This window comes from Sminthopsis crassicaudata, chromosome 1 (genome assembly GCF_048593235.1).
Source record: "Sminthopsis crassicaudata isolate SCR6 chromosome 1, ASM4859323v1, whole genome shotgun sequence".
Classification (NCBI taxonomy): Eukaryota; Metazoa; Chordata; class Mammalia; order Dasyuromorphia; family Dasyuridae; genus Sminthopsis; species Sminthopsis crassicaudata.
In genome coordinates, this window is record NC_133617.1 from 262,218,009 (window position 1) to 262,362,187 (window position 144,179).

The following is a 144,179-nucleotide window of genomic DNA, read 5'->3' on the forward strand; positions in this document are numbered from 1 at the left end:
TTTACAGAAGGAAGTGGGTAATGAGTGGTAGCCTTTCAGGTGAATCACATGACTATTCTTTTGTATTCCTTTGTTAGTGTATATATATACATATTTGCTCTCATATCTGTACCTACCCTTTCAGCAGCTTACTAGTGGGTGAGGTTATTTACTGAGTGAGAGATTCCCCTCAGCACCCACACCCATCATTGGTATTTACATTACAAGTGAAGGCCACCTCCCAAGGAATTTCATTACCCTCCCAAGAAGAGAAAGATCTTAAAGCTCTTTACATGTTGGGAGCACCTAAAATCTCATTTTACAGATGTATTCCTTAATCATAGTAGCAAGGCAGCTATTTGCCACAGTGACTTAAATTTTGAATCTGGAAGTAGGAAGACCAAAATTCAGATATTGGCTCAGCCCTCATTCAATGCACTTTACATCTCTTAGTATGTTTGCTCATTAGTAAAGTGGAGATAATAATTGTGTCCACTTCACAAAGTTGTTATGATGATCAAATGAGATACCATGTAAAACAACAATTCTATGCTTATAAATACTAGTTATTATTATTATATTCCCAATTTCATTCCCAATTCATGTAAAATGATATTCTATCACATTTATGAAGTACAGTCTTTTCTATCATTCCCCAGTGGAATGTACTCATTTTTTGGTCCCATTCTTAGCTCCCACGAAGAGTGAAATAGCAGCTGTTTTGAAAACAGATAACATCAGAAAATAGATTCATTCTTTCTTGATAGCATATGCCTATGCTTTTCCTGGATTTTCTTTTGATGGAACCTATTTCTCAGTTTAAAATCTGAAATTCCAGGATGCTGGATGATCCCTTCTGGTTTGGGTGTCTTCTAAAACACATCTGGTCCGATCTGATTCGGAGTGCTTTTGGGGGCACTCTCTGGTTATATGTGTTAAATGTTTTGTTTAATGTTAAATTGTGCAATCTATGTCTGTGTGATTTGTGTTCTGTGTGATTTGTCTATTTTCTTAATTTAAGAGCTCTGTTAAGTTTTAAGAACAATGATAAAGCAATTTGGTTGATTTTAGAGAGAAAGTATTGGGAAGGTATTTGGGAGGAGAAAAAAAGAGGTGGGGGAAGGAGAAACAGGAGAGGATCTTTTGTCTTCAAAGGTGAAGATTAAACTTCCCTTTCCCCCTGCCTTCTCCCCCCCTCCCCCCACTGTTCTCTGCTACTTTAGCAATGGAGCATCTAGTTAGAAAGGTTGTTGGAGATTGTTTAAGGCATGTAGCTGAGGGAAAGAGAAGAGTTAAGTAGGAAAAGAAAGAGGAAAGTTTTTAATGGAAGGATGGAGAAATGTTGAGTAGGGGTCAGGAGTTAGGAGAAAGGCCATGTGGAATAAGGGAAAGGCAGAAGGGAGGCCAAGTAAAATCCCCTTCCCCCAATTAAGTCTGATATAGAAGGGTGGCCATGTGGAATCCTCCCCTCTGTTCCCCCTCCCCCCCACCTCTCCACTAAGTGTGTTCCAGCTTCTTTCTGCAGTGGCTTGGCTTTGACAATTTTTAAGTTAATTGCTTTTAAGTTAATTGGCTGAATATTTGTTTTTTTAGATACATAATTATCTTGGTTAAGGAATATGGTTATAAATGTGATCTATAATTTGGTAGGGTTATTTCTAAAAGTTTAATGCTTTTAAAACTCTCAGATTCTTTTATGTAGTATTTGAATATTTTGTATAAGTTTTAATTGATTGTATTGGGTCATCCTGAGGTTATTTAAAGGATCTCTGAAAATAATAGGTTTTTTTTTTCCTTTGTCCTTTTGAAAATGTTTCTGTTATGGACAATATGCAATTTGGAATTTTTCCTATGTATTGGGTATTTTAAAAGCAAAATGATTTGTATAAATGTTCAACTTATTTGGGTATGAAAGATGTGAATTTACTGGGACAAATTTCTTACAGTTATCAATATAAGGTCATGGTAAATACCTGTTTAAGATTTATCTGAAACTTTGGTTAATGAGATTTATTATTGGAGGTAATATTTCTTGGGCTCATACTTAACACTATTTGGAAGTTTTGAAGCTCCATCCTCTGACAATTAGTGGGACAATTAACTGGAATAAAACTGGGTTAATGCTATTTTATCCTGTATGTGCTGAAGGTTGAGTTTTAATTGCTTATGTTATATTGTAGTTATGTCCCTGCATTTTTTTCTCTTATAACTTATTTCTATGATCAGAACAATGGTCAATAGAAACTATTAATGCAATTCAATTATATCCTACCTGCTGTTTCCAATCTGGTTATATGTAATCATTATATCCTAAATACTTGGGCAAATGAGCATTTACCACGGTCATCTATCTGTTACTGGATATTATGTCTATAAATATTCAGATAATGAGAGGACAATTAGCACAGTGGTCTGTGAGACCTAACTGCTGGTTTTTTTTTTTTTTTTTTTTATTGGGACTATAACTGACAACCATTTGTCTGTCCTGTGCGACAAGCATCTGTTCACATAGGAAGCTGCTGCCTAATCTATTTTGGCCTCCTCACACCTTGTAGCAGTCCTTGTGAATCAGACTTTTATTTGTTAGATTTGTGTTTTTTTCCTAGATTTTGGTCAAATTAAAGCCATATCTGGGACTTAGATCAGCTTTGATTGTCAGCACGCCACAACATACCCATCCCCCTCCCTGGATTGAGTATCTCTGCCTGTCCTCAGTATGAAGCAGTTTTTGAATAAGACACCATCACCGGTGCTCCTAGTGTACTTTAAACTGATATAGAGGAATTTGGGAATGGTTGATGAAGAACTGTAAAACTCTGACTGGATCATCTATTACAGTGTTTCAGATTTCGGATAGAAATTATTAAAACTGTAAAACTATTGCTGTTATGTTTGTGGGATTTTTAGAAAACCTTACTATACTAGTCTGATGTATAGGAATTTTGATTCATTTTTGGGATTTATATGTGGGATGGTTATTTGATAATTCCTTTCCGTGAGAAAAAAAGGGAGGAAGAGATAGGAAATTGGGGAAACTGGTTGATTTTTCTCAAATCTGAAAGAATGGGAACCCCTAGTTCCTATTCACTTTGCCTTAGGCACTTCTGCTCTACTCTCTATCTCATTAGTTCCTATTGAATTGAAAGTCTTCTAGCAGTCTTTTTTTCATTTTTACTATGCTTTAACTTTGAAATCCCTTATTCTGTTGGAATTGCCCTGACAGACTCAGTTTTGGGGCCTATTTTTAAGGTAATCTCTAAGATACAGGTACCTTGTGACTGGCAATCTTTCTGATCTGTCTCTCCAGTCTTCTAAATCCCAGTTCATTAATTAGTATTTCAGCATTCTCCTGAATTCAGGGCTGGTGCTCTATCCACTGTGCCACCTAGCTGCCCCTATTTCAGCATTCTCAAAGGACATTGTAGTTTGGTATCAGGCCTCTAAAAATTCAGAGTTTGCCTGCCTTGATGGTCTAACTGAGCATTCTTTGATAATCTGGATCCTTTCTGTAACCTAGTTCTTCTTCTTGTTCTTCTGAGTGGGGACAGGTGGAGCTACTCCAGGCCCCATTTTCCCCCCTTTGGAGTCCTGACAGACTTGGGGTGCCCCTCTTAGGATGGGCAACAGGAATGTCTTGATCTCTGCTGCTCTATAAGCAGAGACTGAGTCATGTGCACAAATGACTGCGGACCATCTAACTCACAGTGAACTGTCCATCTCAAACTGGATTGTCTGGCTGAGATGCTCTGGAACTGCAGAGGACCGGACATGCAAGCAACAGGGAGCCTTTGCATTGCTGATTAACTCTGGGATCGTCAGGGAGATACTTGTCCTTGCCATAAGTTCTTGCATTTTTCTAGTTTTATTTTGGTTTATTTGCTTCACATAGGATTGGTCAAAATTATGGTACTAAAACCTTCCAGGCATCTAGAGGAAGATAATTCAGCGATTTGAATGTTCAGAAGAGAGAGTGTGGAATGCTGTGCCACAGTTCCCTTTTATTGTCCTGCTTCAGTTTCCCTAAATTGCCCTGCCTCAGTTTCCCTGAATTGTTATGCCTCAGTTTCTAATTGTTCTGCTCAATTCTGCAACACCACCCCTCCCTCATAATTATCATGATTCAGATAAGGAGAAAGACCTTCTATCTTAGACATCAACACCCCAGCCCTTCCCTACTTATCAGAATGTCCAGTGCCTCCCCCCATCCAGTCATTGTTGTTCTTAATCCCAACTTATCAGAATGTCTGGTGCCTCCCCACCACCTTGTCAGAACCAGACTGATAGTCCATTCCTGCTCTCAGTGTTGTGACTCCACCCCTGCCTAGGTCTATCCCCAGGTAGCTTGGAGCCACATGTATATATTCTTCATGGGAAGCACATATTAGTGGCTGGACATCAGCCTGGGGCAACATGCCCCCAGCACAATCTCTCTTAAAAACTCTCTAATCTCTATTTTGCCTCAGTTTCTCTGGCATTACAACACATGTGCAATAATTTAAAGTATATTTCCATATTAGTTATGTTGTGAAAGAAAAATCAGAACAAAAGGAAAAAAAAAAGAGAAAAGAAAGTGAAAAAAATATACTTCGATTCACATTTGGTCTCCATAGTTCTTTCTCTGGATGTAGATAGCATTTTTTATCCCAAGTTTATTAGAATTGTCTTGAATCACTGTGATGCTGAGAAGGAATAAATCTATCATAGTTTATCATACAGTGTTGTTGTATACAATGTTCTCTTGGTTCTGCTCACTTTACCTAAGTAAAGATCACAAACATAATATCATCTGATAACATCAGTTCATATATCGGGCTTTTCTGAAACCAGCTTGGTCATCATTTTTTATAGAACAATAATATTCATTTACCTTCATAAACCACTACTTATTCAGCCATCCCCCATTTAAAGGGCATCTACTCATTTTCCACTTCTTTGGGACCACAAAAAGAACGGCTATCAACATTTTTGCACATGTGGGTCCTTTTCCTTCTTTTATGATCTCTTTGGGATACAGACCCAGGAGAGACACTGCTGGATCAAAGAATATTTACAGTTTTATAACACTTTGAGAATAATTACAAATTGCTTTTCATAATGGATGGAACAGTTCTCAACTCCACCGCCAATGCATTAGTGTCCCAGTTTTCCCACATCCCCTACATTTATCATTATCGTTTCCTGTCATTTTAACCAATCTGAGGTGGTACTTCAGAGTTATTTTAATTTTTCATTTCTCTAATCAATAGTGAATTGGATCATTTTTTCATATGACTATAGAGTAGTTTTAATATTTTCATTTGAAAACTGCCTTCCATGAACTTAAAATTTTTTTTTGATAACTATATTTCAATAACTTTCTGTTGTAATCTTATAATCTAAAACATTCCTGCTGACAAGGTATCATCCAGAGGCTTCAGTAGAAAGCTAAGGGAGTCCAGGGCATAAATAAGGTTCAGAATTCCTATAGTTCTGTTCATGTTATCAGCTCTGGACAGGTTTAGGGTCATCTTGCCCTAGAAAGGAATCACTTAACAGAATCATTGCAGCTTTACTGTGGGTGAGTTTCCTTGATCTCCATCTGGCACACCTGAGGCTACAGCTCCTTTCTGGTTTGTGCCTTCTAGAAATAGGTACTTGGCAAACGTTTTGGATGACTCAGGCATATATATAGGGCAAAATGTGGCTTCGTGTATCCCTGAGAAAGAGGAAGGAAGAAGGTAATGTTTTCCTTGTAGATGTGGCTCAAGGCACTTCTGTTTCTATCAATTGTAGCACACTTCCTTAGGGTTTAAGGAGACCCTATACTAAACAAAATGAGGAGACATCAAAGGTGTCACTATATAAGAAAGCATGATACAGTAAACTTAATTCTAAGCTCAGGAAAGGGAGAATAGATGAAAAGGTGACCCTCTGGCTGAAAAAAAAAAAAAAAAGGTGTGTGATAGTTTTTATTTAGGAATGAAGTTCTTTCTCTTAGAGTTATTGAAACAGAAGTTTTTACCCTGGGCTCTCTGAAGTTGCTTGGATTTTTTTTAACTTTTTGGAATAATTGTGTATCAGTATGATTGATTTCCTTTGTAACTCCATATATTTTGTTTTATATATTTGAAACCATTATTCTGAGAAGGCTTCACCAGATTGCCAAAGATGTCTGTCTATGTCACAAAAAAGGGTTAAAACCCTGTATTAAAACATCATCTTTTCAGCAATACATTTTTTAGGGAAAGAGGTCCCTGTGTATTAAAGGAGAATCTTATTTTTCGACCCTTAATTTGTTTCTTCTTTATGATGAAGCATTGTTACTTTTTAAAATTTAAATGATAGTCTTATTCTGGGGCTTAAAAAGAAAAAAAAAAGAACACTTTTTTTTTTTTCTCTTATGGATAGAAATTAATAATCTTACAACTGACTTTCTGTACTAATCCCATGGTTCCTAAATTTGAAACAAAAGTTTTCTGTTTCACAACTTAAGAGTGGAGCTTTTGTTCTCTTTAAGAACCAGAGGCCTGATTGGATTAAATCTTTATTGAAATGATTGCCTGGGGAAGCTGGAATACCTCTCCTCAAAACAGGTTTCACAATATTAAACAACATTCATGGAAGGAGAAGGCACACACCCCGAACTCACCCACACTGTACATGTCCCTGCAAACTCATTTGTGTTTATTTAGCAAAGTTTCTCAAAAGAATCCAGCCTCTGCGTTAAGGTTAATGAATTAGTCATCCTCATTACTGGCCAGAGCATTTCACTGTGCAAGACCTTATGAGTAACATACAGTAGTATGTAAAACATCCAGTAAGTACAACAAAATGTGGCCATTTAATGCACATTGTAGGATATGACTCAGGTTTGGCGATTCCCCATACTCACTAGGCCTTTCCCCAATTACACTATGCTAAACAAACAAAACCCAGAAAAAACACAGAAATTGTATTTTAGGAGCACTGTTTTTACTTCTAAACAACATAATGAAACAGCACCTTCTGACAAGGACTTAGTAACTTTCTTAATTTAAAATGAAGATCATAGGCTGATAGGTCTAAAGCTGGAGAGGATCTCTGAGGTCATTTTACAGATGAGGAAAATGGAGGATCAGAGAGATTTTTTACTTGCTCAAGTGAATTCAGGTTGCAAAAGTGACATTGAATTGGGAGCTCCTAGATCCCAAGTCCATTGTCAGAGCACATTTTTCTTTCTACTACTCTTCTCTCTCTTCAGTCTCTCTCCCTCTCCCCAGTTTCTCTCCCTCTCTAATCATCATTTACTCTTTCTGTCCCTTTGCATGAGAAAATAACTTCAATAATCATAATCACAACCATCACTACCATTACCCTAACAAAACAACAACAAACCAGTACAACAATAAATACTCCTTCTCATCCATCCTCTTTTTTCCCCCCTTCCTTTTTCTCCTTCTCCCAACTCCAAAATACCTTGGACTGTAACAAGGGTGAATTTAATTTTAATTCAATGTTGGCAATTAAATCACAAATAAAATACTAACCACCTCACCAATTAATCCTCGCTCATAGATATTCTTTCTTTTAGATCATTAATAATGAAAAATAATGTTGTAAAAACTTAAAAATGTATAAGCTCTTTGACTGCCTTTGCGTTTATATTTGTATCTCAAGGATAAAGCTTAGCTTTAGGAGGCCAGTAACATTATCTTTTATGGTAACCCTTACTATTCTTTATGAGAATAATTAGTTAATTATGTGTTATATTCCTCTAGAAGAATGTAAGATCCTTGAGTATAGAGGCTCTTTTTTGTATATTGTGTTTCCCTGTGCCTAGAACAGTGTTTGGCACAAAATAAGAGCTAAATCAATCCTCACTGATTGAATGATGGGTGACTAGAAGAATATGACAGCAATAGAAATAGGAAAGTTTGGAAAAGAAGTTTTAGGAAGGGAATAATAAATTTCACTCTGTACATATTATGTTTGCAATCTGTGGAGTGTCCCTTGGACATGTCCAGCTGGTTTCTAGCTGGTAATGTAGGACTGCATGATCCTGGGCAAGTCACTTGATGTCTAACCCCCTGTTTTCTCAACTGTAAAACAAGGATAATAATAGCTTTTACTTTTCAAAGTTGTTGAAAAGGTCAAATGATATATTTGCAAGGAGTTTAGCACAGTGCCTAGCATATAATAGGTGCTTAATAAATGTATGCCTCCTCTTAAGCCAGTGGTAGTTGGTGAAATTACCAAAATAGGGGACATAGAGAAAGATCCATGATTTAATTTTGGGATTTATGCCTAGCTATGGGGTAGGACATAGGTGTTTCTCTTTAGAATGTGTTAGAAGGGACAATGGAGATTTTCCAATTCAATTTCCAACCTGATGCAGGATCTTTCTCTGCCTACAAAAATCTATCTGATCACTTTTCTAGTACCTCCAGTTATGAAGAACTCAATATCTTTTTTCCCCCTCAATAGTATTTTATTTTTCCAATTATATGTAAAGATAATTTTCAACATTCTTTTTTTTTTTAATTCATTTTTCCAAATTATCCTCTCCCTCCCTCCACTCCCTCCCCTCCCCCATGGCAGGTAATCCCATACATTTTACATGTGTTACAATATAACCTAGATACAATATATGTGTGTAAATACCATTTTCTTGTTGCACATTAATTATTAGCTTCCGAAGGTATAAGTTACCTGGGTAGATAGACAGTAGTGCTAACAATTTACATTCGCTTCCCAGTGTTCCTTCTCTGGATATAGTTATTTCTGTCCATCATTGATCAACTGGAAGTGAGTTGGATCTTCTTTATGTTGAAGATTTCCACTGCCATCAGAATATATCCTCATACAGTATTGTTGTTGAAGTCTATAGTGATCTTCTGGTTCTGCTCATTTCACTCAGCATCAGTTGATGTAAGTCTCTCCAAGCCTCTCTGTATTCCTCCTGCTGGTCATTTCTTACAGAGCAATAATATTCCATAACCTTCATATACCACAATTTACCCAACCATTCTCCAATTGATGGACATCCATTCAACTTCCAGTTTCTAGCTACAACAAAAAGAGCTGCCACAAACATTTTGGCACATACAGGTCCCTTTCCGCTCTTTAGTATTTCTTTGGGATGTAATCCCAATAACAGCAATGCTGGGTCAAAGGGTATGCACAGTTTGACAACTTTTTGGGCATAGTTCCAAATTGCTCTCCAGAATGGCTGGATTCTTTCACAACTCCACCAACAATGTATCAGTGTCCCAGTTTTCCCACATCCCCTCCAACATTCATCATTATTTGTTCCTGTCATCTTAGCCAATCTGACAGGTGTATAGTGGTATCTCAGAGTTGTCTTAATTTGCATTTCTCTGATCAGTAGTGATTTGGAACACTCTTTCATGTGAGTGGAAATAGTTTCAATTTCATCATCTGAGAATTGTCTGTTCATATCCCTTGACCATTTATCAATTGGAGAATGGTTTGGTTTCCTATAAATCAGGGTCAGTTCTCTATATATTTTGGAAATGAGACCTTTGTCAGAACCTTTCCTTTTAAAAATATTTTCCCAATTTGTTACTTCCCTTCTAATCTTGTTTGCATTAGTATTGTTTGTACAGAAACTTTTTAGTTTGATGTAATCAAAATCTTTTATTTTGTGATCAATAATGATCTCTAATTCTCCTCTGGTCATAAATTCCTTCCTCCTCCACAGGTCTGAGAGGTAGACTATTCTCTGTTCCTCTAATCTATTTATTATCTCCTTCATGGACCCATTTTGATCTTATCTTGGTATATGGTGTTAAGTGTGGATCCATATCTAATCTCTGCCATACTAATTTCCAGTTTTCCCAACAGTTTCTTCCGAATAATGAATTTTTGTCCCTAATGTTGGTATCTTTGGGTTTGTCAAAGACTAGATTGCTATAGATGTGCCCTTTTTTGTCCTTTGTATCTAATCTGTTCCACTGATCTACCGTTCTATTTCTTAGCCAGTACCAAATGGTTTTGGTGACTGCTGCTATATAATATAGCTTTAGATCAGGTACACTTAGACCACCTTCCTCTGACTTTTTTTTTCATTAGTTCCCTTGCAATTCTCGACCTTTTATTCTTCCATATGAATTTTGTTGTTATTTTTTCTAGGTCATTAAAATAGTTTCTTGGGAGTCTGATTGGTATAGCACTAAATAAATAGTTTGGGGAGTATTGTCATCTTTATTATATTCGCTCGGCCTATCCAAGAGCACTGAATGTCTTTCCAATTATTTAAATCTGACTTTATTTTTGTGGCAAGTGTTTTGTAATTTTTCTCATATAATTCCTGACTATTCTTTGGTTTCAACATTCATTTTTATAAAATTTTGTGTCCCAAATATTTTTCTCCCTCCCTTCCTTACCTCTATGTTCCCCAAGTCATCAAGCAATCTGATATAGGTTATGCATTTCCATATTTGTTATGTTGTGAAAGAAAAATCAGAACCAAAGATAAAAATTACAACAAAGAAAAGCAAAACAAAACAAAAGGTAAAAATAGTATGCTTTTATCTGCCTTCAGTCTCCATGGTTTTCCCTCTTGATGTGAATGGCATTTTTTAATCCCAAATCTATTGGAATTGTTTGGGATGCCACCTTTGCTACCTAAGTTTACTTGGACAAGTAACAAATCTCTATGATGTTCCATTTTCTTCATTGCTGAGAACTAAGGCTATCATAGTTGATAATCCCATAATCTTGCTGCCTTATCTTAAAAGACAGGACATTCCTTTTTATTTTTTAAGAAAATTCTTTGGATTACATAGAATCTACAGATTCTATGGAATCTGCCACCTGTCTCCTTCAACCTCCATCCATTTGTCTTCATTCTGTCCTCTGTAGCTGCCCAGAGTGTAAGAACCTTTGTCTCCTAAGTCTGCTCTTCTCCTGGTTCAACATAATAACTGCCTTCAAATATTCCCCATATGTGCACTCTACTAGCCATTAGAGAATCTGCTAGATCAGAGCTGGTCTTCTAGAAGTGATTCTCACAGCAATGACATCACAGATCCATTTAGATATGATCAGTAAGAATCTTTGGTCCAATACTTAGCACAGTGTCTTGAAGAATCATGAAGAACTGTTGTCGTCATTTCAGTCATGTCCAACTTTTTGAGATTTGCCATGTGGGAGTGATTTGCCATTTCCTTCTTCAGCAAATTTTAGACATGAGGAAACTGAGGCAAACAGAGTTAAATGACTTGCCTAGAGTCACATGGCTAGTGTTTGAAGCTAGATTTTAACTCAGGAACATGACTCACAGTTTCACTTAGCTGTCCATGATGGATCATAATCTCCCACAAAATATTCCTCCAAAATATTCTGTCAAAAACAGAATAGTAGACTGGAACGATCACTTGTTTTACCCAGGATGGCAGCATTTATGAACCAAAAAATAAGGCTAAATTATCTTCCATTTGCCATCATTATTTACTCCTCCTTCCCCCCTACTAATTTTTTTAAGAGGACTATTTACTTTTTTGTTTGTTTGTTTTTTGTTTTTAAGAATGCAAGTTTGGGAACAAATATCCATCTTCTTTCCCTTCTCTAATGATTGGGACAAATTAGCTCAGCTTAGGGAAATCTTTTCCTATTATTTAGCTGGAAATGCCAAGAAAATGCTGGAAAAGACTGCCTGTCTATTTGGTATACTCAGATTTATCTAAAGCATGTATGCTTCTAGAATTCCCACTGTGTGGGAAAGGAAATTATCATTTTCAAAGAACTTGTTGCTGTCCCTTCTCATTCCTCTGCTTCTCTGTCCTTCTGGTATATGGTCTTCACTCTCTGCAACTTCTGTCCATTCACACTCTCTCCAATTTTCAGAATGAGGTCTTCTCAGTGCCAGATAGCATGCTGGTGCTAGACCTCTGAGGAAATGAAAAGAGGATTGCTGACAAGTTTTCCATGTGTTTCTTGGGCTTGTCTTTGACATGGAAACAAACAAACAAACAAACAAAAAAACCACTAGGTCATACCATTACTCTCCAATTTCTCACCTACAATCAATAATACTATATCAGAAAGAAATTATCTTGCTTTTTCTGTCACTACAGGATGGTGTGGTCCTGGAGGGAAAGGACAATGTCTGTTGATGATACATACTTAGGAACCAGAAAGGGTGTCACTTAAGTATGAAGTTTTACTGTTGAGTCCCATTGCCTTATTCCCTTCTGGGAAGTGTGGTGTATATTTTGTATTTTGAATGAGCCCATGGACGGAAAATGGAAAACATAAGCCAAGTTTATTTGATAGCCAGTGGCACTAAATTACCTCAATATTTATGATTTGGTCAATCTTTCTATGTGACATGTGGTCTCTCACTTTTGAATATGAGTTTTCTAAAGTAGGATCTGAATTTGTTTAGACAATTTTATAGGCACTGTGAAGCTGCAATTGAATTGTGCGATTTTGTTGCAGCAATTCTAATTAGAAATAATTGTTGTAAGCTGTGCTATGATGTAGTGGATACATACTATGTTCCCTAGCCTTTTGTTAGCTTCCATTTCTTTAGTTTCTGCCTTCATTCCTTAACTAAATAAAGAGGTCCTAAGAGTAGCATAATAAATGACTGTAATATAGGAGTGATATTATGCTTTGTTTTTAATTAACTTTGCAACTGAAGAAATTGGAACATTAGTCAGCCCACCCCCACATTTTTTTTTTTGAAAGGGCAACTGATTTTTGTTGTTGTTTTACACTATAATATTGTTTGTTCTGGGCAACTGGATGGTGCAGTAGACAGAATCATGGTGGTCCATTGAGTCAGGAAGACTCATATTCCTGACTTTAAATCTAGCTTCAGACCTTATTAGCAGTGTGATCCTGGGCAAGTCACTTAATCCTATTTGCCTTTCCTCATTTACAAAATGAGTTGGTGAAGAAAATGTCAAATCACTCCAGTATCTTTGCCAAGAAAATCCCAATGGCATCTTGAAGAGTCAGACATGACTGAAAATGACCTTGTCTCTCTATCTAGCTTAGTATTTGGCAAAAATGAGCACTTAGAAAATGTTTCTTAAGTGAATGACTGAAGGTTTCTTATGAAATAAAACACTTTTTAATGTTTTGGCACAAAAGAGACCCCTCCCTGTTTTGTATTGTATATTACCTTTATTTTCCAAGATTCTCAACAATTAATAATCAAGATCCCAAGTTATACAATGAACAACAAAAAAAGGAGATGATAGAACAGAAAAAAAAAATTCAAGTAAATGAAGATAAAGTTTAGTTATACAAGTTGCAAAAGATTTCATACCACTGATGGAGGACCACTGATTTTCAAATCTTGTCATTTTACTAAGGATCTTCCAGGATATTCTTTATTTCTTTTTATAAAAAAAGTCAGGGCAGGGGAAAGAAATGGAAGGAAATTAAAATAGGTCTTCCATAGTTTACCTTGAAGATGCCATCAACAAATAGCTGAGCTGTAAAGTTTTTCTAATGGTAGTTTTTCTAATGGTAAAGAGTTTTGTAGAGATGAAGACCAGTTTCAAACTGGCATTAAAATACTATCAATTGGACAGCATAACACTATTGAAGATTATGAACGTATACAAATTTTTATTCTCTGTAAAAATTGAGTAAATTTAATTAGATTGATCTAGTAGATTAAATACTAAACTAAATGCCACAGAATAATTTGAACTCATTTTAAAATAGTAAAAACAAACAAACAAACAAACAAACAAATATTCTGAAACGGCCCTATAGAATCTTATTGTGAGGTTCATTTCTGGGGTGGGAGGTAGTTACTCTTTCTGATTCCTTTTCTAGAAGAATAAAAGGTATTTACCTAAGAGACCTTTCTAAAATTATGCAAATGTATGTAATATGAAGTAGCTAGAATTGTTTGACTGGATATATCTGAAATCTAGCTGTCCCATTTGGTACCTCAGGTGACTAGGTTATAGTGATGAGCAAATAGATGGCATCTTTGTGTTACTCTTTTAGGAGGAGAAGATGAGAGACCAACTTTCTCTGTTTCAAAAGGTACTAGGTTAAGCATGCTGAAAAAGGAGAAATGGTTAGGGGAGCAGGTGTGATGTCACCTATGTAAATACATTTTGGATCTTAGCTAATCCTGCAACCTTTATTTCCCCCACTGTAGCCACACACAGCCTGGTTCCCATGGAATCCTCCTTCAAGTCACTCAAACATTTGAATGAGGGAAAGAATCACTAAGAATAGGCTATTTACGTGATATCCTCTTTCTCTCCTCCTCCCCCCCCCCCCCGCCCCCTCAAATAGAGTACAAGTGGCATATCAAGATTGAGCTTAGATCTTTGGAAAAAAGAATATCAACTCATTAGAAAAGAAAAAAATCTCATATAACATACATATGTATTTCAGGATAGGTAGGTAGTAGAATGATTAGGTAAAACTAAGTATTTGCCTAGATAGTAGCATGTGTATTTCATAAGTGTTCAGAAATTGTGTCAAATAGCATTAGTCATTTATTCATTGAAATAATAAATATTTGGCAACACTGGATTTGGATTACTTATATCTTCTTTAGAGTTTCAGTCCTTCTTTACTCGTCCTTTGAAGTTATTCATTACATCAAAGACTCTCATGTATTCACACAGAGCCAATCCCGCCTTGGTCGGTAAAAAGCTAAAGGGGATATATAAAGAAAAAAAATTTCTTATTATACCTCAACATGATACTTTTAGTCAGATCAGATGACTTTCTGAACTCCTACTTTGCTTTAATTCAGGCACATAACATATTGCAAAATTTCTCTCTGGGAAGCTTAACTATCCTCTTCTTAGAACTGGTCTTCTCACATATTTCAGATCTATCAGGGATTTCTGGATTAGTAGGTCAGGCCATCAGGCAGATAATGGTACAGTGGATAGAGTACTGGGCCTGTAATGAATCCAAATCAATCCTCAGACACTTACTAACTGTATGACCCTGGGCAAGTCACTTATCTCTGTTTGCCTCAGTTTCTTTGTCTGTAAAAAATATGTTGGAGAAGGAAATGGCAAAACATTTCAATATCTTTGCCAAGACAACACTAAATGGGGTCATGAAGAATTGGGCATGATTGAAATTACTCAACAACAACAAAAATAACAAGCCAAGCCAGTCATTGTGTTATAAGTCAGAGGTTGTATTACAGTATAGTGCATAGAGTTCTATACTTGAAGTCAGGAGTCCCACCTTTGACACTCATTAGATATGTGACCATGGGCAAATCTTAAAGATCTTTCTGAAATTAATTTTCCTTCTCTGTAAGATGAGATAATGATGTAAGTAGTATTTACTTTATAAGGTCGAGAGCTTGTTAGGAGTTTCAAATGAATTAATGAATATGAAGCACTTTGTGAAATTAAAAGCAACTATTACTAGTTCTAATATTATTATTACAAGATCTCAGTATATCACCCTATTCTTTCAGCTGCTTTATTGAGACCTGTATCTCTATGTTTGGGCTTTGAATCCCTCTTTCCACTCTCACTATGCATGAGTACACCATCTGGTGGTCACAGGGAATGGAGCTGCAGGCTATTTTTTCAAAGCATAACTTGCTTTAAGGTCAATTTTAAATTCATTTACAAAGAGGAACATCTAAAAGGAAAAGAAAAAAAGACACCAATTCTAATTTTACTTATACAATTCTTAAGAGAAATATGGTTATCTAAATTATTACCAATAAAAATCCTTCTAAATTCTAAGAAGGCAAGAAAAATCTTTGAACTACTTTGTTGGTATAAATAACTCCTTTCACAAACACAGATAGAAAGGAAAATAATTAAGGAAAGAGTGTAGGGCAGAAAGACTCCTTCCTTTTCTTCTCACTTCCCTCCTTCCCTCCAGGCTTCCATCCTTCCCTTCCTTCCATCCCTTTTTCTTTTTAGTTTTTTTTTTGTTTTTTTTTTTTTGCATAAAATGACTAATATGGAATGTGTTACATCATTACGCACATATAACTTATATTAAATTGCTTACCATCTCAGTGAAGGGAAAGGAGAGAGGACAGAATTTGGAATTCAAAACTTAAAAAAAATGTTAAAATTGTTTTTATAAGTATTTGGAAGTATTATTAAAACCTAAACAAATAAGAAAGAAGAGTACGTCAAACCAAGAATGGATGTTTCATATGGTAGAAAGAACAATGACTTGGAGAAAGTTTCAGGTCTACTTGTCACAAACTGTATAACCATTGGCAAGCCATAATATCTCAAAAATTCAGTTTTAACATCTCTAAAATGGAGATGGATAAAACTGATCTGTCCAGTGTAAGTCATAGAATTGTTTTTGCGAACAAAGGGAAATGCTTATAAGATGTTTTATGAACCAAAATACTTCAGATAGGAGATATTACTACCATCATTATTATTATGGTGGCTGGTTTTCTCAGCAATATCTAACATTTGAAGGTACAGAAATAGAAACTATCAATTGAAGTTCCCTTCAAAAAGAACTCCAAAAGATGGTAGTTGTTCAGCTTCTATATGTACCTCACAAACTGTTTAGACTATTGCTACTGTGTTTTTGATGGTTCCACAAAAACAAAAATTGAGGGTAAAAAAATAAGGAAACAGTAATACAGGAAGAGTCCTGAATTTGAAATTACAAAAGCTGAGTTTGAATCCCCACTATACTACTTACCACCTGGGTGACTTTGGACAAGTTAATTAAACTATATGAATTCAGTTTTCTAATTATGAAATAGGGACATTGGAAAAGATGACTTATTAAATCCCTTCTACGATCTTCAGTCTATGATCTTATGTACTTTTGTTCTTAATACTAGAAATAATAAAATGCATTGCATTAATGGACTTTAGTGACTTTCCTTTAAGGCACAGCTTTTTAAACTGTGGTTTGCAATCCCATATGGGGTCTCATAACTGAATGTGGTCACAAAATTCAGTAAATATGTGACTTGTATACTTATTTTATATGCCTATATACTCGGGGTCATGTAAAGATTTCTTAGGCAAAAAGATGTCATGAGTGGAAAAAAGCTTAAGAAGCCCTAGGTTTAAGGAAAGTGCCAGACTGTAGTTATTAGTCCTTCAATAGACAAATCCAAGGAGGAAAGGAATGAGTACAAATTTTTTAGCTTTCTAGGTGCCTTAAAAGGTAATTATTTTTGAAGAAGAGATACTTATCTATTTAGAATTTCACAATTTTAACCATTTTTCCTTTACATATCACTCTCTAAGTACCTATGTTATTATTTAACATTATCTCAGAAATCCTAGAAAACACAGCTCCTCTTGTTTAAGGCAGATAGAAAATTTAAGCGATAGTTAATAATTTACTCAGGACCCCAATATCTAATTTGCATTTTAACTTGTCTGTCATCATTGTTTGACAGAAAATGACTCCTTTGGAAACTTTATTGCTCTGTGCCAATGGATCGGTCAACTTCTAACACTTAGCCCTTAGTCCATGATACTGAAACACTGAGCAACTCTAGAAGAGAAAATTCCAGCTACCATCCTGGAGGGAATGCACTGTTATTGCACAAACCCCTTGCCCATAGTCAAAACCTCTTGTTCTTAATACAAGAAATAATAATTTGGATTACAAGGTGAGAACTCAGGTTGTCTAAACAATTCTCTGGCTCAGAATTCACACCTTTGGTTCAGGCCTTTGAAGGGAGTTTACACCTTTGGACTTCTGAGTAGAGTTTACATGTTTAAAAGAAGTTTGCACCTTTAAGAGGATCAAGTTCATTGGTTGAAGTATTTCCCCAGGCCCCGATGAGTTCTCACATGCCCATTCTCTGGGAGGATAAAAGAGGCAGCATTGGTCCTGGACAAGCAGTCTGGATTGGGGAAGGACAAGAGCTGGAGGAGATTCAGAGCTTCCTAAGAAACCTGCTCACAGAGGAAAAGAGATCTCCTCTCACAGAAGGATTATAATTGAAGAGATGACAGGACCTTTACAATTTGGCGCCCAACATGGGGCCAGGACTTATTCTGAGTCCTTCAGAGGAGCTAGCCTGGACCTTTACAACAGAGAAAGTGAAGGGGAAAGTTTGGTAGCATGGGTAAGGTATATTAGACCTCACTCTCCCTAAACCTCTTGACTCAATTCCTACAAGACAATTGATACATGGCCTCAAACCCTGTGACCTCACTACTCTCAGCTTCCAGAAAAGCTCGATACAACATAATCCCATCATAGTTCTTCATCTCTTGTCTTTCTCTATAGTAGAAACCCCCAAGACTCCAAACAACAAGGAGATGTAGGGCAATATGCTAAGAGAGAATTGTCAGGAGGGGAAAATAAGGTGATGATGAAGGCCTACTCATATACTATTTTATCCAGGATCAAAAGGCTGTCAATAATTTTGTCTCCCTGAGAACCCGATCCAATTGTTTAGACAACCTGAGTTCTCACCTTGTAATCCTAACAATAATAATACAAAGCATTGCATTAGTAGATCTTATTGACAAACCCTAACATTTGGTAACTCTTATTACCAGTAAGCTGCAAACATGAAGTGGGTAAGTGATATATTAGCAGAACTAAAGACATAAAAAAAGGAAAACAGAGATAGGCTTACCTTTTTAAAAATAATATAAAATATAGAAATCGTGGTAAAAACAGGTAAACTTGTTCTTCTAGAATTGCATTAATTATCTTATTGACTACATAGTCTGGCTCTAGAATTGGCAACACAAAAGGACTTCTGGAAAACAGAAATAACAAATTTAGCCTAACACAAGAATCAGTAATGGTAGTTGAGACAAACTGCTTTTTATGTAGATTAAGAAAAGAATCCTTGTTAATAAAACTAACAATAACAACAGTAATAATAATAACTAGACTTTATATAGTGCTTACTATGTTCCAGGTACTGTGCTAAGTGCTTTACAAATATTATCTCGTTTGATTCTTAGAACAACAATAGTTAAGTAACTTACCCAACATCACTTAGTACTTGCTCCAAGTCTCTCCCCTTTTTAATTTATCCTCTATACAGTTGCCAAGGTGATATTCCTAAAACTCAGATCTGACCATATCACTCCCATATTCATTAATGTCAAGTATTTCTCTATTGCTCCTAGGATAGAATATAAACTTCTGTTTGGTATTTAAAAAGTTCAATTTAATTTTAAATGACCATTTAAAGATTAAACTCTCACTCCAAATTACATTCCTAAGCTTATGATATATTACTCCTTTCTATAGCTGTTAAAGTCTAGTCAAAATGATCTTTTCATTCTCACAACCTGACACTCAATACTTGTTGTTGCTATTTAGTTGTTTTTAGTTGTGTTTAAATCTTCATGATCCCATTTAGGGTTTGTTATTTCATCCTCCAGATCATTTTACAGATGAAGAATGAGACAAACAGGGTTAAATGACTTGGATCAAACAGCTGTGTACCTTAGGCCAGATTTGAACTCAGGAAGATGAGTCTTCCTCCATACTTATTAATTAGTCCTTTGTACAGTCTGTTTCCCCTGTCTAGAACCCATTTCTTTCTTATTGCTGCTTTTTAGAATCCCTAATTACTTTCAGATTTCAGATTAAATGCTATCTCCTAAGAGATGCCTTATCACTCCCTCCATCTGCTAGAACCTTACCCCCAAATTAATTTGCATTTATTTTGTATATGTATATGTTATCTTCTTGATAAAGTATAAACCTCTTGAGAGCAGGCATTTGGCATATTTTTGTCTACCACCTAGCACAATATTTGGCACATAGCAAATACTTTGTAAATGTTTGTTGGTAAATGGATGTCCCCATTTCTTCCATTTCTTTGTTTATTCTCAACAAAAATATGATAAAGCAAAATTTGAAATGGAAAAATAAAAAATTTAGGTCAATAGACAGATCTTGGGAAATTAGAAAATAAAAACAGAATTAAGTCAGTAAACCAGATTTTTTTTAACTCAGAGATAACTAAAATTACTAACTGAAAGAGGTATCTAGGACTTCTATGGACCTGACAATTGAATATTTATGTTATTCTCATCCAGTTCATTTAATAAGCATTTATGAACACAAATTATAAATGCCAGGAACTGTGCTAACTGCTGGAAATGCAAGGACAAAATGAAGGAGTTTAATTATATTGGGGGAGGGAGGAAATAACATGTACAAAGAAAAGCATTTGCAAAATAAATTATCAATAGTCAGTTATTGTCAGGCCTATGCTTTAGAAATATCACTCAGCAGTTATCTGGAGGATGGGTTAGAAAAAGGAGAGACTTCAGAAAGGGAAACCAATTAAGGAGTGACTATAATCATCTCAGGGATCATCAATGAAAGTCTGAAGTAAAGTGGTAGCTTTAAGTTAAGGAGATAGTGGTGGGAGACATGAAAATGGAACTGCAAAGGCTTGGTAACTGGCTTGATGATCTACAGAGACAGGGGAAATAAGTAATTAGGGATCATTCTGAGTTTGTGGACTAAGGTAACAGGAAGAATGATGATATACTTGACTGAAATAGAAATGCTACAAATTGGAGGGAGAATGAAGGAATAGAAAATAATGATTTATGTTGAGTTTGAGATGCCTTTAAGATATCTAGTTCAAAATAGGCAGTTAGTGATATAAGACTAGACTTTGGGACAGATACTCTGAATATATAGACCTGGAAACATCTGCAGAGAGATAATAATTGAACTATATAGGAGAAAATGACATCACTAAGTGAGAGGGTGAAGAAAAAGAAAACTATTCTTGTGGGTGGGAGTAAAAAGTAAAAGGTAGGGTGGAATGCTGAGATGAAAAGAAGGGGATGGAATTCTATGAAACTTCAATGAAAATATGAACTGAAGTATTTATAGCAGCTCTTTCTGCAGTGGCAAAAAACTGGAAACTAAGGACATATCTCTAAACTGGCAAATGGCTGAACAAATTATGGCATATGAGTGTTATAGAATACTATTGTGCCACAAGACATGATGAAAAAAATGGTTTTGGACAAATCTGGGAATTGTAGAAGAGTGAGGTGAGCAGAACCAGTAGAACAATTTATATAGTAACAATAACAGAGTAAAGAAAAAAAAATCTTTAAAGCAACTGGGAACTGATCAATGATTCTAGAAGACAGATTATGAAACATGCTAATGACCTCCTGATAAGGTGGGATAGTACAGAAGAAGATTTTTGTTTTTACATGGACAATATAAAAATTTGTTTTGCTTGGCTATATATACTGTTCTGTGTGTGTGTGTGTGTGTGTGTGTGTGTGTGTGTGTGTGTGTGTGTGTATGTATGTATGTTTGGAAGGACAGGATTGGAGTGAGAAGAGAAATAAAGAAATTTTTAAAAATTAAAAAAAATACATTAAAAAAAGATTTTTTGAATATAGAAAAAAAGAAAGTGAAGTTACAAGAATTACAGAAATCCCAATGGATAGTTGAAAAGTTGAAAAGCTTCTTCTCTAAGGTTTAAACATTAAATTTCAGAGAGATTCATAATGGTAGAGATGGAAGGGACCGATAGGTCATTCATTGTAGTTTCCTACTCAATGCATGAGTCATTTCTGTAATATCCTCGACAGATGTTCCTCTAGTTTCCCTTTGAAAACTTGCAGTGAGGGAATTCACAATCTCACAAGGCAGCCATTTCCATTATTGGAAAGTTCTAATAGCTAGAGAATTCTTCATATTGAGCTTAAATCACTTTATGACTTCCATATACTCACTAGTACTGCCCTCTGGAACTTTGCAGAACATGTAATTTGTTTTATTTTGATATAATGGTACTTCAAAGACATTGTCTCTTTTGACATTGTTTCTAGGCTAATCTTCTCTAGTGCCTTCAATGGATCTTCATCTCTAGAGGAGAAAAAGCACTCTGGATTTGCATTCAGAGGATCTGTTTTCCAAACTCACTTCCTTTGCTTATTACCTGTATGGTACTGGGCAAATCACCTCTCTTTGTGCTTTATTTTCCTCATCTACAAAATAAGAAAGTTGGACTAGATGACTTTAAAGGTCTCATTCAGCTCTAGATCTATGATATTATGATCCTAATTATAGTATATAGATTAGTTCCAATTTTTGAAGTCCATCATAAAATATAGCACCTAGAATTTTGCACAGTAACCAGTGCACAGAGAGGCAGCCTTCAAGTCAGGAAGACCTAAATTCAAAACACTCTTTTCTGAAATATATTTGTTTTATGGCTCTGTGTATGTCCCTTGATGGCTTAATGTCTCAATGTACTTTCTAAGACCATAACTTGTAAAAACCATTGTCAACTGGCATTAATAGAGGGATTTTCTTGCTTGGAACCTCCTATGTTAATGAAACTTCAGGACAAAATAAAAATACAAATAGAAGTCAGTGCAGAACACCATAGAAATACTGCCTTTTTTTTTTGGGAGGCTACTTGACTCATAATGAACATTAAGATTAAAAGAAAATGGGAAAAAAGTCAAATTCCCTTCAGGTTCCTCCATGCTATTAAGTCACTCAAGGCATCTCTAAGCTATCACTAAACACATACAAAACCAGGATTAGGAAAGGAGGAAAGAGAGGCTAAGAGGGAAAGAGAAACATACCTAGGCTTATTCATAAAATTAAGAACTGATAATATTTTATTACACATTGCCTTTAAAATGAAAATACTCACCCAGTAGAACAACCTTCAAACATTCCAGTTTTTATAAAAAACGGGCAAACAATGGTTGTTTTAATCCCAGTGTTTCTTTGGGCAAATGTTTCTAAAAATATGGATTCAGCAAATCCAAAGGCTGCAAATTTACTTGCACAATAATCTGTGAGAAGAAAACCCAACACAAATGTACTTAGAAAAACATTTTAAACGTACAAAATAAAAGCTCACTTTAAATGTTAAAACTCTTTATTTTTCAAATGTCTTTATATCTAATCAATGAATCAGTATGTCTTCATTGGGGAAATCAGAAGGAATAAGGAGGAAGGGATTCTAACAGATTAAAAAGTAGTGTTTTGGTGAATGAATAAGGGATAGGATGCTTGCAGATTCCCGGGTGGGAAAAGTGGCAGCAAACCTCTAGATTTATCCTACCAATCATCCATCCTTTCTGGACATCTTTAATTTACTGGTCCGGGCCCTAAATACTTTGTATTCTAAAACAAAATGGTATCCTTTCTAGTCTTGTCAATCTCTTGGTTGACTTGGCTTGATGGCCTAAAATGTTTTGTAAAAGATAGAATTGGACCTGTGATTTCACAGATATAAAGAATTTCCAGGTGAATGAAATCCTTCTACCACTGTAGTTGAGCATCTCCTCTATAATATATAGACTTAGAGAGTTGCCTAGAGCTGCTTTTGTTGTTTGACCTTAATTTTTGAAGAGGACCAATGACATAATGGTGTAGCTGACTTGAACATGAATTGGATTTAAGTGAGGCAGAGCTGAACAAAGTCTTCATTCAACTTCACTCTCTGTTCCAGAGTCATTAAAGTATAGTGGCAAAAAAAGTCAAGATGAAGTGGATGACCATGGTGTATTCACATGGTTGAGGTAGACATTCTCCTAACTCACTGATTGGTTTGAGACTTGTCAGTTACCCTCAACCTAGTTTAACCTGTCGGCCAAGATGATTTTACCCTTGCACATTTAATAGCTTTTTGGGACCACAAGTGAGAGTTCAGTGAAAGTGGCCACCAAAAGTGCATGAACAATCCCCAAAAGGGGCCTTACACCAGAAATGTCACTTCCCCAGAGTAGCAAAGAAAGTCTCTGGTAGGGTAGAGCCCTTCCTGGCTCTTAGTCACCTTTTTGTTTACAAGCCATAGCACCTCTCATTTCTTTTGCAGAATGGATTATCCACAAAGCTCCAACACTCTTTCCTCTAGTCATATTTCCCTTTGTTATAAATAAGTGAAATCTCAATTCAATTGATGGGAAAGATTACAAAGAGAACAGCTAAGGTAGTTTTCATAGCTTTTCAAAATGCTGCACTTCTAGAGTGAAAAGGCAATGGTTTTGCTTATAGAGAATAGCAGGAGAGGTGTGAATAGATGAATTGGTGAAAAAGGATTATCAGCAACTGGAGTTTAGCCAGAGAAGAGATACATAATAAGAAAGAGGATGAAGAGCTGCAAGCAGGAAAGTAGTGGGGGATGGTCATTAAATAGTCACATTTTTGGTAGGGTGGAAGGTTTGAAAAAAATCTCATTATGACTATACTAGAATAAAACAGTACAGGGATGCATTATAGGTGATGGAATTATAAAGTTCTACAGGTATTAAGTTATTTGATAATTTATCATTGGTATAGCTACAGAATCAATGATAGTTTACTGAAACCTTCTATACACAATTATATGGTATATTTGGAAGGGTGCCTTTATGACAGGAGAGATCCTTTCTCCTTTATTCTTCTTCCTCTTAAGCCAGAGGTTCAGGTCCATGGACCAGTATGTAGATTTTAAGGGATCACTGAACTTGTTTGATAACTCCATTTTAATATAATTGCTTTCCTTTGTAATCCCATGAATATTATTTCATGCATTTAAAAACATTTTTCTGAGAAGGGACCCACACACACAAGGTTAAGAACCTCTGCTTTGTAGGGAGATAGGCCTGAAGCAGAGACATACTTCTCTGAGGATCCTGAAAGATTTGCTACATGGTGATAATAGGGCAGTGATTATTAGGCTACTTGGGATAGGGGATTCATGTCACCATTATTACAATGAGGGACCACTGAAATTTTAGATTAATAATATTTATTCTGTGATATAAATACAGTTTAATATTCAAGAACTCATTTGTTTATTTCTTGTGAGGCTATGTGTTAATTTATTTATTTAAGGGAAGGGAGAAAGGAAGATATTATGGTTCTGATAAACTTGTATAGCTCATTAAATAAACAAAACAAAACATGCTCCCCAACAAATCTTCACATACACAGTCTGTTAATAGTTATAAACAGATCTCTGGAGACTGATGAGAAACTCACAGAAACTCAGTCTGAAAGGATACCCTAAAGCTTTGTAATTTAAGATGCACTTGAACAAGATTCACTTTTGCCATACACTTGACAAATAGTCACTTGGTTTTTGCTTGAAAACCTTTAGTGAAGAGTACTCAATGCCATTTTTGGATGGTTATAATCATTAGGAAATTTCACAAATTGGGAAGACAGAAAACTATATAGATTATATATTGGTTTCTTGTCAAGGCAATCATGTGAGAGATAAAGATTAATCTAAGTTATACATTTCAGTTTTATGTAAACATATCTAATAGATGGTATTTGTGTTTACTTGCTAGTAGAAAGTTTGAAAAACTAGGAGTAGATTTCTAATTCTAATTTTGCCATTGACTACATTTCTTAATTTGCTTTCCTTGTGAAATTAGGTCACTATTTACACAAGGCTATTATGCAACTAAGTTAAGGTTTGTAAAAGACACTGCAATATAAAATATTACTTAACATTGATTAATTCCATACAATACTTACCTGATAACCTACTTACACCAACTAATCCAGCTGAACTTGAAATACAAACCAAGTGTCCATGGTTATTAGCAATCATACTAGGAAGGAAGGCTTTGTAAGTCTGTGAGGCAAGATAAAATAAAATATAATAAATATTTAGTTAAATACAGTATTCCTTTTGCTTTAATTGGTTATATATATTTTTATTGTGCTAAAAATGAAAAAAGGTATCAAAAGATGTTCCTGAGTTCACAAAGTATAGATCAAATTACAATCTTTTCCATAGAAGAATTTATCATTAAGAACAACTACAAACTAAGTATACTTGTGGATTCACATGTGCATGTATTAAAATACATAATATATGTATATGCACACAAATGGCAAAATCATTAGCAAACTGAGAAAAGAGAATTTAACAAAAGTACAGAGAAAAATTTTAAGACCTAAAAATGCAGGCTCAGTCTGCAAATAAGTTAGTTTCCCTCATAAAGCAATTACACAAATAACTTGGATGTTTAAATTATAATAAAGTGACAAATTTCAAACTGGTTACATAGTAAGAGGGTTTTCTGGCAGGGATTGGCTGAATTGAGTCTTAAAGACAATAAGAAAATATGGTTTAGGAAATGATATAAAGAGGGCAGCTTTAAAATGAAATCTTAGAACAGAAGGAATCTTAAAAAAGGAATCTTAGAGATCATTTAGTCTAAACTTCTTATTGTTATAGATAAGGAAACTGAGATTGAAAGAGGTTATATAATTTGCCTAAAGTCACAGTATATTTATGAAGGGTAAAGATTATGATTGTTTCTTGACTCCAGAGTTCTTTCTACTACACTTATCTGTTGTACTATATTATTATCCAGGTGAACAGAGACTTGAAAGATGGGAAGAAATGGGAGAACGAGAAAAAAAGATACTATGGGAAAACCCTGTGAAAGCTACAAAGTGCCATGCAGATGTAATTTATGATTTTTATTGGTTAAGAGTTTGTAAAATACTAGATTTATACACATATTCTCTCTCTGTCTCTCTCTCTGTCACTGTCTCTCTGTTTTGCTCCACCTTTTCTCTTTAATCTCATTTGAACTTTAGAACCATCTTGTAAAGTGAGAAGCATTATTATTTTACTGATGAGAAAATTGAGGCTGAATGTGGTTAAATAAGTTGTCCAGAGTCACGTAGTTAAGAAGAGTCTGAAGTCATCCTGACTTTAAGACCAAAGCTATCACCCAGCTTTATAAAGGATAGGACAATTACCTTTGACTGGATCCAAGTCCTACCTCTGACACACTCTGATTATATAGCCCCAATTAAATGACTTACTCTTCCACTGCCCCAGTGGGTTTTACAAATTGTAAAATATGGATTAGTAAAGCATTTGGATTAACAGAGTAATATTTTGTCACTACAAATTCTCTATACCAGTGAAATCATAGTTCTGGTTAAAAAAAAAAATAACAAAACAAAAGCACAAAACACACACACACACACACACACACACACACACACACACACACACAAAACTCAAAGAGGTTTAAATGGTACCTGAGATGAGGTAATTCTATGATTTAGAACCAATCCTTAATTTGAAAAGTTATGCCATCTTCAAAGAGTTTTGAAGCTATTTCCAAATGCCAGAAAACAAATCATTATTTGTTTAAAACAAACTGACTAATCTAATTTACAAAAGGGAGCTTGATTACTAAGATAATTTTGTAAAAATTTATAACATGAAGAAATTCACCCAGATATGTGCTTTAGAGTTCACATCAAATGACCTTTCCACACATTCATCTGGAATCTCAAGAAAATCTTTTCCTGATACAACTCCAGCATTATTAATAAGAATAGTGACATCACCAACTTCTTTTTTAACCTGGATAGGAGAAAACAAAAAGAAGCAATTTGTTATACAATATGAGTTTCATTTTCTTAGTCTTTTGTGATTTCATTATCTAGTGAAGTAGAATATAAATGTTTTATCATGGTCTTGAGGTGACTCTGGTTTTTGAAGGTTATTATCTGGAACATGAAATCTCTGGCAGATCCTACTAAACCTGAAAGATTCTGAGTGTAGGCCCCATAGTGGATAAGAAATATACTGTCTAAGGACTAGTTTAGTTGAATCCAGAGTCTCAGTTATCAAGAGGGTGGCTACTAGGAGATGAATTTTTCTGTTTATGGTAACTCATGAAAACATTTACTATGACATTGGAGATGGAATTCATAGGATCACAAGGTCTTAGAACTTGAGCTGGGAGGATTCTCAGAAGCTATCTAATCCAATCCTTTCATTTTAGAGCAAATTGAAGCTCAAGATGACTTATTTAAGATTACATGTAGTAATCATCAGAAACTGAATATGAACTCATCTTCTGATTCCAGAACTACTTTTCTCTTCACCAAACCATGCTGGCAGACTGCATCGGTAGAAGGAATACTCATATAGGTAAAATCACAGATCCTTGAAATATTACTTAGAAAAGAGTCTGTTAAAAAGAAAAAAAAAAAAACCATGAAAGATCTCTCTCTGCTTTTGTGCTGCAGGAATTTTGTAGTACTCAACTACAAGAGGTAGCAACCCAGGGCAAAAAAGGAATCCATTGAGGAGATATTTTAAGTAATCTTTGAGGAATTGGCAGGGAATGGTTAAAGTTTTAGAAAATGGGTCAAGGGAAGACATTTTTATTTTCCAGAAAGAGATAAATGATCAATTACTAAAAGTAGATCAATGCACAACCTTCACAATCATCTCAGTAAAAATTTTAGGCTTGAAAATCAGATTTGTGATTCATAAGCAAACAGAAAGGGAAGCAATCATCACTAGCTATATTGGCTTCTCTATGAAGAAATCATTCCAAACTAACCTAAATTCCTTTTTGGTATATTAACTATATTGACAGAATAGGGAAAAGCTTATGGATATAAAATATTTGGATTTTAGAAAGGAACATAATTATAACATTCTTCTAGGTAATAGTTCAGGTAAATTTATAACTAGTTAAATGATCATTTAAAAAAAGTTTTGATTAATGAACTGATGTCAGCCTGGAGGCAAATCTCTAGTGCATCGTCACAGGGCTTTATTGTGTTCACCATTTTTATGAATAACTTGGACAAAGAAAAAGAAGATAGGCTTATCAAATGATAAGCATGATAAAGATGGTTGAGAAATTTACATTAGAATGTAAAAAACTCTCAACTGGCTAAAATTATAAGGTCTTGTATGTAGGACAACATAGTCAATTGCCCAGGGAGAGCATGGGGATGGGAGGAAGAGACATGTTTAAATAGACAATTAATGTAAAAATATAGTTGATTTTTTCCTAGGTTCCAAAGAAGAAAATAATGTGTGTTTAAAAAAAAAATAAAAAAAACCCTGCACTATATTTAATTGTTTTCTAAGCAAAGCATCAATATAATTTTGAATACATAAAGTAAAATAAGAAATATTACAAAAACCCCAAACCTTACAACTTATGCCAGTTCTGTAATACATCTGAATACTGGTAGTATTTATATGTGAATCAAGAATATATAGGTTATCATCAATAGTGTCATAATCCATTGTTCAAACCTCTGATTTCCAGTATGAATAAAAGTCTAGGAGATACACAAAGTAGAAACAGCTAAATTTTTTAAGGACAGTTGAAAAAAATGTTGCTGATATAATTCAAGTGCCTTTCAGATGTTCAATCCTAATCTATATTTAGTTAGTCAAAGAACCTGCATTAAGCACCGACTATGTATGCATTAGGTACTATACTGAGCTCTATAGCTAAATTTGACTGTAAGAAATATATAATATAAAACTAAACATTTGAATTAAAGACAAAACTTAAATAGCAATGGGACCAGTTAGCTACTTGTATACCCTGGTTTCTTCCCACTGGAAACAGAAGGAAGTAGCAAAGAAGTCCAGGGTAGAATTGGAAAGAAGAGATTTTGTACAGCTGGAATTATGTTCCGTTAGCTTCTTTTCTTTTCACTATAACTGAGCCCCTATGTGATTAGCAAAATAACATTTCACACAGCTTTGCACTTTTAATTATAACTGGATATACAAGAAGAAGGTATAGGATGATGATAAATGGAACTATAAAAAGGGAAGAAAGCAAAGTGCTTCACCTAATTATGGTCCTGGTCTACAGGGATATTCTCCTTTCCTGTAAATGACTTGTCTAGAAATAAAATTGGTGTAGGAGATTTTTGACTAAAATAATTATTCAGATTTGATTAAAGATATTAACACACATGTGGTAACAAAACAATTTAAATAATTTTAGAAACTAAAGGCAGAAGGATAATAAGTATGAATTAGTTATAAGTTGAGGACATCACTTTTTCATTCATTATCTAACTTTGTATACACCTCATACAATTATCCCTTCTACATCTTAAGGGTTAGAAGTGTAGCACCCCCATAATCTGAAAAATCCTAGTGAAATTTTTTGTTATTCCTTTCAGAAGTCTGAATTATTATGCTATTAAAAGGCAAAAGATGTTTATATTATATAATACTCTACATATATTTTGCACATTTCTGAATTTTTAAACCTTTTCTATGTTGTCTGCTGGCTTTTGCGTGTTGGTTGCAACTTCTGCAAAATTTGCCAAAACTTTCCTTTTAATGTCTTATGCCGACTTGAGATATAACAAAACTATGATGGGGAAAGTCTTATGTAGAAGGGATAATAACTATATAGTGCCTCACATATAGTAAACACTTTAATGCTTGCCAAACTAGATTAATATATTATAGAGAACTATCTCGATGCAAATTTTGAGTGAACACTAACTCAAGAGGCTGGATAGTTGATGGAATTTTATTAAAGAAACTGAACAATATACGGGACTTACCTGATCTGCCACTCGGTAGATATCTTGCCTTTCACCACAATTACAGGTATATGTATACACTTTTGATGCACCAGCTTTTTTGGCCAATTCACAAGTTTCTTGGTTGCTTTCTGAGTTGATATCCCAGAGAACGAGGATAACATTGAGACGGGCAAATCTTAAGGCTAATAATCGTCCAATTCCACTTCCAGCTCCTGTTATGAGGACTATTTCACCAGCAACATTTTTCTTTGGCCTTGGAACTATGTAGTAAAAGAAAGCCTCCAAAAAGCCATATGCAAATTTGCCCAAAAAACTGAGCAGATCCATCATGGCTTTCATTTTAGAAGACATATTTCAGCAAATACCTACAAAGAGAGATGAATTTACTGGGCACCATATTTTAGGAAAGCCATTGATTGGCAAACTGGAACTGAGTGTGGCATTTTGGAAAAGACATTGACAGACTGGGCAAATTGTAAAGTTTCCAAAGAGAGTAGCCAGAATGATGAAGGATTAGAAGATCATAATCTTATATGGTGGGTGAAGCAATTAGGGATATTTATCTAGAAGAAGAGAAGGCTTAGAAGTAACCTGAATGCTGTCTTCAAGTGACACACAGAAGAATTAGAGATTGTTCTGATTTCTGAAAGCAGAAGTAAGGCAATGAGTAGCAGTTGCAAAGAGACAAATTTTAATCTAATATGTAAGGGAAATTTTTCTAATAATTAAAGCTACTCCAAAGTATTGACTAAGGAGATAGTAGATTTCCTTTCACATAATAGGACCAATTATTTGTTATTTGTTTATATAACAGTAAGTTATTTGCTTACTGGTTGGGTTCAGATAGAAATCTTTAAAGGAAGGCTGAATAATTACTTGCCCACTTTGTTGTATAAGGGATTCTGGGTACAGTAGATTAGGGGTGCTGGGCCTGGAGTTAGGAAGAGTCATCTTCTTGAGCTCAAATCTGGCCTCAGCCATTAGCTGTGTCATCTTGAGAAGTCATTTAACTCTATATGCCCCTCTTTCCTCATGTGTAGGCTAGATAAATAAATGGCAAATCATTCCAGTAACTATCCCAAGAAAACCACAAATTGGGTCACAGAGTTGGATATGACAGAACATCATGGGGAGGGATTCTTACTTAGGTATTGAAAAAGTTCTGAAGTCCTTTTCCAAGTCAGAAATTTGAGGACTGATGATGGAAATGAAGAGCAGAACCACTTGAACCAATGAGAAATTAATTAAATTTAATTGGTCAACCTCTCTGTTTGACCAAAATTATGTCTGGCTTTTACCCTCTTTGTAGCTGATGACAGTAATTAAGTCCTTACTTTTAGCCTTTCTTGGAGAACACGGTCCAATAGAAATATATTAAAAAGTACTCTTGGAAATGGGGTAAGAGTAGTTGAGGCTTAGAATTGTTGTAGGGCTGGGGCTATGCATAAGTTAAGGGAAGAAATGGTCATTATGTATCATTAAAGCATTGAGAATACTTTAGCATTGTTGCAACTTTCTCTGAAGTTGGGCATATTATAAAGTGGCAAATTTGAGGAATTAGAAAAGTAGCTCAAAGGGAAAACAATGTCATGTAACAAAAATTTACACAAAACTTATTTAACACCATACATTTAATATTTATAAATGAGCATAGTAAATTTGTTTCAGAATGGAGCAGGTTATTCAAAAAACATTGTTAGATATGTTTGCTGAAGTCAAAAGGACTGAGCTGGTGTGCTTCACTAAGTTGTACATTCTCCTTTCCTCTGACGCTTTTAAAAGCAGAGTTGAAATAGATTTTCAAGATCTCTATAGCTTTTTGCATTAATTTTATACATACAATGAAGCTACTAATTCACATTATAGAGAACTTTATAAAGGGACTTCACTTCAACGATGCACTGTACCCATAGCCTACTCCTATCTCCAATAAATCTGGAAATCTGGAATCTCCAGAAATTATGTGAAAATTCCCAAGCTTGAAAAAAATATATCTTCTTTGAGTTTGAATTGGATCAGTCAGATTTGAATAAGGCATTCCTATGTTCCAGGCAAGAAAGTTGCACACTCTAGGGAGAATTATAGGAGGCATTTAATCTTCCATGTACATAGATGATTTGATTTAGCACAAAATAATGACCTATATGCAATGGTGTAAAATTATTTTGGTGTTAAAATATGTAAAATTATTTTCTTAAAGAATTAAAAAGTGTTACTCATTAGTTTCCCCCATCTCACATGGAATATGCTCATGGAGATTGCTTTCTTTTTCTTTCTTTAGTCCTGAGTATGGTCACTGCCCATTTAAGATTAACCTTTATCTAGCACATGATTGTTTTACTCAAGTGCTGATTTCCATATATGCCATATGAGCTATTTTCATCCACATAAATATAATTTGTTACTAGCTTTTAAACTTTTTTTATTTTATTTTTCAGTGCCTAATACAATACTTTGTACATAGTTCTTGCTAAAGGGAAGTTAAATGAATCATCAAATATTCCTTTCAATATTAACAAAAAATTTAAATAATTAGAAACTTAATATTTTGCCTTTCAGGATGTTTCAGGCTTATTTTTTCTTTCTTTTCTTTTCTTTTTTTTTTTGTGCTTCCACTCAATCAATCAATAAACATTTAATAAATGTCTGTTATGTGCTAGGCACTGTGCTAAACACTTTTGTTTTTCATCATGTCCAACTTTTCCTGACCCCATTTGGGGTTTACATGGTAAGATTTGCCATTTTCTTCTCCTGCTCCATTTACAGATGAGAAAACAGAGACAAACACGGTTAAGTGATTTGCACAGGGTGAGACAGCTGTCAAATGTCTGAGGTCAGATTTGAACTCAGAAAGATGAGACTTCCTGACTCCAGGCCTGGCTCTCTATCTACTTCACCACCTATCTACCCCATGCTGAACACTAGGGATGCAAAAAGAGGCAAAAGGCAGTCTCTTCCCTCAAAGGAGCACACTATCAAATGAGGAAGGCAACAAACATACATATACAAACTATATTCAGGATATTTAGTAAATAATTAGCAGAGTGAAGGTGCTAGAATTAAGAGTGATTGAGAAAGGCTTCCTATAGAAGAAGAAATTTTAATTGGGACTTGAAAAAATCCAGATAAAGCTGTAGGGAAAGACTGGAAAGGAGAATATTTCAAGTTTAGGCAACAGCCAGTGAAAATGCCTGGAGCTGAAAGATTGTGTCTTATGAAATAGCTAGGAGATCTGAGTACTCAAATCAGATTATGTGGCAAAGAGTAAGGTGTAAGAAAACTAGAGCATGGCAGAAACTAGGCATGGACCCACATTTAACATCACATACTAAGATAAGATCAAAATGGGTCCAAGATTTAGGCATAAAGAACGAAATCATAAATAAATTGGAGGAACATAGGATAGTTTACCTCTCAGACTTGTGGAGGAGGAAGGAATTTGTGTCCAAAGGAGAACTAAAGACCATTATTGATCATAAAATAGAAAATTTTGATTACACCAAATTAAAAAGTTTCTGCACAAACAAAACTAATGCAAACAAGATTAGAAGGGAAGTACAAATTGAGAAAACATTTTTATAGGTAAAGGTTCTGATAAAGGCCTCATCTCCAAAATATACAGAGAATTGACTTTAATTTATAAAAAATCAAGCCATTCTCCAATTGATAAATGGTCAAAGGATATGAACAGACAATTTTCAGGTGATGAAATTAAAACTATTTCCACTCATATGAAAGTGTTCCAAATCACTACTGATCAGAGAAATGCAAATTAAGACAACTCTGAGATATAATTATACACCTGTCAGATTGGCTAAGATGACAGGAACAAATAAAGATGAATGTTGGAAGGGCTGTGGGAAAACTGGGACACTGATGCATTGTTGGTGGAGTTGTGAAAGAATCCAACCATTCTGGAGAGCAATCTGGAATTATGCCCAAAATGTTATCAAAATGTGCATACCCTTTTACCCAGCAGTGCTACTACTGGGTGTACATCTAAAGGAAATACTAAAGAAGGGAAACCTGTATGTGCCAAAATGTTTGTAGCAGCCCTTTTTGTAGTGGCTTGAAACTGGGAAATGAATGGATGTCCATCAATTGGAGAATGGTTAGGTAAATTATGGTATATGAATGTTATGGAATATTATTGTTCTGTAAGAAATGACCAACAGGAGGAATACAGAGAATCTTGGAGAGACTTGCATCAACTGATGCTGAGTGAAACGAGCAGAACTGGGAGATCATTACACACTTCAACAATGATACTGTATGAGGATGTATTCTGATGGAAGTGGATTTCTTCAACATAGAGAAGAGCTAATCCAATTCCAATTGATTAATGATGGCCAGAATCAACTACATCCAGACCACTGGGACCACTGGGAAATGAGTGTAAACTGTGAGCTTTTTTTGTTTGTTTGTTTTTCTTCCCAGATTATTTTTACCTTCTGAATACAATTCTTCCTTTGCAATAACAACAACAAAATTCGGTTCTGCACATATATATTGTACCTAGGATATACTATAAGATATTTAATATGTATGGGAATGCCTGCCATCTAGGGGAGGGGGTGGAGGGAAGGAGGGGAAAAATTCAGAACAGAAGGGAGTAGTACAAGGGATAATGTTGTAAAAAAAAAATTACCTATGCATATGTACTGTTAAAAAAAAGTTATAATTATAAAAATTAATAAAAAAAAGACTAAAAAAAAAAAGAAAACTAGAGGTCTTGAGTGGTAGCTTTGATAATAGCTATGTTTATACTGCATTAGAAAAAATGGGGATAAGGTTCCTATAGGAAAAGTTTTCACAAATCACATTTTTGAGAAACAATCTTGAGCACATAGTGACATGTGCACAAAGAAGCCAGTGAACACAACAGTGCATTGTGTTTCAATGATGATTTTCTTTTCCAATCCCACTTATATATCTATTTTTTATGGTTTGCAAAAATGCTTTCTCAATAACCATCTTATGAAGGAGGTGTTATAGATTACCTTTCACTCACAAAGGAGACAGGTTCAGAGATTTTAAGTAAGTTTCACAGTGTCATATCAATGTATCTGAATCCAAGTGTCTGCACTGAGGCCATACTGACTCCAAATCTCTATCCACTACTCCATGGCTTATCCTTAGGTAGGATATGCACAAGAGGTTATTACCAGTTATCAGGAAACATAAGGAGTTTTGATTTTTTGTCAAAACCTTAGCCCAACATACTCAAGTTCATGGTTTTCCTGACGATTTCCTTGCAATATATTCAGTATAGGTTGACTGTCAAAATTTCTGACTTTGGATATTCTATCACCTAATATTTATGCCTTTATGGGGATTTACTTTTCTGTCCTTTAAGTTTAGCATCTTCTCTTCCTTTACCTCCAATGCTATACCTTTCTTCTACTTTTTTTTTTACCTGTTTATTGTTTTGTTGTTCATTTCTGTTTCTTTCTTAGATTATTTTCTAATAAAAGGACCTTGTTATGAAGTCTTATAAATGCCTGCTCCTGTCAACAGGAATTTAATTTCTCAAACTCTATTTTTCAGACACAATCTTTTCTTCAGTAATCTGGGGGATCTTCCATTCTTTCCTTCTTTTCTTTTTCCCACTCTAAAAGAGCACAGAAAGAATTTGCCAATGAAATTTGAAGGAGATTTCAGTTACCTGGGACCCAACTAATTGGGATCCATAAATAACACATTTGTCATAGGATAGTATTGAGAATGAGTGGAAAAAAAAAAAAAACATCTTAAGTTCAGAATGTGAATCTTCCATTTCCTCCATTTAGAGCTTACATATGACTAGTGATTTACAGGTTGTCTCACCCATAAGAATGTAAAAATCTGTGATAGATGGGAATTTCTGTCTTTGCATTTCTAGCCATAATGTCTAGTTCATGCTAAGTGCTTAGTGAATGTTTGCTTCCTGATTGAATGTTTTCCGCAAGGAGAGGAAAGAAGAAGAGAGGAAAGGACAGTAGAAAAAGGAGAGTATGGAAATAGTGGAAGAACAGCACATAAAAATTAAGGGAGAAAAGTAGATAAGAGACAAAAGAGGAGTCACCTAACTAATATATTTATTCATAATAGCATACTGGTAATGACTTGCCTAAAGTCAAATAGCCAGGACATGCTGAGGTTTGAAGCAAATGTTGACTCCAAGATTAGACACATTAGAATGAATAACGTGGAAGTGTTAGGTGTATATTGCAAAGAGGCAAATTTAGGTTTTCAAAACTATTTTAAAAATTCCTAATAATTGAGGATACTCAAATGTATAATAGACTCTCTCTAGAAGTCCCTCTAGATGGACCATCTATCAAAAGTGATATAGAAAGGACGCCTGTATTAGCCTTCTGAAATTCCTTCAGATCCTGTGATAGACAAACAAAATTTCAAGGAATATCTACTTACATAAGGGAGAAACAACTTATTTAAAGAATTTTGGTATCTTAGAGCCCATAGGAATTGTGATCCTATTTGGAGATGTTGGAATGATTTGCCATTTTTTTTTTTCTCTAGCTCATTTTCAGATGAGGAAACTGAGGCAAATAGGATTAAGTGATTTGCCAAGGCTCACACAGCTAGTACACATCTGAGGCCAGATTTGAACTCAGGAAAATGAGATAGCCAGGCACTCCATCCACTATGCCACCTGGCTACCCCTGAATTAGCAATTACTAGTACAGAGGTCTTCAAATGTTGTTTCCACGTGGCAGGGATGGCTAAGGTGTGTGAATCAAGGGTGATTTTTGGGCATCCAGAAGACACTAGATAGAAATAGCCTCTAATAAAGGAGGAAGGTAGAAGGAGAATAGTGGCACTCAAGACTTTATTTCATCACTATTTTCTTGATTATCATTTTTGTGTATTTGAGTGGGATGTGAGAACTGAGTTAGCACCCTGGATGCCTTAGAATCAGCTGGAGTCAGGATAAGCAAAAGTCCTAGGTCTTTATTCTTGGTATTAAGGGTAGAAGTGAATTGGCTCATACAGGCTCTGCATGACCTCTCCTCTCCTTCTTTCTCCCGCCCAAGGTGACTCTGTCTTGTCTTACTCCACCCCCTAATCCCCCCCCACAATTCTCTATATACACCAAAAGAGTGAAGGAGCACAAAATAGTGGGAAGGGCCATTTTCCAAGCATATGCTAATAGAGTATTGTCCAATTGGTAATTAGCCTTAAGTACTTGGTTGTCCCACCTGACCTCAGTGCATTGACTCAGAGTTTCAGCTCTTTACAGTGGGATGTAGCAATATACTTGGGGATCTTGAAAAGAAAGAGGGTAGAGTTCATTGCTATCATCTCAGCATTTTTTAGATCTGTTCATCTGGGTGTAGGCAAATAGAAACTTAGAGATGCAATCCTGTCTCTCAGTCCTTTGCTCAAGAAGCTTCAGGGTTCCTTATTGCTTATAGGATAAAAGAGAAACTCCTATGGTTTGGTTAGGAACTCCTCTGTTAGTCTTTTATAATCTGGATCCAACCTATCTTTCCAGCACACATTATTCCCATTCATGCATACATAAAACTGCCTTACTGTTACTTATACTATCTCCTGTCTCCAGCCCTTTTCTCTGTCAGTGTCCCAAGCTTGAGATTCATTGTTGCACTTTTGCCTCTTAGAATCCCTAGCTTCCTTCAAGATTTAGTTTAAGTGATATATTCTATATGAAGCCTTTCATGGATACTTTGATATTTTTTTAATCTATTTACATATACATATATTTTTCTCTCCTGAATTGATGCTCCTCAAGAACAAGGTCTGATTTTGAATCTACAGACTAGCATCTAGTAGGTACTCAACAAATGCTTGTTGTTGAGTCTCCAAATCTGAGCTAGCATATCCTAATTCTGTATCTTTTGCAAACTCTTCTGTATATTTGGAATGATCTCCCTCCAAGTTTTGCCTCTTAGAATTCTTAGTTCCTTCTAAGATAGTTCAATGCTTTCTTTTAGAAGTGTTTTTCATTTCCTCCCAGTTATCAGTGTAAATTCTTCCTTACTAATACATACTGTACCCCTCCAATAAAATACAAGCTACTTTGGGTTGGGGATTGTCCTGATTTTTTCTTTATAATCACAGAACCTAGCAAACTAGTATGATGCAGATATGGTACAAAGTAGGGGCTTATCTTAATTTTCTTTCTTTTTGTCCCACAATATTCTTTAAAAATTTTGTTTTTATATTTATATTCCCCCAATTATATTATGGCATCTAAGTGCAGATTGAGGCAATACTTTTTGAATAAATCCTCTCATTTTACAGAAGGAACACAGGCCCAAAAATTGACTTCCCTAAAACTAGATCTCAGCTATTTATTTGTCCATTGAAATTTCACCTTTATCAAGTTACTCTCCATCCCCACCCCTTACTCTGTATACTCTGGTTAGGTACAGAACAGGGTTCTTTGCCAAATTTTCAACTACTTTGCTATCAAGTGGATGATTTACAATCTCTCTAAGCACCTTTGCAGAAAGCCATAAGAGAATGTGATAGTATTTGGGGACACAACGAAGGGAAGAAAAAGGGGGAGACCTGAAGAAGGGAGAGGTAAGAAGGGAGGGAAAAATGCTTGTTAAAAGAAAAAGAAAACAAACAAGAAAAGAAATTTAAAAAGAAAAGAAAATTCAGGCTCCAAGCCACCCATTCTGTGGGTGAAGGACAGATTAGGTGTGTGGGGAGGGGATAGGGAAGAAAATTTGGGGAAGCAAAGAACTCATTCCAAAGATAGTATTTTCAATTCATTCTGCCCATCTGCAGCGCAGGGAGATTTTTTTTTTTTTCTTTAAGGTCATCTTAGTTGGGAAATCTTTCTCTACAACATTCCTTTGTTCCCTCCACTTAAACTAAACTGTAGGGAAAGCTCTATAAGCTTTCAAAATTAAAGAAGACATACAAGGGAGGGTGTGTGTGTATGTGTGTGTAGCACTGAAGTTTAAAGGACTAGCATCTCCACATCAATGAAGTTTATTTCTCTTCACTTATTTAGCTACATCTCTCTGATACACCCACTACTTTACCTCCAGATTATTTCTGCTTTCACTCAAAATGCTTGGGTGACATTTTCTGCAAACAGCGATTCTGAAATCGGCATAACTAGCAAAACTAAGTTTGGAGGACTGGGAAACTCCCATAATGTCTTTCATCCAAGCAGCTTTGAGAATCTAACCGAGAAACCAATTCCTGAAGTGAAGAACTTCAGATTTGTAGAAGAAAAAGCAGAATAGGAATTTCCCACTTCTATTCTTTCCCTTCCCCTTCTCCGTTTCTCCCTTGCATACGGTCAAAGAGTTCTTCCCCCAGCCCAGAAACCCCAAATTAGCCGGATAGAGGCATTAAGATCAATCGTCTACAAATACACGGCACACAATTCCAGAGAAGCTAGTCCCGGCTGCTCATTACCTTCTCCACCACATCCACTTAATGCCACTTACTTGCAGCTCTTGGAAGTTCTGGACGCACAGTTCCCGAAGCCCTCCCAGTGGAAGCAAAAGCTCAGACTGTATACACCCCAAGCTGTGACGCCTTGCGCCTGCGCTTTAGCTTTGGAACGCTGCCCTGGAATCGGCGCCCTGAAGTTGTTGGTCTTGGACTTGGGAACTATTGGTCATGTGAGTTCCCGAGACTGGGCTAGCAGCAGAGGGCGCGCACCGTCTGAACTGCCAAAAAAACTCTTTTTAGCATCCTCTGCGTCCCCATCTCTCTCCCTCTTCCTTCCTCTTCCTCTCCCCCCCCCTCACCCCAAGGAGCTGTGAAAACAAGCAATTTGGTTCTTTGGGTGGGGCAGACAAGAACTCCTCATGGATAAGGTAGAACTGGGCATATTTGGGTCACATCCAGCCAGCACGAGGGAGTCTCCTTCAAGTCTTCTCGCCCCCCCCCCCACCTTCCCCCACCCGCCCGTAAATACCGTTCAAAACAAACAAAGCCTAGACGTGTATGGAGGAAATCCTCAGCTCGGCCTTATCACCTGTGGGGCCACGCAGTGCCCCTAAGAGCCACTGGGTGGCACTGGCAGGCCTAAGGCTTTAATAGAAGAAGAGAAGAGAAAAAAGAAACCAGGACCAGAAGAAAGGAAGACAGGAGAGAGAAAATAAAGTGGTACTCGTGGCAAGAGTGATGGAGGACCAGCTAGAAGGGTCCCAAGACTCACTCGTGTTGCTAACGCTTGCTGTTTCTGAATTAGCGAAGGAAACGGGAGTAACTTTTCCTTTCACTGCAGGTGACACTTCGTTGCAAACATTAACCTATGATTTGAATTAGATTTATTTTGGATACCTTTCACTTCAAAAGAAACACTGACACTAAACACCTACGAGAGATGAATGAGTTTCTGTGTGGGCAAGAATAAGGACATTAGCAAGGCTACACTTTAGATGTCATCATCTATAGGAATTACGCCACATTTAAAGTAGGAGGTTGAAATTTCACTCTCCAACGACATTGTATCATTGCATGTTTCTTCTTGTCATTCACTAAGCCTACTCTTTTAATGTTTCATCGATAGTTTAAAAAAATAACTTTAACCCTGTCTTTTAACAGAATCCCAGAAAGGAGGTGACTTGTCGAAGATCATACAGGGACAGAACCAAGATTTAGAGCCAGAATCTTGAGTCAGACCATGGAACTCTTTCATAATCCTGTCAGTCTCTTCACTGAACCATATTTCTTTTCTTCCATTGGTAAGGAAGTTAGACTATGGAATAATTAGGTCTCAAATGCTTCAGTGAAGGAAAAAAAAAAACCTGAAGTCTCTGAATTTACAAAAATATATATCTTAAAAATTAATCAACAGTCAGAAAATACTCTCTTTGTCTTGGTGTTTTTAAAAAATAGGCTGACATTCCTCTAAACAGAATCACCCTCCATATGCTTGAAATAATTTGAGATACTTTATTTCTGAGTAATTTTTCTTGGAAAAGTTGACATAACATGTGACTTTAGAGATGCTGTAGCAATCTTTGAGTCCTGTAGAAAGTCTTGGGTGACATTAAAGAAAGAGTACTTTCTTATTCCCATGAAGATTTGTTTGTGAAGATTTTTAAAAATCTCCTTCCCTCCCTCCCTCCCTTTCTTCCTTCCTTCCCTTCCTTCTTTCCTTCCTTCCTTCTCTCCTCCCTCCCTTCCTTCCTTCCTCCCTTGGTTCCTTCCCTACTTCCTCCCTCCCTCCTTCCCTTCCTTCCTTCCCTCCCTCTCTCTCTCTCTCTTACTCTCTCCCTCCCTCCCTCCCTCTTTCTCCTTCCCTCCTTCCTTTCCTTCCATCCTTCCTTTCTTCCTAAGTTTTGATGTTTTTCTTTTCATCCTTTCTTTTTTGCCTTTGTTTTAATCTTTTTATTTTCTCCAGTTACATGTAAACAATTCTTTTACATTTTTAAAAATTTGAGATCCAGATTCTCTCTCTTCCTCCTCATATCCTCCCCATTGAAAAGGCCCATCTGAAGTTGTGCAAAACATTTCCATAAAAGGCATGCTGGAAAAGAAAACATAGCTTTTCCCTCCCCTCCCCCCCTTTAAAAAACCTTCAAGGAAAAAAAAATAAGTAAAAAAAATATGCTTCAGTCTGCATTCAGATACAATCAGTTCTTTCTCTGGGTATGTTTTGCATTTTTTATCATAAGTCCTTTAGAATAGTCTTAGATCATTGTATTGCTGAGAATAGCTGTCATTCACAGCTGAATATTCCGCAACTTTTATATTACTGTGTACACAGTACATTTCACTTTGCTTGAGTTCATGGAGGACTTTTCAGGATTTTCTGATAGCTTTCTACTCATCACTTTTTATAGAACAATAATATTCTTTCATAATGGCATTTGGTATGTGTCTTTCTTTGACTTCTCTTGTTCTTTATATTAAAAAATCAATTGACTTTTGTTTTCTTTCATAAAAAAAGGAAATTGTATCTACAATATACATATGATTTTTTAGATTTTTGCATATTATGATATAATATGCAACATGTAAATGTAATGTATTACATATGTTATATTGATTTTTACATATTATATATTTGTTTTTCAATGTAAATTTTCTTTTTATTATGAACTTTAAAAGTGAACATATCTCTGTTTTTGTTTTTGTTTTCTTACTCACTTACTTTCTTTTTTTGATCTGATTTCTCTTGTGTAGCAAGAGAATTGTATAAATATGTTTATACATATTGGATTTAACATATATTACAACATGTTTAACACATATTGAATTGCTTGCCATCTAGGGGAGGGGGTGGGGGAAAGGAGGAGAAAATCTGAAGTACAAAGCTATGTAAGGGTCAATGTTGTCAAATTATCCATGCATATGTTTTGAAAATAAGAAGCTTTATAAAAAATTTAAAAAGAAAATAGGAATAAAAAAAAGTGAACATAAAAATATGGAATCCTTAATAAATTTTAATATTATTTTTGCCTGTGGGCTTTCTTTATCTTTTCTGTATCCTTCAGCTGCCAAAGCAAACACCTGGATTCTTATTCCTGAGCTATATTTTCCAGCATTCACTGTCCTTACTTATTTTCATTTTGTATTAAAATCATCAGAACTCAAAATATATGTAAATTTAATTTGAAGCATCTAATCAACTTCTTCATAGGATTTTTCTACTTCATTTCTAGCAGCAGATAATAGAGCTTGAGTTGTGATTATTTTTGTAGTTTTGCAAATATGGAAATCACTACTTGCAATAGGAAATAACCAAAGTCTCATGAAATGATGATTGCTATTATCTTTGAAAACACAATAAAACCAACATCTTTATTTGTCTCATCAAGGAAAAAACTGACTCATTCTTCCATTTAGCTGTCTCTTTTTCTCTTTTGATTTATAGAGAGAAAATCAAGATTAATATAATTCAGTTTCTCCAATAATATTTAAATGTATTTTTCACTGGACAAAGATTTCACATTTATAGTGTCAAAAGCTCAATTGATGTTTATAGTTGATCTAAAATTTGTGTGATTTTAGTAACCTCTGTCTTTTTTCCCTACCAATCTGTCACAATTTCTATAGAATATAAAGGAAATTCTTAAGATATCCAGATATGTAATAAAAGCAAATTCAATAGACCAAAAGTGGTCAAAAGGCATGAACAAAAGAATTACTAAAAAAAAGAATTGCTTCGTATTAGTAATCATATAAAATAATACTCCAATTGTTAATAGCAAAAAGAAATGCAAAGGAAAAGAAATGTGAGATTCTACCTCACACCTACTACCACATATGTTATCATTAACTGTTTAATTGAGTGCTTTTTTGAGCATCAACCTAACTTCAGAGATTAACCAATTGATGATGGATTCTTTGCCAGTGGTGAAACAAAGAACAATACTAACTGGTCCTTGAAAAGGGCCATTTATTTTAAAAATTCAGGCCTTGTCTACCAGCATCAGTCAGGTGTAAGGAAGAACATTAGATTTGTTTTGATCTGCATTTCTATTATTATTAATAATTTCCATTTCTTTTATAGGATTGCAAATAGTTACCAATTTTTTGGGGAACTCTTTGTCCATAACTTTTTGCCACTTTTAGTCTAAGTCATTTATTTTAGTTCCTTCCATATCTTGGATATGAATCCCTCTGAAAAAATTTGATGCAAAACCTTTTTACCTTCCTATTCTATTTCTAGTTCCTATTCCTTTCTAGTTGCATTAGTTTTGTTCATGAAAAAAATTTCTCAATTTCATGTAATCAAGATGATCTATTCAAGTTTTAAGATCACCTTGAATTACTTGTTTTAAAAATTATTATTTATGTCATTATATTATATATTATCCCAATTACATATAAACTTTTAAAATTAAATATACACATACATGTATTTAAATTCTAAGTTCTCAGTGCATTCCATCTTCAAGATTAATCACTTTGATTTGTCTGGACTTTATGTGTTCTTTTAACATTGTTATCTTTGGCTTCTTTTCTACCAACATTTTATTAGCTTCCATAAATATTTTTTGGTTAAAATACATAACTGCTTATTGTTAAGAAGACTATCTATCATGAATTTATTATTTTTAATCCTCTAATTGTGATTTTACATTTTATGTTGAGAATAGTAATTTCTGACCTATATTGTTTTTCTTTTTTATGAATTTAATTTTCTTTTCAAATATTCTACTACTATTTTGTTGTTTTGTGCTTTGTAAGGCTCTCACAGGATTCTGATTTTCATTAGGCATCAAGTCACTTCCCTTTGTATTATATTTGTGAAGAGAACCTTATATTCCTTTTTTTTTCTTTTAATCATTCTTCCAGCTGGTTTAGTGTTCTTTCTCCTTATCTGTTGGCATACTGCACTTTTCCTGGGTTTTTTCTTGATATTTTTGATATTTTCAATTTAAAAACATATCACTAATAATTTCACTTTTGTGATCCCACTTTTTTTTTTTTTTTTTTTTTTTTTTTTTTTTTTGCTGGTGATTAGGTCCCTGAGGCTGCCTCATTCTCCTATCATTAGAAGATGTAACCTTAGCTAGTCAGGGTTTATGTCCTGATAAGATTGACTCCTCTTAAACACATACACCACTTTTCCTTTAGGTCCAGTTTGGCCACCCATGCTGACACCCTTTCTGGTTTCTCCCTCCTTTCTCATCCTTTCCTTTAGGTGACTGGGCAGAATCAGTTCCTTCTGCTTTTTACAGGGTGGATGGAAGATGATTAGTGTTAGTACAGTCACTTCAACCTTTAAGGGTTTCTCCTCTAGGGTCAGGCCTTAAACAAGCTTAGGAAATGTCTCCTGATTTGCTTCAGGGAAGCTAGTGGGGGAGGAGCACTGAATATTCTAAGCATTAGAATTACTTTATGAATTAGAATAGGCTAAGTATTAGAATTCTCTGGCATTAATTCATAAAGAATTTTACTTTTTTAGGAATTCTATCTAGAATATTTAAAAATTATGACATAATTTGTTTGCTTTTGTGGTATCTCCTTGCTTTTTCCATGTCTTGTGTTAAAAAAAAAATGAAAGTGAATGAAAATAATTAAAACTTTTTATTTTACTTTTTAGGATTTAACATCATTCACCAAGATAATGGAAGTAGTAGTTATATAGTTAGTCTATAGCATGGGAAGTAATAAGACATATAATGAAATTCTGAATACCTACAGAAATGAACATAGAAACTTCTGGGAATAAAGTAGGCACCTTCGAAATTGCCAATAGCTCTCTGGCAGAGTTGTTCTTCATTGTTTGTTGTGTTCCTTTTCCTGTTGCATTTGAGTTATTGGTGAATCATTGCTACAGTTTGAATTTTTTATCTCTTTTCTACCTTGGAATGTGTCCATAGAATTGAAAACTCCAAGGAAATCACCGAGGGCCAGACTCATTTTTGCAGATATCATTCTAAAGAAAACAAAGAAATAATATTGTTTACAACAGCAATTAAAAGTTCCCTACTATTCTTGTGAGAAAAATCTATTAAATCTATTTACTATTAACCATAGTTGTTACCTAGAATCTGGATCATAATAAAATTATAGATCTGGAACTTGAATGGATCTCGGAGGCCATTTTACATATGAATAAATTGAGATTTAGGGAGGGCCAATGAATTACTCAGTCTTACATAGATGAAGTCGGATCCTCTGATTGCAGAGAGAGTGTGCTTTTTCACCAAATTCAACCACTTGGCAAATCTTACAAAATATGCTTATATGGGGCCATTATGTGCCACCATAGTGCACAAAGTGCCAGACCTGGAGTAAGGAAGATTTATCTTCCTGAGTTCAAATCTGACTCAGACACTTAATAGCTTTGTGACTTGGAGCAAGTCATTTAAGCCTTTTTTCTCAGTTTGCTCATCTTTCAAATGAGCTCAAGAAGAAAATGGCAAACTATTCCAATATTTGCCAAGAAAAACCCAAATGGAGTAGTGAAGAGTTGGACATGACAGTCCATAGGCTATGCCTATGAGATTTAAATTCTAACAGGTCTTATTGACCTTTTCAGTTTTTCACATTAAGCCTTTTGTACAGCCTTATTGATAGACAATTAATGCACACTGAGGACCAGCCTATCTAGTCTGAGAGGGACCCATCATCAAAGCAGAGGCCATCAGGGTATGAATTGTTATCTCCATGGAAACTCATTATATCCCCTACTAAGATATTGAAGAGGAGTAGATACACTGATAAAATCACAGATTCTTGAAGGAAGGGCCTAGGAACTGTTTTTTCATTAGGGATGACTATAAAAGAATATATTTACATGACGAAAGGAAAGTTAATAGGGACATGTAGAGAAAGGAAATTGCAATTAAAAAAATCTTGGACTTAGTTCTAGGAGATATGGGTTTGAGACCAGGTACCAATACTGACAAACTATGTGATTATAGACAAAAGATATTTAGCCACATTGAATTTAATTTCCCCACCTGTAAAATGGGTATAAAAATATTGTGAGACTTTTTAACTTAGACTTATTATGAGGAAAGAGTTTTGAAAACTAGCCTAAAATACCATGTAAATATGTAAACTTGATTATTTCTCATGGGCAAAAAAGTAAGGCAGACAGATGGCACAACAGAGTGAAAGGGTTGGAATTGGAAAGATTTGAGTTTCTATCTTGCATTAGATGTTTACCAAATGTTTGACTCTGGGGAAATGAATTACCCTGTCAGTTTCCTCAGTTGTAAAATGTAGGTTCTTGAGGGATTCGAAGAGTCTTTAAGTCCCAAATCTATGATCCTATGAAATCACTTATGCCACAAAAATAATTAGACAGAATTGTAATTGTAAGTTTATCATCAACTATCTTTTATAGTTTTTCAGCAAAATATTCAGGGTTTTTGTCCTTAAATATTCCTATTATAACTTTACTTCAGTTGAATTACCTAAATAATTCAATGAAAATAAAGATTTTTAAAAGATGACATTTTATATTTAATTCACTCTAGATGAGTTTACTTGATCATAAGAAAGCACATGAGAAAAATAGAGCAACAACTCTAAATAAAAACAATAGTTAATAAATATCTATATTTATTCATCATTTTCTGTCATAAAGTGCTTTTCATATGTCACATCATTTAATTCTCAAAAGTTTCTTTGTAAGAAAGGAAGCACTGTTATTATTGCCACTTTATTGATGAGAAAACTAAGTTATAGAGCTAACTCCTGGTGGAAGTGGGGTTGAAATCTACATTGTTTTGCTTTCTAATTCCAGTGCTCTTTCCATTGTCTCATTGTTTCATAAATGTATTATAAATTTTTATTACATTGTAAAATGTATTCATTTAATAGTTTTCTCCATCAAATAGAAAACTACTTTCTAAGTAATATTTAAAGGAATTTGATTTTATTGGTGTGAATTCTTTCCCTCTGTGCTGTATAGGACACATTTTCATGAGTTGCTATAGCCAAAACAAAACAACCCAAACCCAGACCCCCAAATCCTAGTCATCTAGTGGCCAGCTTTCTGATGACAAACTTTTTTCTGTGTTTAATCAGGCTTATCCACATTTTGGACCTAACAGACTTTGGAATTGGCTGGTATAGTTTTTGAAAACTCAAGGTCCTGTTCATATCAGCACAAGCCTTTGGAGCAGGACTTAAGTAGAAGACTTCCTAGGTAAAAAATATTAGTTATTTTGTGGACAAGTAACCAGGGATAGAGAAAGTTTAAAAAATGCACACTTACTGTTTCAACACCAATGCAATGTATGTAATTTTGGGGGTTATCAGATAAACCTGCTCCTCCAGGATAGCTTTTATGATTTTATTGACTATGTATTCGGGCTCCAGAATAGGCAATAAAGTTGGATACCTGCAAAACAGCACAAAACAACACAAAACTTTTAAAAAGACCATAACCATTTTCTCGATGATTATCAGACTCATTGGTTATTTTAGACATGCTAATAACATGTACTGCTTTAAATAGTCATGAACATTAAAAGAAGTGGAAAATAGAAATCAACTTCCTTCTTTACCTCCACCAGTGTTGGGTTCATTTTCATGTCTCATTTTCATATAACACATTTCCTGACTTGGCTTTATGGTTTCTGATTATGAAGATGTTGAGGTCAATGGGAGAAACATTTCCCTGTTGATTGTGTTACATTTTCTTGTTTGCCCAGCAAACAGCCTCAATAAATAATCCTTTCCGAAAGCATAAAAGTAATGTTCAAGAGAGAAAGGTCTCTCTGGGGACCCATGTGAAGCATGACTTCATTTTAGATAGTGCATTCACAAAGCACTGGGAGTACTAAGAAGAACTAAGATGATAATGAAATGAGTTCAATCAATTCAGGAGAACTTGAACCCTGGTGAGAATGTAAATAAAGTGCCACAAAAATACCAAAGCAGTCTCTTCCTTATGTTTCTTTATTACTTGTCTCCTTCTACTCTGATTATCTTTCAATTACTTGCTATTATCTCAGCATCTATCACTAATTTTCTATCATGTCATCATATTTCAAGTATCCTGGTTTCCTTAAAATAAGCATTTCTTATGTTGATACAGATTGAAGTTCTTCTATGGCTTGACTTTGCCATCTTCATGCATTATTGTGCAAATGAGGAGAGAGAGACAGAGACAAAGAGAGACAGGAAGACAGACATGCACACACAAAGACAGACACACAGAGACACAGAGAGACACATACAGAGACAGAGAAAGACAGAGAGGGACAGAGGAGAGGAGGGAGGGTGGAAGAAGGGAAAGAGAGAGACAGAGAGAAAGACACACAGAGGGAGACAGACAGAAAGAGAGAGACAGAAACACACAGAGATGGAGAGAGACAGAGAGGGACAGAAAGAGAGGGACAGAGAAAGACAAAGACAGAGAGAGAGAGAGAGAGAGAGAGAGAGAGAGAGAGAGAGAGAGAGAGAGAGAGAGAGAGACAGACAGAGAGAGAGAGACAGAGAGAGAGAGAGAAGGAGGGAGGGAGGGAAAAAAAAGGAGGGGAAAAAGAGATTATGTGTCTCTACAGAGAGAGATGAACCCTGAAAATTTAATAAGGTTGGTTCTTAGACAGTAGAAATCAAGCATGTCATTTCTTGAAGTCTCTCAGCTTGAAATATATCTTTTAAAACCAAAATTGAAAAATGTATTACTTAAACTAAATAAACTCTGGACAAGTGAGAAACTTAATGAAAGATCTTGTTCCCATGTACATTTCTTGCTTCTCTGGGTCTGCTTCTTCTTTCCAGAAATTCTTTTTCAAACACATTTAACTGTGTGTGTGTGTGTGTGTGTGTGTGTGTGTGTGTGTATTCCTAAATTCAAAGAAGGGATCATTCCTCCTTTCATTCCATGTCTTTATTTCTTTGTAGGCTGCCCTCCTTACTTGCTGAACTTTCTCTATTATGTCCCAGATACTGCTTGATCCTGGAAGTTTGAACACACCCCTGAAATTTTCACACTGGATTTACCAATTACCTCTGTAACTTTTCCCTAGGATTGACTAATTCTTCCTAGAACTTTCATTTCAAAAGTGGCTAGCCTTGTTATCATGTTTCTTTAGGCTATGCCCCTGATTCTTAGACTTTCTCTACTATGCTCCTGTTCCTCTTCATTCTTTCTTTCTCTCCCCAATTTGAGCCTTAACAGTTTTTATATGTTGAATTCCCTCCCCCCCTTAAAATCAAAATCCCTGAAGGCAGGAATTTTTTTTCCTGTTTTTATATAGATTTCCAATGCTCAAAATAGTGCCTGGCACTTAGTGCTTAATAAATACATTTCTCTTGACTTGTAAAAAGCTTCAACCCCACCCCAACCCACAATTTTATATAAATATAGTTGTTATAATTTTGTCTTCTCCTCACTGGTTGAGGAGATGGAGCAAAAAACAGCAGAATCAAAGAATATCTTGAGTATGAAAGGCTTCACCTTAGAAGCCAATTAGTCTAACTTGTGCCTGACAAAATATTTCCTTTAAAAAAACAAATCAATTGCTTCTTGTTGAATTCTTCCAGTGATGAAAACTCAACATCTCCCAAGACAGTCCATTATACTTTTGGAAATCTCTAATTACTAAGAAATCTTTCTAACAGAAGTCAAAATGCATCCATCTTCATCCTCTTCTAGTTGTTTTTGTTCTACCCTATCTGTTCAAGCAGCACAAGCCTGATCCTACTTCCAAGTACTTTCATGTGCTTCAAGTACTTGAAGAGGATGATGATGTCTGCCTCCTTAAATCTTCTCTTCTCAAGGCTAAACATTTCCAGGTTTTTTCCATTTATTCTTGTGTGATATGACCATTTTGATGGTCCCTATCTGGCTACTCTCAAATTTTATCTATCACCTTTTGAAAATATTGCACCTAGAATTGAATATATCATTCCATATGTAGTTTGACTAGGACAAAAGAAACTTCAGTGGCTTCCTGTTGCTTGTAGGGTCAAATGCAAACTTTTCTCTTTTGCTTTTGTAGTCCTTCACATATTGGCTCCAAACTATCTTTCTGGCCTTGGAGTGAGAGAAATGATTATTAATAACCAATGATTAAGGGAGATCCAGAATTCCCCTTTCTTTCTAAAGTCCTCATTTAATGTCCATTTCTGATGGATACTGATGATAATGAAATGAAATACTTTATTATGTCTGAGATATTCCCAGTATGATTTCAATATGACTTCTTCCATATGAGCCTCTTTCCCCCATCATTCCTATCCCCAGACAGTGTAGAAAAGCTGTAATACATTTATAGTCTAAGGCTACTTCTCCCAGTACCAGTCCCTGAAATATGGGATTCACAGAGCAACTTACACTTATTATCACATTATCTGTTATTCCCTTTATGCTTTCAGAGATAAATTTCTGCTGCTCAACATTATTAAAAACTATTGCTTTTAATGCCCCCAAATTTAAATGTTCTATTTGGAATTTTAGATTCCAGGTAATGTCTAAGTATAACATTCAGGACACATTTTTTAAAAAGTCACCAGATTATTAGCATAATATGAATGGGAATTTCTTAACCTTCCACCTCTATTTATTAATATTGCCTCACTGATACCTATACTTAAGTCCTACTCTGATGGGTCATTGTGTCACTCCTAAGGTAGCTGAGCCTGGTAAAATGCATCTACAGAAGGTTGGCTAATAGATGGCATTTTTTTCCAGTTGTAATTCATGAAGGATAAGATATGGGATAGTTGGAATGATAAGAATGCCCATTCTGATAAAATTATGGATACCTGAAGCATTAAAAGAGTCTAGATAATTATTTTTCATCAAGCATCCTAGAGTGGAAGGAACCTTAAAGGTCATTTGGTTCAATCTTTTTTATTTCGAAGATGAAGAAACGTGTCTATAGAGGTGCTTGCTCAGGGTTACTCAGCTAATTACGAAGACTAGGGACTCTAATTCAGGCTATCTATTCACCCAGTTCTCTTTAAAATGCACCAGCTTGCCTTAGTTTTGGTAGTATCTGGAATATGTAAAGACTCTTACGAAAATAAAATCATTTTCTTACTTGGTTAAACAGCCACTAAACATTCCAGTTTTGATGAAATATGGGCAGACAATAGTGGTTTTAATTCCATGTTTCTTTAAGTGTCTCAATTCAAAGTAAATGGATTCTGCAAATCCAAATGATGCAAATTTACTTGCTGAATAATCTGAAATATAGAAGAGATGGCAATAATATTATTTATAGAATTTAAAAATTATTTCCTAGAAGCTTTTTTTTTTTTAACTTAAAGATTATCTTAAGGAGTAGATCTTCTTTAGGTGTATTACATAACAATGGAATGAAGTATCACAGAATTACAGAGTTGGGAGGAACCTCAAAGATCCTCTCCTACAAGCCATACAAGTATGCCTCCCTCCTCTACAATAACCCCAACAAGTGGCTTTCCAATTTCTTCTTGAAGATTTCCTGGAATTTGAAATCCACTATCTCCAGAAGTATTCTTATTTCAATTTCAGATATTTCTAACTGTTTGAAAGTTTCTTTTGTATCAAACTGAAAGCTGCTTCTAAGCAACTTTCACCCATTCCTCCTAGTTCTGTCTTCTGAAGCCAAGAAGAATCTAAGAATTTCTTAATAAGATGTTTCATAGCCATCTTAAATTCAGCACGCCCTAAACTGGGGCATGTTTCTCTTTAAGCCCTCCCCTTTTTCTAACTTTCCTGTTATTGTCAAAAGTACTACCACTCTCCCAATCATCCAGGCACATAATTTACGCATCATTCTTTATTTTCACTTTTTTTCCTCTTTGCTCCTATTCTCACATCTAATTCATTGCCAAATTCTGTCAATTGTGTCTTCATAATGTGTCATGTATGCCTCCTTTTTTCCTTCTAATACTACCCCAGCTCTAGTCCAGTCTTAATTATTTCATCATAGCACTATCTGAAACAGCCTTCTCTTTGGTCTCCCTAATCCCACTCCAATCATTCAGCTACCAAAATGGTCTTCCAAGAGAATAAGTCCTATTCAATAACTCCCTATTGCCTCCAAAATCTCTCTATCTCTGTCTCTTTCTCTGTCTCTCTGTCTGTTTATCTCTCATTTCCACAGTTATGCACAAAGATGAAATAGTCAAGCCATAGAAAGACCTATTAATACTAATACTACTTGATCCAGGTCTTTATCATTTCATTACAGGACTCTTTTCAAAAGCTTTCTCTTTGGTCTCTTTGCCTAGTCTCTCCCCACTACTCCAATCATTCAGCTACCAAATTGATCTTCTAAGAGCATGAGTCTGATTACATAACTCTCCTATTCAATAACTCCCTATTCCTTCCAGAATAAAATATGAATCTCTTTCTTTTTCTCTCTTAGTATATCTCTCTGTCTGTGTCTGTCTATCTCTCTCATTTGATGTCTCCCTCTCCTTCTCCCCTCACTTTCTCTTTTACTATCTTTCCTCTGTCTTTCTGTTTCTGTCTCTTTCTCTGTTTCTGTGTCTGTGTCTGAATCTCTATATCTGTGTCTGTGTCTGTCTGTCTGTCTCTCTTGAAATCTCTCATAACCTGGTCTTTTCTACTTTTCAATTTTTTTTTTTATATTTACTTCTCCAGTCCTATCTCCTATTCCTTCCCCATAATGTAGTCTACAGATTTGCAATTCAGTGACACTGGCCTCTTGCTGCTTCTCAAACAAGATACTCTTGACTTCAGACATTTTCAATGACTGTCCCCTGTCTAGAATTCTCTCATGTCTATTTCCTGGTTTCCCTAGTTTCCTTCAAATCCCAGGTAAAATCTTTCTACAAGAAACCTTTTCCTATTATCTTTAATGTTAGTGCCTTCTCTCTGTTCATTATCTCCAATTTGAACTGGCAACCTTGTTTGCACCTGTTCTGAACCTTCTTCCCTAATTCATATCACACTGTTTCTTACCTTCTGTTCTCTCTGAAAAGTACCTCTAATCCATATTGGAATAAAATACACTTTCAAATTTATTTATTTGTCCTTATCCCTCTAGAAACTTCCAATATGAGGGTCATATTAAAAGCTAAATAACCAAACCTTTTCTTTTTTTTTTTTTTTAATAAAAAGAAACTTTTTTTTTAAATAAAAGCAAGCGTGTAAGTTTAATCTTTTCTTTTTAAGCAATCCCATGTTAACAAAACAGAAGATGGAGAAGGCTTAATCTATATTAAATGAAAACTAATTAAAATTCATTAAAGAGATTTTCTCATAAATTTAGTCAGGACCCAAACTACAGGGTCCATTTCATCCTGGATCAAGTCAAAAATATAAAATATTTACCTGCTAGTCCATTCATGCCAACTAGTCCAGCTGCACTTGAAATACAGACCAGGTGACCATGATTATTAGTTATCATGCTAGGAAGGAAGGCTCTGTAAGCCTAAGAGACATAAATAGACAATCCCGACATTTTATAAATATTTCATTGATATTATTGAATTCCTATTATGTGCTAAGTTCTATGCTAGGTACCATGGCAGACTCTAAGAAATGTAAGTTGTAGACCCTTCCCTCAAAAAACTTTCAGTTTAGTCAAATGTTTATTAAATAAGTGCAATAATAATAATAATAAATGAATTTTTTTACTAATTGAATCAATGGAACATTTTAAGTTTGTATTTTTAGAAAGTGACTTAATTTTCTAATGTGCTAACGCATATCTTTTCATTTGGACTTCAGATATTCTTATGACATTTAATTCTACTCCTGGGCTCCTCAAATCTGACCAAAAACACCATGAAAATAGCTATGTAGGCAAAATGAAGGAAAGCACACTTGAGGAAGGTAACTTTCAGGGGGAAAAATGACTTGGCCATTTGTCAAATGATTTGGAATAGTTGCGTTCAAAATATTTTTAGCTATTTTAAAGCAGTTTATTCATTCTTTCATTTAAAATTGTGGTGTATTTTTTCATTTTGCAAATAGAGTATTTATTCTTTGTTTTCATTATTTCTATTCCGTACAAAAGAGTATTATGTGTATAATTTACACATAATTTATATGTTCATTATATATGCACGTATATATACATTATCTCTTTTGTGCTGTCACTAACTTACTCCTAGCATCTATTTCCTTATCATTTAATAAAATCTCTGAGATATTTTCTTTCTTTCATACAATGGCTTTTATAAATATACATATATATATGTATATATATATATATATATATATATAAATATATATATACACATACATATATAGTTGGTTTTTTTTTTTTTTTTTTTTTTTTTTTTTTTTTTTTTTGCCAGGGAATTTCTAGCTAGTCTAAGAAAATTTATAACTTAATTACAGGGATTTGGGAAAGGAGATCATGTTTGGGACTAGACCAGAAGAGCTTTGAATTGGGAAGATGAAATAAAGTCTTTAGGAGTCAGATTAAATTGAATAAGGATGTGGCCAAACCAGATCACTAGTAACTAACTAGTCTGTCAATCTAACTAACTGTAATCTTATTAGATTTTTCATGAATTGATATAAATAGATATTTGGAGAAATGCATTTAACTATACAAAATTTACACTTAAAAAGGAAATATGAAATTTACCCAGACATGAGAAAAGAAGTTTACGAGAAAAGATTTTTCCACATGTTCATCTGAGGTCTCAAGGAATCGTTTTCCTACTACAATTCCAGCATTGTTGATGAGGATGGTAACATCACCAACTTCTTTTTTAACCTGAATAGGAGAAAATTTCCAAATAATTTATATAAACTGTGGCCTTTGAATTTTGTTGTTCCAAGATTTTATCATCTTGCTACACAGTTTCCATAATTTCAGGATCAGCATGCAGAATTCATGATCTTTCTCCCCCAAGACAACCTTCTCCTAAGTTCCCTGATATACCACCCGGCTATGAGGCATCTCTTCAACTCCAATTGTAAGGCAAAGGTCCTAAGGCTGAGTTACCCCTAGAATCAAGGTAATTAGTGGGTCTAGTATGCTCTTAAAGAGATAGCTCACAAATTCCCAGTAATCTACTTACCTTTTCTAGGTAACCAGCAGACATTCATGGCAAAGGAGTTAACTCATCTGATGTGAGATCAATAGGAATCAAAGAATCCCAATGTAAATCTAGGACACATTCTCTTCCAACTTGAATACAGCATCAGTTGGAAGAGAGAATTCACCTATAGTATATTATCTAGGCTGTCATAGATTTTGTGACTAGAATCTGTCTCTCTTTTGGACTTTTCCATTATTATGCCTCTGAACCAGATACCTTCTTTTCTACCTTCTCCCCACTTCCAGTTTCCTTTTGTCAGGTTCTGTATTTCTTTTTTGTACATCTATCTCAAATACTTAGCACAGAACATGTGGCATAGTAGGTGTTTAATAAATGTTTATTGACTGACTGACTTCATCAATTTCATGGAAGAAAATGAATTAATCAGGAGTCTCCTAATCAATTCTCCCTTCCCCTAGTGCACCTATTTTTTTTGGCAATATTACAAATCTTCCAGTCCAAATCCTTACTCTTCCTACCCCATATGTCTAAACAATTGATAAGGTTTGCTGTGTCTATCCATAGTTGTTCTACCACATATTATTTCTTTTCTCTATTTGTATTGCTGCCATCTTAGTTCAGGTACACCCAGACTGCTGAAATAACTTATTTTTTTAATTCATAATTTTATTTCTAAATCTTAACATAGTGTACCCTTCATGGATATACACCAAATAATAAGATTGAGTTGAATTAAATTGAATTGAATACCTATAATAAGATTGAATTGAATTAAATTGAATTGAATACTTATAGTAGCGCTTCTTAATTTATCTGCTTGCCTCAAGCCCCTTGTTTACTTCAATCTGTTCTCCATAGAGCTGCCAAAGTGATTTATATTAATGCAGATCAGAGTCAATCCTACTTGCCTAGTAAATAAATTCAAAATCTCTATCGTCTCTAGGATATAATATGAATTCTCCTTTCAACCTTTTAAAACTCTTCATACTATGGCCCCAATCTCTCTTTCCAACTTCAAGATACATTATTCATCTTCTTTTACTCCTAGGCTCACCTGAATTGGCATCCTTTTTCCTCAAACATGATACTCCATATCTTATTTTGTTGTTTTCAAGTCATTTTTGATTATGTCTAACTCCTTGTGACCCCATTTGGGTTTTTTTTTTGTTTTTTTTTTTGGCAAAGATACTAGAATGATTTGCCATGGTCTTCTCCAGCTCATTTTAGAAATGAAGAAATGGAGACAAACAGGGTTAAATGACTTGTCTTGAGTCACACAGAAAGTAGTATTGAAAGGGGTTAAAGATTCCTTTCTAATTCCCAGCCCCATGAATCCCAATGGGATATCCGGGCTTTCCTAGTCCCCACTGGATCTGAACTAACTTGGGCTGTCCCAGCCCCCACTCTAATGATCTGCTTAGGTTTTCCCAACCCCCCACCTCCAGCACAAACAGTTCCTTACCTAAAAACCCATTGAATTCTATTCAATTCTAATCCTGGCTGAAACCAGCCAGGAGCCTGGGACTCCACCCACCTTCAAGATTGCCAAAAGCCCCCATTATAAAAAGGGGAACCCTGGAGCCCACTCTTCAGAGGAGCCCCAAACATGACATCCTTACACTGGCCATGTCATGGTTCCTGTCTGCCCGGTGGCAGCTCTGGCCCTGGTGTCTTTCTACCTTTACCCTTACTTCCAAACCCCAAATAAACCTCTTATTAATCTAGGTTTTCAGGTCTGTAAATTCCTGCACAGGGAACTCTGCGCCACTACTAGACCTCATTTAACTCTGTATCCTTGAGCCGAATCCAAAGGGGTTGCAGGGGAGCTCTATTTGATTCCTTGTACCCAGAACCTGCCACTAGACCTCAATTAACCCTAATTTCATCTAGGTACCCCTTACCTAACTCTCATCAGTGTTTAAGGCTGGATTTGAAAGCACATCCTCCTGAATACAGGGCCAGTGCTCTATCCACTGTGCCACAGCTACCCCGGGGCAGGGATTATTTTTATTGTATTTTTAAAAAAAATTCTAAGTACTTAGCACAGTTTTTGAAAGATAATGAGAGCTTAATAAATTCTTATTGATTGATTTATTCCCTCCAACTGCTAGTGTCCTAGCTTCCTAAATATATTTTATTTTATAATTTTTCTATATACATTTATTTTGTGTGTATACATGTATTTCTTAGCTTCCTCAAAAGAAAGCAGGTATTAAGGGTTTTTTTTGTTTTGTTTGTTTTTTGTTTTTGGTCTTTGTATCTCTTGATACAAAGTATTAATGTTGATTGGTTTGTTTGTTTTTTTGGAATTTGTATCATTAGCCCATAATATCAATGTCTGGTATAGATGTTCATTAACGAGTTCAATTAGAAAATGAAGATCCCAATGTCTATTTAAGATGCAACAGTTTAATAATTCGTAATTATACCTTTAGGAGAAATTATATTATGTATTAAGATAAACTACTCCTTATATATTAGTTTAAAAAGCTAGGGGGTCACAGTGGATAGATCACCAGGACTGGAGTCAGGAAGTCTAATTTTCCTAAGTTTAAATGTGATTTTGGCAGTGTTTGACCCTGGGCAAGTCATTTAACCCTGTTTGCCTCAGTTCCCTCATCTATAAAATGACCTGGAGAAGAAAATGGCAAATCACTCCAGTATCTTTGCCAAGAAAATCCCAAAGGGGGTCATGAAAAGTTGTACATGACTGAAAAATGACTGAAAAACAAGGAAATCTGGGTTTAAATGCTGACTCTGATGATCTAATGATTGCTTTTGTCAGGCCACTTATCTTCTCGATGTCCTAGAAATTCTTGAATTAAAAATTGCAGGGCATGGACAGATCTGCATAAAGTCATTTTCTCACTGGGATTCCCTATACCAGTGAAATAGTCATTGGTCTAATATAAACAAAACACACATGCACACGCACACACACATCAAACCAATATTATATGACTAAATTATTAGTAAATCAAATGAAAATAACCTACTTCTGTTTTCTTAGAAAATGAATTAACAAGACAATTATTCTCTCATAAAATAATACATCCAACATTTGTTCATATGACTGTGCGTTTCTTCATATGACTATAAATTGCTTTGATTTACTTTGAAAACTGCCTATTCATATCCTTTGATCATTTCTCAATTGGAGAATGAATAATATTCTTATAGATTTGACAGTTCTTTATATATTTGAGATATGAGCCCTTTTTCTGAGAAATTGTCTATAAAACTCTGCTCCCTCCCCATTTTCTGCTTTTCTTCTGGTCTTGGCTACATTTATTTTATTTGTACAAACCTTTTTAAATTTAATGTAACAGCTATATACATCATATGTATATATACACATATATAATATATGTAATTATTTTATATCTAATTTTGTTATCTCTTGTTTATTCATAAATTGATCACCTATCCAAACTATTAGTGTTCATCACTAAGGCTCTTAGAGGTATTGCTAAAGGCCATAGGCAGATCGACAATCCTTTGTATCTATCAGGAACTCTGTCATTATGTGACACTGATCATCTGCCTCTTTTGGTCTTAGATTATAGGATTATTGCTTTTTTTTTTAGGTTTTATTGCTTTTTTAGGTCAATCTGCTTTTAAGCTATTAGAATGTGAGAGCAGGAAGGAACTCTGGAGGTCATCCAGTCTTAGGGTTATTATCTTGGGGTCAATGAATTTTCATTTTTTAAAAAATATTTTGGTGACTACTTCAATTTAATAGGTTTTCATTGTACTCCTATATATTTTATTTTATGCATTTTAAAACCATTATCTGAGGAGCCCATAATCTTCATCAGCCTGCTAAAAAAAAGATTAAAAAACATTACCAAACTATCTGCTGATATTTTCCCATAGTAAATCTTACCTAATATGTAGGGAAATATAGCTATAACTTGTGACTCAGAGGGAAAATGAAATGAAAAGAACCAGCTTGTTTTATGAGATATCATAGGGCTGTCAGAAGCATTTTTCCAGCTGCCTGTCAAGAAAGAAAATCTAGGATTTAAGAGTAATATAGTTGTGTGGGGTTATATAGCCCTGTTAGGATTACGTGAGAACTCAGGTTGTCTGGACAGTGACAAGGTGAGAACTTAGGTTGACTTGACAGTTCTCTGGCTCAGACCTTTGTTTTGGGCCTTTAAAGGGAGTTTACACCTTAGGAATTCTAGGAGGAGCAAGCTCATTCATTGGTTGAAGTGGGTCTTCCCAGAAGCCCTTGCATTATTCCACGCCCATTCTCTGGGAGGATAAAAAGAGGCAACATTGAGCTTGGAGAGCAGTCTGGATTGGGGAAGGACAAGAGCTGAAGGAGATTCAGAGCCAGGATTCAGGAAGAAGAAGAGGCTGGCTGGAGGCTCCAGAAGCCTCCCAAGAAATCTGCTCATAGAGGAAAAGATTATACAGAAAAGAAACCTCTTCCCAGAGAAGGATTACAACTGAGAGACGATCAGAACATTACAATTGGCATCGACAACGTGGGACAAGGACTTTTATCCTGACAAGGACTTATTCTGAGCCCTTCAGAGGAGCTAGACTGGACCATAGCATAGCCCAGATATAAAAATTGCCATACTGATTTACAATTGTCATTATGGATAAAAATACCTTATTTGGGAAGTAACTTTGGACTAGATGACATCTAAATTTCCCTTCCGATCCTAATGACTTATGACTGTGTTGCCCTATAAATGTTAAGAGTTGTTTGTTGTTCTTCATTCTCGAAGAGGACCAAAATGACATCACTACTATGTCAGACCACCAATATGAGCTTGGAATGCTTAGCCACAGGTCAGACATAAATAATCTCTGTGAACATTTGAGGTAATTTCTCTAATTCTGTCCATCTCAAGGTCTCAAGAACTTTAGAATCAATTATATGAAATAGGAGATGCTGCCACAGGACCACCCAGCATGGCATACCCTCATCAGAGAAGGTACTGTACTCTATGAACAAATCATATTTGAATTAGCCCAAAAGAAATATTAAAAGTTAGAAATACAGGGCAGCTAGATGGTGCAATGGATATAGCACCAGCCCCAAAGTCAGGAGGACTTGAGTTTGAGTTCAAATTTGACTCCAAACACTTAAGACTTCCTAGCTGCATGACCCTGGGCAAGTCATTTAACCCCAACTGCCTCAGGGGAAAAAAAAAAAAAAAGTTAGATTTAGTTGAGAATGAAAGCAAACCTAATTATGCTAACTCTGAGATTTGGTTGACTGCAAAGTTTCTTTACTGTAGTTTAATAAGAGACCAGAAGTTTCTTCAGGATTATGTATAATCCATAAATTTGCACGTGTACCCATTAAGAATACCACTTTTTACTATTTAGCAGCTTCTGATTATTAATTATGGTTATTTTAGGCAGCTAGCTGATTGCCCAATAGAGTACTGGGCCTGGAGTCAGGAGGATTGAGTTCAGGTCTAGCCTCAGATACTTACTAGTTGTGTGACCTTGGGCAACTCTGTTTGCCTCACTTTCCTCATCTATAAAATGAGAAGAAAATTACAAACTATTCCAGTATCTTTGCCAAGAAAACCCCAAATGGAGTCATAAAGAGTTGGACATGACTGAAAATAATTGAATAATAAATGATTATTATTATTGATGATGGGTTTTGGACTAGACTTGTGATTTGATCAGTAAGGGAAACTCTCAATGAGGCAGTTGCTTCCAGTGTAGGTTAATATATGTCCTGGAGTTTTTGATCTCAGATTTGCCTGGAGCCTTAAAAAATTGAGTGATTTACAAATGTCCACATAGTCTGAATGTGTCAAAAGCAGAATTTGAACCCAAGCCTTCCTTCTGCTAGGCCCAGCTAACTAACTCTTATACACTCTGATTATTGTATTGTTATTATTATTGTTGTGATGTCAGTGATTTTCTGTAACTGAGATGTCTTTGGTTTCCAAGTTTATTTTGATTTGAAGGGACTTGACATAAGGAAGAAAAATAGTGGATAAATATGACAAATATTTTGATTTTGGAAGGATAGTAGGTTGTCCATCAAAGGTTTACCTGGAGGTTGGAGGGCAAGAAGAAAAGACAGTAGGAGATATAGTGTTTGGTCCTGATATTGCAATTTTTTGTCATAAGTTTCTAAAATAGAGAGATTCCCATAAGATAGAAAAATGTGAGAGAATATATAGAAATTTTATTAAAAGGAAAAAGGAATACAATAAATTGTAGTTTGACAGAGTCAAAGAACCTGAGTTTGAATCTGATCATTACTACTTGTTATTTTTATGATCTTGGATAATTTATTTAATCTATATTGAATATCACTTTTCACTTCTATAAGATGTAAATAATGCCTATTAACTTTAGACTATCAAATATAACAGTGAGATGGAAAAGAATAATCATTTATGTAATACCTACTATGTACCAGGCACTATGTTAATCATGGTAAGCTAATATTTCACAAAAGATATAAGTGCTATTTATATTCCCATTTTTCAGTTAAATAAATGAGGCAAATAGAGGTTAAATACCCTGTTATGTTAGGGTAACATAGCCATTAAGTGTATGAAGCCAGATTTGAATGTAGGTCTTTCTTACTCCAGGCCTGGTGTTCTATCAACTACCTCTAAGTACTTTGTAATCATAAAACATTTTAGAAAATAAACTATTATACATAATCACATTAATTTGTTGCTCATTAGATTTGACAAATACTTATTTTATTGCTCAAACATAGAATATTCATCCTTCTAGGACTTTAAGTCATCTCTCACCCCCAGAATTTTGCTCTCTGACACTAAAAAAAATGTCTTCTCCTGGTCCCCTCCCCTAGTCCAAAATTACAATACAATGACTCTTGGCAGTGACCTGGGATACAGTGAATGACTTTTAATGTCTTTGTTGTCTAAGCTCTAAGCATTCTACAAAGCCAGTTTCAGCTGCTTTCATGGCCACTGCAACAACTTGTTCCTATGTACCCATTCCTTAAGGGAAAGTTTTCAATTGCTTCAGGTAGACACTACCCTAACTTATCAATAAGAGGCCTATTAGTTACATTCAACCTGGTTTAGCCCTTCTGCTGAGATGATTTTACCAGGTTGTAGCCACCTTGAGTTACAGGCCAGAATTGGGTGAAAGGTAAATATCAAAGTTGGATGAACAGCCTTGACAAAGGGCTCATCCAACTCTCACAGGAATACCCCAGCCTTAGGTAGTATGGACACAAAGAGACATCAGAAGGAGAAGCTTAATATTTTAGTCTGCATTATGAGAAGCAAAGTATAAGAAGATGATAGTCCTGCTATATGATACCCTTGTTAAACCATGTCTGCATTATGGTGTTTGGTTTTAGGTCCCACATTTTAGGAGAGGCCATGAACAGCTGAAGAGTGTTTTGGAGGAGGGAAACTATGGATGATACATTTCAAGTGAAGATCAGTTAAATAAACAAAGGATATTTAATTTAGAGAAGAGGAGTCCTATTCAGGAAGGACTATCAAATGAAAGGGAGATTAGAATTGTTATGTTTGGTTGTAAAGGACAGAAGTAGGAGTGCTAACTGTAAGCTAAAAAAAGAAAATGGATATAAAGAAGAACTTCACAACAATTAGAACTTCCCCAAAGTTCTTTGCCTTGAAAGAGTGGTCTTTCTTTCACCTGAGATATCCAAGTGACAGGGGTGTGAAACTGTGTTCCATTTTGATCCATAAAATTAACACTCTGAAATTCTGTTCCCATTGATTCCTGGCCTTCCAGACTCCATAGTCTGAGAAAGAGCATATCTCCCCAGACAAGTTAAATATCATTATTCAATTGGAAATCTTGGTCAAAAGCAATCCATTGATCTTTTGGGGGTGCCACTTCTTCAGGAAATTCCAGATTCTTGAAAAAAGATCTTGGTCTGATAATCAGCTCAAAGTGCCCCCAGCCCCCCTCTCTCCCCACCAAGATCTGCTCATAAAGTAGGTTTCTGTTCACTTGCTTCTTTGCAGAATGTCCAAAACAAGACTATGCCTTGTCCCTTGGCATAGCTGCCTGTCAGGACCCCTGCCCTCTGTGAAGACATTCTCTTCTCAGCGGAAAAAACCTTTTGTTATTTCTCTGTCACTGAGGAAGGCAGTCTCCTAACAAAGCTGACTTCTGCAGTGCCAATAAAACTTCCTTTTTGCCATTAATATTTCAGATTCATAAATTCTTCATGAAGGATCTGTACCGACTAAAAGAGATTCCCCAACTCTCTGACTGCCACTAGAACCCCTTACCAAGTAAATCCTGAATGACCATTTTGGGATATGCTGGAAGGATTTATTTTATTAATATAATATTATTATTTATTATTATTATTATTAGCAATGGGTTGGACAAGATGGCTGCTAAGGTCTCTTCTGACTAAGATTCTGAAATTCTGTGATTCTCTGAATTAGGAATTTATTTAACTTAAAACAGTATTTTTTAAATAAAGAAAAGAACCCTTTTTATAGTAATAAATTTGCCATGTCCCATTTTTCACTAAATTAAAAGGCAATGCCCATGACATTTCTTTCCCATGTCTTCCTAAAAACTCAAAAGGTGTGAAAAGAAGGTTTTCCCACCAAACTCTGAGACATTAAGGTTGTTACCATTTTTTTCTTCTTTGGATGTTTTAGCCCTAGGGTTCTCTATACCAGGTACAATCCTAGGTTCTGTTTGTGAGGTGCTTTTGCCTCTGTTAATCTGGGCTTATATATTCTTTTTTGTCCTTCTACAATTAGAGTGTATGTGTGAGCATAAAGAATGAGAATTAAGTAGATATTTTTCAGGGTGGGTCTGTTGCAAAAAAAAAAAAAAAAAAAAACAAAAAAAACAATGGAAAATATAATACATTCTTCATGAGATGGGGCCATAGGCAATTCACACTCCATAGGCTGACTACCCAATTGAGAGTCATTACACAATTTTAAAGGTATCTTTCATCTATTTGGGAGATAATTATTCATTATTTTAGTCTGCCAGTTTTCTGGTTTTTGGATGATATTCTTCTACTCAAGGGTATTCCCCAGGAATACAATTCAACCTAGCTTATCATTTACCTATAGTTTTGGCTGCCCATAGGGATGTTTTTGCTCTGGGCAACATTCAATTTCATTTCATTAGCTATATATAAACAGAGTAATTTTGGGGGGACTGCTTGAGGGGGGGAAAATGATGGGGGTGAACCCTGAAACTGTCCAAACTCGGCTCTGAAAAAGGCCCAAGGCGGGGAAATGAAACAGATCTTTTTTTGGGGGGGGTGTCAGGAAACTGGATCCCCTTCAGGGAGTTCCCAGACCCTGGGAAAAAGCCTTCAAAACTCCCATTTAAGTGATTTTTTTTTCACTTGAAGATCTCTGTCTGATGGTCCCTCTATTGATTAGCCCAGACAGCTCCCAGTCCCCAGGCCAACATTTTACCCATATAACCAGGAGCCTATTAACCCACCTTTGCCAAATTCCTGATCTGGAATTTTGCCCCCTAAGGAAGCTTCCTTCTTAGTGAACAATACAAATCCCTTCTGCCTCACAGATTTTCGGGTTTGTGAATTCTTTCCCATTGTACCTGCTCTGACCAGAGGGGGATTCCCCCAACCCAAAATCTCACACCTTTTCACTACCATAATTTTTCACCTCATCATTTTGATTCTCTGATCAGGAATCCACGAGAATATGGATGAGGTAAAGACTTTTTCTTGTTGTCTATTCTATAGCTAGGACATTCAAATACATGAAAAGATTTTAGTTTGCAATGCTCCAGCAGAATTCTCTCAGGAATACCTGAATGGGAAATCCTGCATTTTTCTGACAAAAGTCCCCCTTAATCAGGGGAGTATTTTTGTTATCTCTCCATCTCTAGAGACATTTAGAGAAGGATGAGGAGCTATATAGAATCAGGAAAAAACTAAGGCTTCTGGGCAAAATGGGACAGAACACCTCTGTTTCTAAGGATCCTTAGGCAAAAAAAATTCAGCTTGAAAGATCTCAAAACTGGAAAGCTTGAATTAAAACAGCATTGTTGGTTGCTGCTTAAATTTGTTGGAAGGAAATCAAACTCCCTTCTTCCAGCTCCTCTAGGGACAAGGGACCCTTTCTTTGCACCCCTATGCAGTCCCCCATCAGGAGGCTTCTCAACCCCTTTCAGAAACAGGGACCTTATGTCCGGCAATATCTCTCTTAACTCTATCTTAACTATATATATCTTAATTCTATCTCTCTTAACCTATGAGACTCCCAATCTTTTTTTCTCTTCTTCATGATGCTGATTTTACCCTCTGTCCCCTGAGAGAAGCAGCAGACTCTCAGGGAGAGACACTGAGAGCAGTTGCCTCTTTCAATGTCAAAATCTCTCCCAGGACTGAGGAGAAAACCTGGCCATTACTCTGAGGGACCCTGACACCGGAAAACCCCTAGTTTCTAAGTCAGTCACTTAGAACCCAGATTCCTTAATCCTATCTCACTCTAGAAAACCAACCCCCACTTTGGTTAACTACCAGTAATTAAACTTTCTATAGAGTTCTGCAGACGCTAACCAAATTTTCTATAGAGCTGAACTAAAGTTAAGTACCACTAATTAACTTTCAATAAAGCTGAATTAATGTTAAGTACCACTAATTAAACTTTTTATAACTTTCTATAGAGTTGAACTGAAGCCTATTCAAACCCAAACTTCCCTATTGTTTCAAAAGCCTCCAAGACCTGAATTCTGATCATAAAACCAAGTACTCTGGGTGTACCAACTTGCAAAACTCCTAATCTCATTTTGGGAGCTTTTGTGCCCTAAGAGGTTAGCTCTCTTAGTGATCTAAAAAATAAACTTTTCTTTTTCTTTGCCTCAGAATCGACTAAAAGTAAATTCTTTTTACCAGACTTGAGCCTTGCCTTTCACACCATTAGCCTGGATCTCCAACAACTGGAGCTGCTTAACATCTAGTACATGTATTATATTTTAATTGGGCATTGTTGGGCCAGCCATCAGCATCCTTAAAGCAGCCCACAGATCAGACCTGATGCATTTTTTGCAAAGGCCCCATTCCCAAACATCACCATTTCCACCCTGAATGACACCCCACTTTTAATCTGCTCCTGAGATTTGTTTCCTCTAGGTTTCAAGCTACGAACTTCTAACTACTCTTTTATCCTGAAGATCATGTCCCCACTCCACATCTCCTGGCCTGAGCTGCTGCAATCTTCAATTCTTGTACTTCCCCTCCTGGCCTGAACCCCCAGTGAACTTGGGAACAGCTCTATAACCCTTGTCAGCTTGAAGCAATCCCTGAAGATGAAATTTCATCCTGTTACCCCAAATGAATTTGGACCTAATGCTTGGACTGCTTGAGGGGGTAAATGATGGGGGTGAACCCTGAAAACTGTCCCAAACTCTCCTCTGAAAGAGGCCCAAGGGGGGAATGAAACAGATTTTTGGGGGCCAGGAAACTGGATCCCCTTCAGGGAGTTCCCAGACCCTGGGAAAAGCCTTCAAACTCTCAGTTAAGTGATTTTATTCAATGGAGATCTCTGTCTGATGGTCCTCTATTGATTAGCCCAGACGGCTCCCAGTCCCAGGCCAACATTTACCCATATAACCAGGAGCCTATTAACCCACCTTTGCCAAATTCCTGATCTGGAATTTTGCCCCCTAAGGAAGCTTCCTTCTTAGTGAACAATACAAATCCCTTCTGCCACACAGATTTCAGGTTTGTGAATTCTTTCCCATAGTACCTGCTCTGACCAGAGGGGATTCCCCACCCCAATTCTCATGCCTTTTCACTACCACTAACCTCATCATTTACACCTCATCAAAATAATTATAGAGAACAATTTAAAACCATATGCCAAGGATTATAAAACTGTGTATACCCTTTGACCCAGCAATACCACTACAAGATCCCAAAGAGATCAAAGAAAAGGGAAAAGGATCCATATATACAAAAAAAATTTATAACAGCTCTTTTTTGTGATTATAAAAAATTCAAAATTGAGAGAATGTCAATTGGAGAATAACTGAACAAACTGTGGTTTATGATTGTGATGGAATACTATTGTGCTATAAGAAATGACAAGCAGGCTGGTTTCAGAAAAACTTGGAAAGACTAATAATATAAACTGATGTGAAGTGACAAGTATCCAAAAAAACTTTGCATAAAACCCCAGCAATATTGTTACAATGATCAGTTGTGGAAGACTTAGATGCTCTGATCAGTACAATGAGCCAAGACAATTCTAAAAGGGCCATGATGAAAAATGGTATTGTGGAAAGAATGCTTTATTACATTGTTTGGAAAACTTATTCATTACTATACTATTTAAATCTAAATGGAGATTGCACTCAAAATGTCATCCTGATCAAGTATTACTCTAGGAATATTGGTGATGGCTAAGGTAATTTTAGGTTCCCCCGTATCTTGAATGCATCCGAAAATTTCAGGTAATTCATAAGTGACTCATATGTGACACCTCTGTCAGATAATTTGTGTGTGACTTGTATACTGAGATACTTGACAAGATTTTACATCATATAAACCTTCCAAAATCTGGGAGAGGAAGTCAACCCTTCTTTCTGGCTCTCTCCAAATAACCTAATAAATTCCTTTTTAGAAATATTTCAGATTTTTTGGATTGTTCTTTTGAACATTACACATTTCCAGAGAGAGATCTGGTGAATCCTGAGTACAGATTGAAGCAAACTTTTCTCAATTTCTTGTCATTTATTTATTTATTTTTAACATGGCTAATATGAAAATAAGTTTTGAATGATTTCACATGTGTAATCTATAGTATGTTTCTTGTTTTCTTAATGAGTTGAGGAGGAAAAGGAAGGAGGAGGAGATTTGGAACTCAAAGTTAAAAAAAAGAATGTTAAAAAAATATATATTTTTAAAAATTTATAAAAACCTCAGTAATGTCTAGGGAGCTGGAACAAATTTTCTCCAACCTGAAAAAAGCCTAGATGATTTTTGACAACATTTTCTCCTCTTTCCAAGCAATACAATTCTATGATCAGATATGGTGATTTAATGGGTAAGAGGTACAATAGGTCTTACCTGCTCTGCAACTTTGTAGATTTCCTGTCTTTTGCTGCAGTCACATGTGTAGCCATATACTCTTGCAGAATTATGTTCTTTAGCTAGCCTACATGTTTCAGCAAGATTTTCTTGATTAATGTCCCAGAGAACTACAATTGCTCCAAGTCGGACGAATTTTAAGGCCAATAACCTTCCTAGGCCACTTCCAGCTCCAGTTATTAGCACAATTTCACCAGAAACATTCTTTTTAGGTTTTGGAATGATATAGAAGATTAGAGATTCAACAAAGTAATAGAAAAATTTTCCCAAAAATATGACTATGTCTTTTAATTCTTCCATGTCAGTTGTTTGAAGAAAGGTGTTTCCTAATAATTAGAAAGGCAAAAGTCAGTATGCATTATTAGAGCAAAAGAAGTTACAAAATGGGCATATGAGATGAGTCAGTTTATTTTGATGATTAATTGGGTCAAGAAAACACAATTACTTAATATATTACTTCACAGGGTTTGTATGAGTTGCTCAAGATTAATTTTGCTTGTATTTTGAAATCACACAAATAGTAATAATAATTATATCTTAATTTACGTAGGACTTTAGGATTTAAAAAGTACTTCCATCTCTTTAATTCTCATAACAACTCTACGAGGTAGGCAGGGCAAGTATTATTCATCCATTTTATAAGTGAAAAATTAGAGACTCATAAAAATAGTCTAAAATGATGTGATTATCAGTAAGTAGCAGAACCCTAGAATATAGGCCTTTTCCCCTTTTAGTCCACTGCTTTTCCTATAGTGCTTGTGATGATTATATAAAAAAGGCATTCTTAACCTGGGGTCTAAAGAGCTTATGTGAATAGATTTCAGGAGGTCCTTGAGCTGGGTGGGAAAAATAGTTATCCCTTCCATATCATTACTTTCCCAAATGAGATATGTCAGTTTTGACATATCTCAGGTCAGTATAAGAAATTAAAGAAAAATTTTTTTTGGGGGGGAGGAGGGTATGGAATCTGCAGACAACACTAGAAGGCCAACAGAGAACACAGAGCCTATGACTAAAAACTCACATTTCACAATAAGTAAATGTTTACTGTAAATACTACATAAAAGAAAAAGAAAAAATTCAGATTGCTTCTTTGGTACATTCTCCCTATGGAGAATCAAAAAATTTTACATAAATTTTTCAGATTTTGGGTGATGTGGAAGGGATAACAATACCCTTTACATTTGAGACCTTTTCCTCTGATTGAATGACTCTTATCAGAACCTTTCTTTAAAGAAAGTGACCACTCTAATCATATCTAACTCCTTGATGTTTTCAGAACTTTCTCTACCATGCCTCTTTGTTGGGCACTTTTAGTATCTCTCCCACTTCCTTTTCAGCTTCCTTTTATTTATTGTCATCCCCTTTTAGGATATAAGCTCTTTCCCATTTTTCTACTTGTAATCGTATTGCCACCATCTAGCACAGTAACTGGAACATAATAAATCTTTAATAAGTACTTCTTGATTACTGACTGATTGATTGATACTACTTGAAAGATCTGAAAAAGACCTACCAAAGTTTCTCACACACTAGCCTTTTGTGGCATTGTCTTTATTTCTGACCTAGTTTGAAAGTATCACAATTAGTCATTCCTCTGGGTCAGACAACATATGAACATTTAACCTTCTTCCATGATCAACATAGAGAACACCAAATGAGGCAATACAGGAAAGTTCTACATACCTGTTGGCTACTAATATGGTGATCCACTGACCTCATGACAAGCATTACTACTTCAAGCTACTGAAGGTGCCAGTGACTCCAGAGGAAAAATGGCTTAGGGACATGTAAAAATGAATGTAATTTCCAAAAAATTTAGACTTAAAACTAGATAGTATCTAGAGTTCTAGGAGAATCTAGGTAGATGTCTCTTCCCTCTCCCTTTTAACTAGCTATGTCTTCACTTGGAACGGAGTTGTGATTCATGGGACTTTAAACTTCTGGAAGAAGAGATGGAAGCATATTGAGTTGAGATTTGGAAGGAAGAAAGAGTTATTTATTAAGTACCTTCTATGTGTCTGGCACTGTGATCAGCACTTTACAAGTTGTTTTTTATTTCATTCTCACAACAGCTCTGGGAGGTAGATGCTATTATTATCCCCATTTAACAGTTGAGGAACTGAGACAGAGATGAAGTCTTTTGCTCAGGGTTACATATCCAATAAGTGTGTGAGATCAGATTTGAATTTAGGCGTTTCTGACTTCAGGACAAGCACATTATCCTCTGTACCATCTAGCCTCCCTAGTCCAACACTTCCCTTTTTACAAATCAGGAAATTGAGGCCCAGGGAGAGTCTAACAGATTTGTCCAAAGTTACCCCAATAGTAAGTAGCAGAGCTAGGATTTGAACTCAGGAGCCATGATTACAAGTTCAGCAGGAAGGGTCAGCACGATTTGCATTGTGTGGAAGAAAGTTTGCTTTTAGGTGCACAATTTGGTATTTTGATGAAAAAAGAATAAGAACCTGAGATCCTTTGTATAAATACTTCATTGACTTTGATGAGATTAAATTAGTTTGAGTAAGTTTGAAATCCCACTGATATTACTTGAGTTAATGGAAAGAGCTACTTTAGCTACTGAAAGCATTCAAATTTAAAAGTTCTCAGGAAACCTCCTTTTGTAAACCTTCAATTAATACATATAAAAATTAATATGTAATAAATGTATTATATATATGCATATATATACATATATAAATATATATGTATAAATAATATTTTAATCCTGACAATGATATAGACACACTGAGTTTGCCAATAAAAAGTTGTGGATTTTTTTTGGAATAGAATGCTGCTTTACACTTAAGTGGCTTAATCTAAGTGGATTCTTGAGTCATGCTCAGATAGAAAAAGTGGACCTATTGGTCAATCAGGTAAGTACTGGGTAGTGTTCCAGGTTTAAGAACTGCTGTGAAGAATGAGTGACTATTTTCTTGCACTTTGTATTTGAGCAACAGGTATTTTTATATAATAGAAACAAATATTTTGTACTCATGCAAGCAGGAATATAAACTTTCTGGGGCAAACAGCATAGTGAAAGGAAGGGTATAGATCTGAAGAGTTAATTTTATTCCAACCACTCATAGGTCTAGGCATACTCTACATATACCTTTAATATGCATAAATATTGCATATAATAATCACCCTCCTATCCTCTATTATGTATATGAACTTTCTTTACCTACAATGAATATCATTACCTCCATCCTCCAGTTAAAAACAAACAAAAACAAATAAGTGGTGACAGAAAATAAGTTGTTCTGTAGAATGAATTAGCAAGCACTCTTTTCAATACACCAAAGTGCCCCAATACCCTGTTTTGGAAGCCACTCTTTGTCACATTTGAATTCCCAGTGACACATTCCAGTGAAAACTGCTCTTGAAGGTTCAAACCCAGGGCATTTCTCTCTTTCCCCATCCTGCCCTTGCCCAAAGCACCCATCTTACCAATAACTCTTTTTTGTGTGGTGCAGCAGTCACTCAGTGAAGTCCACGATTTTTGCAGCACAATCTCTGTTAACTGGTACCTCCTTAAAGATTTTTGGGCAGCTGTGAGCCTTCAGTGTAATGTGCTTGGGAGAACGATTTGTTTTAGCAGTGGGTTTCCCCTCCTCCTTTTTCTTCCATGTGACTACCTTATAAGGGAGTGGCCTTGATGTGGGAGTGACATTGAGTATCCAGATGTTACCTATGAATACATTCCTATTCAGCCAAATATGAAGGACTTCTTATCTGTTCTTGCTCCATTTTCTAAATGGATCCAGAGGGGGGGAAAGTATTAATTAAATATACATTCTTAAATTAAAGAACATTTTTAATCTCATAAATAAACAGAGCATTTATTAAGCACATAATTTGTGCCAAATACTATGCTAAACACAATATAAGCAAAAGAGACAGTTCCTACTCTCAAGGAGCTTACATTCTAATTGGAGAAGATGATAGTACATAAAAGAGAGCTGGAGTAAATATACACCAGTAAATGGTGATCACTGTCACAGATTTCTTTCTTTTCTATTTTGGTCATTTGATTGTTATCTCCTAAATCCAAGTGGAAAATTGTATGGCCATGTTTCTAATCCAGCTAAACCTTCTTATATTCAGGGAATGTTCTTTATGATTTTCCAAAGTGCTTTTCACATAGGGAGATTAAAAAAAACAAAACAATGCAAATAAAAAGTCAAGGTCTTCTTACTTTTTTTTTTTTTTTTTTGTGTATACTGTGTTCTCTTAGAAGATTACTCTGAGTGAAGAGTCTAGATTTCAAATTCTCTGAAGGCAATGTTCATGTTTTATTCACTTTTTGCACTTGTTTCTTTCAGTGTCTTGTACTAAATTCAAATTCTGTTTTTTCCCTTGTCTGCTTACTTCTGACCTTGAGCAAGTCAATAAACATTTTCCTTATTTGTGAAATGAAGGGTTAGACTAGTATGTGTCTGACATCCCTTAGATTTATGATCATGTGAAAATGATTGAAATGTGATGCATCAACAAATGTAGGGTGGTTTTGGTTTGTTTTTTATTTTTGTTTTGTTTTTATTTAAAAGACCAAAAATAGGTTGTCCTTATTTTTCATTTGCTATATCTCCATGATTATGCTGAAGTTCCAAAAGTCAGAAATCTTCATTTGAAGATGATTTTTGGAATAAAGGTCTCTCAATTTTCATTTTGCCATAAGGTTCCTGGTTACTGAAGCATATGCTTAAGTTTCATCCCATTGCAAACTCATTTGTCTTTTAAACTTCATTTGTCTTGTCAGTAATGATTAGGAGGCTCTAAAATATGTAGGGGTGGCTACAGATGAAAGTTGGTGAAATTGGTATATAAACTTAGTGAAATAGAGAGTGGAGCAGTGTAGAATAATATTGTAATCCTAGAATCAGAGATCTTTTTGATATTGAAATGCATACCCACTTGATGGCTTAATATCATAAAATCATGAAATAAATTTTTGTGGGAAAAAAAAAGAGGTAACCAAAATAAAGAACTTAAAGTGAGCAACCAGCATTTTCAAAGATGAATGTAAATTCTCATTCTCTTATAGACACAAATGTAAATAGCTCTCTAACAGAAGTCTCCAAGAACTTCTTTTGAATCATTATAGGATCTGGAGGGAAACTTAGAGGAAAAAACTCCCCTCATTTTATAGAAAAGTGATGCTCAAAAGTTGTGATAAGTCCAAGTTAATGTAAATAATCAAGTGGTAAAGCTGGTGCTCTGAATCAAAATCTCTCTCTTATCTCTCTTTCTTCCTCATTCTCTTTTCCTCTCAAATTCTCTTCAATTATTTGCCTTTCAAGGCTTCATAGGATAGCTACAATTCACTTGTTTTTCAGATCAAATGAGAGTTAGTATCCATATTTTGGTTCCTTCTTCTCAGTACAAAAGTAATTTCTAGTTGTGTTCTCTTTGATGTTACATTTCCCACTCTCTAATTCTCCCTTCTTTTTCTCTTCTATTCTCCACAAGTTTCTATTCCTACCAATTTCAATTCATGGTTTCAGGCACAAGATTATCATCAATTTTGTAAGAAGAATGGTAAAGGTCTCTAATCACAATAGGATCATGCTCCTTTCTTATCTAACAGCTGAGGAAACTGAGACAGAAAAGTTTAGTGATTTGAGTCACACAGATCATCTGAATCCAAATCCAGTGCTCTTTCCAATATACTTTTGATAGATTCATTAGTTATACTGCAGGTGCTCTCAGATAAGGATAAAGAATATTCTTAACTCCAATTTTTTTTTCATCTAAACTTGTCCTGAATAATATTGAGTCTTTTTTGATAGTTTCAGGCTCATAGAGTGTTGTTGATTAATTTTAATTGTTGCTATTCTGGTTGCCTGAGACAATTCTATGGATCAGTTTCAATTTGTTGCATATTAAACATATGTGTATATATACATATATATATATATATATATATATATATATATATATATATATATATATATATATATATATATAAAATAAAATAGGTTCAATGGTCAAATGCTATACTTCTAATTAATAGGCATTTGAAAATAATAGGTATAGGGTAGCTAGGTGGCACAGTGGATAGAGCATCCTTGAAGTCAGGAAGACCTGAATTCAAATCTGATCTCAGACACTTAACACTTCCTAGCTGTGTAACCTTGAGCAAATCATTTAACCTCAATTGCCTGAGGGGAAAATAATAATTGGTATAACTGTCATTGACGTTGAGCAGAGGACAACAAAAAGAAAAAAAGATGGAAAAGATTTACCGAACTTTTGTAGAAAATGTTTCACCATCAAAGATAATGGAAAACCCATACTTGAACTTTAACATTACAGACTCTGATGAGAAGGAATGAAGCTAGAGAAGGAATACTTAGAAAATGAATAAAAATAGCACTTAAGAGAAGGAAAATAGAATGAAACCCCTGAACTTAAAAAAAAATAAGCATAGAGGAAGACTATACTCCCATGATTATGACGGGACTGAAGAACTGATTTTCAAGATATGTGAAAGAGAAGGTACTAAAGCTGTAGAACTTTTTTTGATTTTATAATTGTTCCCATATAAACAGGCTTATATGCTTACTTTACTATTTATCTGAAATATTTATTACAATAATCTACACAGGGAATTAGAAGGGGCTTGTGGACTTAAGTAATATTCCACGATAGGTCACATTTTAATCACTGTACAGTTGACTTAAAGGTATAGGGAACATAAGTTCCCATTGTATTTATAGTTTGCTTGTTAGACAGAAAAAACAAAAACAAAAAACAAAAAAAAATTTGATTTGATAACACAATGTACTGCTTAGAGATCTCCCTATAACAAGGTCCATCCAACAAAGATGCCAAAATTATACTATTTTTTGAAAGGTATGACAAGAGAACCTTATGTGGCGTCCTTCTTTATTTTAATATTAGGTGAAGCAAAAATCTGACTCATGAAAGGTGATTGTCATTTTTATGGAAGAATTCCAGCCCAGAATACAAATTTAAGAAGGGTTCCTTCTTGATAATGAAGTCCTCCAAAAGTTCCTATTGGCAGATTAATACAATGTGCTGGTTGCAGCAAAGTTAATTGATATCCACAGTCAGTCAAACTGAATAGAACCTCACCCTCTCTTAAATGAATGAAAAATATTTTCCTTGGATAGATAGCCCAAATGGACAATGCTCTTATATGGTTTCATGTTATAACAAATCCCTTTATCTCTAAAGGATTAAGTATTGCTTGGAGGACAATGGATTAAGTGAATGTGAGAAGACTGTAACACATTACAAACAATAAATAACTAAGGATAACTGGGATGATATATCATCAAATTGAAATGTAGGAGTGAAAAAACATTGGTTAATATGTGACAAAGGTGAAAGAAACAATGGATACTCTTAAGCTCCATTGGTTTTCTCATGATGCCAATGGACAGTATGGAGGATCTTCAACATTATGTTTGGGTCCTCTGCAGTAAATTTACAGGGACACAGAAGCAAAATTCCTACAGAATGGACAAAAATCAATGTTTGTGATATATCCTTGGAAGAAATAATTGCATGTTGATTTCATAGACCATTTGAGTATGGACATAGCCTTTTAAGGTTTGCAAAAATGATATTATTTAGTCTCACAAAAGACCTTATAAGCAGATATTATTATTATATTATTATTATTATATTATTATTACCCCTGTTTTATAGATAAAGAAACTGAGGATCAGAGAGATTAAAGTGACTTTCTTGCAGTCACAATGCTACAAGCTGAAGAAAATTGAAATGGAGTTCATCTGATTCCATCCTTAGAACTCTACTATTCCACTTTGTCTTCTTCAATAACATAGGAATGATGAATAGAAAACATCACTTGTGGCATATTGGTAGTCACTTTGAATTTAAATCTAAGGAAAATGAACTTGACTTCTCATTATTGTTAGAGTCATTGCTGGGAAGCATTAGAGATGGCAACACCTGAACTCTAATTGCTCATATTTACTGATTGGCTATGTAACTGGAATATTTTATGAAGAGAAAGTACTGTGATTAGCTAATTCAGTTAATACTATTAGCCACAACCATATTGTCTTTTAAAAGTGGTTTGGCTAGGTTTATATAACTGGTAAATATTTGAGACAAGATTTAGATTCAGCTTTCTGACTCTTAAGTCCAATACTCTTAACTACTGAGCCCCAAGCTGAATATGAAAGATTTAAGGATTCAGAATAAGATAAGATCCACTCACATTCATTGTTCTGGTCTTTTTGTTTTATAGATATTTTTGAATCGTCAGATATTTAGTACAGAGGTGGAATGCAGTTGCCCTAGATTGTTTTGTTTGTACCTGTAGGCTAATTTGCATGTTTGATTTATAATGCAATTTAAATGAAGCCTTATTCCTTTGCACTTTTGTGAGTGGAGTTCCTAGGATAATTCAAGGGGTTATAGATTTAAAATAAATTCTAATTAATCCTAACTAGAACCTAATTGATTCTAATCCTAAATCAGAAATTTTTCAGGGATCAAGGGCTTTAAGCCTTTTAAAACTTTGTTTAAAGTCTTTCATGGATAAAAAAGTGTACAAATCTTTTGATTCTTTGAGCATATTTTCAGAAAGATGAGTGTGTATATAAACTTCTCCCTACTCTACATGATCTTTGGCATGCTGCAATTTTATATGTACTATGTGATACTTTCGATTATGCAATCTGAATTGGCTGGTATCTAAAAAAAAACATAGCAAGGGCAGAGTGAAAACAAACAAACAAACAAAAAAAACCAAAACACCAAAATATTTACCCAAGTTAGATTTTATTTAAAAGAAGAGAATGATATTATCAAGGACCAAAGAAAATTCAGACTTCCATGGGAATAAGAGTGAACTTGGCCAGAGGAGATTATTGTGGGTTGGAATTTCAGAGGACAAGAATGGGGGCCAATGTAAAAGGCAGAATAGAACTAACAGAAATAAAGGGCATGTGGATATAAAATCCCCATCTGTAAAATGTTGAACTTGATGAGTTCTAAGATTGCTTCCACCTCCAAATAAGCCTTTATGAAGGTGACATATTTGACCTTACCAAACCCAAATTTATGGAAATTATATAATGAAATCCCAATGTAATTGAATTTCTGTGTTTTAAGTTTGGAAGACAAGTTCTTTGTCCAGATTTGGGTAATATCTACAAAATAGGACATACATACCAAGTCTGCTGGGGAGAACTTCAGAGATTAGCTGCTGTTTCCTCAGTCTTTCAGAAATCTAACTATTATAGAATCAACCATCAAGCTATTGGACAAATACCTAATGAGTTTCTAAGGATGTGTGAGTTGTATTTCCATATAGTAGACAAATTCTTTAAGAAAAGTTATGTAAGCTGACTGAGTTAATTGTAAAAATAAGATACTGAACCACTGAATCTATAAACTGATAAAAATCGCCCTTAAAACTGGATGAAAAGTAACTGCAATAACTGAGTGTGCATGCTTAATGAGTTAGCTCTAAAGGCAGAGTTTACCTCAAATTTTGAACATAGGTTATATGATGAGGGAGGGGAAACATGTCAAGAAACAGCATGTAATGGGAGGACCAAGAAGTCTGTTTCATCATCCCCAGTCAGTTGAGGTGAGGAGGGAGGCACCTTGAACTTCAAGATAGGAAATAAAAGACTCATTCCTGCTTCTATAAGCACAGAACCATCCAGTGTCTCCTCCGTGGATCATCCATTTCTTGCAAGAACTTTTAAATAAACCAACTTACTTCATACACTCCTGAATCTTTTTTATCTTTGTAGCAAATTTCTAACAGTTGTCTATCCTGAATAATTATTCATTAACAATAAACAAAGTTTATACAATCAATAATAAAATTCATCAAAATATAGATTTCTTACTTTCATGTGGCAGGAGGTTCATATATTATCCTATATAATGAAAAGTCCTAACAAATTTTTATTATTAAACTCTGCTCCCCAAGGATGTTGCTAAAACAAGGCAGCAATTCTCTTGATTATAATGAAAATAACTCTGGACTTTTAAGAGTCTGAACATTTGGGTTTTAAGTACCATCTCAATCATTTATTTAACTATGACTCTGGGCAAGTCACCTTACCCTGGGGAGCCTTATTTTCTTGCCTGTGGGATAGGGGATCCAAACTAAGCCAAACAATTTTTTCTATCCAAAGCTCCTGTGTGTAAGCATTGTCCTAAATGTATCGGTACAAAGACAAAATAAAAAGCAATTTCTACCCTCAAGGAACTTATGTTCTACTGGAGAAGCAACATATACACATGAGTAAATAGATATATGATAGTTTGAGGAAAGATGCCTAAGAACTGAGGGGAATCAATAAAGGTTTTCTTGTACAAGGTGATGTTACAATTTAAATATCTATTATATGGCAAGTATTAGGTACATAATAGAGTCTCTTTTCAAGGACCTTGAAGATCCTTCAAAGCTGAGAAATTTGATTTTCTATGGATCTATATAGTATTTTGGAGCAAAAAAGTTAACTAGAAATAGTAAAAAAAAATAGGGACAAAAATGAGCAAGATACCAAATAAGTTCTAAGTATATTCACTAGATACCACTAGTTATTTGTTTCCTTCAAGGCTTAGTTTCTTTGCCACTTATTGTATGAAGTCTTTCCTGATTCCTTTTGCTACTAGTATCCTTTGTCCTCTCCCCATTACCATGTATTTATTTTGTATATACGTGATATGTGTTATCTCCCTGAATATATTTTAAGTATTTTAAGGGTATATACTCTTTCATTTTAGTCTCTATATCCAGCGTCTAGTATACTACCTGGCATATAGTAAATATATGACTAATAAATGTTTATTTGTATCTCTAGTGCTTAACATAGTAACTGGGACTTAATAGACTCTAAAATAAAAGTGTTAATTGATTGCTCAAAATATATATTTGTTTGTTTGTTTTGGGTCTCTACTAGATTATAAGACCCTTGAAGGTAGAGTCAATATATTATTTAAGTTTTGTTTTCTTTCTTACTATTAAAATGCTATGCAAAGTAGACCCTTATTGAATGAAAACATGAATGAAGTAAATTGTTCATTTTTCTTGCTGATGTTTTCATTATTTAGAAAGTAGAAGCAATTACTAAAACCAGACCACAGTACCTTTAATTCAGAATCACAGCATGTTAGAATTGTAAGGTACATAAGAAATCTCTGAACCCAACTTCTTCATTTTACTGAATAGAAAATTGAGACCTTTAGCAGTCATGTGACCTTTCAAAGACCTTGTTGCTGTTCAGTTATTTTCAGTAGTGTCTTACTCTTTGTGACCACATCTAGGGTTTTCTTAGCTGACATACTGGCGTGGTGGCTATTTCCAATTTATTTTACAGATGAGAAAACAGGGGCACACAGGGTTATAATTTGTTCAGGGTAACACAACCACTAAGTATCTGAAGTGAGATATGAACTCAGTAAGATGAGTCTTTTTTGAATCCAAGGCCAGCACTCTAACCACTACGCCATCTCACTCACACATCTAATAAGTGGAAGAAGTAAAACATGAACCCAAATATTTTAGTCCTTGTGCAACAGACTGAGATTGCTCTGAATCAAATATATGACAATCTAAGTTTTTAATAAAATAAGTTACACAGGTCAGGATGGAGTAATGTTCACAGTTGGTTCAACTGATAGGGAAAAACACCTAGAATCATAGTGAATCTTATGAATATGACTAGGTCCTGTTGACTTTGTTAAAAAGCAATGAATATTTTGTTTTGTAATATTCTGCTTGGGGAAGAACTTACCAGAATTCTGTGACCAAGTTATGCTATACTCTTAAAAATAAAATATTTCAGAGAAACTCAACAATCTGGGGATGAAAAAATGATTAAAAGAATATATAATTTGTCTTATGAAGAAAGATTAGTGGTGTTTATCCTAGATGCAGTAAGGGTAAAGGGTAATGGCAACTATATTCAAGTGTCTGAATAGTGATTATGAAGCGATTAGTTTTTCATCTCCACAAAGATTTGAAGAAGAGAAAATGTATTTAAATCATATGGAATAAAAGTGGTTATATATGAGGAGGGAACTTTTTGCCTGCAATGTTGATTCATCCTGGGATTTATCCTGGTTGAATTTTCTTCCAATAGATCTTTAAAAACAGAGTAAACAGACTATAGACTCTGATTTATCTGAGTTAGACAATTTCTTGCAGTCTTTGTGAGACTTAAGATAAAAGAGGTTTTATCCTGGAAAGAATGGATATTGGTGACCTAAGACAGAAAGTATTAAATCATGTAGAATTCACTTGGAATTTTTGTCTTAAAATGAAAACTTTCTGATACAATAGATGCTTAGGTTGTAATATGTGTTTTTCCCTACCTTTTCTGTCTTTCTATCCATCAATTAGCTATGCTCATATTTCAATGAGAATTCTAGGTTTCATTTAAGAGAAACTGATCTAATCTAGGACTAACAGATACCATTTTTATGAGATATATGGTCAGAAGCCTTTATAGATTTTAGTTGGCTATGTCAACCATTAATTGATTATCCAACAATAGTTGGAAGCTAGTTGGGTTAGTAATTGAATATGAATTAGTGGTTTACATCTAGTTTTATGAGATGTTTCTCATAAAGAAGTGAAACTCCTTTCACTCTTTTTTAACATGCATATATCACATTTTCTTCATCTCTTTTGGTATTTTACCATCACATTGCTCATTTTTTATTTTTCAAAGCAGGGCTTTTAATTAAAACTGTCAGCTCATCACCTGGACTTCTTCACATGATTTCTTTTCTACAAGCAGTGCATTCTTGCATAATTTTCAGATATAATAAAGTCTATTTTATGTGGTTATTGAAAGGATTTGTTACTTGATGTATGACTTAATAATACTGGATTCTACAATGTTTCAAACTTTTCTTGTTATTGTATCTACTATTTAAAATTGATATCTTTCAAAAATTATTTTCATTTCTAATTATGTATTTTTCTTTTTGCCTACTCATAAAATTATTTATTATAAAAAAGTAGTGAAAGGAAAAAAGTCATTCTTCAAAACTAAACAACACATTAACCCAGTTGTGCAATATATGCAATCCCATCTCTATTGTTCCTTATCTCTACAAAAGTAGGTATATTTTTTTATCTTGTCTTTGGGGCCAAAGATACTCATTATAGTTACATAGTCTTTGTTTTCTTTTTCTTGTTAATATTGTTGTTAAGTCAACAAACACTTATTAAGCCATTACCATTTGCTACTTGATACTGTGCTAAGTGCCAGGGATACAAAAAAGGACAAGATCATGGACCTTGTTCTCAAGTAGTGCACATTCAAATGGATTCCCCCATTTGCAAGATGCAAACAACCATGTACATACCATATATAAACAGAATTGATGGAAGGTTGCAGAGGGCTAAGTGTACTTGAAACAAGTAATCTTACAACTCAGTGCAATTAAGATAAAATCTCAAAACAAGAACTTCAAAAAACACAGGAATCATTGGATTCCCTGAGATTAAAAATAGTTGATAAAGCTGTTGCAGGACTTCAAAACTTGCAGGAATCATTGGATTCCCTGACACATAAATTGTAAAGTTCTGATCATCTCTCAGTTGTAATCCTTCTCTGGGAGGAGGTTTCTTTTCTGTATAATCTTTTCCTCTATGAGCAGGCTTCTGAAGCCTCCAGCCAGCCTCTTCTTCTTCCTGAATCCTGGCTCTGAATTTCCTCCAGCTCTTGTCCTTCTCCAATCCAGACTGCACTCCAGGCTCAATGTTGCCTCTTTTTATCTTCCCAGAGAATGGGCGTGGGATAATGCAAGGGCAATTGGGGAGAAGTACTCCAACCAATGAACTTGCTCCTCTTAGAATTCCTAAGGTGTAAACTCCCTTTAAAGGCCCAAACCAAAGGTCTGAGCCAGAGAACTGTCAAGTCAACCTGAGTTGTCACCTTGTAATTGTCCAGACAACCTGAATTCTCACCTTGTCACTGTCCAGACAACCTGAGTTCTCACCTGGTGATCCTAACAATAAATAATGGATAACAGATTGGTTTTGGACTATCTCTTGGCTGCTGAAGGAGGTGTATGTGTGATTTATTTACATACCCTCCTTCTATGACTTATGGAAATATTTTAGAATACCATGCTGATTCATATTATTTGTTATATCACTACTTGCATGTACCATTCATGTTTGTCATACCACACTGAGCCTGTGCCAGCTGTGGCTAGAGTCATCACTACTGGTCTATGTCATATTACTATGTGCTTGTGTAATACCTCCCATACTGATGGATTTATGTTTCAAGTGAAACCCTTCAGAAACCCGATAACAATATTTGGCTTGACTCCCCATTTCTCTTTGGTGTTTTCACCTCCATTACTGAGCCATCAGGGAGGCTGTGACCACCCATGTTCTAAAACAAAAGAAAGTGGGAGATGTAGAGGACCAAGTGTACTTGAAACAAGTAATCTTACAACAAGGTGTTAACTCAGTGGAATTAATATAATGATTCTTTAATTTACATGTACTTAGTATAGTTCTACAAGTTGACACCTATTCTACAAAATTAACATCTATGATGATGTACTTGTAATAGAGTATATATGACCTAAGAGATCTTGGAAGGAAGACAGACTCAGAGATAGACAGAGAAGACAGAGGACTGGAGGCTGGAGGCTGGAGGCCAGACTGGAAGAGACTTGAAAACAGAGACCCTTGTGGTGGCTGGCCTGTTCTCCTTCATTTCTCCACTGAGACCAAGGCCCAGCTGAAGGTCTCCCACAAAGCTAGTTCTGCCCCAGCCATAGGAGACAGACTATGAAGGAAGACAGGCCAGCCACCACCAAGGTGTCTGTCTTCAAGTCTCCTTGAGTCCTTCTCTAGGTCTGATTGACCTCTTAAATACTCCATTACAATTAAATCCATTCATCATACTGAATATAAGCCAATCATTAGATCACTAGGGAACCATTATTTGTTGTAAGATTAAATCAATCATACTGAACTAGAGAACTATTAATCACTGTGTTCAACTAAATAACCATTGTCTTATCAATTCCACTGAGTTGACACCTTGTTGTAAGAATCTTTGCCTCAAGTATATTTCTCCAGATTCTGGTCCATTACAGAAGACAATCTTAGAGGCTAAGGCACTAGTAGCTGGAGGACCATAAAAGGCCTCCTGCAGAAAGTGGGATTGATGCTGAGATCTGAAGGAGGACAAGGATAAAAGGATTCAGAGGTGAGGAGACAAAATATTCCAGGCATGGGAAACAATCAGTAAAAAGGCATAGAATTAGGAGATAAAGTATGGTGTGCATGAAACAAGAAGACCAAGGTAGCTCATTCAAAGAGTTCATGGAGGGAAGTGATATGTAAGATTAGAGCATTTCTGAAAAAGTTGAGTCAAGAATGAGAGGAGGTAGTAAAACTTTTTGCTCTCCTCTCATTTTTCAGAAGCAATGAAGAAAGAGTCAATAAACAACCATAACTATCTATATAGAATCAAGAATCAGTAAAGAACTATACCACATTTCTCATACTAAATTCCATGACTAATCTTGTTCCTGAATGAAAGCAAGAGGTATAGTACAAGTTTCGATTTAGGACATCTTAGTTGAAATTCCTAAATCCCTTTATTAGTCAATTGTAATCCAGGTAAATCATTGAAGCCACAGTTTGAGCCACAATTTTCTAATCTGCAAAAGTGGAATTTTGCATGAATTACTTCATAATTGTAAAGAAGGAAGTTCTTTTACATGTTGTACATTCTTTACTTTGAGACAAATATATTAGGACCCATGGATATAAATAAATATTCTTCACTTAAAAGGAATTATTGTTGGTACGTGGGCCCACATTGTACTGATGCTACTCTCATTCTAAATATTTATGGAACTCCTACTCCGATATCCTCACCGTGTAAAATTTTGGTGGATTTCACTTTTGGGAAAAAACAACAAAAACAACAAATGTTATTTGGAAGTTATATTAGTGAATAAATTAAGTGATTAAACTAGTTAAAATTTTTTGAGGGGGTGATAAAAATGAACTACAAATGGGCTCCAATAATAAATTATATTCAGGCAGCATTTTAGATTTTGCATAACATTAAATAAATATGTATGAATACATATACATGTGTAGATATATGTATAAGTCCATATATCCAGAGTAGGAGTTCTGTAAATATTTAGAATGAGAGCAGCATCAGTACAATATGAGTATATTTACTAATAATAATTCCTTTTAAGAAAAAACACATGTGTGCATGTACATATACATGTATGTATGTGTATATGTATATGTACAAATATATCTATATACATATAGTTTTTATTTAGAAAGTATGACAGCTACTATCTAATCAGGTTTACAAATAGAGAAGGGAGTAATCTGTATTCCTCTCTGTTTGATTTCTATATTAGGTTTTCCTTGATACCATTCTATATTGCTATATCCATCATTAATTTATTTCTCTCTTTCATACATCTTTAATATTGTCCTCTCTACTAGTTTTTCACATGCCTTAATAATGTGTTCTGGTCTTCACAATTCTAAAAAAAAGCTTTCCTTTAATCCTTCTATTCTTATCTAACTACTTTCTTTCCTTCCTGTTCATGGAATCATATATTGCTAGATTTGGAATAAGCAAGCTAGGGCTTTAGTTCCAGTATGGCTACTTAGTACCTGTGTCATTCTGACTTTAATTGAAATCAAATTTCACTCAGAGAAACACAGGTGGATCCAAGCTTTAGAGGTAAGAGAAGTGAGGTAAGATGATTAGATTTAATTTTCAGAGCTTTGTTGATAATTGAATTCCTGAATTCCTGCTTGAGAATCAACCAGAGAAGCTTCTGTTTCTATTTGTACTCAGCAGGAAAGTGCTAATTGCAAATCAAGGCAGCTGGGCATCATATTCCAAAAAAACAAAAACAAAAACAAACAAAAAAAAGCCTATCCTGACCTAAGAGTTTCTCTATAATGTTCTTACTCCAATATCTTCACCTCATCTTTTCCAAGCTTCCCTTTATATACTTTATCTCCTGAGCCTGGAGCAAATCTAGAGATGACTTGGGATAATTTTGAGAGGATAATTGAAATATGGAATAGGGGATGAGAGGGAACTCCTGACAGATAGTCTTAGTTTTACATTTTTCCAGCAAAATATAAGGTGAAATCTTCTGTTGGGAGTGGCTTAAAGAAAGGCAATAAAAGATGAGTAACAATATTGGCATTAAACAATTTTAGCTCACTTGAGACTGAATACTATCAATTTGCAGCAGAACTAATGTTTAAGAAGCCTCAGCTAAAAAAAAAATTAGGAATGGGTGTTGTATTTCATCAAATGTTTTTTATGCATTCCTTGAGATAATAATATTTCTATTAGTTTGGTTATTGGTATAGTCAATAATGCTAATAATTTTCCTGATACTGAACCAATCCTGAATTTCTGGTATAAATCCTAATTGGTCATAGTGTATTATCCTGGTGATAAATTGCTGTAATCCTTTTGTTAATGTTAATTGAGATTTTTGCATCAATATTAATTAGTGAAATTGTTATATAATTTATTTTCTCTGTTTTGATCTTTCTGGTTTAGGTATCAGCATCATATCTGTGTCATAAAAGAAATTTAATAGGACTCCTTCCCTTTTCTAAATAGTTTACATAGTATTGGAATTAATTATTCTTTAAATGCTTGAAAGAATTCACTTATAAATCCATCGGGCCCTGGACACTTTTTTAGGGAGTTCATTAATAACTTGTTTAAAAATTTCTTTTTCTAAAATGGGACTATTTAAGTAATTAATATTCTCATTTGTTAATCTGGGCAATCTATGTTTTTATAAGTATTCATCCATTTCACTTAGATTATTTGATTTATTAACATACAATTGGGCAAAATAGCTCATAATTATTGATTTACTTTTCTCTTTATTGGTAAGCATCCTTTTCATTTTTGATACTGTAATTTGGTTTTCTTCTTTCCTTTTTCTAATCAAATTAACCAAAGGTTTATCCATTTTTTTCATAAAATCAACTCTTAGTTTCATTTATTAGTGCAATAATCTTCTTTCTTTCAATTTTATTAATCTCTTTTTATTTTCAGAATTTCAAATTTGGTATTTAATTGGGGTTTTAAATTTCTTAAGCATTTTTAGTTTCATGCTCAATTCATTGATCTTCTCTTTTCTCTATTTTATTTATAAGCATTTAGAGAGAGAAAATTTCCCCTAAGAGTGTTTTGGCTGTATCCCATAAATTTTAGTATGTTGTCTAATTATTGTAATTTTCTTGAATGAAATCATTGATTGTCTCTATAGTTTGTTTACATTCTCTAGGATTAGCTAATTTAGTTTCCAATTGATTTTTAGTCTATTTTTCCATGGACCTTTTTAACATATAAATTTTTATTTCATCATGATCTGAAAACAATGCATTTACTATTTCTGGCTTTCTACATTTTATTGTGAAGTTTTTAAATGATCTAATACATGGTCAATTTTGGTGTAGGTGCCATGTACCACTGAGAAAAAGGTATATTCCTTTCTATCCCCATTTAAATTTCTCCCAAGATCTATGATCTCTAACTTTTCTAAATTCTATTCACTTTCTTATCTTCTTTCTTGTTTATTGTATCTTCTTCTGATAGAAGGAGGTTGAGATCCCCCACTAGTAAAATTTTTTTGTCTATTTCTATTTGCTACTCTTTTAACTTCTCCTCTAGGAATCTGGATTCTATATTACTTGGTGCATTTATGTTTAATATTGATACTACCTCCTTATCTATGGTACCCTTTAGCAAGATGTGGTTTCCTTCTTTATCTCTTTTAATTAGATCTGTTCTTTTTTTTTTCTTGATCTGAGATCAGGATTGGTGCTTTTAAAAAACTTCATCTTAAGCATAGTAGATTCTGTATATATCTCTCTACTTCAAATGTTTTTCTTGTAAACAAGATATTGAAGGATTCTGACCTTTAATCCACTCTACTATCCACTTCTGTCTTATGGTAGGATTCATCAATATTCACATTCACAGTTAAAACTCTGCATTTCCCATCATGCTATTTTCCCCAAGTTATATTTTTCTCTCTCTTTTCACTCTTGCTTCTAACACCTCCTTCCTCAATCTGTCCTCCTTTTTTCAGCTTACCCCATTTCTTACCTCTTCCTCCTTCAAATTCTGCCCTCCTTTTTATTAGCCTCTCCCTTTCCTTTCTCTTTCCATTTCTACTTAACTATAGGATGAGACAAGTTTCAATACCAAACTAAATATGTATGACATTTGGCCCTCTTCATGTGATATAATTTGCCCCATTTTATCTCCCCTTTCCTCTTTTCTCAATACAATCTAGTTTATGTTTTATATAAAAGTGAACTTATACCTACACCTTCTAAGTAAGACACAGTTCTCAAGAGTTACATGCAGAGATATGAACATTTTAACCTTTAAAATACTTAGTTTTTTTCCTTCCCTTTTTACCTTCTTATGCTTCTTTTGAGTCGTGTATTTGAAGATCAAAATTTCTGTTCAGCTCTGGTCTTTTCATCAAAAGTGATTGAAAACCTCCTATTTTAGTGAGTGTCCATCTTTTCCCCCTGAAAAATATTGATTAGTTTTGCTGGGTAGTTGATTCTTGATTGTTCTTTGCCATATGGAATATTATATTCTATGCCCTTCAATTCTCTAATATGGAAGCTGCTAGATCCTGGGTAATCTTGATTGTGGTTGCTTGGTACTTTAATTGTTTCTTTCTGGCTGCTTGCAATATTTTCTCCTTGATATAATAATTCTGGAATTTAACTGCAATATTTCTTGAAGTTTTTAATTTGGGGTATCTTTCAGGTAATTGGTAGATTCTTTCAATGATTATTTTAACCATCTGGTTATAGAATATTAGGGTAGCTTTCCATAATGATTTCTTGAAAGATATTGTCCAGCATGGTTCTTTTCAACAGTGAGGTAATTCAGGCCAGTTCCAAAGGTCTTGTGATGAAAAGAGCCATCTATTCCCAGAGAGAGAGGACTGTGAGGACTGAGTGTAGATCACAACATAGTATTTTCATATTTTTTTGTGGAAATATATAGAAGAATAGAACATTTATTGAATTATTTGCCATCTAAGGAAAAGCTGGAGGGAAAAATTTGGAGCACAAGGTTTTGCAAGGGTGAATGTTGAAAATTATGTATATGTTTTGAAAATAAAAAGCTTTAGTAAAAAAAAAATAGAAAGATATTGTCCAGGCTTTTTTTTTTTTTTTTTTTTTTTTTTTTTTTTTAATTGTAGCTTTAAGGTAATTAAATAATTCATACATTGTCTCTCCTGGATCTGTTTTCCAAGATTTTTTTTTTAATCCAGTGAGATATTTTACATTTTCTTCTATATTTTTCACTTTTTTGGTTTTTCTTGATTCTTAATATTTCATTGAGTCATTCACTTCCTTTATCCAATTCTAATTTTTTCTGAATTATTTTTGTCATTTAGCTTTTTTAAAACCCCCTTTTGCATTTAGATTGTTCCTTTCCTATAGTATATAGTATGTTGCTCCTTTGAAGAAGGACTCACCCAATTTTACCAAAAGGGAAATTGGAGCACTCTTATGGACTTGTGTCTCCCAACCCCTGTCATCTAGGCAATTCACCAGTTCTTGCCAAAAGTAGAAGGTTCGAACTGCTTAGAGTCTCCCAACTTATCACTTTCTTGTTTACCTGACTGATTCCAAACTTCTTTTCTGTTGGCTTATCTCCTGAGCTGATTTAATTCTCTATCTTTGCTAGTCCCATCGGAGGCCCACTTACTTTTGTTTTTGCTTTCTCTGAATGTCTCTCTTTGGGAATTTACCTGATTGGGGCAGGAGTTCCTCAGCTGAGTATAAGGACCACCAAAGAACTCTCCTGAGTGTACCTGCACAAGGATTTGATAAAGGAGAGACCCCTTATGAATAGGAAATATCCCAGAAGAGCCCCCAATGCTGTTTGGTATAGCACCTCCTACTCAAATTAAAATCAGAGACTCTCAAGGTAAAAAGCAAAAATAATTCATTATGATCTCACAAGATAGGGCAGCTCACAACATCATCAGTGTTGGCATAGAAATGCAAAGCACAAGCTACAAAACACAAGATTATATAGACCCTAACATGGAAGCCCTCATCTTCTTCTGACCTTTTCTCCTATTGGCTGGAAATCCAGGCTTACATTTTAAAATGCAGAATTCTACTCAAAGACTAAAAATCTACCCAGAGACAAAGAATACCTGCCAATGATACATTCTTTACCATGTTAGGAACTTAATGTTGTTTATCTATGATAAATGAACACCTGTGGCTTTTGGCTATAACACAACTTGTTATTGCAAGGTTTCAAGTTATAATTAGGGTATAGGTCAAGATCTTATTTTTATGAGAGGTCTTCCCTCAGTTTAACCTATTTTTTATTGACTAGGTGAAAGACACTGCTCTTTTTCTCAATTGCTACCTGGCCTGAATCACTGAATGGGTGTGGATTCAGTCAAACTGATATAGGGAACTCAGATACTTCCTGACTTGGGGGGGGACCATGACTTAAACACTTAAAAAACTATTTGAAGGAAAGATTCTCCTTGAACCCTGTCTCTGCAAAAAGACCCTCTCTAGGGAATCAAGATAAAGTGGTTTCATTCTGTTTATCTTGGTGGGACTAATTGAGTCCAAGACCACTCCTATTTAGCCCAAACTGGGGGATTTACCTCTATTGAGCTGAAAATTGGCTAGACCACTCCCAGTAAACTGAACCATTCTACTGGAAATCCAGTCCTGGGGGCAGTAACCTCATTCAATTGAAACTTTAATCTTAGATCTCTTTTAAAAAGCAACTTTGGGGCTCATTCTTGGCAGAGGACCAAAAGCAGGACATGTAATGCCAAGGAACCTCTCTCTCTCTCTCTCTCTCTCTTTCTCCCCTTGGCATAGCTGCCTTCAAGAACCCTCTGCCCACTGAGAAGATATTTGCTTTTCAGCATTAACCCCTCTTTCTCTCTCTCATGTATTTCCCTAACAGGACCACACCCTTCTTTACCTCTCTGTCAGGATTTCTCTGCTAGGAACTTTACCTTGCCTCTGAGGACAACATTCCTAGCAAAGGATAGCTTCTCAGTTCCAACAAAAGTCTAACTTTTTCAGGTTCTTTTGCAAAGGACCTCCAGGCTGACCAGAGATTGTAAAGACCTTAGCTTAAAAAGGCCAAGGATTCCCACTGCTTCTAGGGCCATCTCCAGTTCTAATCTGTATCTGGTCAGTGGACTCAGATGGCTCTGTAGGAGAAAGTCAGACTAGTGACCTTGCACAGCCCTTCCTCATTTAAATCCAATTCACTTGCATGTCATGACACTAACTCTTAATGTTATGGTCCTCTTCAAAAACAAAGGATAAAAAGCAACAACATATTTTTTTCATTCTTTTGATTTTATTTTATTATTTCTTTGTGTCTTTGAATGCCATTAGTTTTCCTTTGCCTAATTCTAGTTATCAAGAAATTATTTTCTTTCCTAAATTTTTGGTTCTATTTCAAGTCAGTTGACTTCATAATTTTCTTGGATTGTTTTTAATCTTTCTAATTTTTTCCTTGATCTCTCTTATTTGATTTTTAAAATAATTTAAAGTTCTTCTAAGAAATCTTTTTGGACTTGGGATCATTTGACATGTAGTATTGAAAAAAGGAGTGGCTTTTTTAAAGCTTCATTATCTTCCTCTGAATATAAGCCCTGATCTTCTTTATCCCAAGAGTGAGGAGGAAACCAAAACTCTTAAAAAAAGAAAACCTCCTAGGACTCTGCCTCAGGGAGGGGACTCCACCCTAAGCACAAACAGTTTTCATCTTTGTTATCTGGCTCAGTCCCAAAACCCATTGATTTCAATTCACATTCTAACCCTGGCTGAAACCCAGCCCAGAGCCAACCTAGGACTTCACCTACAAGTCCCCTTCAGCTTGTAGCCAAAGCCCCGTATTATAAAAAAAGCCAAGCTGGAGTTGTCTCTTTGCAGTCAAATCCAAAGAGGTTGCAAGGGAGCTCTATTTGACTCTCTGTACCCTGAACCTGCCACGAGACTTCAATTTAACCCTAATTTAATTTAGTTACCCCTTATCTAGATCTCATCAATAGGAGTTATCTATTGCTGGTTTCTTTCTCCTTTATTTGCTCATTTTTATTTTATTGCTTTTTCTTATTTTTAGCAGTCATTACTGTGACCAAATTTTAGTCTCAATATATGAGGAATAATGTTCCAATCCTTAGGTTCTTCTTATTGTTATTCTCTGGGAGCTGATCCTTGAATCAACTTTGGGCTCTCCTGTTCATTTTCAAGTCATGCTGTCCCACCTCTGAGCTTCCTGTTCTCTCTCTTGTGCTGTAAACTACAGCTGTCCATGGAAGTGAAATCAGACAATCTTCTTCCCTCCTGGCGCTCACATATAGTGGGGTCTCTCCCCCTCTGGTGCTGCATTCATCAGGTGGGTGGTAGTTCCTTCTGTCCCACAGCAGCAGCCTGTGCTTGACATCAACAGTGGAATGTCTGCTATTGGACCCTCACATTGACCAAAAGATGAAAGTTTTAAAGGCTGAAGCTGCTTCCAAATCCCAGAGGTTCCCAGAGTTTGTTGTTTGTTGAATCCATAGAATTATCCTGGAGGTGTTCGCACTTCACTAGGCTGATTCTCTTGTTTTTTGGATTATTAACATGTAATTTATAGTTTTCCTAACACTAAAACAACCCTATAGTTCTGGAAAAAATTAAGCCTAATAATAGTGTATAATCTTTCTGATAGGTTGCTATAATTTTTGCTTATATTTTATTTAAAATTTTGGTATCAATGTTTTTTCCTGCAGAATTCTTTGGTCTCAGAGGAGAGAACAGTTGATTTTTGTTTATTTCCATTGTTCTATAGTCTATCTGGGGAATATTGTCTTTTTCTATGGAAGAAATTTCAGAGCCAAAATTTTTCTGACCTATTCCAGCATCTCTTAAGAATCCTCTCCTATATATAGAACTTTTTTTTTTTTTTTCTTTGCATGGGGAACATGTATTTATTTAGTTGACATCTCCCTCCCTTAAATTCTGAATTCCTTGAGGTCAGGGACAGTATTTGTCTCTTTTTGTATTTCCAATGCCTGCAAGATAGTAGACTGTTATTAGAGTATTGATGGATTGACTTATTCATAAGTGAATTTTATCAAACATAATAAACAAACAATTCTAAAATGTAAACTGCAAAAATAAAAAGAGAAGGGGTCCTACTTTATTTTCTGTGGCATAAATATGATCTTGGTATCTATATTAGAGAGTCAAAATAATCATTACCATAATAAATTATATAAAGTTTTATTATGTCTCAAGCCCTATAATAGATGCTTTACAAGTATTATCTTATTTGATCCTTACAACAGCCCTAGGAGGTATAAGCTTATTATTATCCTCAGTTGAGGAAACTGAGGCAAACAGATTAAATGCTTTAGGTCACATAGCTTTAAGTGTCTAAGGAAGTTTAAATCAGGTCTTCCTGGTTTCCAATCAAATAACCAATCAATCATTAAATATTATAAAAGGAGCCAAAAGAGAACTCTGCCCTCAAAGAGTATTCTTCCACATAACAGAAAAAAAGGAAAATGTCATGGCAATATCCTCAATGAACAATGATACAAAAATTTTAAATAAAATATAAGTAGAAATTATAGCAACATTCCAGAAAGATTATATGGTATTATTAGGCACAATTTTCCCCCAGCACTACAGAGTTGGTTTAATATTAGGAAAACTATAAACTAAGTTTTATGTTAATAACCAAAACAACAAAAATGTGATTATGTTAATGGATACAGAAAAAGCTCTTGATAAAATATGATACCCATATCTGTTAACAACACTAGAAAAGAGGAACAAATGGACCCTTCCCTAAAATGATAGATAACATAGATCTCAAACCAAGAGGCAACATTATATGCATTGCATATAAATGAGAATTCTTTCCAAAAAATTCAAGGGGTATAATGAGCCTGTTCATTTTGAGTACTTCTATCTGACATAGTATTAGACATGCTCATTGTAGCAATATGAGAAGAAAAATAAATCTATAAAATAAACAAAGATAAAGAAGAAATGTTAGTCATCACTTTTTTAGATATTGTTCTTAAAAAGCCCAGGGTAAAATAATTGGAACAATAATTTTGGAAAAGTTGTAGAATGCATTATAAATCCATACAAATAATTAGTATTTCTGCATAATAGCAATAAAACTCATCTAAAAGGGATAGAGAAATTCCCTTTAAAATAATGACAGAATGTGTAAAAATACTTGAGAATCTGCTAAAAACATTTGACATACTGTTGTGACAACTGTGACTGAATCTAACAATTCTGGAATGCAATTTGGAATTATGTACAAAAAGTTACTCAATAGCTTTGATTCTGCTATAACATAACCATGTCTACACTCCCAAAGAGATTGAAGAAAAAGCAAAAGGTCTATATGTACAGAAAAATTGTAGTATTTTTTTCCCCTTGGTGGTTAAAAAAGGAAACTAAAAGGAAACTTATCACTTGAAGATTCACTGAACAAATTGTGTTTTAATAAATGTAATTATTATGTTGTAAAAAATGAAGAAAAAAACTATTTCAAAATCCTTCGAAGAAGGATTTGTATAAACTGATGCTGAATGAAGTGAGCTGAATCAGAAGAGCAATTTATACTATAATATTAACATACCCCCCCCCCCCAAAATATTGTGATTTAAGAACTCTAATCATTTCAGTAATGAAGGATGATTCCAGAGGATTGATAAAGAGCTTTGCCCACCTCATGATAATATCATATGTAATGTTGAACACTACCAATGTGGGAATATATTTTGTTTGATTGGAAAATGCAAAAATGTTTGTTGAAAAATTGCTTATCACAGTGTCTAGCATGTAGTGGGTGGACTTCCTCCTTAACCCCTATATGTGATATAGGGATTCCCTTTCTTCTTTCCTCCCTTCCTCCCTTCCTCCCTTCCTCCCTTCCTCCCTTCCTCCCTTCCTCCCTTCCTCCCTTCCTCCCTTCCTCCCTTCCTTCCTTCCTTCCTTCCTTCCTTCCTTCCTTCCTTCCTTCCTTCCTTCCTTCCTTCCTTCCTTTTCCCCTTCTTTTCATGAATTTGTTGGTAATATGAAGAACTGTTGATGGTTGATATGAATTTATTTTCTATCTTGCAATTTTTGCAGATGTTGTTAATTATTTTATCTGGTTTTTAGTTGATTCTTTAGAATTTTCTAAGGACACCATATCTTTTTCAAAGAATGATAGTTTTGTTTCCTCTGCATGAAGCATTTGACAAGTTTATCATAATATCCTTCTGGACAATGTGGAGAAATATGGACTCCAGGATAGCATAACTATATGAATTAGGATAGATAGGGTAATCATTATGCTATTAAGATAAACCTGAAGGAAGGATTCTTATGGGGAATTATGGGTCCTTGTCTGTTCAAGCTATTATTATCAATTATTTAGAACAGGGGTTCTTAACATTTTTAAAATTTTATGGACCCCTTAAACTCAAGAAAACTCATGAACTCCTTCTTGGAATAATATTTTTAGATGGATAAAATGAAATACAAAAGATTTCAAAGGGTACCAAGTATATTCATTACTGTTATAAAAATATATATTTTTAAAAATAAGACAATTTGCCCTTTGGTTGTGATCCTTTGGCTTAGAAAAAGTCATAGATTGAACCAATAGGCCAAATATAATAAAATTGAATTTAACCCCTTTTATTTCAAATAAAGAAAAGTGGGAAGTGGGAGGGATATACAATGGAGGACAGAGGCATTGAAAGACCACCTTATCTTGAACTAGGATTTTGACCTAAAATTTTAAATCTCACTTCCAATACTTAACTAGGTGTGTGAGCATGGGCAAGTCACTTAATTTCACTAGCCTTCAGTTTCCTCATACATAAAAGTGAGGATAATAATACCTATAGCCTTTTAATTCACAGCAAGATCAAAATGAGATGAGGCCTTTAAAGTGCCATAGAAATTTTAGCCACTTTTATCTAAAGTACTTTTTTTTTTTAAATAGGGAGGTAGTAGTTTAATAGTGGATAGAAGGCTGGCCTCTGTGTTAGGAAGATCTGGTTTTGGCTGGGTAAATAATATAAATGATCAGTTCCAGTGACTCTTCAAGAAGAACAGATTTGAATTATCCATTATCCTTAGGGGAAAAACAAAACAAAACTTAAAATTCCTATTTTTAAAAAATCTACATATATTAATTATAGGAATTTCCATTTTCTTGGAGCTATATTTATTTTTAAATAAATTGTAAATTTTAGAGTGAAAACTCAAATCCATCAGCAGCTGTATAGGAAATGCACTTTTAAAATTTCCCCAGGGCACATACATGTCTTTCCCCAGATCTGTATACAATAGTTGATTCTTATAGAGATATGCAGACATCTGTGTTCAGCGTAGGTGCTTTATTTAACAATATCACTTAGGAGCATGCAGCCATAAGTCAGAGACCATGCCTTCTGTCTTTTTTAACCCTCAAAGGACCTAGCACAAAACTTTATATGCAACAGGTACTTAATGAATACTTAAGTGTTTAATGATTTAACACCAATTGCCATCAACATAAATGTAAAAGTACCTGAAAGCAAGGCAGAGGGAAGGGCAGTGTAATGTTTGGGGGACAACATTAGATTTTGGGCAAGAGACCTAGTTTTGAGTTGCCACTAGTGAATGATGAATTACTTAACCTTTTTGGGCCCCCATTTCTTCATCTTTAAAATGAGAAAGATATGCTAAATAAACTCAAAGGTCCTTTTTAGTCTTAACAGTGTGCATTAAATATAAAATATTAGAAGCTGATTTTAAATGCAGAAGATTCAAGTTCTTGGTATATGCAAGGTCAGACCTGGAGTTAACAGTGCTTTGGATTCTTTTAATGCAATTCATTTTCAGAAATGAGAGCAACAAGGATCATTTTCATTTCCATATTTTTTTTTTTAAATTTAACAGAGGCATTAATTGTATCAAATTAAATGGAAAATCATTTTCTTTCTTTTTTTTCTTTTTTTGCCCCAGCTCCCTGTTGAAACTCCCTGGTCTGAGGTTGCCTAGAACTGATCTGTTTACTGCTTTATAGTGTGGGTTTCACTATGGGATGATGAAAACTTCAGGGTGGTTGAACATAATGTGAAAAACACACACTTCCAAGCACATTATGCAGTTGGCATGAGGAATTTATTCTATCTATGTACAAATAAGCATTTATAGATATTTTGTTTAAAGTAAAGGACAAGTGAACAAAAACAGTATTAGCTTGAGAAATACCAGCATAGCTTAAATTGTAACAGAACAGAAATTGCAGACATTTGAAAGAACACCAAAACTTAAATAACAGATTGAAGGGTGTATTGTTAACAAAACAGTAAAAAACTGTACAGTGCAAGCAACACCTTACAATAAAATATGATCAATGAAGCAGTCTTTCCAAAGGAAAACTGGGTAGAGCATTTTGAAGCTTATGGGAAAAGATATTAAAATCTCATAAATCCTCCATATCTCTTTTCCATTTCTGGAATTTCTTTGGAATAACTTTCTCCCTCTTCATCTGAAGGAAGGGAATCAGCAAAGCGCTTAAGAAATCCACCATATCTTTTCTGGTAATCCAGCCACCATTCAGGCCTTCCAACTCTTCTCATAAAGCCTCCATATCTTTTCTGTAGCTCTTTTGCTTCATCTTCCAGTTCTGGACTTCTCTTGTAGCTTCTCATGAAGCCCCCATACCTCTTGCTCATTTCCTCTTCATTCTCATTATCTTCTCGGTAGTGCCCTGCTTCAGAGATGCCCCCTGTTCCCAGTAGCTCTTTTAGCAACAAGTCTGATGAATTGGCCAATGCATCATCATCAGCATCTTTCTTCATGAAGCCTCCATATCGCTTGGCAAGGACCTCTCCTCCATTCATCTCATCTTCTGGCTCTACTCGATAGAGCTCATCCATTTTCTTCATGAATCCTCCATATCTTTTCATGAAGCCCCCATACTTTTTGGATAGAAGATGACTCTCATCTTGTTTGCTTTCTCCTTGGTTGTTGGTACCTTCCTGAGAAAGATCCATCTTGGTCAGTTGAAGAAGCTCCTTACAGGTGTCCCAGGCTTTGGCAGATGGTAATTTCCCTTCACATTCTAATGTGCAAGCCTGTGAAAAAATGATTTATCCAATGGTAAGATATTGCTTGGGTTTTGCTAAAATTATATAATTGCACACATCTCTTATTCATATCAGTTCTAATTCTTAGGAGTTTACTTAGGTCAGCTTGAAATTTTTGTGTTTATTGATATTAGTTGCAGAAATAATGTTCTCATAATAAAGTAATCTATAATTTTTAAAGGATAGGGACAGAGATGAGACATATCACTTCATTGCAATGGACAATTCTTTATCAATAAATGTAGACATTTTCTCTACTTGAAAGTCGTTCAGTGCACTGAGGGGTTAAGTGATAAGGATAACAGTGTCAAGTATATCGCGATAGGACTTAAAATAAGATATTCTTGAATTACCAGTCTCTTTTAAGTAGTTAGCAAGTTCCTCTTTATTTTACCTTTTTTATTACAGATGACTAGAATTTAAAAGTAGTTGTGGAAAAGTCTTAAAATTTAAAACTAAGCTTGATAATACTATGAGATGACTATGGTAAATTGAAATAGAAAATTTTTACTTTAGCCTTATCTACTTTTTTTTTTAATATCTACTTTTAAAAATTTTTTTGTGCTGAATTTTGGCTTTGAAATCTCACATTATTAAACTATTATAAATATGCAAGCTTGAAGTTCTCTCTTTTCATAAACACTTAGTCACTGCAAAATTGAAACTCTTTTTCAATGGGTAACATGTTACTCAATATAAAAAGAAATGAATCTGCATATCATTTTTCTCTTAATTCATTATGCAATAATTAAATCCTGACCGATGTAAGATCTAGGAGGAATGATATTATTAAGTTCTCCTCAAAAGTTGATTGCTCAGAGTGTGTAAACTCTTATAAGAGATCATCTCAGTGATGTGTTTTTGATATAGGTCCAAATCACCAATGTTAAGATTATATGTGTTTTTTAAAAATAAGTGATTTCTATTTTTATGAATATATTCTCATAAATTAAATGCCTATTTTCCATTTGCTGATCAGCTATTATGAGTGGGTATTCAATTAAAATCTGTTGAATTAGAATCTTACAAAAATATAGGATCATTGAGTTGAAGTTAGAAGTGTCCCCAAAGGACATCAAGTCTAGCCTCTTATTTTGCAAATTAGGAAACTGAGGCCAAGGGAAGAGAAGTGAAAAGCTGAATCAATACTTTTGCTTTGATTTTGTGCAAGTAAATTCTCTTTTGGTCATAGCTTCCTCATCTGCAAAATGAAGAGGCTGAGGAGGATGACTTACTTCTAAGGTCTCCTCTGGCTCTAAATTTTAGTTTCATATTCTAATTTTAAAAATAAGTTTCTTGAATAAAAACAGGTTAGAAGGAGAAAGTGAAGTAGTTAGTAAAACAAGTATACACAGAATATTTTGTAACATTTTTAACCTTTTTTCTCAAAACAAATATGTAATATCTGTTATAGATAAAAAAGGATATCCACTTTAAAAAGAATTATCTAGTTTAACAGTACTTGAGTACTTTAAGAGTAATTAAAGTATTGTGCTCTTTCTTCTAGATTGAAAAAAAAATCATGTCTCTTCAAATCCCTGCTTTTTCTCATAGAAAACAGGTTCATGTAGGGATGATGAAATCCTTTTTTTGTTAACTACCTTGCACCTTCTATTAACTCTCTTAAGGATTTCTCCACAAATACATGGTATTGGTTAGCAATTAAATTTTCATAGTGCTTTTTTCTTAGGAGCTTATTCTTTACTAATACAATTTTAGTGATATTAATTAGATTAGAATAAATCGAATTCTGACTCAAAACCCAAATTATCTAGCCATTCAAAATGCTTTCCTAGGAGACTATATTAGTTGTTGAGCAGTCCATTTGTGTTAAAGGACTCGTAAAAAATAATTCTAAACAAAATCTAGGTAAAATGTTATCAGTTCATATATAGTACTAAGGAATATTTTGGAAAATGCTACTTTACTTTCAAATTAATCCTTGAAGGATTTAGAGAAAAAAGGAAGAAAAGATCCACAACAACCCATGATAGTGAGATAATTTAGTCTTTCCACAAGAGAAAATGAAAAGATTAGTAGTATTTTGGGAATTAGGTGAGGGAAAAGATTTAAAAAAGAAAAATAATTGGACAAACAATGATAATCTTCCAAGTTACTTTAAATATAATGAAGAGTATCTTAATCTTTATCTTAATTTTAGCTCATTAAGCAAAAAGATTAGAAATTCCCTTATGATTGAGGCAACACATGTGGGGATAGGATAACATATGCTTTGCCTCAGTATTAACATGTGTAGATTATCCCATTTTACAATTGTGAAAATTGGGTGCCAGAGCATGACTAACGATGAGAGAGCTGTATGATCAGAAACATAGAATACATTTCTGTAGAATTAATGCCTGACTCTTCTTCCTCTATTTGTAGCTTTTAAAATGATTCTATTCTATACTTAGTTTCTAAGTACAGTCAACCTAAAATGAAAAAAGAATGAAGAAGGAACGATAAAGGAAATAATGATATTTTGTCATTATCATACAAATCTCTAGGATATAGTTTCATTTGATAATTATTTTATCATTTAATAACTTACATGCAAAGTACTGAGTTAGACACTGGGGGAAAATGACAAGATAAATAAGATAAGATCTAGTTTAGAATACAGAAAACACGTAAATATTCACTAATATAAAAACATTTTATAATAATTCAATATCTACATAGAACATGTAAAGTAGAACTAGATTATTTTGTACGAGAAAATCTGCCTCTGCAATGTGTTGGTAAACATGTTGAATTTTTTGGATTACTGCAAATACCAGAGAGTACTGGATGAGGAGCCCTTATCCCTCCATAGAAATTAAAACTTTACCATTGATTTGGGAAGAGGTTTAGAAAATAATTTAAATATCAAGACCACATGCAGAATATGTCTCAAAATAAATTTCTCAGGGAACCTGATTCTTTGTTTTGAGCCACTTGTTCTGAATTGGTCTTTTTTCACCCACCTGCACCTTGCTCCTTGCTCCTCTTACTGTTTTCCAATACTGTCTTCAGCAATTTCCCCAATACTTTTTGTTGAGTAAATTATAGTCTAATAATTATTACAAGAGGCAAAGGTGAATCACAATTGTCTTTCTGACATTCTGTCAATTCTTCACCTCTACACTACAAACTTCTTGTCTTTCCTCCTTTCCCTTTATTTCTCCTTTCAGCAGAGGCTGATACTATTAAGTCTTTCAGTGAAACTTAACCTTGAGCCAGAAGGGGTTTTTAAAGTCATCTAGGCAAACTGTGCCATTTTTATAAATGAGGAAAATGAATCCCAGAGAGGAAAATGACCACTCAAAGATCCACAGTAATGGCAGAATTGAAATCTGGTCTGTCTCAAAAATCGAGTGCTCTTTCCACTACAATTACTTTGTCTAAAAAACAATGCTTCTATTTATCCTTTAGCTGAAAGTTTTTGGAGGTTGGCCTAACATTAGGGTCTAGTGGAATGAGGTGAAAAGATATATAGGAAGCAAGGAATTGATTGGCTTTGTGGGGACAAAGCTCTTGGGACAGCAGTGAGTTTGGTGCTCTCCGAGGTACTGAAAAAAAAAAACAACAACTGCCTAAGGAATTTTTTTAAAGTGGACAAATCCAATCGCTCTAGATACCCAATTATTAAAACGCACAAAAACAAAAAAACAAACAAAACAACAACAACAACAACAAAAAACTACCAACCACGGATTCAAGACGAAAACAAAACATAATAGTCCCTACCAATTGCCCATTCTTCTTTGCCTTCCCCCCCCCCCCCACCCCCTCCTTTTCCCCAAAGCCAAAATTCTGAGCCAGATTTTCGGCGGGATACAGAGTAAGCTTAACTCTGGAATTTATTCTCCAGTTTCTTCAGATGTAACAAGGAGAGTCTATATTTTGGTGACGGAAAGGTGGCTCATTACTCATTCTGCAATTAGGTAAAACAGAAACAAAACATAATAAAAAGGATTTTCCCCTTTTTTTGTGCTCCTACCCCAATCTGCGCTCACCAATGGATTGATGTCCGCATGTTGTCCCAGACGGAAGGTGCAAGAGGTGCAATCCTTGCTGCATTCTGCCCTGATGGTCAGGAAGAGGCCAGGGCTGACAGCCAGAAGCAAACTGCAGAGCTTCAGGAACAGCGCCATGGACTGAAAAGAGAGTGGGATGCGCAGCTCAGTCACCGTCTAACCATTATTGTTATTATTTTTTTGCTATCATTAAGGAAAAAAACAAACAAACAAACATTTTTTACTCCGATCCACGAATTCATCCTCAGATTACTCACATTCCCTACTCCTGGAAGATCCATACACAGGGGCAGCAGACATAGCACACTCCAATGAGTAATAAGCCATTTACCTTTTCTTATGAACTCTATCAGAAAAAGACCCACGGCAAAGGGAAAAGGCTTCTGTCTCTATCTTCTTTCGGCTGACTAGATAGTGAAACACCACGGTGGGATCTTTATTGAGACCACCAAGATACATTGGGTTTTGTCCTCTCTTTCATCTGCGATCCTAAGAAACCTTACCTTCCTCGGGATAGATTTTCCCCCCTAGAATGCTATGAACACTGGGAGCTCGCCAAAGTATGAAATGGAGTGGCCAGGCTCAATACCAAGACAAAACATGCCAACAGAAGATTTAATATAAGTTCAATCGCAAAAAGGAAAATAGAGGAAGAAAATTAAGCAAACATAAGAGAAAAAGAATAGCAAGTAGGTCCCCCAAATCCACTAGGAAAATTCAGTATTTTAGCAAAGTTTACTTACATAGATGCTTTTTTCGATCGAGTGTGGGCTAGCTGAAGTGCTTTGGTTTGCTCACCCAGTATTTATAGCGGTGCAGAGCAATTTGCCTCCTAGGAGAATCTCTAGAAGAAAGAAGATGGGGGAGGGTGAGAAGAGTGGAGGGGAACAACAACACATGAGAAAAGCAATAGTCTACGGTTTTCCTTATCACAGTTCCGGGCGAACTTACTGCAGTCCCTAGATAAGAAAGTAAAGAGTTGCAGGAGAGCTTATGATGTCTTTACTTACCGTCTTCGGTGGGTTACTGAAGTAGATGGACGTGAAGGGCTGGCGAGCTCTCCACCTGAAGCAGTGTGCTACGAAGTGGATGGAGTCACTTTATAATTTGTCAAAAAAAGGAAAAACTCAAGAGTCCCCCAATCGCCTACAAGCTCCAGCTGACGCAGGACCTACGAAATCCCACCTCGGACGCATTTGCTATCTTATTAACTATCATCACTAAGAAGGAGCTGAGCCAGACAATGTGGGATTGGATAGGATTCATATCCTTCTTTCCAGTGGGATTGGGAGGCTAGAGTGGGCTTGTTACTCACACATGGTAATTTGCTGGATATTTTCTACACATTAACCTTAAGTCCTTTGGGAAAATTTTATTCTCAAAGCATTTTTATTGGGGGGAGGGGGATGCAGAAGGGAGGGTGATGGCCCATGCATCTTCCCATCATTCATCTGAGGTTCCAGAGTTCAATTAATGACACATGGGAGTGAAATGGGAAAGATTTTCATCAGAGGAATTTCTTAAATTTTTTTTTGGAAATGGTATGTGTAGACAACAGTGCCATATCAGACCTGTCTCCTCTCTAAAACATTCTCCCAGGATCATAGTTTCAAAGAACACTAAGGATCTTCATACTAATCCTGAATCACTTCCCATTCAGAAACTAGTACAGGCTATTTTTTTTTTCCCCTCAAAGGTAAAGCTTGTCTTAGCTAAAGCAAATGCTAACAGACTCCACTTCTAAACCTCAAGAGAGGTGATATGAAGTTGGTACTCAGTCATTTTGGAGAACTGACTTGTGAATAATTGTATGACAAATACTTGTAATCCCACTGGTGGTAGGGGCTCAAGGTAAGTATGATGAGGCCAGGGGGCTCACATCCATACTCTTTTTGCAGATAAAATAGGTTTAATTTGGTAGGGAGAGAGCAGGGGTAATCTAAAGAGGACCCATATCCTGGAAGGTTTGGAGGCGGAAAAATCTCTCCCCTCCTTTTTTAAACTTTAACAGCAACAAGAAATTCTCAAAAGTACTGGAAAAGCTTTGTTAAAGAACCCAAAATAAACTTTAATATTTAAGCAGATGGGACAAAGATGTGAAAAATTTTGATAGTCAAACTCTACTCAAATCTAAGGTATATTTATTGCTTTTGCTATTTTGCCACTACCACCCAGCAGGAAGAATCTAGATCAGACAAGCAGAAAGGAAGAAGTCAGAGAAAAGGTGAAGACACTTTATCTGAAATTCCTCTGTTGGTCTCGGGAAAGTGCGAGCTGTTAGTTCTAGTTCTGCATCTTCTAATTTTGGTCACTAGAGGGCAGCGCGCTCCTGCGCAGGTTTCAGAGAGCCAGGTGGCCAGAACTTCCTAGCCAAGGAGAGGATGCTGGTCAAGGATTACGGGGTGCAAGTCTGGGAGTCTAAGAGAAGGAATACAGGTTAAATCATTACTGCTCCATCACCCTGCTTTCTAGTAGGATTCAAATAAAAACAGAGCTTTTCCCTGACATCGGAAAACTAGGAAAAATCACAGATATTATCTTAGGAGTCTCTTTAACCTTATGTATTTCATGTAAGAAAAGGCATAATTCCAGTGGAACTTTTTATGCTCTTTACATATGGAAATTATTATATTGTCCCCAGTTACTATACTCTCCCGGCCTGTGCAATCTTGAAAGTGGAAACAAATGCTTTCTTTAAATCACATTTCTCACCAGTTGTTTATGCCAAGAAGTGGTATAGAAAGATAGTACACCATAGATAGTACACATACCTTTATTTGAGCACTTAACATTCATGGTCATGGAATAATGATATCTGGGGTGTGAAAATGAAAGGAATTATCTTATTTGCTAGGTTATTTCTTAGTAACTGTACACTAAAGCACTAATGTCCTAAATTGCTCACTAGAGACCAAAAGGAATCAGAGAAGCATGAAATCATAGTTCTTAGCTGTAAGGGAATGTAGAGTCCATCTGCATATGAAGCTCCCTTATATCTAGGAGGATAGAATCACAGAAATTTAGAACTAGAAGGGCTCTTTGAATTCATCCAGCTTAAACTTCTCATTTTAACAGATTAGGAAACTGAGATCCCCAGAAATTTGTCTTATATGTATAGTTTGTACATTGGTCATTTCCTTCACCTTGATTGTGAGCTCCTTGAAGGCAAGTATTTTATTATTTTTTGCCTTTTTTGAATATTCATTCTGAACAGTACCTGACACATAATAAGCATTTTAAGACACGTTTGCTTTTTTTTTTTTTTTTTTTTTTTTTTAAACCTCACAATGCTTTGGGAAGCTTTCTAGGAATCATAGGATCATGTTTAAATGTTGGAATAGACCTTAACATCCATCAAGTCCAAATCTACATTCCTTTTATAGATTAAAAGGCTGTGGGATATTAAATAACTTTCCTAGGATCCCATAACTACTAAATGTTTGCAGAAGAATTTGAACTCATGTGTTTCTCACTCCAAGACTATTGTTCTATAGACTTTTCTGCTTACTTGCCTTTTAAGAGGGGATGAGTTGAGGAGGGAAGAAAAAAGGGAAGAAGGAAGACAAGGAGTGAGGAGGTTGAGAAAGAATATAGAAGCATCTATTTTTGTGCCCTTTATAATCACCAGTCTTCCCATGGAAATAAAGTTTACTAAAGTACAGAGACTAATGTCCCTACCATTTTTTTTTCTTTGAATGGAGGCAGAAGTTATGGAAACTAATGATTTAATGGTGCAGCAAGGCATTTCCTAATTCCTTTTATGTAGTTTGCTTAGATCTTTGGCTTTATTCTGGGATTAGCTGCTTGATTCTATCAGGCCTAATAGGAGATCTAAACTCATTTGTGTCGGTCCATTTAATACAGAAAAATATTACTCATGCTTAGAAAGGGTCAGGGACCTTATTGTTACTTTATCTTCTGTCTCTGAAATTCCAAGGAACCCTTGGAAGTCACTCATCAACTGAATAACCAGTTCCTGTTTTTTACAGACCCTTGAGTTTAAAAAGTTTTTGGGAAAGAATACTATAATTTATGAGTATAAAACATGGCTTAAATGTACTGAAATTTCTCTGATTTCTATCCAATGTTCTCTTCTCACTCCCCTTAGAGGAGGTAGAAAGTTTTAGCTAAGTCTATAATGAAGATAAGGCAATGTGAGAAATGGATTTATTTGGTTTCCACAGTATAAAAATTAAATTGGAGATATGAAACTTAAATTAAAAAAAATTGAAAACCACCAGCTTTTGGGGATGTAGGTAATCTTGCCCAAAAGAATATAAGAATGTAAACTCCTTAGGGACAGGGATTGGGTTTTGTAATCAGGGACAGTGGCCTGAGATTTAAAAAGAATCTTTTTTTCTTTGCCCCTAGCTTTCTAAGGTTAATTGGTTAATCTTCCCCTTCTGGAATGGAAGCTCCTTGGGGGTAGGGGTTGGATTGAGTGGGAAACAGACTATTCAATTAAACATTTGATAGCTTCGGGCTTTCTTACTTTTTTTTTTTTTTTTTTTTTTTTAAGAAACTGTGCTTTAGAAACCCCAGTCGATGGGGAAAGGAGCCAGGGGGCTGGAGAAGGGAGTATAGTTGCAGAATAAAAAAGGAAATGCCCTTTCCCTGGGTGTATGTCTTTGAAACCACACTTTGTGTGTCAGAGACTGCATACATTTTCTCATGAGAAAGAAATTTTTTCCTACATTCATACTCAGATTTCTGATTGTTTTAGTGGTCCTACTGTCCCACACAGTGTCAAAATACTGTGACTTTTTTGCATGGAAAATACCCTTCCTTTAGAGAAAGTCTAAAGGTTGCCAAGCTTCTGCTGATCTGCATTGGTAGTCAATTAACATTTTAAAAACAATTAGGTTCTAGGTATTGTTCTAAGTGCTGGGGATCCAAAAGGAATGAAAGCCTGTTCTCTAGGAGTTTATAGAATAATAGAGATGGATTGCCTCCTAATTTGGAGATACAGATAGAACTCATATACAGAAAGCCCGACCCCATCCCATTTTTTTTCTTTTAAGGACAACATTGGGGTTCTTAAGTAATATATCTTTACATATACAAGATATGTGACAATGATATAAAAATATGATTTTCAAATAGACATATCTAAACTTCTAAGAGAAAATATAATAGAGCACTGGGCTTGAAGTTAAGGAGCCTTGAATTCAAATCTAGACTCAGAAACTTACTAAGTTAGCATGAGCAAGTCACTTAGCCTCTATTTTCCTCAGTTTCCTCAAAGATAAAATGAGGTTAATAATAGCACTGTCCTCACACGATTGTTATGAGGATCAAATGAGGTAGTATTTCTAAAGACACTTAGATCACACTTATGATGCCATGGACATACAGATGAGAATGGTTTTTCAAGGCTAAATTTTGTAGATGAAAAATGTTACTTTCATAAAATTGAAAATGGGTTAAATAATTTTCAATCAAGCTTGAGGATTTACACACAAAGAGGCCCATAAAAGGCATGTACTATTGAAATATATGATTGATTCAGAGTAAGTGGTAAGAAGGGGATGAGGAAAGGATTATATAAATTACATATCATGACATGTATATCATATATGTAAATTCTCTCTCTATACACACACACACACACACACACACACACATACACACACACACCTATTAGCCAGGTGATAGGTTCTAATTCTAAGAGATGACTATATAAGGAAATTTGGTCTTTCAAAAATTCAGAGAACTGATTAGAAATTTGGTAATTTACAGAAATAGCTGCTAGTGAAAGGATTTCTGCCCACTGGAACCACCTGGTTCTGGTGCCTTCCTCTCTTTACCTAGCACCTTTTATCAATCTAGGTTTTCGGGTCTGTAAATTCCTTTACAGGGGACTCTTGCGCTGCTACTAGACCTCATTTAACTCTGTATCCTTGCACCGAATCAAAAGGGGTTGCAGGAGAGCTCTATTTGACTCCCTGTACCCTGAACCTGCCACTAGACCTCAAGTAAACCTAATTTGATTTAGCTACCCCCAATTATAAATCTCATCAAAAGTAGTCTGAAAACTGCTTTAAATCTTAAGAAAAAAATCACAATATGATGAAAAACCAAATTAACTAAATATTTAAAGCATAGTAGTTTACACTGCAAACTTTGGGGAATCTGATGCTGGGGAATTACTTAGCCTGGGTTCCCGGGATGTTGAGGGAGAATATCATCTGTTTGATTTGATGACTGAGTGTCAAATACCATAAATAGCCAAGTTGCAAAGAAAAATGTATGGGACAGCTATGACCCCAACCCAAATTAAAATCAAAAACTCCTAAGGTAAAAAAAGCAAAAAAAAAAAAAAAATAGGATTTATTATTATCTCAAAATGTCCCAACTGTGGTGTTAGTAGAGAACCATTTTATACTCTAAATATGGAAATCTATCCCAGAAATAAAAGAATACAAATAAATAACAAACTCTTTTTACTCATCAAGTGCTTAAATGTTAATTTAAGAGGTGGAGGGAACCGGAGGAGAGATGTTCATCCAAGACAATCAAACACCTAAAGCTTTTTAGTTATAGCTCAACTTATTATTGCAAATTCTTGAGTCACAATTATGGCATAGGTCAAAGCCACATTCTTATGAGAAGTCTTCAGTCAGTTTATCCCATTCAGTCCCTCCTCTTTATTTATTAACCTTTGAAGACCTCTCACACCATTCTTGATACATTTCCTCAACCATCTTGTCTCAATTCCCTATCTGTGGACTTGGTTTGTCCTTTTTTCTCTTCTGGGGCTCCATCCTCATCTTTTAATATTCCAAGTCTAACTGTATCTCTCCCTCCAGATTGTTCTTTTTTTACTACCCAAATTATGTCAAATTCCTGAGACCCATCCTCTGTGAAATTTCCTGTTATGTCCCTGAGGTTAAATATTTCTTATAAAACTACTTGAGGACCATCCCATGGCTGCTACCTTTCTTTGGGTCAGCTTGTTAAGTATTCTTCTTTGTAGTGTTTTTTTTCCCTTCCCCCATGCTGTATGGTAAATCCCCTAGCTCCACTATGCTTCCCAAAACCAGTCTCCTTACAGCTAATTAATTTGATTAGGATGCTAAGTACCTTTCAGGATTTAGTCTGCCAACTAAGGACATGTCCTAACCTAGTAGGATACTTCCTTTTATTGGGTGATTGTGAATTCCACTGAAGAATTTGTCTTTCATATGCTCTTTCACTCTTATTTCATATTTACCATTTTGTTTGCAACCTATTTCCCCAAAGAAATCTACCTTCTGCCAAAGAGAATGGCCACTACAAACTCCTCACATTACTGAACTCCAACTCTTGGTGCCTGCCATCATTTGGTGACAAACCCCATATCATAGATCACATCAGTAAGGACCAGGTCTGGAAAGGGACATGGGTCAATTTTCTTATGTCTTTGGAAATTTACTTCACTATCTGTCCATTATTATCAATTTTCACACAGTAAAAATTTAATTTCCCACAAACTCTACCTTCTCCAGCCAACAACTTGGCTAATACCAATCTATGCTGGAGTACTGCTTCTTTAATCTGAGTGGTCTGATTTGCTAATAAATCCAGTGCCTTTGTCATAAAGTTAGCAATTATTTCGACCATGGAGTCTAATGAACCTATTGAGCATGCAAATTGGGGTACTGTACCCCCAATTCCCATCTGGGGCCATCTATCACCCCAATCATTTGTGCCATCAGTAATTAGAGTAGGTAATTCTTTCACAAATAAAGATGCCTATCAGAAAAGTCAGCAACAACAAAAATGCTAAGAGATAGACATACGCATCTAACAACAGATAGATGACTAGTCAATACTCACTTACCCACTTATTTAGGATATAATGACCACATATTTTCAGATAGGAAACTGTAAGATCTTACATACTTGAATTGTGCTCACTTACCCTAATTAGAGACATTTGCTGTGAAACTAAAAAGCAGGGACATGATTATAATAGCATCAAAACTGCTCCTTCAGGTTTAAGCCTGAGAGCACATACATGACAGGATAACGCATCCTTAGCTAATTGTATGCAATAACAATTCTACCTTATAGCTAGACTCAGTAATAATCAGGAAACTGACTCAGAAGGATCCCACCTTAAGCAGAGGCTAGGTTGTCCTCCCATCTCTTGTCCAGATACTAACTTCCATGTGTAACAATTTAGGATCACATTCCTCTGAGTAGCTTGTGACATATTCCTTTCAGATGGTGGATTACTGACTTGATGATCCATCAGACAATCATACCTGAATTCAAAACTCCAAATAATATCAACTATCTTTCCAAGAGAGTTTATCCAAAATAGCAAGTCTCATTAATCAAAACTTCAGATGAATTTAGCTTTCACAGATTACATATCCTAAATAAGACTATAATCTTAAATTGATAATAGTAACAGATTCATCCTAGAAAGTTCACAGCTTATCTTCATATCCAGATGGGTTTTAAATTCAGCATTACACTTTAAGAAGCTTAATAACTAATCTATATCAAAATGTATTCAAGTATTAACATATTCAAAGGGACAAAGGCAAAGGGACAGGGTTCTCAGAATCTCCCTAAATAATGGGAACAATTTTAAAATGACTCAATACAATTAATTAAAAGTCATATAGAATATAGAATTTACTGTCTTAATTTCATATTAAAGAACCCTATCAGAATTAACATTAATAATTTCTTCATCCTAAAAAATGTTACTTCAATTTCCTTTAATCAAGGTGTCTCTATAAACTTTTCTGGAAATATAAACAATAATATTAAAAATTCCTCTAAGTGCAATTAATTTCCCCTTCCACCAAAACATTCCTAGTTGCAAAGACGATTTTAGAGGTTATAAATCATTCTTAATAGTCCATTCTTGAGGTTCCTCCACAGGTCCTTTAACCCTGGTGTTCTCAGCCTCCAGACTGCTGTCTCAGTCATCTGTAAGTCTGTTAAGGTCCTTTCCACTCTGTTTCTTCCAGGACTTAGTAAGCACCCACCCTTCTGGAACAGCAAACTCCAAATCTGTTGTCTGGGCCAGAAAAAACCTGGTTTCCTAAGAACTAAAAGGGATAAGGACATTGCCAGTATATGATTCTTTAAAAACTTATCATTTGTTTCAAACAAAATAGATCATTCTCATATGGGGAAAGTCCCAGATCACTTCCAGGGATAGTTCTAATTCTTTAACAAAGCAATAGGCAAACATTTGGTCCTAAGCAATTTAGTCTCTAACATCAATTTAGTAATTCATTTCTTAAGAATCTGATTTATCCTTTCCACTTTCCCTGATGAGGGTACATGCTTAGGTATGTGGAATTGCCACTCAATTTGCAATCCCTCCCCATTATTTCTTATAAAATCTTAGAAGCAAAATATGTTCCTTTATGAGAATTAGTAGCCTCTACCAATCCATACTTAGGTACAATTTGTTCCAATGTTATTCCACAACACCTCTTAAATCAGCAGAGCCCAGGGGAAAGCTTCCATCCAGCCTATTGAATGGTCCACTCTATCTAAGTTTCTCCATCGGTGACATTTCATTAAATTCTAACTTGAATATTATGGAGCCATACTCTTTAATAAAACCTCTTTAATACCTTCTTATTTATCTTTAGATATATTAAACACCTTTAAGATACAATTTATTTTGTAATTATACATATCTCTGTATGCCAAATTTTCTTGTTTTCCCTTCTTTGTTAAAGGGAGAAAGCAAGAGAAACCTTAAAATTCAGAATTTAGGCAATATCTAAATAACTTTGGATCAAATTTTACAAAATTTATATCACATATCCAGCAGGTCTAAAAAAATGTTAAAGCACAGCTTATATAGTTTTTACAAATTACCCAATATACAATTTAGAAAGCAACTTGGTCTCCAATTAAAATCAGAGACTCTCAAGTTAAAAAACAAAATAAGGATTTATTATGATCTGGTGAGAAAGGGCAACTGACAAGGCGTCAATGGAGGAATGCAAAGTACAGATAGTAAAATACAAGATTATATAGACCTTAACACAGAAACCCCTAGCCCTTTTTCCTTTCTCCCATTGTCTGGGGAGTCCAGGGTTACACTCTAAATGTGGAAATCTATCCCAGAAATAAAAAAAAAATACAAGTCAATAACACATATTTAGGGATTGAAGGAGTCTTACCAAATTCCTTTCATGACATAGACATGGTACTGATACCTAAACCAGGTAGGATGAAAACAGAGATAGAAAACTATAGACCAATCTCTTGAAGGAACATTAATGCAAAAATCTTAAGATAAAAATACTAGCAAAAAAGATTACAGAAGTAGTGATGAAATATTTTTTATAATTGTTAAAGAAGTTCATGTGATCTAAGAAAACAGGATTGAGGCAACCATTAAACCAACTGCAGGTGTCTGTTTCCTCTTCACAGACAAGCACAATTCTTATGGCTTTAAATAAGACCATCTGCTTTACTGTCTTTATGTAATTTATTATATATTATTTCTCCTTCATATAATACAGATGAAATAGTACTCAACTAAATTAGGACACCTCAACTATTATTTCATCTCTTTTACTTATTTTCTGTATGATCTTAAATAAATGTCTTAACTCCTCAGTTTTAAATTTCTTATCCATAAAAGGAGTACAATAATACTTTATAGGGTTGTAGTAATAAACTACATTTGAAATCAGTCTTTTAATTGTAAAGCAGTATATAGAGGTAAGTTATAGTTACAATCTACATATCTTGCATAATACTAGAACACATTTTACAATTTATAAATCATTTCATAAGAATCCTGTGTAGGTTGTCTCATCTTTAGTTTTGAGGAAACTGAGGTTCAGACATGTGAAAATGGTGGGATTATTTATACAGGCATGAACTTAGCCGGAGGCCAAGTCTTTTTTGCAACACCGTGCTTCTCTTTATAGTTTCTGCTTTTAGCCAGGGAAAAGACTAATCACAGCACTAAGCTGGGAAAATTAGTCCATGAATCAAAAAAGTTGCATTATAATCCTGCCTACAGGCAATTTCTAAGATTAAAAGTTTCTGAGCTCCTACTGATCTGCATTGATAGTAAATAAATAAATATATAAAATAAATATAAATATATATATATAAATATATATTTATTTAAAAAAAAAAAATATATATATATATATATATATATTTTTTTTTTTCCCCTTTCCTGAGGCTGGGGTTAAGTGACTTGCCCAGGGTCACACAGCTAGGAAGTGTTAAGTGTCTGAGACCAGATTTGAACTCAGGTCTTCCTGAATTCAAGGCTGGTGCTCTATCTACTGCACCACCTAGCTGCCCCAGTAAAAAAAATATTTTAAAAACACCTTCTGTGTTCCAGGTATTGGGCTAAATTCTGAGGATACAAAAGGGGCAAAGGCAGTCCCTATTCTCAAAGAGATTAAATAGTAGAGATGGGCTGCCTCCTAACTTGGAGCTCCATATACAGATGAAAATATTCATCTAGTCTCCCCACCCCAATTTTTTTTCTTTTTTTCTTTTAAGACCATACCAGGGGCTATTAGGTGGTGCAGTGGATAGAACACCAGCTTGAAGTCCAGAGGACCTGAGTTCAAACGTGATCTCAGACACTTAACACGTCCTGGCTGTGTGACCCTGGGTAAATCACTTAACCCCAATTGCCTCAGAAAAGAAAAAGACCATACCAGATAAGTCAACATTTAGGTTCTCAAGTAATATAATATTTTTATCTATACAAGAAATGTGACAATGAAAATAATAAATCCGACTTTCAAATAGATATAGCAGAAATTGTAGAAGACAATATAAACTCCTTGAAACTAGGAATTGTTTCATCCTTAGCCCTTTTATCTCTAGTGCCTAGTTTAAAGTCTGGCATGTAGATGTTTTATCTATGATTGTTGATTTTGTTGACTGATAAATCCAAATAAGTGTATACAGGATGACAATGTCCTTGATATGCTATACTCTCAATTCAGATATCTAGCCATTGATGGAAACATTTCTGGAGCTTTTCTTTGGAATGATCTTCAGAGCTAGTTGACCAACCTCCCAATTGTAGCAGTGTCATTGATACATAGTAATACCTTGATTTTGAAACCCAAAGGATTTTACCTAGTTTTATTTCCATCATCAATTTTGATTATTCCAAAAACTATAATCCTCTTTCAAAACATTAACCTTTACCATTATTGTGAATATTTAGAAAAGAATTTCAGAATATTTTGGTTAATTGCAGCAATACTAAAACATTTAACCTTCCAATGTGACTACTCTGAAAGAAGTAATGCTCATTTGAATATGTTATTATATAAATATTTCTAAAATAACATATATTAATAAGTTTATACTTATATGTATATTGCCTTGAGGGTATACACACACATGTGCATATGTCTTTATGTGTACCTTTTACATATCTAGTACACATATGACACGTATAATATATACATTTGCATTTCCCCCATTCAATTTCCTCTGGGATTTTTTTGGCTAAACCTGGATTCCTAAAGCATACACACATGTATACATGCATGCATGCATGTATGTGCAAAACAAAATGCAAATATATGAACAATGTATATGGGGATACATACATATGTAGAACTTAGGAGTGTAGCTTTATTAAAAGATATAGATATATGGTTATATGCACAAATACCTATATATACTAGTATAACATACATTGCAATACACATATAATGCAATACACACATGTATAAATACACACCACATAATATGTACATATTATACACATACACAACACAAGATACATATACTACATATACATAACATACGTATATACAAACATGCACATACACAACACACATGTACAAATACACACATGTATATAAACATATACACACATGCACCATACACATGCCTATAAGACACAAAATACATACACACAAAACACATATGAATACACATATGGACAATGCACAATACTAACATACACACATACACAGCACACATATGTATATACATATACCCACAAAACACATGTCCATGCATATACATGTATATAGAAGTCATTTTAGGACTTAGAACTGTCAGGGACTTTATAGATTATCTAGTCTAAAATTAAATCCTTATTTTATAGGCAAAGGAACTGAACCTCAGGATGTTAGATAACTTGGCCAAGGTAAAACAGGCAATAAGTAGTAGAGCTGAACATTTAAACCAAGATTCTCAGGTTCTAAACCCAGCACTGTCTTCATGGTAACATATTGCTTCCTGACTGTAGTTTTATTCCCCATTTGGTATGGGAGCACAGTAACATGTTCTTGGCTGCCATAGCAGATAACAGTATGTATGTATGTATGTATAATTGTTTCCTTTTCTTCACCATAAAATTCAGCCATTAAACAAGAGTGCTGGGAGAACCTAGTATAAGACAGCTTCTTAATAAGTACTATAGAGATTAATCAAGTGGAAGATTGTTTTCTCTTGAAAAAAAATTAATATAGCCAGTAAGTAACTTAGATGTTAATTTTGGGTGCTTAGCATTACTCCATGATTTGCGCCGTGAAAAAAAATCGAGTTCCTGAAGCCAAATGACTTTTTTCATCAATCCCCAAGTTCTCATATTCTTGGTTTCTCATATTTGATATTGTCACTGGGTTAACTTAAAGGAATGTTCAAATTAAAATCAGCTCTTTTTTTTTCTTTTTTATTAATTTTATAATTATAACATTTTTTGACAGTACATATGAATACATAATTTTTTTTTTACAACATTATCCCTTGTACTCCCTTCTGTTCAGAATTTTCCCCCTCCTTCCCTCTACTCCCTCCCCTAGATGGCAGGCATTCCCATACATATTAAATATGTTATAGTATATCCTAGGTACAATATATATGTGCAGAATTGAATTTTGTTGTTGTTGTTGTTGCAAAGGAAGAATTGGATTTGGAAGGTAAAAATAATCTGGGGAGAAAAACAAAAAATGCTCACAGTTTATACTCATTTCCCAGTGTTCCTTTTCTGGATGTAGCTGATTCTGTCCATCATTGATCAATTGGAACTGGATTAGCTCTTCTCTATGTTGAAGATATCCACTTACATCAGAATACATCCTCGTACAGTATCATTGTTGAAGTGTATAATGATCTCTTGGTTCTGCTCATTTCACTCAGCATCAGTTGATGTAAGTCTCTCCAAGCCTCTCTGTATTCATCCTGTTGGTCATTTCTTACAAAACAATAATATTCTATGACATTCATATACCATAATTTACCCAACCATTCTCCAATTGATAGGCATCCATTCATTTTCCAGTTTCTAGCCACTACAAAAAGAGCTGCCACAAACATTTTGGCACATACAAGTCCCTTTCCCTTCTTTAGTATTTCCTTGGCATATAAGCCCAGTAGTAGCACTGCTGGATCAAAGGGTATGCACAGTTTGATAACTTTTTGGGCATAATTCCAGATTGCTCTCCAAAATGGCCGGATTCTTTCACAACTCCACCAACAATGTATCAGTGTCCCAGTTTTCCCATATCCCCTCCAACATTCATCATTATTTGTTCCTGTCATCTTAGCCAATCTGACAGGTGTGTAGTGGTAGTTCAGAGTTGTCTTAATTTGCATTTCTCTGATCAGTAGTGAAAATCAGCTCTTTTGATAAAAGAAGGTGAGACTTGAGTTGTTGCCATTTATTTTGAATTTGGTTAAAGGAAGCAAACTATGCTGATCTTAGGTTTAATATCACATAAATTAAAAATGATAAAGCAATAAGTGAATAGTATCAAGAAGCTTTATTATAATGTCAGGGGGAATTATTCTTTGATATAAGTATATATCCCTTTCTTTTTCAGATGATGAAACCAAGGCCTCAGGAGACTGAATGACTTTTTCAAAGTTATGATGGCAGGGAGTAGTAGAACCAGGATTTGAACCCAGATTCTATGCTCAGAGTGTCTAGGACAATGAAAATGGATGCCAGAAAGAAGGAGGAGATATTCAATTTATATATTACTTCTCTTTCCTCTGCTACTTTTGAAAAAATAAAAGATTGAATATTGAAATTTTGATTGTAAAAAATAGAAGAGAAAAAAATTAATCAAGAATAGAAATCTGGATAGATTCTGGGAATATTGCAAAGGAGGTCAGAAATTTCCAGGCCATCTAGATTTTTCTCCACAAACTGACAGAAGATATCTACAAAATGAATCTAGGGCAACTAAAACAAAGGGTTATCCTTCTAAGACAGCCTTAGAGAACCTAAGAAAAGATAGGCCCTCAAGAGGCTGAGGTTTGGTCTGAGTGAAGTGCAGATATGTACAGGCCAATTCCACTGAATCAGCAAACAGCAGGTCTAGGAGCAGCTCTGTCAGGAAGCAGACACCTCAACTTTCACTTCCCTTATGGGCTCAAGAAATTGCACCTCACAAACTCACTTCAGAGACTCAGGAACTTTTACCTTCCAAATTTAGATCTCAAATTTTCATCTAAGGAATAGCCCACTGCTGAGAAAGAAGATTAAACTACCTCCTGCTGTTTCTGGAAGCCATGGCTGCCTTGACCAGATGTGACCCTGTGGTTATGGATGAGGAGGAGAGAGAACATGCCCTTATTGTAATTTAGGAGAGGAGAGGATTGAGCCTTTGGAAGGAATTCAAAAAACAAAAGTAAAGTAGACTTGAGGCCTAGAACCACCTTACCTATAACTTGTATATAATAATATAAACTAATAACAATAAGTTGCTGAAAACAAAAGAAACAAAATAAAAATGAATAAAGAAAGAAAAAAAAACAAACCTGACCACAGATAGCTTTTTTGCTATAAAAAGATCTGGGTTTATATTAAATGGAAGAGAGGGAAATTAAAAAAAAAAATTATACCTGCACTGAAGAGTAATATCAAATGGCCACAAGTCCAAAAAGAATTTTTAGAAGATCTTAAAAAGAAGTTAAAAAAATCAAATAAAAGGGATCAAGGAAAATTTAGGGAAAAATAAAAGCAATCCAAGAAAATTATGAAAAGAAACCTAATTAACTAAAAATAAAGGTACAAATATTAAGGAAGAAAATAACTCCTTGAAAATTAGAATTAGGCAAGAAAAATTGAATGACATTAAAAGACACCAAGAAATACTAAAACTAGAAAAAACAAAAGAGAATCTGAATAATCTTATTAGAAAAACAACTGATCTGGAGAATAAATTGATGGGAGATAATATAAGAATTGTTGGGCTATCTGAAATTTACGATCAAAAAGATAACAATATATTGTTAAGGAAAATTGCTCTGAAATTCTAGAATAAAAGGGTATAATTGATATAGAAAAAGTTTGCCATTTACCACTTAAAAGAGATTCCAGGAGGAAAACTTACAGGAATATCCTAGTCAAGTTTCAAAACTCCCAGGCCAAGGAGAAAATATTGCAAGCAACAAGAAAAAAGCCAACTTAAATACTCCAAAATTACAATTAGGATTTCACAAGACCTTTAAAAAAAACCTATGGGTTTTAGAACATTGTTTCAAAGAGCAAAAGAGCAGGGGATGCATCCAACAATAACATATTCAGCAAAGTTGAATATAATAACATTATATTCAACTGGAGGAAGGGGACGGATTTTTGACAAACTGAAAGACTTTGAAGTATTTGTAACAAAAAAAAAAAAGCAGGATTCAATGAAAAATTCAGTATAATAGATCTAGCAGAAATATGAGGAAAACATTAAAGACTAATTATAAGGCACTAATTAAGATCAAATTGTTTACTTATTATATATTGTATATATATTTAATATATAATGAGGGAAAGGAAAGGGGAACCCCATTTCTCCACACATAGATAATCCCATGAGGCGCAGTGTCCCCTGTAAAATGAATTTACAGGCCCGAAAACCTAGATTGATAAATAAAAGGCTTATTGTAGAAATTTGGAAGTAAAGTTCAGTTAAAAGACGCCAGGGCCAAAGGTGGCTGCTGGGCGGGCAGGGACCCTTACATGGCTGGAAGGATACCATGTGTTGGCTAGGAGGGCTCCTGTAATGAGAGCATTCCGGCTCACCTGTTTTATACCCAAAAGATGATGGATGGTACCCCTAAATTCTGGGCGGGGGGGGGGGGAAGGGGGGCTTTTCAGTTAGCTCAGATCAGGTGAGGGCTGGGGGAAGCTGAGCTGAGAGTGGGGGCTGGGTCCAGATATTCAAAGGGTGCCTTTGACCAGGATTTGTGAATCAAGGTCAGTCATGGATTGGGCAATTAGAAAGGAATCTTAAAGGGATCCCAACCCTCATCATATATATATATATATATATATATATATATATATATATAAATTGTTATCATTACTAAGGTAGTTTGAAAGAAAGCTTGGAACGGAATCATGTATGATGGGATGGATTTAAAAAAATAAACAAAATTAGGTAGGAAAAAAGTAAACAGGAGAAATCATACTATAAAAATGGGACATAAAAGGAAGAACTAACTTTGGGAATATAGAAAGTTTATTCTCATTTGGGTTGAAGAGAAAAGAATATACATCAGGAGGGATGTAGAAGTCTTTCAAATATGTAGAGAGATGAGAAAACTGGGGAAATGGTGGGGGAGGGACTTTCAGAGGGGTGTGTAGATTGAGATTTGGAAGTATATATAAAGATAATGGGGACTTTTTAGAGGAGTGTAGATTGATAATGGAAGTGAGGGAAGAGATGGGAGGAGTTTTGGAGCATGGATGAAGTAGGGTGAATGGGAGGGTCAGAAGAAAAGATTTTAATGCTGGAGAAACTGAGGCAAGATAGAGATTGAATAATTTTTAATATTTTATTTGGATTTCTGAGGGGGGAGAGATTTTCTGGGTCCAAAAAGATCCATTTGTGGTCTCAGGGCTGAATCAGACTTTTGTCTCATAAGAATCCAGCAGTGAATGTGAGTTTCCCATGAAAAATATATGGATCTAAGTTCAGGTAGACAAAGGCAGGGAAGGTGGGGTCCAAATTCTTGTGAGTAGAAATCTCCAAGAAGGGACCATAAATCCAATTATGATAGGTTGAGGTGAGAACTATAAATTCTTAGTAATTGGGAGTTAAGGAGGTGTCCAGCTAGAGACAGGAAGTCTAGAGAAATAGAGGTAGAGTATGTCAATTAGGTATCTGAGATGGGACATCTGGAGTCTTATCTTTTGGAATATCAGATCTCCACAGCCCTAATTATCTTAGTCCTAATGGTCAGGAAAGGGGGGTTGCAACCTGGGGATTAAGGCAGAACAATTCAAGAAACTGAGGCAGAACAATTTAGGGAAATTGAGGCAGGACCATTAGGGAAACTGGGGCAGGACAATTTAAGGAAACTGAGAGGCAGGACAATTAGGAAAACTTAGACACAACAATTAGGGAAACTGAGGCAGGACATTTAGAGGGAACTGTGGCACAAGAAGATAGGGTAGTGAGGACAGGATAAAAATAAAAACTGAGAAAGAAAATAGTAAGTAAAGATAAGATGGAGGAAAATTCTTCTATAGTAATTATGTGTGAATATGAATGGAATTTTTATAGCCATTCTCTTTTTGGTAGTGAAGAACTACTAAAAATTCCAGGGATTCCAATAAACTGGAGAATGGCTGAACAAATTGTGGTATATGGTTGTGAATATTACTTTGCTATAAGAAATGATGAGCTCAAGGATCTTAGAAAGGCATGGAAAGACTTGCAGAAAATGAACAGTGAAGCTGAGTAGAATCAAAGGACATTATATACAGTAACCTCAATATTATTTTAAGAACAGTCATTTTGATGGATATCCTCTTGATTTCCAATTTTTTTGCCCCCACAAAAAGAGCTACTATAACTAGTTTTGTACAAATAGGTCTTTATTTTCGTTTTTTTTTTTTTTTTGATCTATTTAGGAAACAGAACTAATAGTGGTATTGCTAGATCAAAAGGCATATGCAGTTTGATAGCTCTTTGTATTAAGAAATTCTCGACTACAATTTTAAACAACCATTTAAAATTTTTTTGATTTCCAAATTATTTTCTTTTGTACTGCCCCTTCTTCCTTGAAAAAAAGCAAGCAATTTGATATCAATTGTACATGTGAAGTCATGCAAAACATACTTGATCATGTTGGTCATGTTGAAAAAGAAAATATATAATAAAAAGAGCAAAAAATGATATGCTTAAATTTGTATTTAGAGTACATCAATTCTCTCTCTGCATTTGGATAGTATTTTTCATCATGCATCCTTTGGAATAGTTTTGAATCACTGTGTTGATCTGAGTAAGAGTTTAAGGTAGATTTTAAACCCAGGTTTTCTTAACTCCAAGTCTAGTACCCTATCCACTATGTTATGCTATATAATCGGAAAGGTATTATATAAATGTTAGTGATGATGATGATGAAAATATACTAGTCAAGTTCAGAATTTCAGGGAGCAAAAGAAAACTTACCTATTTAGCTACAAGGGTTATCAACTGCATTCAAAGTTCTTTTGATTATACTCATGCAGAATAAAGGAGATGTTATTATGGCCTTGTTTCTTTTTGCAGCTTATATCTCACAGGAAATGAAACCACACATCTCACTATTAACATGTGACATGTTATTCCTAAACATGGGTCTAATTATGCTACTCCCCTACTCAAAGAGCTCCTCTGGCTCCCCATTGATCTTTTGTTTGGTGCTTTAAAATGTAGTGTTTTGGTTTCAGTCTACTTTTTTTTTCATTGATTATCCTCTACTTCCCTACATAGTTTGATCAAGCTGGCTACTTATTGACATTTCTGACTCCATGTCATATCTGGAATGATCTCCTTCCTTCACTTTTGTCTCATGCAAGGCCCAGATTCATTTAAGTTTCAGCTAAATACTTTTAAAAGAGGCTTTTCCCTCTAATTCCTCTAGTTGTTCTACCCTCTTGCTCAAATCTCTGGGTGTTTATCTTGTGTATGCTCCACATTTACTGATCTATAAAAGGAATAAAAATCTAGTTCTTAAAATGTTTGCAAAACTCTTAACAAAATCCCCCCTCCCCTTATATTTACAACTTTGGGAGATAGGTGCTTTTATTATCCCCATTTTAATGATGAAAAAACTGAGGCAGTCCCTTGCCCATGGTCACACACTGAAATTTGAATTTGTCTGAGGCTGGATTTATACTGAGTTGTTCCTCACTCCAGAGCTCTATTCACTGCACTACTTAGCTTTCTCATCTATGGATATGGCATATGCCTTAATAGAGGGTAGGGAGTATCTCACATTTTTCTTTATATCCTCAGTACCTAGCACAGTGCCTTTCACAAGCTAGGTATTTAATATTTCTTGATTGATTAGCTAGGGGACTCTTTCCCTCTTTGCCCTGCTGCCTTAAGGTCATGTCTATTTTGCCTATGGGAATTCTCTAAGTATGCTACAGAATGAAAAAAAATTGAAAAAAAATTACTATTCCTCTTTCTTTTTGGTCTTATGTGAATAATTAAAGCAGAGCGGAAAGCTTACAAAATACAAGAAACTCTTAAGTTAGAAATAGCAATGTTACATTTTGTGGAAGTGAAAAGTGCTGTTATGATAAATATACACCTATTTATAAAAAATGGTATGATGCAGTGACAATATGTGATATTCAATCTAATCTTCCACTCATGTATCTACAGGGTCTCCTATCTGACTTTCTGACTTTCTCTGCCCATCTCTTTTCCTATCCCAGAGATAGAGGAGAAAAACATTTGTGTAGAAACTGAGGCAAATATTGCCACCTGCCAGGCTAACCCATAAGAGATTTCTTTCTGTGTATGGAATAGTGGTATATTCAGCCTATTAACTGATTTAGTTGGATATATTAACTCAGCCTAATCAGAACTTTGATTATAGGAAATGAAACATTTTATTGAATATTCTAATAGAATAGAGAACCAATCATATATGTGTCTGTGACTAAAGCATTAGGATTGAGCAAAGGGAAATTAACAAGTGAGATCTGCTGGCTTTAGGGTACTGTAGATTTGTTGGCCAGAGTAGAGAAAGAAAAAGCAAAACTAGGAGTTTCATTCATTGGATTAACATTAACTGAAGTAAATATTGGATCATGGACCATGGCCAGATAAGAGCTAGCTGATCTACTTTGTACTCATATGATTTAGAAAAGTGTCACTGTTAGTTAAAATGTTCCTTAGAATTCTTTTTTTTTTTCTAAAAATAGTTTAAAATTTTCCTTTTGTTGGGGTTGCTATGCCTTTCTACATTAGTATTGGATGAATGGATTTGGGTTTGAGAAAACTAGGTATATTATTATAATCATTTAAAGGTCAAATTGATTCAGACTCAGATTTGACCAAACTAATTAGTAACCAAATATAGGATTTAAATCTCCCTGAATGGTCTTTTCTCAGCGTTCTCATCCTTCTTGACCTCTTTGAAGCATGTGATATTCACAACCATGGACTGCTTCTAAATATTCTCTTTTCCTGGATTTTCATGGTTTTCTCTAGGTTAACCTCTCCCTTATATGGAACTCCTTTTCAACTTCTTTTGTTGAACCATCATCATGTATTGTTCCTCTCACTATCAGTATCTCTAATACCTCTCCTGTCCTCACTTTGTTATAACTACATCATTTCTCTCAGCAGGGGTTCAGTGATCATCTCTGCATATCACTGTACATCTCTGTGCTTCTCAATATTTTATTTTTACTTTGGCTGCTGCATATCTTGGACTTAAAAGATTTATTATTAGGTCTCTGACCTAGGCTCAGAAAGGAGAAAAAGTACAGCAAAAACCAATCAGGATTTCTATTTTTGGCTGCATGGATAAGAGTGAGAATGTGTTTTTGCTCCTATGGTATTCATGTCAGCTCCCTGAAAAAAATAGAATAGAAACGAAAAAAAATTAAAACAACCCATGCATAGACTTTTTGGCTCATATATTTAGTTAATAAAGTGGCAGAACCCTCCACAAAGGTCATCTTTCCTAAGAATCTTACCAACCAATTCATCCTTGAACACTTCCAGTCACTGAGGCTTATTTAGGAAATCAAGAATTTTTTATGTTTTTCAATTAAACCAAGTGTCAGTGGGTAAAAGTTTGGGACAAATTCTAAAATAGGCTGACATTCCAATTCTTCAAATTGATCAGAGAACTCTCCTGATCCACCTCTTATTATGTGCATAATACAATATTGTAAGGATTGAGCAAGTGCTAGCTTTTTTTTTTAATGGACTCTTCATATCAAACTCATGTGACTAGGACTCAAATGAAATGTAACTAGTTAATTGCTTGAACAACAAGTTGGAGCTTGAAGCTTGCCTGATTGGACATTCACTTCTACCTTCCCCTATCAGTCATTCTCCCATTACCGCCCTATCTTCACCTCAACCATCATACTAAGTCAGTGTGGTCATTTACAAAGCGGTCGATCTGGAGCATTACAAGTTGACTTCCCCCTGGGAAATAGAGAAAACCTGGCACTCCTTAATACTTTCCTCTGTTGTAGAGTACAGTGAAACTTGCCCAACTTCTGATCTTTCCCATTACATAAAATAAGGTTAATGGTTAGCAGTGCCACCTGGTGGTTCAGTGAATGTAATTTGTTTTCATGATTTCATGATCTGTGATTTCAATACAAATGGGTATGGTTACTGTGTTCATTGTCAGAGATTAAAAACTGTCAGTACCTTATAAAACAGTTTTTATGGATGAAGAAAAATGTCATTTGGTAGCCAGCCTTTTGATGATGAGGCTTTCTGGATTTGACTCCCTAGAGTTGTCTTCGAACTATGGCAACACTGAAACTTTTCTAATTTGGTAGGACCTAGCATCACTAATGCTCTTTTGGCATAACCACAAGAATTCAGCATTACCTCCAAGACAGGAAATCATCCTTAAGAGCACATAGTCTAATTCCCTCAATTTAGAATTGATAAAATTGAGGTCTAGAGAGATTAAGTGATTTGTCCAACATCATACAGATAATAAATGGCAGAACCAGAATTTGAGCTTAGGTTCTTCTGGCACATCAGTTTAATACTTTAGTGGGGAGGTAATGCTTTTTAAAAAATCACAAAGTATCCATAATAAAACCCTTAAGAAAATGAGATCATGTGGTGAGACTCATATTTTGGGAATACTTTTCTTAGTTTATAGTACCTTAAGACTAGATTAAATTTCTACTTTACCCTAGAGAACTTTTCATGTTGGGTTGTGCCATATCATCATCATCATCACCAATATCAACTTAGTATTAAGATTAAATTTATCTAATAATGTGTCTAAAAATAATACCAAAGAACTCATGCAAATTTAATTTGAGCTTTCAAAGAAATACCAATGACTAGATATCTACACTATGCTGAAGGATATGTTCAATCATACAAATGTAGTCAATTCTTTGGAAGGTAAAGCTATGTATGTTTTTATATATATCTTTATATAATCATCTTTGTAAAATATTGTATTCAACAATAAAAAACAACAATTGAGAATTAGAGAGTCTTTAATGGTGAATGAGAGTAGTGGGGAAAGGAGAGGATCAGGTGGGTTTTTTTTTTTTTTTTAAAGAATAGGATCTAAATGAAAAAGGAATAATATTCTATTGTCCCAAAGACAGAGGCTACATTTTAGGGACTGTGAAGAAGTAGGTATCAAGTGTAGGTGATGTCTTTGGGCTTTGTCTACACTGATCTAGTTATGTCTAAAGTGCTTCTAAAATTCTACTTCAGGGCAGCTAAGTGGATTGAGAACCAGCCCTGAAGTCAGGAGGAACTGAGTTCAAATGTGATGTCAGACACTTAACACTTACTAGCTGTGTGACCCTGGGCAAGTCATTTAACCCCAATTCCCTCAGCAAAAAAAAAATAAAAAAAATACGCTTACTTTATCTTTTCTCTTATAATTTTGCAGCTACTATAAATCTTATTCTTCTTAATCTATCTGATGTTTGTCACAGAAAAGTTTAAAATTTATTTTTTTAACTTATCAAATCAATTACATAAATGTGTTGGAAAAATGTAGGTCAGATTTCTCCAACTGAGACAGGTAACTACTACCTGCCAAAGCCCCAGTCTCTGCTAACAAAAGATCCACATTCAGAAAGCCATCATTTGCATCAAGGACAATAATTTCATATGGGAGTAATGAGCCAAGATGTCCTATTAATCAAATAAAAAAAATCTTCAAGTGAATTAACATTTAGTTTTCACATATTTTGAAGGAAAGGCTGTTTGTCTTTGACTGGCAGAAATACAAAGCTGATCAACACTTACCATGCACTACACAACCCCACATGTATATCCCAGAAACAATGTGATGCAGATGATTACAGATATCAGTGAAGGAATCAAAACTTCATCAGGTACAGTTTTTCATACTTGTCAAGTTTATAACAAATTTAGAAGCTAAGAACACCAAGTCAGAGGGAGTATATGTTTATGTGAGGGTGAGTCTGTTTGGTGGAGGATAGATTCTTTTTCACTCTATTTTATTATTATTAAAGGTGGCATGACATAGTCAATACAGTTTTGGGCTTGAAATCAGAAAGATTGGGATTCAAATCTTGTATTTAATCCTTGGGAAGGTAATGAATACATAGTGGTTTCAAGCAATTCCTTGGAACTTTTTTACTATGTCATAGAGCAGATGCTTTCTGTGGATGAAGGAAGTTCTGAAATAGAAAATTCCCCATGTGGACAAAATAATATATTCTTCTGGTATTATCAAAAGTAGCCAGGGCCATATTCATGCAAAAACATTCTTACTGAAGTTTATGTAATTTTTACATCTCTTCAGTATTTACATTGTTCACATTGGGAATAGAGCCAAAATGATCCAACAATCAATTCAAAGACTGGAGTTTGGAGAGCCTGTTTTCAGAGCTAGGTTCAATATTGATTACTTAGTGTGAAATAATAGACATTAAATATTTTCATAGTTTCTTCATTTTGGAAATAGAGAAAATAATACTTACCCACAGGAGACCTAACAGATGGCAAAAAGCAATGGAATGCTGACCAAACATAATTAGATTGTATTAGAGTGTAAGTCCTTCAGAAAAGAGATTATTTTTGCTTTTCTTGGGGTCCTTAGGTTTTACGGTTTAGTATCTGACTTGGCATAGTGTAAGAATTTATCAAATACTCATTGATTAACTGGCTGAGATCTATAGAAGAGAAATACATGTGCAACCTTCTTTTTTATTGTGTGTTATGGAAATACTTATTCCATGAATTGAAATAATATATAGACATAGATATGTGTTTTAAAATGATATTTGAAGCCTGTGATATTTTAAGCCTTTTCTTGGCTGTTCACAAAGATGGTATTCTACTAATAGTTATTGCAGAAAAGAATGCACTGCAGTGATTGGAGGACAGTATTAGTCACCATCAAAAAACATTTTAAAATGTTTACCCCAATGGAGCATTTTGTTTATAATATACATCCATAGACTCTTTAGCTAAAATCTATATATAGCCACTGAACTATTTTCTATGGGTGGGTGGGGGGAGAAGAAATTAGTATTAATTGATAATGATGAAAGTTGGAGAGGATGTGGGAACGCTGGGACATTAATGTCCACATCCCCTCCAACATTCATCATTATCTTTTCTAGTCATTTTAGCCAATCTGAGAGATGTGTAATGGTACACTTAGAGTTGTCTTAATTTGCATTTCTGTGATCTAGTGATTTAGAGCATTTTTTTTTCATATGACTAGAAATGGTTTCAATTTCTTCATCTGAAAATTGCCTGTTCATATCCTTGCCAATTTATGAATTGGAGAATGGCTTGTCATAAGCATTCTTAATTCAATTAAAAGATAACCAATTGCCCTCTGTGTGCATCATATGAGGCTACGTGCTTGGGAGATATAAAGTTCATAAAAGACAAGGTTTTTGTCCTCACAGAATATAGTCACATTTAAGTAGTGGATGTGCTTGGTGATGCAGTAGATAAAGTTTAAATCTGGTCTCAGCCACTTACTAGCTGCACAATCCTAGGCAAATCACTTAACCTTGTTTACTTCAGTCTCCTCATCTTTACAATGATCTGGAGAAGGAAATGATAAACTACTCCAGTATCTTTCTCAAGAAAACCCCAAATAGGTTCATAAAGTCAGACAATTGAAAAATGACTCAACAACAATATATCTGATTATAAAATAATATACAATAAACACACAAAGGATTTATGAACAAAATGCTCTGGAAAGAATGAATTTATTGACTTAGAGGATGAAAGTGAGTTTTTTGGAGAAAATGGCATTTGAGTTTTTTTCCTTTTTGCTGTTTATGACTATTCTATATCTTCTATTGCTGATGTTATTGTCAAACAACATAAGTGGGAATTTATAAACACCATCTTTTTTTTCACACCATTGTAAAAACATTCCTTCTAACATTGGGTTAGTGGGAAAACTTTAAGTCTTAAACTTCAGAATCACAACCTGTGAAAAGAAGGCAGGCCATCTTTGCAAAAACACAACAAATTCAAGTCTAATTGCTTTTATAGTGGATATGACCCAATGCCATTACATCTTTTGATACTTTCATGGTAATATGATCTTGTCAATATGGATATCTTTCTACTGATTTAGATTCTAATGCTATTCTCCCAGTTCCCCAAGATCAGATCTGCACTTTTGGAAAATCAAATTGATACCTAAATGGAGGATATATTGAAAAAGAGAGATTTGTGATAGGAAGGCAAACCATTAAGTTCTTGCAATAGCACAGTTGTGAGGAGTTAAAAGCCTGCTCCTGGATGGTTAGTAAGTGTTAGAAGAGAGCATGTGGAAGAAATGTTATGAAGATAAAATCAACAGCTTTGGCAATAGATTGGATGGGAGGAGGTAAAATAGAAAGAAAAAATGGGAGCTTGAGGCACTGGGAGGATGACAGAGTCTTTGACAATATTAAGAGGGCAGAAGAATAAAATAAACTTGGAAAGGTGAGGTGATATCAGATTGGTGAGGATCTTGAATTCCAGGCAAAGCTGTTTTAGGAAATAATATGTCATTGAGAAATTTTAAAGCATGAGAGTGATATGAACAGATAGATGCATAAAGAGTAATTCTTATTTTCTGGTACCTTATATTGTCTTTTTTGTCCATCTGCCCTGGATAATAAACTTTCTGTTTGTCCTAGGTACTGCTAACCATGTGTTCCTCAAACTTTGTTTTGCTTGATTACAGTCCTGACTCATAGTGCTTAATTTGAATCAATTGAAAATGCAGTGGATTTCAAGTTAGAGGACCTGAATTCAAATTCCTTTTCTCCCACAACTTTAGGTTAAGCAACCTCTTTAGTTTCTGTTACTTAATCCATGAAATAAGAGAATTGGACTAGATGGCCTTTAAGGTCTCTTCCAACTCTACATCTATGATATTATGATCTGGTTCTTGCAGTCCTGAGATTGAATTTGTGACCATTGTGGTTACTGATGGACTTAGATTGAATGTAATTCAATCGTTTTTGCTTTGGCTAGAAATCCCAGAGGGTCTTCCCCTCCCAGATTCATTCTTTTATTTATTTAGAATTTTTTTTCTTTGACTAAGTGATTATAGATACATAAAGATGCTAAAGATACTATAATGGCTTTTCCTCTGGTGTAAGGGTTTGCTGTGCTCTTTCTAGGGCTACTCATAAACATTTTGTAATGTACCTGATTACTCAACTCTCACAGGTGGCTCTAAGAAGCTATAGCAAGAACAGCAGGCACATCATGGTTTAACTATCTTGGATTAAACCAGTTGACAATAACTAACAAGCCTCAAACCCATTGGTGAGTAGGAGGATGTTTACCCCAATTATGTGGACTTAAGTGGAAGGGGGTAGATGAAAGCAATTTGTTCCAATAGCCATGAAGGCTGATGAATTGGGTGCTTTGGTTCACTAAGAGCTTGGTCAGACACCCAAGATACCAAGGTCATCTACTGCATCCCAGGTCACCGTCATTCATCCTGATATTTGTCTTGCTACTGAACCTCAATAACTTTGGAAGAGAGAAGTAGGCTGATGACTCTGCAACTCTGTCTCACTTAAATCCAATTCAGGGGCAAGTCAAGACATCAATGTCATTGATCCTCTCAGGCTGAAAGCTAAAAAAAAAAAAAACATCTCTCAGAATTCCTAGCTTCCTTTAAGACTTAGCTCATTTGTTAACTTCTAAGGAAATCCTTTCCTGAAACTTGAGTTTTAAATGCTTTGTCCCTATTCTTGAAATTATGTATTTACTTTCAAGTTTACATGTTATATTTCCTAATTTATATTCTCCCCCAACCCACAACTGGAATGTTAGTCTCTGGAAAGACCAAATTATTTTTTATTTTGTCTTGGTATCTAGAACATTGCTTTGCATTTAGTAGTTGTTTAATGTGTGCTTGTGGGATTGAATCTTACAAGTGGCTTAGTGCTCTTCTACTACAGAATTATCACATTATGTATACTGAAAGGACATAACATTCAAAAACTTGAAGAATTCAGTTAAATAAAATAGGTCAAATTGTTAGAAAGAAATTTTGTTAAAATTGTTGAATCAGCAGCCCTTTGTTAATGTAACCAAAGAGTATCTTATTCATTTTAAAGGTGGGAGGGGAGATACAAGGGAGAGAGAACTATATCTGGAAAAGCCTGAGAACTTAAAAATAATTTTATTGATGTCTTTGTTTTTATATCATAATTATTTCTGCATAGATACCATTACTTAATGACTTCCATATTAACAAAGGAAAACAGTTGAGTAAAATTGGCCAACATAGTAACTGTGCATTACAGCACATGCAGTAATTTGTACCCATACTCATACATTTCTCCAAGGAAAGGAGCAAGCTACATTTTGAAGATTGATTGCTGATGACAAATTTGGTTTGCCAGCTAGTGCTTGAGGAGATAAATGTAATTTGCATTCAAAATATTCTTTTCTGTACCTCAGAACACCTATTTCATCTGTTTCTGGGCACTGCAACATTTTGGTTTTCTTTGAAAAATAAGCTACCTTATCAACTTTGGTTACCTTTACTGCAGCATTTGAAACTTAATTCTCTTGTACTCTTGTAAACATTTTCTTCAGAATAGTACATTCTTATTCCTTTCAGGGACGGATAAGTTTAAATTGTTAAATTTTTAAAATTCATTGGCCAATGGAATGAAGGTCTTGCCAATTTTCCCATAGTAGTCAGAAAATCAATTCCTCATACAAGCAGACTGTTTATTGACATAAAAGATATTTAGAAGGGCTACTGCAAATCATGCAGTAATGGCTAGCGGAATTTTAGTCTTCTGAGGAGAGAGATATCTATTCAAAATGACAAGTGTCTCGCATTCCCTCAGCAAAATGTGAGTCAGGGTGATTGGGAAAGAGATGGGAATTCTTTCCACTTAACTTTGATACTACAAAGAGAGAGAAAAGGCAAGCTCATTACCTCTGATGATCTTAACTGCAAATTGCCATTTCTTAAGAGATGTTCATTGTAAGTTGTAAAGATGATACTTTATTTTTTTGGTATATATGATGAATTCAAAATCTACATAATGACGATGCAAATATTTGTAAAAGGAAAGCAACTGGATTTTCATATATTAGTTATTCACCTTCCTGTTAAAAGACTAGGCCACTCTGGGTCTATGGTAATGAAATGTGAAGCTTTGTTTTTTCAGACACTAGGTCTAATTAGCCTGAAATAGTTGCAACTGAATTTAAGTGCTCTAACTTAATAGTCATGTTTAGTGGCTCATGTAAAATAATGTGACCATTTCTCCTTGGTTTTTCAAGATCCCTTTTTCATATTTGAAATAATTCTTATGTTTTTAGCCTTTGAAAATTTATTTTTGTTTTAAATTTAGTTTCCATTCTGTTCAAGAATTAATTGTTTCAGAAGGATGTTAAAAGAAGAGTTTAGTTGAATTCTGTATCTTTCCACTTTAGATTTCCATTTTCCAATTTAATTCAACAAATTAGACATCTACTATATTACAAGGCTGTGCTGTGATTTAGAAATAGAAAGAAATATATAATATGATATGAAATATAATAATAAATAATAAAATAAAAATATATAAATATAAAATATAATAATAAAGAAATATAAAGAAAAGAAGGAACCAGGTCCTGCCCTCAGGGAGGTTAGGTGCTACTAGAAACAGACAATAAAATGCCAGAGCTTTCACGAGGTGGATAAGGGCAAAAGAACTAAGGAAAAGCTTAATTTCAGGTCTTAGAGAGAGGGAAGTTTTTGAGGAAGGAAAAAGAAAAAGGGCAGAGAGAAGTCATGACCAGATAGAAGCCATGGATCAGATCTATGATCTGTTTAACGAACATTCCATAGAACATTTTATTTGGAGACAGGGGATACCACAGTTATGGGACAGTCCAGAAAATATCCTGCACCCACAATCAACTTTCACATTTCGGAAAATCTTATGTGTTTTCCTCTACTTATGGCAATGCCTCTTTCTGGATCCTCATTTTTCTATACATTCTCTTTAAGTATTTTCATTAATTCCCATAGATTCAACTGTCATTTCTTTGCAGATAACTCAAAAAATTGCATATCTACTCTTCATGTCTCTTTTGATCTCTAGTTCTCCATTTCTAGATATTTTCACTTGGATATTTTAAACTTAACATCTCAAAAATAAAGTCCATTATCTTTTCTTCTAAACTCATCCATTATCTTAACTTTCCTGACTATATTGACATCATCACCTCTTCCTAGTAACCTATGTTCAGAATCTGGGGGACACCTGCTATCCTTCATTCTTACTCATTTCCTCTATCTAGTCAGTATCTAGCTATTTACTCAGTTGCCAAGTTTTCATAATATTGCCTCCTTGTTCTCTCTCTTGCTTTTATCTCCTCTTCACTCTTACCACAGCCATAATTGTTTGGGCTCTTGTCAACAGCCTCAGAATTAGTCTCTCTGACTTTATTAATTTCCTCTCTAGAATCCATCCTTCTTGAAGTTGCTATATTGAGATTACTAAAGCATTGAGCTGAACCTATGACTTCCCTCCTTAAGGAGCTACAGTCACTCTTGTTTGCTTCTAGAACTAAATATAATATTTTTTTGTTTTTTGTTTGGTATTTAAAATCCTGCATAATCTGTCCCCAGCCTGTCTTTCAAGGTTTATTATATAATACTTCCCCCTGTTTATTCTATATTCTTGCAAAATTGGCTCTAAGGTTGACATCATTCAATTTCCAGGTCCAGTGGGGATCATCTGAAGTACTTGAAATTATGAAAGAACAATATAGAACACCTTAGCCACAGGATCTAAAAGAAGAGAGATTAAATGTGTCCCATTCTCTTTCAGTTCCTGGTATTGTGGTGAGCTGTGATCTTCACCCTCTGGACCTAGTAGGAAAAAGTATGCAGGACAGTTCGGGAAACTATTCCAGTGAGGTCAGATTTAAAGACATAGCCTTGTTCTAGCTATGTAGCCAAGCAAAGGAGTTTACTGACACTTTTAAAATAGAATGCAGGGAAACCAGGTGCTTCTATGTTAGGTGACCTGGTTGTGCACAAGTCAAACACCCCTATGTATAATAATAATAATCATAGTAATTTTAAATACTTTTTTCCCTTATCTTTATTCTTAGTGGTAGAATCAGTGGTACATGGGCTAAGAATTATGCAATATAGTACTATTGTCTAGAGGCCTCTAGGTGGTTCACTGTATAGAGTGTTGGACCCGGATTCAGGACAGAATTCAAATTTAGATATTAGTTGCGTAAGTAAATCACTCATTCTCTGTCAGCTTCATCTGTAAATTGTGAGTAAAAAAAGAATCTATCTCAGGATTATTATAAGAATAAAATGAGGTAATTGGTAAAACTCTTTGCAAACCTTAAAGTGCTATGTAAATGCTTTATAAATATTATGATTCTCATTCCTTCTTAGGGCAGTGAATTGATCTCAGATTCTTTTAGGCCATGAACAATAGAAAACAAAGTCTAGTAGGTTCTACCAAACTGGAGAAGCCTTAACCAGATAATGATAGGCATTTCTCTTGTCTGAGAATCAGTCTGGCTGACTGTGGACTCATCTCTAAATTGTCCTCAGAGAGGCGTATTTTTTTTTTTTTTGGCCACAACTATAATTTAAATCATCTACTAAGATTGTGACTTGTATTGATGCTTCAGTTGTGGGAGTATAAATGGAGAGATTAAGTGCTTGTGTCAAGGTAGTTGAATTTGATGATATAGAAATAAAGGGTTTTTTATACAACAAAATATCAAAATTAAAAATAAAAGTAGATTGTGGAAATGTCTTTGGTGTAAACATAATTAATCTCAATTTGACATCTAGAAACTATAAAGGAATGACTCAAATTTACAAGTCAAAATAGCCAATACCCAGAAAGTATGTGGTACAAGTATATGAAAGTCAATTCTCAAAGGAAGAAGCAGAGCTTGTTGATAACTACTTGAAAAGTTATTCAAATTTCTTTATAAAAAGAGAGCCATAAATTATTTTAAAAACTAAGATATCACTTCATATTTTTCAAATTCAGTGTCATTAGGGCTCTTGAGAGACAAAACTATTGGGTGACTCTGAACTTGTACAATTTTTTTGGAAGGTAATCTGATGGCATTCAACAAAAATTACAAAATAGATAGTACTGTTGGACCCAATCATCCTAACACCAGTGCTATTGTCAGGAACTTAGAATGGTATAGGTCTGAGAAGGCAAAAGAGAACAATAGAAGTCATATACTATATCATGTGAAGAATGTGGCAGAGAAGGCTATTTTCAGGAAGAAGTTTACAACTCAGGGGAGGTATTTAGGAGAAATCAGAAAGTGACCTCAGATTTGGTGGATGACATTTGACATTTTGGAAGTATGGACAGAGAGGCAGAAGTTGCTGGGAATGTACCTTCCAGTGAGATTAGAAAGTACGATAGCTTGCTCATGGAAATGGGAATATAGATTTTGGGAACTCTAGTAGTACATGCAGGACTGGATTCTAAATCAGAGGGAATGACCTAAAATGGCTACAAATATATCTAAGAGCTTGGATAGTTATGGTGGGTTTTAATGAGTTATAAGAATGGTGTCAGATTCAAATAGAAAGGGATCCATGTGGACTACATTTTGACTTTAAAAAAACCACAAATCAATGTGATCCATGTTGTACTGTTCATTAAAAAAAAATTTTTTTTCAACATTCCATTTCTATTTTAATCTCATCAGGCTGCACTATGGGCTGCAAGTTGGATAACTCTGGTCTAAAAGATATATGAAGTCATTATTTTAAAACTCTGAAAAATAAGATTTTTTTTTGCCGGAGCTTGCTTTTTGGTGGTACAACCTTCAAAAACTAAGAAGACATCTCCATTACATGCAAGAATATGTTCACTTTAAAAATAACAACAGCACCAAATAATTGTGAAAACTATGGAGTTTAATGTGTGATTTTATTTATAATTTTTAATTTTGCTTATTTAAAAATCAATCAATATTATGTTTTAAACAAAATTTTAGAAAGGAGAAATTTAATTGATATATAACATCACCATAATACAAAAAACCTAAATAATTCAGAAATATTCTCAGCCCTTAAGCACTTAATTTCCTTGCTAAGAAGGTAGGCATGGTAACAAAAGGCAATAAATAGAGTATGAGATCATTTGCAAAACATTAAAAAGGAAGAACATTAAAGAGGAAGATTATATGTAATATTGCTTCACAAAACAACAAAAGGAAACTGAAAAGAAAATCATCTTGAAGGGAATTTAGGAAAAGATTAAGCTAAAGTAGGTTATCTACAAAACAGTTGTAAATGAAGTCTGAAGGTTAACACATAGGTATAACATTGACTATACCTATTGGAGTTTCTGCTTTTACTTGTAACAATAGTAGAATACCCCATCTGTACCATATAATTTTAGATTATGCTGTACTATGTGAGAAAGTGACAAGGACACTTAACATGATCAAGTTGAAAAAAGCCAGTTGACAAAATGTATACAATTGAAATATTTTCTAAAGATAATATAAATAAATAATTGTGATTTTTATTATCTTTTTAATATTACATTTCCTTATATCTCTTTTTTCCTCCATACTCTGTCATTTTTTTTGGTAAAAAACAAAAAAAGAAAAATTATTTTCAGTAAGACTAATTAAAATGTTAAAAAAATGGACACAGTTGATGTTCTATACTCAGTGTCTCATCTTTGCAAAAAATGAAGATGAGATATACTTATTCATATCTCTTCTTTAGCACCAAGTTTAATCATTTTGAGAATTACCTATCATTCAATTTTCATTTGTTTTGTTGTGCTTTCTACTTTCATTGTATATATTGTTTTCCTCATTTTCTGTAATCTATACTATTACTAAGATCACTAAGCTATCTAAGGAAGGAAAGGTCCAAAATAAAATCTTATCTTATAATTTTATCCCAAAGAAACAAAAAAAAATCAAACAAACAAAAGACCTAAGAAGACATTAGAAACCACTATTCTTTTTTTTAATTTTTATTTTTTTATTCATTTTTCCAAATTATCCCCTCCCTCCCTCCACTCCCTCCCCCCGATGACAGGCAATCCCATACATTTTACATGTGTTACAATATAACCTAGATACAATATATGTGTGTAAATACCACTTTCTTGTTGCACATTAATTATTAGCTTCCGAAGGTATAAGTAACCTGGGTAGATAGACAGTAGTGCTAACAATTTACATTCGCTTCCCAGTGTTCCTTCTCTGGGTATAGTTATTTCTGTCCATCATTGATCAACTGGAAGTGAGTTGGATCTTCTTTATGTTGAAGATATCCACTTCCATCAGAATACATCCTCATACAGTATTGTTGTTGAAGTGTATAGTGATCTTCTGGTTCTGCTCATTTCACTCAGCAACAGTTGATTTAAGTCTCTCCAAGCCTCTCTGCATTCCTCCTGCTGGAAACCACTATTCTTTATATGTTTTCTTATCTCTATATGAAAATGGGCCATGCACAACTCCACAGATATCATTAGTGAAACCTTGAGAAGGAACCAGATGGTCTTTCAAAAATTAATGTTTTCTCCAGCAGATTATAGCCTTGTAGTCATAACATTGATTACTAATTAATTATTATTATTGATTTTTAATTGACTTCTTAGAACAAAACCTAACCCTTAATGCTTTTTTCAAAAAGAAGATTTTCTACATATTTCTGGTTATCTATGTAGAAAAACATTTGAATAGGTATTATAAAGTCTCAGGCAAAAAACTAAAACTTTTTTGGGTTATAGGTGGTAGTTTCAATTATTTTAGACTTTTTTGATGTGTTTTAGCCTTACTGATGTTTTTTCCTTTTAATTAATATTTTTGAGGGGGGAGGGATATATATTATATTTATTATCTTTACTTGTCTTTGTTCCATTCTTAATTTTCTTCTTTTTTTCTGTTTATTTTAAAATGATTTATAGATTTTTTTCCTTTCTTTCTTTCTTTCTTTCTTTCTTTCTTTCTTTCTTTCTTTCTTTCTTTCTTTCTTTCTTTCTTTCTTTCTTTCTTTCTTTCTTTCTTTCTTTCTTTCTTTCTTTCTTTCTTTCTTTCTTTCTTTCTTTCTTTCTTTCTTTCTTTCTTTCTTCCTTCCTTCCTTCCTTCCTTCCTTCCTTCCTTCCTTCCTTCCTTCCTTCCTTCCTTCCTTCCTTCCTTCCTTCCTTCCTTCCTTCCTTCCTTCCTTCCTTCCTTCCTTCCTTCCTTCCTTTCTTTCTTTCTTTCTTTCTTTCTTTCTTTCTTTCTTTCTTTCTTTCTTTCTTTCTTTCTTTCTTTCTTTCTTTCTTTCTTTCTTTCTTTCTTTCTTTCTTTCTTTCTTTCTTTTTTTCGAATCACTATCAGTAGTTCTAGAATCTCATTTGCTCCATATTCAGATTTCTCTGAATCTATACCATTTGTCATTTCTTGTGGCACAATAATATTCCATTACATTCACATCGAATAATTTGTTCAGCCCCATTTGATAGGAACCCAATTTATTTCCAATTCTTAGACACACTAAAAATGATATTAACATGTTATTGTATATATGTATTCATTCTCTATTTTATCTCTTTGGGTATATGATGACAAGTAGTGGTCTTATTTCAAAGGCTATGCAAAGTTTAATTTTTTTTGATGTAATTCAGAATTTCTTTTCAAAATGGGCAGATTGCTTAACATTTCTACCAATTGCAAATCAATATGCCTGTCAATCTATAATCTCTTTAGCAATTTTTTTCATTTTTAGTCATATTTGCCAATATTACGTGTGAGAAGTAGAATCTTGAGTTGTTTCAATTTTTCTATTCTATTCTTATTATTTGTTATTTGAAGCATTCTATGTAGTTGTTTACAGCTGTCTTTCTTCTTTTGAAATATACCTTTTTATATCTATTGCTCATCTTGGCAGTGTCTTAATCATAGCAATATTTGATAGTGAGCTTCAGAAGAGAAATTTAGAGTGAACAGCTATTTAGGAAAATGATGTCAGAGAGTTGTGATTTTTGGTCTATGATTTACAGTATAGGAGGGATGAACCTTTGAATAGGGATGGAGTGCATCTATTGATGACTAATAAAAACATTTGATATGGCTTTCCAAATGCATTGATTTGCAGATGACATTGTATAAAATGGATACAGATCCAAAACATTTGATATTTTTTCAATAAAATACACAGAATTAAGAAAAAAAGTATTCACATAACCATCCAAAATTGGAAAAAAAGATGGATGAAAAATGCATAATATCCCTCCATACTATAATATGCAGCTTAATGCTAAGCCCTTGGAATCAATGCATCTATGTTTATTTTATATATATATGAATTTCTGGGGACACTGAAAGTTCAAATAAATTGACCATATTTATACCACTAATAGCAATGTCAGAGGTGGGATGTTAACTCAAGTCTTCCTGACTATATATATCTTAGATTGACAGGGACTTGGTCCTAGGCATGAATAAGGAAAGAGTTCAGTTGAAATACATTTGGGAAACTGAAAAGTGCTTTCCATGACATCTAATTCCTAGTAGCTACAAAGTTCATTTCTTTCACTCAAAGTCTTAGAAGTATCAAAACTATCAATATTTACAAGGACAATGGAATGACATATGGTGGATATGGAGAAGCTAGATTATACTATCAATGACTTGCATTATTCTATATGCATAGAATTAGAAATAAGCAAAGTTGTATAGTGGACTGAGAATTGGTCTCAAGGTAGAAAAGATTATGTACAACCACTAATCTAATATTTACATACTACTTGCTGTGTGCCAACACTGTACTAAGTACATTTATAATTTTAAAAATAATTTATTATTTTACAATAATTTTACAATTATTATTTCATTTGATACAACAACCCTGGGAGGTAGTTCTGTTATTATCCCCATTTTATAGATGAATAAACTGAAGTAAACAAAAGTTAAGTCATTAACCTAGGTTCAAAATCTAGTTAGAGTCTAAAGCTAGATTTGAACTTGTGTCTTCCTGACTCTGGTCCCAGCACTCAATCCATTGTACCACCCAGTGTCCCTGCTCAGTTTATCATATATACTGGCTGCATGTCTTGAAGCAAATTATTTAGTTCCTCATTGCTTTGGGCAAGTCTTTAGAACCAAGTTGATACTCTGCATTAGCAGAGGAAATTTCCTCATCAAGAACTACTTATTAAATCTCAAGTTATAGGAAAAAAGAGGTGAGACTATCAGGTTGCAAGTGGCATAATGTTACTGTGCATACATATTGTTGTTCAGTCATTAAATCATGTCCAAGTCTTTGTAACCTCATGACTCATAGCATGCTAATATTATCCATGGGGTTTTCTTGGCAAAGATACTGGAGTGATTTGCCATTTCCTTTTCCAGTGAATTAAAGAAAACTTTTAATTAAATGATTTGCACAGGGTAACACCCAGGGAATATCTGAGATTGGATTTGAATTTAATTCTTCCTGACTCCAGGTTTGGCACTCTATCCACTCTGAACCAACTAATTGTCTCACATACATAGACACATACATTTGTGAATATAATACTTATACATATAACTATATCACAGACTATCAGATAGAAAGATCCTCAACATATTCAGTTAGTAGATCCTCTGTAGATTGTTTTTTGAAAATTCATGATTGAAAATTTGAACATATGAAGAAATGTGGTGCAGTGGTATTCACATCCATATGCTTTTGCATATACTCATGAAATCAAAGATCTGTCAAAATATTACTGTCACATGCAGCTAGCACTATATCAAGTGTTTGCTGAGGGTGGGTAGAATGCAAAAGAAATTTAAGACATAATTCATGTCCTCAAAAGTATTCTTATGTGACTGAGGAGACAAGGTTTTCATACAAAGAACAATATAGTGCAGTATATGACAATGGTGATTTGTATTATACTGATCATATTTGTTGTGGCAACTGAGTGAAACAGGAAGATCAGGCAGAGGAAATAGTTTTTTAGAGGAATTGAGGAGGCCAGACAGTATTAACATCATTCAATATAATACTCTATGTGTGTGTGTGTGTGTGTGTGTGTGTGTGTGTGTGTGTATGTGTGTGTAATAAATGTATCTAAGGGGAAAGACATAATAGAGATAATTTGACTTAAGAGTAAGAGAAAGAGAAACATGGGAAATATTATGGTGTTTATTTGTGGTATTTATATACAATAAACCATTGGGTCTACTAGAAGAATTGGTGAAAGTGTTAGAGTGGGAGGCTTCAATTATCCAGACATTTAAATTTTATCTTGCTTACAATTTCAAAATGAGAGTAACTTAAAAAGCCTAGCAAATTAAGAATAGTTTCAGGAAGGCTAAAGTCTAGAATGAACTGTAGTTTGTGATAGAAATTTTAAGGATGGTTTAGAAGAGATGGGAAGACACACAATGAAAAGAGGGAAGAAGTTAAGTGAATGCTATTTTGATTCCACTTTTTCAACCAAGTAGATATTCTTTAGTACAGGAAGGATAGAACAAAAATGGTTAATATGGAATTAAAATGCAAGATAAAGTACTAGATGGGAAGAGAGAATCTACCTGTTCTTGATGAATTCAGTTTATCTAGCTCATATGAACTTCCAAGGTTTTGGATGAATGAGTTGCATATGATTACTTTTGAAGGATTGTGGCAAATTGGAGAAGCACCATACTGTGGGTAATCATTTGGTCTATACTACTTCTCAAGTATCTGCACAGTTTCCTTAGAAAGAATATTGACAAACTGGATCATTTAGGGGAGAATGACCAAGAGGCAAGAGAATTAGAAACTATGATATACAAGTACAAGTTGAAGGATTTGAAAATATTTAACCCTGGAAAAAGAAAGTTGAGTGGAAACATGACAGCAGGCTTAAAATATATAAAAATAATTATATATCAGATAGATTAGGCTTGTTCCACTTCTGAAATAAGAATAAGGAGCAATGGGGGAAAGGTAAAGAGAATCAGATTTTGACTTAAAAAAAAAGTCTTAACAATAAAAGTTCTTAAAAATGGTACAGGATACCTGGGGGTTGGAGGGAGGTTTGGGCCATACTAAATGTCTTATGACTACATGTCTTTAAGCAGAAGTTTGATTGACACAGAAGATTGATAGACAATAGTCATGATTTAGATAGGGAATTGATTATATAACTTAGCCTATAGTTTACATGGGCAACTGGGTGGCACAGACAAAAGAATACATAACTTGTAATGAGGAAGATACTGAATTAGAATTCTATCTGAGATACTTATCTATATGACTTTGGACAAGTCATTTAATGTTTTTATTCTTCAGTTTCCTTATCTGTAAAATAGGGATAATGATAGCATATATCTCTAAGGGTTGTTGTGAAGATCAAATGAGTTAATGTATATAAAGCAAACCCCAAAGCACTCCATAAATGCTGTCTGTTACTATTATTATTGCCTCTGAGGACTTTTCTAGCTTTAAAATTCTAAGATTCTATAAAGTTTAAATTTGGCTGTAAGGAAGGTAAGGCCACAATGCATAGATTTGGATAGATGGATATCTAACTTGCTAGATTAAAAAAAGTGGGAAAAGGAGATAAATTGAACAATGGCAAGAATGTAAGAATGAGCAGGGTGTTTGTGAAGGACTTTAAAGTATTTTCTTTAAACAAACCCTGAAAACTGGGCAATTCTCTAGAAAACAACTTTGGAAATACTATAACTCAGTAATTCCTCTCTCTTGTGAGACACATGATGGCTATTTTTTTACATGGACTAATTGGCAGCTAAATCTTGTTTGGAAAAATAGAAACCAACAGGAGAACACTATATTTACTGATCTTAACTCAGAAACATCTATGACCACAAACATTTTTCATTTTTATTTACTTATTCTAAGATATGATGAAGTGGAAGTTTTTTTTTTCCCTCCACAAAGATTTCAGAGAGCATAAAAGAAGAAAAAATAGTGCCTTCATGATCTAGAATTGGTGATTTGGCTAAAGAGAAGAAGGTTGAAATTCATTGAGGCTGATAAATAGAAATCTCATTAATCTCCTGAGTTTTGGTACTGTCCAACAACAATTAATGTATCTCAGCTTTCCTTCTAATAGCTCCTCACTATTTTATTTGCCATGTCAATATCTTTTTATAGCAGTTAAACTTGGTCAAATTTTCATTTAAAGACTTTCATTTTGTAGTAAGGAACATTTAATGTTTGAGCATTCTTTGAAGCATACAATAAGGACCTTATAAATATGAAACACTGTGCCAGAGCCTGGAAGGTAGGAAGATGAAATAAGGCATAGCCTCTGGCCTCACTGAGCTGACATTTCTGGGGGAAGAGATAAGGGAAAAAAAGGAGGAACACAAACAACTATTACATGGAATAAATTGTTCTAGATGCATTTTCCAGATACAAAGGATCATGGAAGGAGATATTACAAGCTCCAGGGGAAATTTCATGCAGATATGACCCTCCAGTCTGGTATGGGAGGAAGGAAAATATTCCAACAAGTAAAGGTGGAGGGAAGGACTGGCTATTTATTTTAGTCCTTAAGAATTAATATAACCAATGTCATGAAGGCAGAAGAGTGCAGGATATGTTTTGTAATGACTTGGCTGAATTGGGGAGGGGGTGTTTGTGAATAAAAGTAATGTAAAGTAAGGCTAGAAAGGTGGGCTAGAGCCAGAGTGTACCTAAAGAAACAAATGCATTCTTTTAACAAAGGTCAGTTTTCATTGAGCCTTTTAGCGTTCCCTTCATTAAATATCCATTTGTGGCTCTATACTTCGCACTGAAGTCAGTGGAAATTACACTGATGCATCTAGGACTATGTATGGCCCTTGTTATTTGAGGGCAAGAACAAATGTCTGGCAGACCCTCTCACACATGTTTGCAGTTACCAATATTTGCATTGCTCCAGTTGAAGGATGCATTTTTCCTACACATATATGTTAAGCATGGTTAGAAATATCTGGTTTGAGTTAAGTTGCCTTCCTTTGATATGTGTTTTCAATTGCCAACCAAATGTTGTTTAATCCTATTTGTAGGAAGCTGAATTGATGTTGAGTAAAAGAAGATTGTTCCCGGACTGTGTTCCTTCCATACATGGCCTTTTCAGGGTCTCATATCATTGATCTTCAGGGAGCTTGGAAAGAGTCTTCAATCGGATTTAAGGGAAGGTAGGATAGTATTTTCTGGTACTAATTGGAATAGATGACCTTGGAGACCCCTTTCAACTCAAAAATTTTATGATTCTATAATTAACCTTTCTCCTAATAATGTCTAAAATAGCTTAATTTGTAAACTTTGCACATATTTGTGTGACACACTGGATAGAGCACTACACTTATAATTAGAAGACCTGGGTTTGAATGTTATCTTTGTAACTTAGTTCTGTTATTTTAGTCATTTCATTTTATATTTTGGAAACTCGTTTTCCTTATCTATAAGTTGAAAATGACATTAGTGCCAGAGTTGTAACTAGGACAGAACAAACAAAGCTTTGTCCAGAGGACCTTAAAGTGAGGGAGTTATTGATAGTACTTGGATTTTTTCAGCATGTATAAGTAACTGAACTTAGTGCTAGTAAGAATAATTACTTTAAATGGAAAATACAGTCTTCCATTTAAAATTAGCTTCCTCTTTTGAATTTATCTTAAAAAGTTTGTTTGAGGGCACTTTGTTTTCTGCCTCACGTGTACATTTTGTTGTGCTTGCCCAAGTTCCTAGTATTGCTACTTGTAGCTCTGACATCTTCCCTACCTACTTCAAAGGCTTGTGTGAGGATCAAATAAAAAACTGATGTGAAAGAGCTTTGTAAGCTTTATAGTATCATAGAAGTTATGATAATGAGGATGAGGATGCTGCTATTACTGCTACTTTCTTTTATGACAGTGAAACTTATGGTCATTTTATTCAACCCCAATATTTAGAACATTTAAAACTGATTCTTTTGTTTACTCCAAAATAGAACTAAGCCATAGTCCAAA

At 34.7% G+C, this 144,179-nt stretch overlaps 3 protein-coding genes across 3 annotated transcripts; all 3 read right to left on the reverse strand.

Annotated features, from left to right (window-relative positions):
• Window positions 1-13,072: 13,072 nt before the first annotated feature.
• SDR16C5 (short chain dehydrogenase/reductase family 16C member 5) lies at window positions 13,073-39,835 on the reverse strand. Its single transcript, XM_074278679.1, has 7 exons — window positions 39,636-39,835; window positions 30,217-30,563; window positions 27,101-27,232; window positions 25,372-25,471; window positions 22,547-22,691; window positions 18,512-18,637; window positions 13,073-14,595 (listed from the first exon to the last, which is right to left on the reverse strand). Exons 2-7 carry the CDS (start codon window positions 30,547-30,549, stop codon window positions 14,502-14,504), a joined length of 930 nt encoding a protein of 309 aa, XP_074134780.1. The 5' UTR covers window positions 30,550-30,563; window positions 39,636-39,835; the 3' UTR covers window positions 13,073-14,501.
• A 5,329-nt stretch (window positions 39,836-45,164) lies between these two features.
• LOC141553892 (short-chain dehydrogenase/reductase family 16C member 6-like) lies at window positions 45,165-72,162 on the reverse strand. Its single transcript, XM_074285348.1, has 7 exons — window positions 72,053-72,162; window positions 68,582-68,928; window positions 55,125-55,256; window positions 53,858-53,957; window positions 51,612-51,756; window positions 47,831-47,956; window positions 45,165-45,535 (listed from the first exon to the last, which is right to left on the reverse strand). Exons 2-7 carry the CDS (start codon window positions 68,900-68,902, stop codon window positions 45,376-45,378), a joined length of 984 nt encoding a protein of 327 aa, XP_074141449.1. The 5' UTR covers window positions 68,903-68,928; window positions 72,053-72,162; the 3' UTR covers window positions 45,165-45,375.
• A 24,655-nt stretch (window positions 72,163-96,817) lies between these two features.
• PENK (proenkephalin) lies at window positions 96,818-103,189 on the reverse strand. Its single transcript, XM_074278668.1, has 4 exons — window positions 102,837-103,189; window positions 102,570-102,670; window positions 101,806-101,946; window positions 96,818-97,795 (listed from the first exon to the last, which is right to left on the reverse strand). The coding sequence occupies exons 3-4, from the start codon at window positions 101,941-101,943 to the stop codon at window positions 97,133-97,135; spliced, it is 801 nt and encodes a 266-aa protein (XP_074134769.1). The 5' UTR covers window positions 101,944-101,946; window positions 102,570-102,670; window positions 102,837-103,189; the 3' UTR covers window positions 96,818-97,132.
• Window positions 103,190-144,179: the final 40,990 nt, after the last annotated feature.

Bases quoted from the DNA above. Each gene is read 5' to 3' on its own strand.
- SDR16C5 (XM_074278679.1), bottom strand. From the start codon at position 30,549: ATGTCTTCTAAAATGAAAGCCATGATGGATCTGCTCAGTTTTTTGGGC. The intron at 25,472-27,100 runs GTGAATTTCTTC...CTTGCCTCACAG, and splicing joins ACTCTAAAGCACATATCTGG to ACTTACAAAGCCTTCCTTCC. The intron at 14,596-18,511 runs GTAAGCCTATCT...TATCCCCTTTAG, and splicing joins TTTATATTATTTTTAAAAAG to CTTTTTACCGACCAAGGCGG.
- LOC141553892 (XM_074285348.1), bottom strand. From the start codon at position 68,902: ATGGAAGAATTAAAAGACATAGTCATATTTTTGGGAAAATTTTTCTAT. The intron at 53,958-55,124 runs GTAAATTTCATA...TATGTCTCTTAG, and splicing joins ACTTCTTTTCTCATGTCTGG to GCTTACAGAGCCTTCCTTCC. The intron at 51,757-53,857 runs GTAAATATTTTA...TCTATATTTCAG, and splicing joins TGGCATGAATGGACTAGCAG to ATTATTCAGCAAGTAAATTT.
- PENK (XM_074278668.1), bottom strand. From the start codon at position 101,943: ATGGCGCTGTTCCTGAAGCTCTGCAGTTTGCTTCTGGCTGTCAGCCCT. The intron at 97,796-101,805 runs GTGAGCGCAGAT...ATTTTTTCACAG, and splicing joins ATGCGGACATCAATCCATTG to GCTTGCACATTAGAATGTGA.